General features: G+C 39.6%; 4 protein-coding genes and 1 long non-coding RNA gene across 24 annotated transcripts; 3 read left to right on the top strand and 2 right to left on the bottom strand.

Moving 5' to 3' along the window:
• The first annotated feature begins 10026 nt into the window (after nt 1–10026).
• On the top strand, nt 10027–13431 carry LOC306900112 (inactive all-trans-retinol 13,14-reductase-like). Of its 2 annotated transcripts, none has more exons than XM_079466826.1 (11): nt 10027–10396; nt 10471–10653; nt 11045–11286; nt 11366–11561; nt 11639–11833; nt 11910–12029; nt 12101–12239; nt 12314–12423; nt 12722–12885; nt 12966–13122; nt 13194–13431. In XM_079466826.1, the coding sequence occupies exons 1-11, from the start codon at nt 10237–10239 to the stop codon at nt 13337–13339; spliced, it is 1812 nt and encodes a 603-aa protein (XP_079322952.1). In that variant the 5' UTR covers nt 10027–10236; the 3' UTR covers nt 13340–13431. The 2 variants fall into 2 exon arrangements, with proteins under 2 accessions (XP_079322952.1, XP_079322953.1); XM_079466827.1 differs by having other exon boundaries at nt 10161–10381; nt 13194–13430.
• A 598-nt stretch (nt 13432–14029) lies between these two features.
• On the bottom strand, nt 14030–22895 carry LOC306900127 (protocadherin-8-like). Of its 2 annotated transcripts, none has more exons than XM_079466845.1 (5): nt 22795–22866; nt 15088–17895; nt 14925–15004; nt 14681–14808; nt 14030–14541 (listed from the first exon to the last, which is right to left on the bottom strand). In XM_079466845.1, exons 2-5 carry the CDS (start codon nt 17452–17454, stop codon nt 14222–14224), a joined length of 2895 nt encoding a protein of 964 aa, XP_079322971.1. In that variant the 5' UTR covers nt 17455–17895; nt 22795–22866; the 3' UTR covers nt 14030–14221. The 2 variants fall into 2 exon arrangements, with proteins under 2 accessions (XP_079322971.1, XP_079322972.1); XM_079466846.1 differs by having other exon boundaries at nt 14034–14541; nt 14681–14805; nt 22795–22895.
• A 39-nt stretch (nt 22896–22934) lies between these two features.
• sorbs3 (sorbin and SH3 domain containing 3) lies at nt 22935–55432 on the top strand. 18 transcript variants are annotated; one of them, XM_079468417.1, is made up of 23 exons: nt 27259–27478; nt 27589–27698; nt 38606–38662; nt 39324–39518; nt 40675–40747; nt 40995–41131; nt 41423–41486; nt 42597–42620; nt 42742–42835; nt 42987–43080; nt 46409–46474; nt 47330–47440; nt 48430–48479; nt 50386–50450; nt 51103–51152; nt 51236–51282; nt 51553–51667; nt 51748–51873; nt 52077–52178; nt 52542–52583; nt 53024–53121; nt 53219–53325; nt 54471–55406. In XM_079468417.1, exons 3-23 carry the CDS (start codon nt 38651–38653, stop codon nt 54476–54478), a joined length of 1680 nt encoding a protein of 559 aa, XP_079324543.1. In that variant the 5' UTR covers nt 27259–27478; nt 27589–27698; nt 38606–38650; the 3' UTR covers nt 54479–55406. The 18 variants fall into 18 exon arrangements, with proteins under 18 accessions (XP_079324534.1, XP_079324537.1, XP_079324541.1 ...); XM_079468413.1 differs by having other exon boundaries at nt 27293–27478; nt 54016–55406; XM_079468411.1 differs by lacking the exons at nt 27259–27478; nt 27589–27698 and adding an exon at nt 22986–23184 and having other exon boundaries at nt 54016–55406.
• Nucleotides 49881–58505, bottom strand: LOC306900998. The gene is made up of 4 exons (XR_013787353.1): nt 58190–58505; nt 52056–52589; nt 51706–51863; nt 49881–51132 (listed from the first exon to the last, which is right to left on the bottom strand). It is a non-coding gene; the product is annotated as an uncharacterized lncRNA (long non-coding RNA).
• On the top strand, nt 57038–115912 carry pdlim2 (PDZ and LIM domain 2 (mystique)). The gene is made up of 10 exons (XM_079468427.1): nt 57038–57825; nt 68984–69115; nt 76695–76846; nt 78779–78848; nt 80124–80272; nt 82078–82150; nt 106943–107061; nt 110416–110555; nt 112912–113017; nt 113133–115912. Exons 2-10 carry the CDS (start codon nt 69020–69022, stop codon nt 113323–113325), a joined length of 1098 nt encoding a protein of 365 aa, XP_079324553.1. The 5' UTR covers nt 57038–57825; nt 68984–69019; the 3' UTR covers nt 113326–115912.
• The last annotated feature ends 28267 nt before the right edge of the window (nt 115913–144179 follow it).

Below are 144179 nucleotides of genomic sequence, written 5' to 3' on the forward strand. Positions count from 1 at the left end.
AAAAAACATTATTTTCGCGGTTTAGCAAATAGCTTCTTGGCCACAGGCTAGAATTACATTTTCATAATCTGAAATATGTTACAATGTAAGCAAAACAGGTCCTGAATTCAGTTTTATGTCGACCTTTATTCCATTTCGACTAAAACAAAGTTACCATTTCCTATTAACTTGCAGCTCTACAGTCAGTGGTGATCTAAAAAAAACATTTGTGACTTCCTACACTAGGGGATTGTGGAGCTTGATCCAAAACACACCTGGTGTTCTATACAACAAGGGTCATTGTCCCACAAGTTTTTCTGGTCCCTTGGTGAACATTCAACGCTGTCGGTGAGTTTTAAACTTCTGTAGCAAACCATCGACCGTTGACTGTACCCTGAGGGTCGCCAAAAACGCCGCAAATGAAGCGAATCCCGAGGCGCTTCTAGAAAGCTCCGTATGGGTAATATTAGCCCACTAATGACTGCGATAAACATTCATTGCTGTCGGTGGGTTTAAAATGGACACAACTCACTGATCAATGAATGCAAACTGCGGTGCAAGAACCTCAGTTGAGCGCCTGAAGGATCTGTCAGTCTAAGGACAGGAAAGGACTTCTGGGAAGTGCCCTGACAACTTCGCATGGACCAGGAACGGTTATTGTGAGTAATTTATTAAGATATGGTGAGTGCACTTTGTGTCAAAAATATTTCGCCGCATAACAGGAGATAATTCTAGAATGATCCAGTACCTTTACAACCCCATAATTGTTTCAAAAAGAATAGATCGCCTAAAAATAAATGATGTGATCTGTTTTCATTTCAAACCTGTAAGACTTTCATTCCTCTGCAGAACACAAAAGAAGATATATAGAAGAACATCGGTAACCAAATACTGGACTACATTGACTTCCATTGTTTGGACAGGAAACTACTGAGACACTTCTTAAAATATCTTTGCGTTTCAAATATACATGTTTTAAACAACATAAGGGTGAAAACATGTTTTTTGGGTGAACTATCCATTTTACTAAATCATTAGTTTTGTTGAACATATCCCATGAGGTATGCTATTATTTTTGTAGGTTATCTGACTTTTACATGGCAGAAGATAAAAAAAGGGTGAAAGTTGAGTTTCATTGAAGGATCTAGGGACCAAAGTATCTTAAAGATGGGATCTTTGCCAACCACACAGCAATCACGCAGAATCATATAAGTGAAGAGATCAATAACCATTGCAAGCCAAATTTAAACGTTCTTTGTATTAATAAACTCAGAGCATGTGCACTTAAACTGGCCTTTAATAAAATAGCTAATTTAAATGGATAGCTCACCCAAAACCTACAATTCTGTCATCATGTATTCACCCTCATGTCATTTCAAACCTGACTTTCTTACATAGAACAAATAAGAAGACATTTTGAAGACTGTTTATTACCGATGCGGTTACCAACATTCTTCAAAGTGTCTTCTTTTGGGTTCTGCGGAGGAAAGTCATAGAGGTTTGAAATGACAAAACGGTGAGTAAATGATGACAGAATTTTCATTTCGGGGCGAACGGTCCCTTTTAGAAAACCGATGTATGAAAGTTCATATAACAAAGCTTAGCACTAAAAAAAGTGTTTCAGGGTTGTGCTTTGGATGACCTCTGGACCAAACCTCTAACCTTAATCATGCTAAAATAGATTCACCTCATACAGATCACAACTCGCCGAAACCCACAGATACATAAACATACGACAGAGACACCACCTTGAAGAAAAGCGACACCTTCTCAACACTCTTTTCTCTATCCTGACCTTCCCGCCCAAGCAAAAGGAGAAACAATCTTCACACTCCTTTCTAGAAAAAAACACGTTTCCCCTTTTTTCAGCAGGAAGGCCGATAGAATCATCTGGAAACAATCCCAGCGTAATTGCCCCGTTTAGTTTGCTTTACGTGCTGGGAAATTTCTAACACATTGGCATTTTCCAGTCGGCCTAAACCAAGCTGTCGCTTTATTTTTTACTTTCTTCTCCCCGGTCTCGCTTGTTCTTTTCTGTATTTGTCTTTTACAGTGGAAAGTGTCTGAGGTAAACGGGGGACACGACTGGGTTCGTGTCTCTCTGCCGCCCATATAGAGATTTTACTATGGTGACCAGACCAGACTGGCACTCTGTCGTGAGTCTGAGAGGAGACCTGACTCACTGGCCCATAATAGCATTAAAAGCCACAGCATGCAAACAGACAAAGTCTGAAGAGAGCGTACTGACCACAGTTCTTGCCTCTCATTTCTTGGCCTTTTGGTGCAGAAAAGCTCACCGAGAACAAAAAAGCTCACAGAGCGACCGAGTACAATGCGCATTTGCTGGGAATGTTTTCGATCCAGAACACTAAATATGAATGCAAAATAACAGCGAATATGTCCGATTCATTTCCGTACAGGCCAATTTATGTGAAGCACCGTGAGGCATAACAATCTTCTTTGCTTTGAGGGACAGTTCATCCAAAAACACAATTCTTTCGTCATTTAAATCATTCCAAACCTGTATGACTTTATTCCGCAGAACACAAAAGAAGATATTTTGAAGACAACCAAACAAAACTGGCCTCCATCGACTTCCATTGTATTGACACAAATCCACTGAAAAATTTCTCTAAAATATCTGCTTTTGTATTTCCAGGATAAAAAGCCATGTACAGGTTTTGAACAATGTGAGGGCGAATGAGTCATTTTTATTTTGGGGTGAACAATGCTTTTACTGCTAACATGTGTCTCTATATCGCCATCTGTGTTTAAAATAGGAATCGCAGGTTACCTACACCTGGGCTGATGAAGTTGGTCAAATTGGCATTTCCTCTGAACTCAGGAACTACAAAAGCTCAAATTATAAATCAGTATTATATCAATTATGTATATTTTTTTTAATTTTCAACCAAAACAATTCTGATGGACATATTGAATGATATATAGGGCTTCTGCCTTCAATAACAGTAGCATATGGACAAATAAGAGAATCACACACTAGGCTACATAGTGCAAAGAGGAAATGTGACTGACTCATGCCAGTTACGTTCTCCACTAGCGCTCACCAAACAGACTGATGCTACAGGAAGTGACAAGAGGAACAGCTCGACCTGGCTGCCTGACTCCCAGTGAGACACAGCAAACATCAAGCAAAATGTGCTTGAAGCACAGTTTCCATTAAATCGCTAAGAAACTAGGGATACTTCAAATCTGAAACAGCTTCCGTTTTGCATTTAAAACAAGTTTTCATTATGAATGACAAAAGTGTAGATAGATGAAAAATTCAGAACATTGGTGAACAAAGTTGTGCACAACAGTAATCCGTGTAAGGCACTTATATTCATATTTTTTCATTAAACTACCAAAGAATACGGGCTGTTCAACGATTGGATGAGTTTGTGTTTACATAATATAATTCTGTGCACTATGCATGTTAATTTTGTATTTATAAACAAATACACATGGGCCTATATGTATGTATTTAGGAAATATGTGCGTGTACATTTATAAAAATGTATTACCTTAAAAAAAGTCTTTATATACTGTAAAGACATGAATGTGAATGTATTTATAAATAAAAAATTAAAGGGATACTCTACTCTAAAAAATGCTAATTCTGTCATCATTTACACACCTTCCCCCTCGAGTTCTGTATACATTTCTTTGTTCTGATGAACACAGAGAAAAACTATCTGGAAGAATACTCGTAACCAGACAGTTCTTGCCCCCCATTGACTATCATTTAAAATATCTATAATTTTTTTGTTCTGTTAAACGCATTTTGAAGAATGTAGTACAGCAAACCGTTCTGGATTATAAGATCAAAATCTTTCTGGTTACGAGCATTCTTCCAAATGTCCTTCTCTGTGTTCATCAGAACAAAGAAATGTATACACATGTGCAGCAACTCGAAGGTGAGTGAATGATGACGGAATTTTCATTTTTGGGTGAAGTATATCTTTAATATGCACAGCATACGGACATATATTATGCAAACAAAACCTAAAAATGTATATAAAAGAAGGTTAAACGGGAAAAGAAACATGACAGAAAGTGTGTGTGAGAGAGAGAGAGAGAGAGAGAGAGAGGGAGGTATGTGTTTGGCCCTGTTATGTGAGGACAGCAGAGAAGCATGTGTTGGAATGAAGCCAATTGTCTGCATCTGGGTGCGGAGTTCACTGAGGGCACATGACAAGCAAAAGCCTTTTCTTTTCATCCCTCTGCTCTCTACCACCCCCTCTGTGCATTTGAACGATCTGTCCTCATACCACACTTCAATTTGATAGTTTATACTTTGAATTATAAATAAAAAAAATTCACGTCTATTGTTAGCTTTTTCTTCTGTGTGTGTGCGCATTAGAGAAAAATGAAGAAAGTGTGTGTACGCAGCCAGAAATAAATATAAAGATAAATTAATCCGTTTCATTGTATGCACAGGTCACAAAACCTGAGACTGTTACGACCTAACGCACCAATCCGAACACAAATGTTTGATGCCTCCCCGGCTTTAACCCAACACCCAGCGTGCTGACTAGCCCCCTTTCCCCCTAATCCCATTGGTCACGCCAGCCACACACACAGCGACGATTGGTCGGGGAGCTGCAGTATCCATGGAAATCAGAGGGATGGATCAGGAAGCTGACAGGTTGCTCAGATTAAGGGCAGAACTTTTCTTTTGTTTGGGGTTTAGGCCCTAAACAACTCTTTTAGCAGTGAAACTAACGCTGAACTTAACCCACAAAGCACACACAAACCAGACTATTTAGTCTGCAGATGGATCTGGATTAGAATGAAAACATTTTTAACAGCTGGATGAAAATTCTTATTTAAGTGCAAAAATGTTTACGTGTATGTGTGTATTTGTATTTTTAAGCATACACATGATGTGTTTGTTTCACATTTCTGCAATAAATCTTTGGAAGTAATGAAATAAATATATGCACATTTGAAAATGTCTGATTTAATGTGAAGACCATACATTCAGGAAGGTTAAAGCAATATTACTCAACCTCAGATTGCGGCAAAACTTTATACATTTATTATTTATTTTGCCTACTATGGCAGTAAATGGGGAATGAGATCTATTCTTTCAAATATCTTCCTTTGTGTTCAGCAGAACGAAGAAAAGTATACAGGTCTGGAACATCTTGAGGATGAGTAAATGATGACAGAATATTCATTTTTGGGTGAACTAAACAAAGCAGATATCAGTGGTCAGGGACGAGCTTTATAAAATAACACCAGCTGTTTTTGTGGAGATTTAATAGCGGTGTTTCATAAATTAAAATTCTGTCATCATTTTCTCACCCTAAGATCGTTTTAAACCTGTATAAATGTATGAATAGATGTTTGGAAGAATGTCAGTAACCAAACAGATCTCATCTCCCATTTACAGCCACAGTAGGGAAAATAAATATGATCTAAACTAAATACTATAGGTGTCAATTTGGTATGAGATATCTCTGGTTTTCTTATTTTCCACTGTAAAGCTGCTTTCGAACAATGCACATTGTGAAAAGCACTATATAAATAAAATAAAATTGAATTGGTTACTGAAATTCTTCAGAATATCTTACTTTGTGTTTAACAGAACAAAGACATTTATACAGGTTTGGAACAATATGAGGGTGAGTAAATGATTGTAGACTATACATTTTTGAGTGAACTAAGGAATGAGTCACAAAGTTAAGGACAGATGACAGCAAATGACCTGTGGAAAAAAGACAGCACACTGGCGACATCTGCTGGCCAGAGTCACAATGATCTTTAAAAATCCTTCATGTAAAAACTACTTTAAAGTTCTGATTTGTATTCTTTAAATATAATTGTAAGATACAATTGGATTGCATTTTTCTAGTTTGATATTTGTTATGAAATATGTCCCAACCAATACAATATTTATGTGCACAAGAACCTCATATTAATGTCTGGCTGATAGCAACATGTTAAATGCTCACTAATTTTTATAGTCTATAGTCGCTTTAAAAAAGGCGTCTGCTAAATAAATAAATGTAAATATGATGTAAAACAGCCCACCATAGTTTTCACATATTGTTTATGGGTTTATAATTCTGAAAGTGTGTCCATGAGCAAACATCTCCAATAAATTTTGTACCACGATCTAAGCTTCAACTTTGGACAGATTCAGTCATTTTCTTTAGTGCGGAAGCCTGAGAACTTTGTTTCCTGTTTAACTGATAAAACCACTTCCAAAAATAACGAAGCCAGCCAATAAATCTACAGGTAGCTTTTTTTGGACAAAACCTTGCCATTTTAAAGTGTAATATGTGCATTAGAGAGTAGGTGTGAGACTACATTTGCAGTAATTGAGAGAAGTATGAGATGTATCTAGACATGGAGCATCAAGGACTCAAATACATTTTCCAAACCCCCATTTACAGCCCCATCACGCTTTACCTCATAAATCAATCTCCGGTCTCAGCAACAATACAGGCCTTTCTCTGGAGCCCTGGTTTAACAGTCCCCCATGCCACTTCTCCCTGATCACAGCTTCACAGAGGTTTATATGTGGCAGTCACGCTGAGGTCAGCAATGACCGACCTAAAAATGACCCTTGGCTTCTACAGCTGCCCCACCTGGCACTGCAGTTTACAGGCGGTAAAACACAGAAGGACGCACCCAGAGAAAAAGAAAGCGAGTCCAACAGAGTCTTTAGAATGACAAAAATGTAACGGGAAAGAAATGAACTTGAGCTGAACCTGATCCTGAACATCCTGAATTGTAAAAATGATGAAGAGACACCAGATCCACACTTTCAGGCCACAGGATTAGGTCTAAATCTATATTAAATCAAGGTTTATTGCATAATTCTGAGGCTCCATTATTTTAAACTCGGATTTATCTCTCAGTTAGGGATTCACTTTAAACTTGCTACTGAGTAGGTTTAAATAATACAAAAACGCATATCTATACTACAAAGTGCGGAAAACTGATCGGAAACAGTGTGTGCTTCTGTGATGTGAAATAAATAAAACACTTTAACACAGAGTGGAGGGCATTGCGATTTGATAAACTGGGTGGTCGGCTGTGAAGCATCAAGTTCAAGATGCAAGATGACGTTTTAAAAACAGGTTAAAGTTTTAGTCCACGGTATGTTAATCTTTGCTTAAATGTAAGTGGTGCAACACAACTCGAATTAAAACCCTAGATAAACTCTAAACTCTGTTTACTTTAATCCTTGTTGGTGCAAACCACCCTTAGAGTTACAAAATGATAACAATAAAAAGTAAGAAAATTATATCTATTAGTATTTTAAGCCAATGACCATGAGCACACATTCAAAGGTCATAGTCCATTCCCACGTTAGTGCCTATATGATAGAGAAAGAAGCTATTTTTCATCTGCCTGTGGTCTCAAGTCTTTCAGATAGCCCTTCGAGATCAAACAGCTGAATTTACGGCTGTGATCTGCCCTATCTAGGTCTATTATGGCAAGGTGTCAACAGCTCAAACTCGCACTCTGCAGTTGCTGCATTGATACGCTGATTTCAATTAGATAAACATCTTGTAAGGTCACTTAAAATCAAAACAAACATTTACAGTCGCAATGAGATTTTACAAACATATGGCCACCCGTAATGTCATCGCTTGGCCATCAAACTGAACATCTTGGCTCTGTCACATTTTGAGAATTTACACAAGAACAAATAAAAACAACGATGTTTAATAACGTTTCTAAAACCCCCGACATGCAAAGATTTGTATTGATTGGTTGGTTAAAAAGACATCCAAAGATTTAAAAGACATTTAAATGACTACACTGCTTTTAATATCGGACAATGTAACTTAACAATTTATTCCAAGTGTGCGAAGTGCTACATTTATATGTTGACCACCTCACAGTCTTAATATGATTTATGACATGCAAATGGTAAAAATGCAAATGTGTTATTTTAAATGTATGATGGCTTATTGCTCCCTGAACTCTTTGTAAGTCACTTTGGATAAAAGCGTCTGCTAAATGGCGAAATGTAAACAGGCAGTAAGGATTGATGGAAACTCATGTGTCAGATCATAACTCAATGCAATGAAATTACATTAAGGCCACATGGCATCTACGGCGTTCTATAGGAAAGCAGCTCAAATTCAATCTTTTTTTAAATAAAATATTCGTTTTTGTGTTGTGGTGTGCAACAATCAAGGTTATAATGACTGGCAGGACCAAGGCTGTGACCACAAATTCCTGATGTCCTAAAATATGCCGGATGGGGGTGGTGTTACCGTTTTCCCAAGTTCAAAAGTTCACCTTATACGAGCTCCTTAGGGCCAGTGACCCGTGTACAAATAAAAACGTTCCTGTTGTTGACCATTTTCCTCATAAAACCCTTGAAATTTTCTCCCACGAATATCGCGGGGAAATGGATAGCCTACTAAAGCCCACTATACTGTAAGGAAGTGGCTCCACTTCAGAGGATTTCCTTCAGTATAATTAATGGTTTAATCTAAATGAAAATTAGTCAAGTTACTAAACCGAATGACACAACAACCCCTATAAACAAGTTTCACGTCCTGTTTTACGTGATTTGCGTGATTCAATGATATGACACATGAATGAGAGACATCTCACCGTTGCCAGCCGTCCCAAATTGTTTCTTGGAAAAGTCTATTCCGTGCATCTTTCCACCTTGTCTCTTGTTTTCCTTCATTCGGCTTGAAGTCTTTCCTTTATCCCGTTCATGCCACATACACATAAACAGGTTCGGTGTTTACAGGCGCAAACTTCAATCATTTCTGCTGTTGAGATCACACGTTCAATCTGGCAACAGCGTGCAGCGCATCGTCAGTGTGTGTGGGCGTGGCCATCAGCGCTCCCGACATCCCGCAGCCAATCACAGCCTCCTAAAACTGACGTAACACTCCATGTGTGCTTGGTTTTGGATTGGACTTCTTCTGAAGTGAATCAAGCATAGTCACGTTTATATCATTCATTTTATTCTTTTAATGGCAAAATTTTATGTTCACAAATGTACATTTTCCTGTCAAAAACCCTGTTATACTTCATTCAGGAAAGAAACCGAGCTTTATATTGATTCACTCAATTAAAACATTGAATCATGTAACATCTCATGTAAATTAACAATAGCCCTCTAATATGCAAATCTTTGTTATATATATATATATATATAAAATTTCATTATATACACGAATGTTTGTAAAGAATATTTTTTTGTCGATAATAAAAATAGAAAAATAGGCTAAACGTCTTCTGAAGTGATTAGTACTTTATCATATTCCTAATAAAGCTGGAGAAGTTTATCTTAAACTCAACATAAATTATGTTCCACTAATATATATTTCTTTTGGCTGTATTTATTCAGCACTGATCATTGTAATTGTACTAAAGAACAATCTGATTTCAGCATTTGGCCAATATTTTCCCTCTTCATGATTTGAAATCTGGCAATAAATCCGCCTTTACAACATTTTATTTCATTTTAATCTTTGATGGAATAATTATTGTCATTAAAAGGTATGTTATACGGCAAAATATTATTTTCCAAATAAAAATTTCGGAGGTCTTAGCATTAGTATTCAAAAATTAGTGGGCTAATGTCGCCTTTTATAAAGTAGCCTTTAAAGTAGGATTTTTGTTTAAATAATGATCAATGCCTCGTTTTCTCAGTATTCATTTTAGATGCTTTTATCATTGTTGTCGTCTAGGATCGCTTTGTGTTTCTTGTAATTTCTAAACTGATCTGTGGAGTAAAAACAATAATCAAGTCGTTTTATACTTTAATTCAAAAACCCTCACGTGTTATTATAATAAACACTTCAAATGGGTTGATCCTTTTTGTAGCTTACATTTGACATTTATTCGTTAAGAGACCGCGTTGCCCTCTCGTCCGAAATGTTTATTGCTGATCGTGTAGTTACATTTACATGTAGTCATTTAGCAGACGCTTTTATCCAAAGTGACTTACAAAGTGTTCAGGGAGCACTAAGCGATATTAAGTTGCATTTGATTAAGTTTCCCTACACTTTCTACCATATCCCATTGATTGTTCAATGTGTCATTTTTATTAATGTCGTAATTTCGTATATTAAAACCCAATGATCGCTCTAGGTGAACCCAATGAAGATGCTTGAATGACATTAAATGTGTACAGGAAGTAACCAATCAAGCTGTGAATAAAACCACCTGGAGGACGTTCTGAAGTTAAACGTGTCCCTGCTTTGGTGCTAGTTGCGGCTGCTTTGAGGGTTACGCGCTTGTGTTGTCGTGAGGGTTTCCGCAATGAGGTGGCTTCTACTCTTCCTTGAATGGTTCGTGGATTGGGCCCGTGGGACCTACTGGTATCTAGTGGGTAAAAGAAGTTCCCTATGCACGCATGTTCAAAGCTCTCCTGGGTTTCAAGAAATCAGCCGAACAGCAAAGGATGGTGTGTTGAAACAAGGTAAAAAAGAATCGTACTGTTTTGTGTTTGGAAAAGGTCGTGATGTTGTGTGACCGTGTGCGTTTGTGTTACAGAATTTAGCCTGGATGACGTACCAGCGAACCTTGACGTCATTGTCGTTGGTAGTGGACTAGGTGGATTGACCGCTGCGGCTCTTTTGGCCAAGCTGGGAAAACGGGTTTTGGTTTTGGAACAGACGGATAAGGCTGGAGGGCTTTGCCAGTCTTTTAATGAAAAGGGATTTGATTTTGATATGGGTACGTGTGCTTTGCCTTTAAAGTCCCCGTGAACTGAATGCGATCGTTTTGACTTCAGGAAAATAGTGGGAGTGGCTTGTTACACCGCGATTTGATTGGATGTATATGAACAGCTATTGAACTTTAAAAGGGTACTGGTTACAGTTGAAGGGGCGGAGTTAACGGATGCTCCACCCAAGCCGTACCAATTGAGATGGATGGTCACCAGAGGGCGGAAGTGCACTTTCAGATTTTAACTGGCTGTTCTGAAGGCACAATTTAAAAAACCGAATGACCCACAGAGCTATTCACAGTAAACACTGCAAAGTTTCATAACAAGGATCTGCAATTTCACAGGGACTTTAAATCCAGTTGCTTCTCTTAAAGCGTAACAGTCACTTGTTTCTCCCAGGTTTTCACAACCTTGGACAGGTTCATGAGAACAGCCTTCTAAAAGTCACACTGGACCAAATCACAGATGGCCGGCTGAAGTTTGTTGAACTTGAACCTCATGTGGACACGGTTGTCATTGGAAGAGGGCAAGAGTCCAAGAAGTACACTGTTTATTCCGGCAAAAGAAATATGGAGTCTCATCTAAAAAAGCAGTTTCCTAATGATGCAAAGGCAGTTGAGAATCTCTTCCAAATTATGAAGGTTAGTAGTTTGCTGGTATTGCTTCTGTATGCCGGTAATTGTGGATAAAAAGTCATTGCGTCTGTTGCTTTCCACAAAGATTTGCACGAAGAAGATCCATATGTTGTGCATGCTGAAGCTAATCCCGCTATGGTTTTCGCGGTTAATTCTGTGTACTGGAATCGTTGACTGGATCTCTCCCATCTTCAAGTACTCTCGATCGAGCACTGCAGATGTGTTCAGTTCCCTAACCAATAACAAAGATCTCCAAACTGTATTCTGCCACTTTTTCTCCGGTGAGTGAACATGCCCACACCTTCATGTCTTTCTATTGCTCTAATGATGATGTTCTCTTTACTACTTGTCTATCTAGGTACTTCACCTAAGAACACCAGCTGTATGCTCAATGCGGTTCTCTTTCATCACTTCAAGCGTGGTGCGTTTTATCCTCGAGGAGGTGTTAGTGAAATCCCTTACCACATCATTGGGCTCATTCAGAGGCATGGTGGTAAAGTGATGGTTCGCGCACCCGTCTCGCAAATACTTGTAAAGAATGGCGCTGCTTGTGGTGAGTAATGCGTGTAGTGCAGTTTTAGTAAGTGACCTTTACTGGTAAAAATGTGTTTCTTGATTCTGTGTGTTAGGTGTGACCGTTAACAGCGGCGGTTTGGAGGTTGCTGTTCATGCTCCGGTCATAATCTCAAACGCTGGTATTTTTAATACGTTCCAAAAGCTGCTTGCTCCAGAAGTCCAGGCCCAGCCAGGTTACTTCCTTTATCTGTATGATGGTTTGTTTACGGTGTTCAGAGGGATAATTGTCCTTTGTCCTTTACAGCAATAATGGAGCGTCTCCAGATCCTAAAGCTGGGCAAAGCCTTTTTTCAGGTGTTTGTAGGCTTCAATGGTACACAGGAAGAGCTTGGGATTACCTCCACCAACCATCGGTTCTTCAAGAACAATGACATTGATGCCATGTAAGAGTTTGCTTGTTGCTTCGGCCGTCTTACACAGTGGCATATGTTGTACAAATATACATATCCTCTTTTAGGGCTGATGAGTACTTGGCCTCATCCCAAGAGAGTGCGCCTGAGGGGATCCAAATGATGTACGTCTCCTTCCCTTCTGCTAAAGACCCCAATTATAAGGAGCGTTTTCCAGGTAAGGAGCTGCGGGGGTTTACCGTAATGTTTTTTGACTTCGTGAAAGCTTATTTTTGTAGGACTTAGTCCCACGTTGTTCAAATGGTTAAGATATAGCCCTAAAAAATTAAGGGCAAAAAAAACTGCATGCATGAAATATGTATACACACATGGGTCTTTAATGTTGTGGTCTAAAAAAAATTGGAAGTCTTTAATAAAATTAGAAAGCGCTGCATTAAAATGCTTTCCTTCGTCCACACTACTTTCACGTACAAATATAAAAACATCTAAATGGTTTGCGGGGGGTTTGTTTTAAGGAAAGACATGCATGGTCATTGACTCCATTGTGAAATATGAGTGGTTCACGCAGTGGAAGGACCTTCCTGCATCCGACCTCAAGGCATATGAAGACTACAATATGAGATTTGCCAACAATCTCTTCGACTGGGCCTGTGAACACTTCCCCAAGCTGAAGGACAAGGTATTGATGTCAACTTTAATCGGTCTGTTGATCGTCTTGCTTTAAATGACATTGCAAATGTGTGCAATAATTCTCTTCAGGTGGCAGTGATGCATGCTGTCAGTCCTATAAACATGCATGGACTTGGAGCCCCGCGTGGAGCCATGCTGTCAGCGGAGCATGATTTGGAGCGAGATGAACCTATGAACATTGCTAAGAACAGGAGCTCTACACCTGTCAAAAATCTCTACCTGACAGGTAGGCGTGCTTTGGCAATGTGCAACTTCAAATGCAATCTGCTTTGTTAATGTTGTCGCTTTCTCTCACAGGACAAGATGTGTTCTCTTGCGGTTACGCTGGCGCTGTTCATGGAGGAATTATCTGCGCTTCTACTGTTCTTGATCATGCTCTTTACATCGACCTTATGCTACACAAAAGAAAGCTGAAAGAGAAGGCTTCCAAAAAGCTGGATTGAATATTTGTTGCCCTCTATTGAGCGAAATTGTGTGGTTTCTGTTGCAAGCAAATAAAACAATTAAAAAAAGATCTGTCTTTCTGCTTTACTTTACCCCACTCAATTGTCACAAATTAATATAAAATGTTATATGTATTGCCAATGTTTTTGTCCAAAATGTGGTATAACTAGTTATTCTTGTGACAGCTCAGTGGTTTGCTGTAACTAGCCAAAGGAACAGTTTACCAAAAAATACTAATTGTCATTTTAAACCTGCGACTTCCTTCGACATAAGGATGATGAAGTGTTGGTAACCGAAACTGTTGGTCACATTGACTTTTATTGCCAGCCAATGTGTAATAACAGTTCGTAGTAGTCAAACAGGCAATAAATGACTAGCATGTCTAAATGATGAAACTCTATTTTGGAATTATCCTATTGTTTACTGAAATGCATATTTTATGGTGAAATGAAATCTCACGTGATTGTTAACTTTTAATTAACAGTCCTTAAGGCTAGGCTATTTTCATATGTAATGAACTAGGACTTTGAGTGTCCTGTTAAATGGCAAATCTGTATTGACCGCACTGATGCTGGCGGAGGAATAGTTTTGCTGAAAATGTTACTTTGTGTACAAAAATGTTTAAAACCACCTAAGCCTTGGTCCTTACACTAAGACAACCTAAGATGTTCAAATATGCGAGTATTGCAACCTGTGATAAAAAGTATTTTTATTTACAAACGTGAAATCCACAAACATAAATATATTAACCATTTTAACAGTTCCTTTTGGTACATCGGCACAAGACCACTGGTGGATGTGAAAAAAATCCTTCAAAAATAACTGGGTAACGCTTCTCTTAGGCTTTATGTACAGTTGCTCCTTTGGGAATGTGATAGTCTTTAAAAAGTGGTCACAGGTGATTTGACCTCTGAAGTAATTTGTGGTGCTCTTCCCATATATGAAAAGGGGTTGTGATGGTAAAGGGTCCCAATTCTGTGACACGCAGGGTCTTGAAATTGTTCGGATGCTCTGGGTAGGGCTGCGGGGATGTAGTCATAGTTTCTCCAGGTTGATACATGTTGATTGGCTGAATGGTAGTTGCACATTGATGTCCGGTACGCTATTTTGTAGCTGCTGTTGGCAACATTGGAGCTGTGTGTTGTTGAAATCTCCTTTGCTGCCTGGCACATTCCACCCATTGCTGCTGAATAAACTGAATCTGAAATTAAGCATTTGGAAAATGAATCTATGGCAGCGTTGTAGATACACATAGATGAACTTAAGATAAAATGCATAAACCAATTTATTCATGTTTTACTGTCTAGAATTTAGCCAGCGTTCTCATAATAAACACTTACTCATAGCTCTCCGATGTTCGCTGCTAGAAATTCTCTGGTCCGCATCACCGCTGGAGACACTTTCTTGTGTGTCACTATCACCTTTCCCACTGTCCTTCATGCTTGTTTGATCGATGGGAGTAATCCTGCTTTGAAAAGAATGTTAAAATCAGACTGTCGTAGTCATGACCAGATGTCGTTGCATTTAAACAGGCTTTTGTGAGTTTATTTCAACAAACAATATAAATATTTGCATACAACAAACCTTATGTGATGGCTTTGTCTGTCATCTTGCCACATGGCAACAGAATCTAAATTGGTCCTCTTTAGGAGGGGCCGGAACAGCTGTATGGGCAAAAATTGTTAGAAATAAGATCACACATGAACGATATCACCAAGAGTAAGTATAACATCAACAAGAAACCTACCTTGCTGTCTGAATCTTGACTTTGCTCCTCATAAGATGAATCATCTCTTGTAGAAGTCAACTGCTCGCTGACCGTAGCACCAGATTCATGGCAACTGCCGGAATCAGATGAGTCTGTGCTGTTTGCTGAGACCGGAGATCTCACAAAGGCGCTCTGTAATCCATCATTCTTCCTAAAGTAAGTCTCTCTGTGGCCGCGTCTGCGTGAGAATGCGACCGCGATAATAGCAACTAACAAAAAGGCGCAACCGGCCCCGAGAAGAATGATAATAATGAAGGAAGCTTCGAGGTTTGTCTTCTGTTCCTCGCTTTTTTCAACATCCGTCATTTCAAAAGACACGACCAAATGTTCATCGAACAGCTCTTCGTCTGTGACCACAAAGCGTAAAGTGGCGGTGCACGAAAAAGGTGTCCTCCCTCCATCGGTGACCATCACCTTAATCTCCAAAGAGTCCCCTTGTTTGTGGCTTAGACTGTGTTTCAATGCAATCACACCTGTAGTTTTGTTTATGAAAAACATCCTTTCGTTGTCTTCTAGCAGGCTGAAAGAAAGCTTGCTGTTCACACCGTCGTCCAGGTCGTGGGCTTTGACCGTGACCGCGACGTAACCGGCAGGAGCATTGTGGGACAGAGGCACATCCGCAGAGTCATTGATCAAAACAGGGTGAGTAATAAAAGGAGCATTGTCATTTTCATCCACTACTTTGACTTTTACTATCGCGGTGCTGGACCGCGGAGTCGAGCCTCCATCACTAGCCTCAATACCCACTTGGATTTGCTTCAGATATTCGTAATCCAAAGACTGTAGTGTGTACAAAGATCCAGAAATGGGGTGTACTGAAACGTAAGAGCTTAGGGGAGCACCGTCGACATCGTTATCAATAAGTTTGTATGTTACTTGTCCATTTGCACCGTCATCTAAATCACGTGCGACTAAAGTTGCAATATAAGAACCTGGTTCTTTATTTTCCATGAAGGAAATTTCATAAACTGGTTTACTGAACAGCGGTGCGTTGTCGTTTTCGTCGCTTACCCTGATGGTGTATTGCCTCGATGTGATAAAAGGGGGATCCCCTAAATCTTCGGCAACTACAGTCATATTGTACTCAGGAATCTTTTCTCTGTCCAAAGCAGATGTCGTGACGATCATAAATGTGTCGCCGTAAGCCTGCTTGAGTTTAAAATGCTCGTGTCCGCTCAGACTCACGCGCATGTCTCCGTTGGCTCCGGAGTCTCTGTCCGTGGTGCTGATGAGAGCCACGAAACTTTCCACCGCTGCGGCTTCCGTGATGTGCGCCACGCCCTCGCTCGCGGATGCCATCGGTTTAATGTGGATTTCGGGAGCATTGTCATTGACATCCACAATTTCAACGGTGACTTTAGAGGTGGACGGAACGGAGTTGACACCTAAATCGTATGCTTGCACATTCAGCTCGTAGGATTTTCTGGTTTCGTAGTCTAGCGGTGATTTAAGAGTCACCGCACCCGTGAACGAGTCAATAGCAAAGGTGTCCTTGATTTCATCGGCGACTCCTTCCATAAAACCATAACGCACTTCACCGTTCGCGCCATGGTCGGGATCTGACGCGTAGAGTTTGAGGAGAAGATAGCCGACCGGTGCGTCCTCGTGAAGCTCAACTTTAGGGGACTTGAGGTCGAACTGAGGGCTGTTGTCGTTCGAATCTAAAACGTTTACACGGACCATCACCGAGCCAAGCTTCGGAGGACGTCCGCCGTCACTCGCCATCACTTTAAGAGTGTACGTGTCTTCAGCATCACTGTCGAGATCTTCAACCAAGACGAGTTTAGGGTATGCGATGCCGTCCTCTCTCTCTGTCTCGATAATAAAATGGGTGTTTTGAAATAAATGGTACTCTTGGACACAGTTGTTTCCCACATCCAGGTCTTTTGCCGCTTCCAACGGGAACTTTGTGCCCACGGGTACGTTTTCGGCAATCTCGAGCTGTATCTCGTTACGGGGGAAGCGAGGGGAGTGGTCGTTGATGTCTCCCACCTGAACCTCAACGTGAATAAGATTAAACTTTTCTTTCGACACGACCACAACGTCAAAGTTGATGAGGCACAGCGGAGACCGATGGCAGAGACTTTCTCGATCCACGCGAGCTCCCACCGTCAAACACCCGTCCTCTTCACCCATGTGGAACAAAGACGACTTCTCCTCCTGCATGAAACGGAAGACGGTGATCTGCTGTTCGGATGCGTTCATTTTCAGGTCCAGCGATAAGTTGCCAATAAATGTTCCAAGTGGGGCTTCCTCGTCTGTGTAATATTTCATGGTTGTGCCACTCGCTGCGCAGAGCGCAACGACGACTAAACTAAAACTGGCGAACAACTTCCTTGCCTCCATGTCTGTATTCTGAGGTTGTTCTAGTAATACGCCATCCGGTGTAAGTTTCCTCTCAGCAAAGTCTTCGTCAAGTAACTTCCTACGTGCTTGTCACTACTGAATTTAAGTCTCTGGTTTATGCAAATGAGAGCTCACATCCACCGGTGGTCTTGCGCCGATGTGCCAAAAGGTGCTCGCCCACTTTTGTCACCCCACGGGTGTGAACTTTGCTTTGTACAAACGGGTTCCTTATGGAGAATTTGCCCTTCTTTTTATACCTATTAACCCGTGTGTGGTGAGGTCTGTCTTTTTCAACGTTACATTTACATTTTGTCATTTAGCAGAGGCTTTTATCCAAAGCGACTGACAGAGAGTTCGGGGAGCAATAAGCGATATGTCATACAAAGTGCAATAGTGCAATAGGTGCTTATACAAAGTTACCAGTTTCAACCAGACTACTACCTGTTGAGAGAAGAGAGAGAGAGAGAGAGAGAGAGAGAGAGAGAGAGAGAGAGAGAGAGGGGGTTAAATGTAAAAAAATGAACCATATTTATTCAAGATAAACGTGTTTTTTAAAACAATCGTATCTTTTCCAAAATAAAATACAAATATTTACATTTTTACAAGTAATTTCTATAGCAGACAATAAGTATAAAAGTCTAAACAAGTATTAAAGTACGTATAAAAATAAGTATAAAAGTCTAAACAAGTAAGAAGTGGATACAATAATGCAAATATACAAATGGGGAAAGAAAAGTATATACAGCCACTGATACATTCCGATTGTTCACTTATTCAGCATTTTTAGAGAAATTGTGGCCATTCCATCCAGGGTCTGTTGAATTTGGACAAAATGAAACCATCATCCAACAGCATTGTGAAAGACTGACAGCATGACAAGACACATATATATATTATATATATACGGATCAAATATATGAACAAATACATATTTTTTCTACTTTTCATTAATACATGTACAAATATTACTGCTGTAATTATGATCTTTTTACTTTGGAGTTTTATTGGCCATGTTTGGACACATACTCACCTTGACGGATATTTCTAGATATAGACCCGGAAATTCTGTGTGTGTGGGTCACCAATAAAGGTATGATATCCGTTTCTGTTTAATCTAGACCAAAGGGACTTGGACAATACTGATATGGGTAAATTGTGTAATTTTGCCTTTGAAAGGGGTTGGGACCAGACAGTGTCTTTGCTAGATTTAGGGTCTAAACAAAAGGAAAGGTGACAAATGCAGGTTTGTGAGTGTAGAGGGAGCTTTTGACACCATGTGGACCACAGAGCAGACTGTCAAGTATCAGTCTACCATCTGTCAGCGCTACCATCACACCCATTTGTGTTCAGCAACTTACATTATAACTCAGTACCCAAGGCATGTCAGCACTATATGAAGCCTACAATCTTTCGTAAACTGTTTGTGATTTGATCTGCGCAGCTTATGTGGTGTTCAAAGTATAATGTATTGTTACATCACAGCCCATTTAAATTCACCTTGGAGTTTTCTTAAAAGAAAAGGGATAAACAGCAAGGGTTTTATCTTTGCACGCTTGAATAATCAACACACTGACACTCTATCTGATATTTAAATACAGTACATCATAAAAACAAGTATTCATGTTTGAATTTTCTGCTTTTAGTTGTCTGCTAAATGAATACATATGAATCTATCAGTTATAGTACAAGAGAGCCATGAAAAACATTAAGAGACCATTCCAAAATGTCATCGAGTCAGCATTTCTAGATGTATTGTGACCATTCTAGTCCAGTGTCTGTTGAATTTCAATCAAATCAAACCTCAGGAGTGACAAAAAGTCCAACAGCAATGAATGACACATGAAAGTGTGATAGAAAGGTTATCACACACGAAAAATTATGATGTAAAATAAATAATGTTGTAACTTTTCTGTTATTACTGTTGCATTGCTTAAAGGCATTATCTTGTTTTCTTATCAATATTTGAGGTCTGACAAAATACAGAGCATCTTTTCCATTATTTCGATCTGTTTCGACAGTTTTCATTTAACTAGTGAACTATAGTTCACAGACTAAAGCAAAAATATGCTAAATGACTAAATGTAACTAATAATTATTTCCTTAACACAAACCTATGAATTGTAAATTCAGAAAGCTGAAAATGGTCTTTGAAATGGTCTCTTACTTTTTTCCGCAGCTGTTTATAAGCATGCTGCTATGTTCATCAAAAGATTTTGAAATAAAAACATGTATATAATATAATAAATATAATCTCAACAACATGGGAAAACCGTGGTCTAGTTGTCACACTTTTAAACAATTTCCAGTCATCATTTTTGGTGAAAAATCTGAAATAATAATGGACAAAATTTAACTCATAATTTTAACCAAAATTCTCTAAATATTTATAATATCAAAATGCATTTGCATCAACATGTTATACATTTTTGTAATGGCATTATGCTGGCAGGATGAGCGTTGTGTTTAGCTGTAAGTTTCACTTATCAGTGGTTTTAATTGAAAGGCAAAGGCAGAGTATCTTTTTCATCAGTTAGATATTTAAAATCGGTAGGGAACAAATGCTTTTAATAGCATTTCAACTGTATGACTCATCCCTATTAAATGTATGCATCCTGTTTGATGTTTACTTCAGATACATATATGCTTGTCAGTCTTACGCATTTCTGTAATTATTCCCAGTTATCGTTCTCCAGTAAGTCTTTACTATATAGATTTCTTCTTTTGCAGTTTCAGAGAGCAATGTATAGACACATCATTTTGACCGCTTAAACTGATCAAAAACGTTGAATCAGCAGGACAGTGACAAATGGAAAGGTGTGAGAGCAGATGGGAGGGTGACACGTCAGGACACTCAGTTACTTAACACCTCTGGTAACAAGCGTGTCAGTGGGACAGAAGCTGTGAAATAGTTTACCCCTTGAACACTAGTATTTCAGTTTGAGAATATAACAAGGGATTCCCAGACAGGGTTTAGGTGAAGCCAGGAGTTCCTTTGTTAAATTTAAGTTTAACATTTAAGCTTCTATACATTTTCCTTAGACACATTACTGGTGTGCGTCTTGATACAAAACAATGGCACTGTTTTGATGCGATTTGTGTTTAGTCTGGGGGTATAAGCTGTGTCTCCATGACCTCCTGCCTAATGCTAAAGGTCATTATCAAAATTTGGGCTTATAAAAATGAGACTGAGGACATCAATGTATAAACAAAGGCCGAACAGTTTGAAAGTTCCTGTACTACTCAATATGGCAAGACCATTGTTTTTCAATTTTTTAACCTATATGTTTAGTTTAGTTTGTACTTTATTATCCAGCCTTGGCTGAAAATTGATATTTGGTCTCGCTATACAATCAACAATACAATACACAGCATCCACCTCAATATAATAAAACATTCACATCCTAACCCTTATTTAAAAGACCTCCTGGTACAAATGTTTGTTTTTACATTGCTTTGGTTGCTTTCTGTGTTCTATAAAGATGATGAGACGGAAGAAATTGAAAAGCATGATTCAGAGGTGTGTTATATCTCTAGTTATTGCCAAAGCTTTCCTCTTAACAGCCATCCCGTATAACGGATCAACTGACTTTTGTTAAGAACCTATAATTTTACCTTCTGTCCTGATAATTCTATTTCATTTAGCTTTATTCACAGATGTTATTTTACCAAACCATACAGTTATATTATACCCTAAAACACTCTCAATTAAGCTACTTTAAACTAGCTGCAACACCACAAGACTTACAGAAAATGCTCTTAGTTTCCTTCGCAGAAATAACCTCTGATTTGTTTTCCCACAAATAGGATCCACATGATCAGAACATTTTAATTTGCAGTCGATTAATGTTCCCAACAAAGGTCTTCACAATTTCTACAGGTTGATCACAAAATGTTATTTCTGTTAAGGATGATTAAAATGCATTCTTTTCTCTTACCAACATTTATCAATAAGGAGATCACTTCACACCATTTTTCCAAAATTGAACCTGCTCTACATACTCTACACACAGTCTTTCCATAAAAGAGCAACAAGTGCCATGTCATCAGCACATTCTTATAATTTACAACTCGCACTCTGAATTTGTATGCCATTTGCATAGACAGAAAAAAGCAGGGGTGACAGGACACATCCTTGAGGTGCTCCAGTATTTTAAAACACTGTATTTGATTGAACCCCTCGAGCACAAACTCGTTTTGATCTATTGTCAAGAATTTTTTTATCCAATGACCATTTACACCTAAAACCACGGACATAATGTATGGCCTGATAGAATGCATGCTGCATATTACTTTAATTTAATTTCATCAGCACATTCAATTATGTGCTCCCTGTTTAAAATAGTGGTTCATTGGTCACATGTTTGATTCAACACATACTGTATATATCTGGGGCCCAAAGGGTGCATTATCTGCTAATGAATTATTGTACAATTTGCCGCAGATTCATTTTTTTACTGCCGCAGACGCATTTTTTTACTGCATATCTGAAATTCACAAAATCTCAGGAAATTTCAGACGTTCCAAGAATGTGAATTTATAAAATGTTGGTATTTGTGTTTTGAACTTGCGTCACCATATGTTGTACTGTGGGATGAAAGTGCACATTCACTGATCAACCACAACATTGAAGCCAGCTTTCTGCTGTTGTAGAGAGCCTACAGTATGACCTGTCGTCTAGCCATCAGTATCTATTGTAGCTCTTTTTAAGTCAACATTTTGAGCCCATAATCGACATGGAAGCCTCAAACTGCCAAGCATGTTGTGTTTAGAAATACAATTTCAGAAACGTAACATATGTTTTACAGTTAAGTAAAACAAGGTTTTACTTGCAGCTACAATATTTGTGTATCACTGCTGACAGTTTAATAATCCATCAGTTCGGATAACAGAGATGATATACTATCAAGTATTTAATCCATGTGAGAGAAGTTTTCCTAATGGATGATAGTTGACAATGGTTCCTCGGACACATAAATCAAAGTATATCACAACAAAAACTTATTGATTTATTTATGTCACCTTCCAGGGGTTTTAATGCTTGTCACACTGCAGTACAAAACATGCCCGTTAGGTGTCAGTATTCCATCTGATACTAGTACATAAACAGCTCATAAATGTGATAAAGACATAACATTAAAATGAAATGTAGTCTACATCTTATTTCTTTTACAGTATATCTCAAGAAAAGCAGTTGCTATTGTCTAGTCACATTTAAGGTTATTTGATGCACTTAAAGGCACAAATAGCGATTTCTACAGTGACCAAACTAAAGAGAATTCACGAGCAACAAAGGGCTTTAAGTGCAACACAAAACTGTAGTGTGGTAAATCATTACATCACCTGTTTTGTTCCAGGCTAGTCACTGTAGACGTGGTCAGCAGCATTAAATGACAGTAACACAGCAGATACTGTAAGTTATGAGCCGAGGGCAATTCTTAAGAAACACTTGGAGGAGGGAGGCGAGTTGGAGAGTGGGACGTGACCTTTGCCTGTTGATCACGTAATCTGACTGTTAAATATTTATTTTGGATGGCAGAACAGAGACTAAGGAGAAGGAGAGAGAGGCTGGATTTACTAAGCCATTGAAATAAAGCAGGGTAACAGAACAGATTTGAGAGTAAGCAGGAGAAAAGAGAGAGCAATCTAAAGATTATATTTACTGTAAGTGTAGCTTTGCTTGATAAAGGAATCGTCCTCTTATATCGCAGGCTTCTCAAACGCTTCTCTCTGGTAAGTGCTTTTGATTTGTATATGTAACAATAGTTCCTCTGTAGGTTGCAGTTATTCATCTTGGATCACTTTCATTTGATGCTGCCACTTTCTAAAAGTTTAACCACAGTTAAAATGTTATTAACATAAGACTTTCTGTGTACATAAAGGGGATATTTACTGTAAAGGTACTGCTTATTTACTAAATGGGGGTTATAGAATAGAATAGAAGCGACTTTTCTTTATATTATAAAACGTGAGTGTTTATTACAGCCTAGTGAATAAGGACTTACATTTCAGTCTGTTCCTCCTACAACGCTACCATGGCTTCAAAAGACATTTCAACTAGACTCATGGACAATTTTGACTATATTTACTGTGCATGTGTGGTGCTTTTGCTTCCCTTTCACCTTGATCGCTAAAGTTCTCACAAGGGTTCGGATTGAAATGATGTCAAGTTTCTGAACTTCCCTATTAAATCAAAGCCATGTCCTCTGCAAAACAATCAAATAGAGGGTTTTGTGTAATGCAGTATATGTGCTGCTGGGCTCTTAGCTATCTGGAAATCATCTACACACATTCATTGGACGTAAGTGGCCACTTAACCTCACAGCCAATGGAAATAGCGTCTGTGTGTGCGTGTCTTAAAAATATTTTCAATGACAGATTTGACATGTTTTGTTTTTAGAATGACATCATTGATGTAAGATCACTCACTGACTGTATAATCAAATAAGACCTGATGCCGCAGGCTGCAATTACACATTTAGAAATGAGAAAGCTGTGCATTGCTGTCAAAGAGAGAAAGAAAGAGAGAGATTTGTGCCCTCCAGTAAACAATGGACTAACATATTTCAGATCAAACTGGCCGTTCTGTGTGTCATTTTCAAACACAAGAGGGTGTTTCTCCTCTGCCTGCATGGACATTTCTATTATTTCCAGCTGTTCGTGTGTGTGCATGTATAAAAGTGTGTGTGTGTGTGTGTGTTTAGGATGGAAACTATTACAGAGCTTTGGACTTGTTAGGCATTGAAAGTTTCTTGTATGATTCTGCCCAGAACAGTGTATTACACACAAGAATAAGACACGCACACACACACACACACACACACACACACACACACACGCACACACACACACACGCACGCACGCACACAAATACATGCACGCACGCACGCACACAAACACACACATGAACACACACACGCACGCACACGCACACACACATGCAGGCTGAGTGAGAGTAAATTGCAAACGCCCCTCTAGCTGTTATTCTCTCTCTCTCTCTCTCTCTCTCTCTGTCTCTCTCTCTGTTTTTTCCATTCCTGGGAAACTTCTCACAGTAAGTACCAGTCTCAAACTTCTCTCTCTACTCTTCGTCTCGTTCTCGTTCTCTTTCTCTTGTTTGTTTTCAAAGTAAAGATATGTATGTGATTATTTGAGAAAATATCGATCAGCTTTCATTCGTGGTTTGTAGAGACAGCGAGAGACCTACTGTATAGAAAATATCCAGTGTTTCTACCGTTGTGAGGCTTTACTTTGCTGTCAGGATATTTCCTTGACTGCATTTCTTTACCACGAGTGGCTGTTGAGCCTGATCCGCTAGATTCCTCTGTGATTGTCATTCCGGACAGGAAGACCCATTCATTTATTGATTGGGACTGTGAGGAGGCTCCGCCCACTGTTGGCTCAACATAATCCCTTTTATGCAACACGACTACTTAACAAATAAAACAAATCATTGACATGGATTTGAGGAACAATTATTTAATGGTGATGTGAGAGACAGAACAAAGCAGATATGTCAGTTATAAAGCATTATGTAACTTCTGAATGCCACAATGAAAATCTGAATCAAGTTTTTGAAATGCTTTGTTTGATTTAGATATCTTTTAGATATTTGTTTTCCCCCCTTAAAGATGCACGGGTTGCTATGGTAACCAGGATGTGTTTGTCCCCACAGTAAACAACGCTCTCACTGTCATTGCTTGCGTTATTTCTTTAGATAAATAAAAGTCATTTTTGTCATCGTCTGGATTGTCATTTATACACATCTTTTGGAGGCGCAGTAGTTTGAAGACTTTCTAGAGTATTTAAATGTTCAAGTAAACTGCTTTACTCTTGAGTGTTTTAACAGACCTACTGTATGACCGCTGGTTCAGGGTAAATGTTTATCACTGTGGTGAACCATATTTCCTCTTATGCAATCCTGAGTCATGCTGTGTGTCATTTCTGCGGTAGTTAGCCGGGATTCAGATAAACCTGCGACTTTGACAACATCATGTTGATTTTCATTAACAAGAAGAATGTTGCTCTGTTCCTCTCCGCTCTTATTTGGTCATCTCACATTGTCACAGTGTGTCGTTCTGTTTTATATCATCTTCTGTTCTTGTGATAGTCTGGTTTGCCTAACACACAAACACGCGCTGTAAGATTAAACCGTTTAAGAATGGTTTGCACTGCCAAGCCAAACCACTGAATAATTAAGTACTAACTGCCTCCCCAACATCTACTGGTGCTGGACAGACTACTGGAAATTGCCACACATGCATGGGGAAGTTCCTTGGATAGTTAGGAATCTTCACTATTTATGCACATACAAATAAGAAAACAAGAAAGAGAAAATCTGGGCCGGTAACTGAAAGGTTGCAGGCTCATTGTACTATTTACAAATTGCTCTGTAAATCACGATATACTTTTACTAATACATTTTAGTAGATCAATTACTACTTGAAGAGTTTATTTGCCAAAGCAGATTATGGCGTTTAATTGTATTATTTATTCGTTTATTACTTAATGAAAACAATCCAACTGCAGTATGATCGATATGGAATGCACAATAAAAAAAACACGATTTACGGAAATGTTTATATGTTTTTGCAATTGAACTCTTCACTTGTCAAAGACTAGCTGGATGGATTATAAAACAAGATTGATATAAAGTTGAGAAAACTGCATTCACTCAAATCAAGAATGAAATGACACCCTTCTGCAATAGCTGAGCCATGTTTTGAGCCTTTGTGAAGAAATCAACACGCAGGATTTTATTATATTACAGTCCAGGACAAAACATTGCAATATTAGAAAAACGGATGAAACATTCATGTTTGATTTCCAAGAATCCTGGACAACTGCTTTCTAGCAACCTGGTATTTAAATGTGTGTTGAGGTTGTTTGGACAGTCCAAAACTGTCTGACACTCACAGGGGCGGGGAAGTCAGTCATAAAGTATGTTTCAAATAATGTTTTAATGATTTTTTATCATCATCATACTATTTCTGGTCGACTGTACCAAAGACCACAAAATTGAAATAATCTACCGCTGTGTCATGCAGAGTATGACATTATCACTTCTTATCACACTGTTTCTGAGAACTGAACACACGTCTGTACACTTATTTATACAATGAAAAAGTCGAAAGATTAAGCCATACTTGCACATTGACATCATTCATTCATTCACTTATGGGCAAATAAACAATCTCTGACATGCTTTAAACTATGAGACGTGCAGATTTGCAAGTAATAAAGTTAATACGGAAGTACCTTTTTTAGTAATGCAAACTAAGAAATGTTAAATATGAATTTGAATTCAGAATCTGTCGGTAGTTTGTGTTTAAATCTGGACAAAAGACAATCCGGCTCAGTTTATGGTCACAGCTACAGTGTTTATGTGTCCATTCCCTGATTCAATCCAAGAATTTATACAGTCAGGACTTTTTTCATATAAAGGAATTCTGTTCTCCTGGTTATTGGCCATGTATGGCCAGACGCACAGAACAAGCGATCTGAAGAAACCCAGCGGTGTTGAAATGCAGGACAGAACCGAACAGAGGACGACAAGAGCTCGAGCATTTTGAAGGTGGATGATTCACTAGACTCTAACCCCGTGCTGTGAAATATCACCTCAAAGTCACAAAAGGCTGACTGCCTATTCAAACTCTCTTTAGTGAAGGCAGCCAAAAGTGAGCCTGGCCTTTTAACACAGTCTACACGTTACCAGGGCAACCTGTGTCAGCCGGGAAGTCCTTTGGTGGAGCGAGGAGAGAGAGCGAGAGTGCATGTGTGTGTCAGTATGTGAGACTGCCGGACTTTACAGAGGTTAAATAGTCAGGGAGCCAAAGCGAGTGAGTGAGCGGTAGACATAAAGAGAGAACTTACTGTGACGGCACACACACACACAGAGAGAGAGAGAGCAGGTTGAACCTGAAAAGTTCATTTCTACACAGCAGACCAACCCATGCTTTGAGAAGTGTGTGGGTCGTCGTGAGAAATCTGTGCGTGGTAGCAGTTTTGCACACACAGAGACAAACCGGTGAGTTGATTTTTCTATCTGTTGGCATGAGTTCATTGCTGACACTGTGAAAAGGTGTAAAAAGGATCAAGTTATTTATTCCATTGGTTCGTTCGTTGTTTTTGTCTCAGACTTTGACGAGGTTGTTTTAAAGGAAACTTCTCAAACTGGTTCAGAGTTTACGTTGAGGGATTAGGAGCGTTTGGTGGGAAGTTTTCAAAGAAGCGAGAGACGAAAAGAAGTAAGTGTATATTCTGCAGGAATATTTGTTTGCTCATGTTATTTGTAAATTGGTGCTTGAGGGATTTAAGGTTGTCGCATGCTCATGTCTGGAGTTTACTGAGACAGTTATTGCAGTTCTGTGTGCTGCCAAATGATCTGCTGATAGATTTCTGTTGTTAACAGTTTGAATGTGACTATTAGTAAAACATGTTTTGTATAAAAACAGATGATACAATATATTCTGAATTCATAAAGACTTTAGAAATAATAATTCTGAAGTTATTTGAAGTAGCGTCGAATGATAGATTCAGTTGTCAAGTCCATGCAGATCCTGTTGACCTCAGCATGTTGTCTGTATGTTCCAAAGAGCATCTTGTGTGAAAGTCTGAACTTTCACACTGTTGGTTAATATTGGCACTTGCTTACATTAAAGTGACCAATACATGCTTTTGTTTTACACCATGATTTGCATCAATTCGGAGATTAGACTTTCAGATTTGTTTTGGTTTAAATGAGAACAAACAAAAATAAAAGTTTTCCTTCAAAAGTTGGTTGTTAAGAAGTATCGATTAGACACAGTGACAAATGGCAGTGGATTTTAAATTTAAGGGTCTTTTATTTGGTGGAAACAAAACTGATATTGGCTATATAATATCAAAACTAAGTGACAAACATAAAGGGGGATTAATAAAAAATATTTATGACAAAATATCACAAAATATGGAGAAGGTTTCAGAAGGAATCTGAATTACTGTATAAGATTTTAAAAGCCTGTAAACTGACAGTTTTTAGAGATCTTATAGAACAGCTTTTAAGAGTAGAATAATTGAATACAGAAGCTCTTATAGGCATAGTTCACCCAGAAATCAAATGTGTTATAATCTATTCACCCTCAAGTTTTTCCAAATCTGTACAAATGTCTTTGTTCTGATGAACACGGAGAATTTTTTTTGAAGATTGCTTGTAAGCAAACAGTTCTGGGGCACCATTCACTACCATAGGATAAAATGACAATGGTAGTCAAAAGTGCCCCAGAACTGTTTGCTTTCATACATTCTTCAAAATATCTTCTTTTGTGTTCGCCAGAACAAAGACATTTATAAAGCAATTTTCCTACCATGGGAGTCAATGGTGGCCAAGAACTGTTTGGTTATAAGCGTTCTTCCAAATATCTTTCTCTGTGTTCGACAGAACAAAGACATTTATACGGATATGAAACACCCGAGGGTGAGTTAACAAAGACAGAATTTTCTTTTTTGTTGAACTGTTCCTTTCAGGTGTCTCAAAGTTTTTTTACAGGGTTGTGCCGGTGTGCCATTTAAGAAACTTTAGCTATTTGAATGTTTACAGTGTACACAAAGCATCACATTACCAATAATCTCAGAATGGACAAACGAACTGTCAATCAAATTTGCATGAAATCCATCCAGCTATTAATATCTATCCATTCACCGGCAAATGAGAACAGACTTAAGTGTCCATTATCGTGTATTCCAGTGACAAAAGTAAAAATGAGAGTGATGACAGATCAAAGGGCCTCACTTGTGAACCTTTCAGGTCCATCAGAAAGAAGACAGCCGCACTCACAGATCTCTCTGAGGTTATTGTCATGTGATTTGTGCATATGAACAGCACGAGTGCTTTAGTGCATACTACACATACATACTCTCACTCATCAGAATCGCCTTCAGCAGGTCTTCCCAGATGTTCAGCAGCCTCCGCTGTTTCTAAGGTATTTTTTAGATTTTGAGATATAAAAACACATTGAGGAAGAGCTCACTTTGGCTCGTGGATGTAAGATTGTTTGTGGGGTCTATCCTCTCCTCCGAGCTGAGCGATGGAGGACCATACATGGTGTTGAGATGGGCCTGTGTGTGATTAATGTGTGTTTCATGCAATAACAGCAGATTGTAAACAGACACACGGCAGGGCCTTGTATGGTGCCTGTTCACATTCGGTAAGATGCTGTGAGGAAGAGCGAGCAAGACAGTTAAAAGGTTTATTAGTTTGCGTTGTTCTGTTGTTTTAAGTCATTCCTCTTTCCAGACCCATATTTTTAAGTATGCAAGTTAAAAAAGTAAATGTCCTGTAATATTGAAGAACTGTATTTTAAGGAATCCCGTTCTAAATCATTTTGGCTATGTGCATGACTGATATGACACACTTTTCAGAAAGACTATTGTGTAAACATTATGAGCATAAAGCTTGCCTTAAATAATAATGTTATTTTTATCATAATTTATGATCAATTATGATATTAAATGGGAGTTTTTATTCTTTTCTATTTTTACTTTATTTCTTAGTACAATCCATACATGGTGAAATGTCTCTGGTATTTGGTTCACTCTTATCTCATAAGTGTAGACGTAATGATTATATTTGATAGTGTCTCCTCACCATAAACCTAAGCCTCACAGAAACAGAAGCTCAAATAAGCAGGATTTAGTTTGTTTAAAAATCAAGTTCTGTCATGGATAAGTCACATGCACAATGTGTATATGCTTTGAAGGTCCAGTGTAGGAAATTAAGCGGCATCTAGGGATGCGGTTTCAATTTCCAACTCAACGTCTCACCCTTCCTTTCGAATTACTACAATGGTTGACACCTAACTAAGATGTTTTCGCGTTTCCGCTTATTTGCCAAAAGGAGATAATGCATTTACGAAACGCGCTCTGTAGAGCAATTTGTCCATTTAGGGCTCCTGTAGAAACAACATGGCGAATTCCATGCAAGAGTACCCACGGTGTATGTAGATAGAAATAGCAAATTTGAAGGTAATAAAAACGCTTCATTGTGCAAGGTCTTTATACACCTCTGAAGGATGTATATTACATTGCATTTCTGTCCTCTGATCCTCCAAAGAATTACACACTGGTCCTTTAACGGGACAGAAACAGATTGACCCTAATTTGAAAAACAAAGTGGCTGAAGATTTATGTCTCATTCAAATATGATCAGATCATAGCTGGTTTATGATGATAAGACAAATATAATTTGTACACTTGTTTGATTGTAGCTATAACGCAGGTGTAGTTTACCCTATACAATATGCTTAAAGATAGGTGGTTCTGCTGTATGTAAAACTGAACAAACACCAGTTTTTCCAAGGGAGTGATCGGTATCAAAAGTTCTCATTTAAAAGTGACTTCTAAACAAAGATGAAATCTCAGTGAAGTGTGATACAGATATTTTACCGATCCTGATTTTACTTTACTCTTCACAAACTGTTCCAGCTCATCAAAACTGAACAGTGAGGATGTGTACAACTGATGGCATACAGAGCAGATATATGCTAAGAGATCCATTGGCGGAACTGAACATGTAAAATAAGGCCCCCAGGATTGGAGTTACCTCTGATATAAAGGATGTACGGTAGTTCTGTTTATGTAAATGTGTACGATACTAAGTAAAGTAGATAAATACAAGACCTTAGTCCTCTTGAAAGGGTACTGTTTCGTATACTGTTTCGTCTGATATATATATATATTCGTAAACTACATGACTGAATGGTCCATCTGTTTCAGTGACACAAACAAACATGCCCACACGCAAGATGTTTTCCAAAAAGTGTTCTTAAAGTGAATGAGATGTATGAGATTCATCATTCATCAGTCACTTATTGGGAAATAGAATGTAAGCATTCCTATCAGTCGTCTGGGACTCACCAATATGGTCAAAAAATGTACTAAGCTCAGACCTTACGAATACATGCTTTCCACTGACTAATGGTTATCTTGTAGTTGGTTACTGTTATTTTGAATCATAACAAGACATTCACATACGCTCCATATAACCCCTCACACTAGTGTCCTCCCCATTAAAATGAAAAAAAAAATCTGTGGTAACCATTACCTCAGTTTTCCAGGGAAGATAAAACTTCACATCCTCCTCAGGAGGCTCAATGGCATATTGTAGGGAATAAAGTATTTCACTCGGAGACCACCACAAAATGGCGGACACCAGATATAGCGCACTATATAGGAGATAGGGAGCGGTTCCAGAGTTTGAATTTCAATGATACTCAAAAAGTACTTTATAGTCAAGGACGCTACTTTGTAACTTTGTATTATAACCATAAGATAATACCATTAACAGTTATTTCCTCAAATCTGATTGGACAAGAGGCACGTTCTTTACTTTTCTTACATACTTTCTGTTGTCTCTTGAGTTGTTCTTTTAAAGTAACATCGCATGCTCTTGTTTGCGTGATATTGCATTACCTCACTATGGATATGAAGGTCAACAAGCCCAATTTGACAAGTTTGGTTTCCCCGATGCAGTTTCTTTTAATGCAGGAACAATGCAATCCTGTCAGGGTATTTTTTTCTTTTTCTTTGGCATAGCTACTGTGGATACTGATAAACCCCGTGTAGTTTAACCCGTGTGAAAAGCTGAACCGTACAGCCTCAAACCGACCTGTGCCCCTTTTGACCTTTGGACCTTTGGACAATGATGTCATGATCCAAGCTATCGTCAACAAGACAAAGGAACTCTACCAAACAATTTCCGCCATTGATAATCCAACGGTGTGCACGTTGACCGATTTTTTAACCTTATCAAATGGACATGTGCTTGCTTCCATTTAAACTCTCAGATGACAGCTGTAAGTCACAAGCAAAATCTCATAATGTGTCAATAACAGATAAGCTAGTGTGCTTAAACACACTGTGTTTAACCAAAGAGCATCTGTTAAAACATATCACACCAGCCATAAAGCACGTGACTCAGGTTTATGTAAGTGTCAACAGGTGAAATTATTTCAGGAATATTCCATAGGTCACTCCCTCATACCGAAGACTACGTATCCCATGAGGACACGGAACGTTGCGCTTAATGTTTCTAATGTTTCCTGTGGAACAATGTGTTTCACTTCTATGTTCCTGTTGGAAAAAACTTCCCACAGAATTCCCACAGAGAGTGGGGTGTAGATGGTTATCAGAGCTATTTAAAGGGGATATTGCAGTGAGGAGATAAAATGCTGTAATTCGGTTCTTAAAATGTTATCTCTAAATAAAACCACCTGGAGGTGACAGGAAACATCAGCGAATGTGTTTGACAACGGGAAAGGGCCAAATAATGTGTACGTTAGCTATTGTGCTCTGTACTGCCATACACAGGAAAAACATAGTAACTGCAGCAGCACTGAAACTGAGAAAAAAAGCAGAAATATATTTTTTGTGTTGGAGTGTGGATTTTGTAATAACTGCAGTTTTTACCTTCTGTTTTGACTGAATCTAAACATAGTTAAAGGCCCATCGTATGAGATTTAGTGGCATCTAGCATTGAGGTTGCGAATTGCAACAATGACTTACTCCACCCCTCCCCTTCAAACCACTACAGTGGGTGACACAGGACTAAGATGTCAACACGTTTACGTTTCTTTGCCAAAGGAGACAAACACGTTCATACGTTCAGTATGAATCTTCAGCATGCCTTTAAATCATAGGAAATGCAGATCTACTACTTATTAAACACTTCAAAATGAAACCACAAACACAGTCAAGTTTGTGTCCTTTTTAAATAATTTGACTACAGAATGTCTTCGTATTATTTCACCTTGAGTTTGCACACATGCGTGTATACATTTACAGTATATATACAAAGGCGTCATGACATATGCAAATTATTAAACCACAGGAGTTAACTTACTGACCTCTACAGTCTACCAGATATTCAACAACCAAACGTTTGTGTCCTAATCAAACCTGTACTCCTCACATATGGTCTGCATGTTTCCTGCTCGGAGAAAAACATCTTAGCACTTAATAATGTCAGTGCCGGAACTCCTAGTGGCCCGTAAAGAGCAGAATCCTGATGATGAACTTCCTGCCAGTCAGCTCTTATAAAACAAGATAAAAATGCAGCTACGAAGTGAATTTCTGACGGACAAAGAGATTTTAAGCAGTGCGCTGTGGTTTCTCTAATCTGACAGCTAAACTTGAACTTGAGAACTAGTGACGTTGTGATGTATAGTTCATGTTTTACATGCGACCACAACCTTCTGTTCATGGACGGACAGATGCAGATTGCATCACGCAATGGCCAGCTTTCCAAACAACCGCAAGCTCTGATCTGGCTTCTGTAGATTGTCCTGGAGTCGCGTGATGGTTGTGTTTTCAAGAAAGAAGTTTAGTTTTAAGTAGGGATGCTCCGATCCACCTTTTTTGCTTCCGATACCGATTCCGATACCTGAGATTCAGTATCGGCCGATACCGAGTACCGATCCGATACTAAGGTAAAAATTTTAAAGTGCACAATTACTTAATAAACTATGTGCATTGCTGTGCAAGACATCAGGCTCGACTTAACATAAATTTCCTGACCCCGTAAAACAAAATAACAAACTAATGATTCACAAATTTAGTAAATAGTTTATTAAACCAGCACCGGTGCAAAACAAATGAAAAATAAAACAAAAGTGTTCACTATCTTTGGACAAAAGACATTCAAAATTAAAGTGCAAATTAAGCAGCTGAATATAACAACAGCTTCACTAGCTTGATAAACGGGTATAAATAAATGGAAACAAAATCTCTTACTAATTTTTAAGAAAGTGCAAAAATAATTAAAAAATCAATTCGCAAAAAAAAGCTGCTGAAATTGAGCAAAAAAGTAATAGCTTTACTGCTTTAGATATTCAAAGTAACATGAATCAGATCTTTTTAATGCTTTAGTCACTAAAGCAAAGTCCACTTAACTAAACTAAAGTTTAGTGAAAATAAAATTTAACATCCAACACAGAAACAGATGAATAAAACACTAGCTTCCCTAGCTGAGTAAAACTGCACATGTTTGTTGCATTTAACGTGGCATCAAAATTCTCATCCAACCAGTGTGTGGTTAAACTTAAAAGCGACACGTCGCAGCTCCAGATATCTGTTGTAAAACTCACCGCATTGACATCTTTAATTTTTTCGGATATGTGTTTGCTTTTTGACTTTTCGGTACAGTTCAAGGTAGAGTTAAATATTTACGCTTCGGCGTGTCGTACTGCGGCTCCAGGTGGTTTATAAGGAGTCTGAAGCCATTATTCGCAATGACGGACAGCGGTTGCCCATCCATAACAATGAAAGCGGTGGAACTTATTGGCGTAGCTGTTGTAAAATAACTCCAAATGACAGATATTTTGTCTCGCTCCATGCTGTTTGCTGCTATATGTTCACTTGTTCGCGTGCACTACGTACAGAGCACGTTGCTAGCGTATGATGTCGCACGTTGCTAGCGTATGATGTCGCACGTTGCTAGCGTACGATGTCGCACGTTGCGCAATGCGCAGCCGCCCACGAGAGAGTTTAAGCGCCGGTGTCTCCATGAACTTTTACATCGTCTAGCACAAATTTTATGTCAGATCGGGTATCGGTGACAAATTGCACCGATACCCGATCTAGAATTTTATTACGTATCGACGCCGATACCCGATACGAATATCGGATCGGAGCATCCCTAGTTTTAAGCATTAACGACAAGCAAATTGGAAATAAACATCATTTTAAGGTGAAATGTCCATTTAAATGTGAAAATAAATTTAAAGTGATTTCACAAAAAAAAAGAAAATTCTGTCATCATTTCACCTGTATAAATGACGTTGTTCTGATGATCACAGAGAAAGATATGTGGAAGAATGTTAGTAATATTCAGTTCTGGGACATCATTGACATCATTTCTTCAAAATAGTTTATTTTATGTTCAATAGGACAAAAAAAAGATTAAAATTTTGTTCTTACTTTGGTGGTGGTGGATGATTTCCCAGAACTGAAAATTGCTAACATTCTTCCAAATATCTTTCTCTGTGTTTAACAAAGAAATGTATACAGCTTTGAAACAACATGTGGGTGAATAAATGATTTTTGGGTGTGCTAGCCCTTTAAGATAAAACCGTCTGCCAACTCAAGTTGGAAAGTGCACCAGAACTCAAAGCATCAAAAGTCTGGCTATGAAAGACTCACCCGCACTCGAAAAATACAGTGTAGGCGACAAACATATGGAGCATTGAAGAGTTTCAAAGACACTTAGATACCAGGCTTGTGGTTCCTGTCTATGTGCCATTGAGTTCTTGGAAGTGTATCTAATGTCACAGCCAAGTTTACAAAGCTCATGAAAAGTGACATTCCCACTGCATTCCTACAATACCAGTACTTCAGAAAGCTTTTTTGGATAGGGTACCCTTTACAAGGACAAATCAAGTCAGCTGTCAGATGAATGTTGCCTTTATGCATTGCAGATGCTCAAGGTTTGTAATCGGCTAAAATCGCATGGAGCGTGCAAAACAAACAACAGTAATGCTCCATGTGTACTGAGGAGGTATTTGAACACATTTCACCAACGGATGTCTGAGGGAGACTTGACCGTATTTGGATGTGTTTCATGATCCCTGTTCTGGAGAGAATGTTGTGGAGTGATTCTCTCTCTCTCTCTCTCTCTCTCTCTCTCTTTTTGGGGGGGTTTGAGTCAGTCTTGCAGAGATTGGTTAAAGGGACAGTTCACCCAAAAATATATCATCATTTACTCACCCTCAATTTGTTCCTAACCTGTATAAATGTATTTGTTCTGCTGAAAACAAAGTAAGATATTTGGAAGAATGTTTGTAACCAAACAGTTCCGGGGCACCATTGACTACCATAGTGGGAAAAATGACAATGAAAGTCAAAAGTGCCCCAAAACGGTTTGGTTACAAACATTCTTTCAAATATTTCTCTGTAAAGGTCTGGAACAACTTGAGGGTGAGTAAATGAAATTTTGGGTGAACTGTCTCTTTGAGAGGGAGTGATATGTTCAGGACACAGTAATGACTGACATACATTAGCTGTGTTTGTCTCCTCCATACTGTACATCCGGACACGTACAGCGGCGGACATTAAACAAACACTCCCTCCATTCAGATTGGCAGCTCTTCGGAACTGGGTATTGAGGTTTTAATCCAGCTTTCAGTTGACTGAATAATTCTTGATATAATACTCGACAGAAAATGCCGGTCTCCAACAAAGTCTTTTCATATTTATAAATGCAAAGACAGGCTGAAGGTTGGGCGGACTTGTATAACATGAATGGCCATAGTGTTCAATTGAATGAACTCAAATTCTTAGGCTTTTCAACAACTGAATTGGATTGACTTATGATGAAATTAACATGAATGATTTGTTTGTAACATCTTGAAATGTCAAAGGCAGATGATGTGCCTGCATGTGTCACATGACCCTGTGATGACAATAATTGTGAGATATCTGCTAGATCTGGTACATTGGCCTTCAGGATTATTAGTGTCTGTCATAAAACCTTTTAGTCATGTTTTGTTGTTTCGGTGCTGTTTAAAGTATTTATGTGAAACAAAACTACATTTCTTTCCACTAGAGACAAAGTATCTTCTTTTGTGTTCCCCAGATTCACTGCTTTAGAAAACATGATTTTATTTCTGGGTGAACTATGCCTTAAACATTACAGATTGATAGATTCATGCAAAGAAGCACAGATATACAGCTGCTCATGCAAATAAACACGCACACACGTGTGTTGGTGTGCGGGGCCCTCACATACTGATAGGTCAATGTGTAGCACACACATATATACAGACGCTCAATTGTTGCTCTCGCTGTTATGTAATAGAGCTCATTCAATAGTGTTGACTCATCTGGGGCAGGGGAATGAGAGAACAAGAGAAAAATTGAAAATGAACCAGCCCATGAACTCCCCAGTGTTTAGGACGCTGAATTCAGGAAGCTGACGGCAAACATTTCGGTTCAGAGTTGTTCATCACATACGGAAAACACATCTCACTACTGTACGAGCGTTCGGCTCAGGGTAAAACTCTTAGGATGATGTCAGACGGAAATCTAAAGTCACATAAACGTTTCATGTGTGGGACAGTGCACCGGTTGCTTCATGGGAGAGTTTAAAAACATCTTCGTATGCAAAGTATTTTGCTTTATAGTTGTTTTCCTTGTTAATTCTTGAAGTTCTAGAGCAATACATTATGTAATATATTATACAGTTCTATGTCTTCAGAGGTGTAGAAAGATCCTGCATAATGAAGCATAACTAAGCATACCTTAAAATGAGCTTTTTCTATCTACATACAACGCGGGTCCTCTCACATGGAATTCACCATCTTGATTCTACAGGTGCCCTTAGCGGACAAATACAGTAAATAATGTATCTCCTTTGGTGAAGAAATTAAAATGTGATGGCATCTTAGTTCTGTCCCAGGGTAGAGTGAGCCTTTGGTTGCAAATCGTCACCTCACAATTAGATGTCCCTTAATTTAATACACTGGACCTTTAAAGTCTTTTAGATGGGCAAACTTTAAGAAAAATGTAGCAAAGAAAAAATAAGAGTTGCAAAAAAATGCACATAGTCTGGAAAGTACACAATTATTTTAACATCTGCCTTTTTTGTAAAAACACAAAACACTACACTTTGTTACTTTACATTTGAATTTAAAATCAAGCATTTGAGGATATTTTAGATTTGAGGATATTTTAGATTTGAGGATATTTTAGATTTGAGGATATTTTAGATTTGACGATATTTTAGATTTGAGGATATTTTAGATTTGAGGATATTTTAGATTTGAGGATATTTTAGATTTGAGGATATTTCAGATTTGAGGATACTTTAGATTTGAGGATATTTTAGATTTCAGGATATTTTAGATTTCAGGATATTTTAGATTTGAGGATATTTAAGAATTGAGGATATTTTAGATTTGAGGATATTTTAGATTTGAGGATATTTTAGATTTGAGGATATTTTAGATTTCAGGATATTTTAGATTTGAGGATATTTAAGAATTGAGGATATTTTAGATTTGAGGATATTTTAGATTTGAGGATATTTTAGATTTGAGGATATTGTGATTTTAGTCGCTGGAAAACCCCCAAACTAGCTCTGCATATTATTTTACTGGGAAATCTTCTATTGTTTCTCTTTTAGGAATTGAGATCTGAAAGATTACCGACTGGGACCCCTGCAGATGACATGCAGTCTCAGGTATAACAACACACTATTCTCTATTTTAGTAAGCCAGCATTCCAAACGTATTTACATACTTAATTTCAAATCCAAAAGTCTGAATCACTTCTTAAACTTCAAACCATTTCATTATATTCTAAGCATGCGTTCAGTATTTTTCGCCTGTGTTACTTCTGATCTTTGGCAATGGCAATGCTGTCCAGCATCACCTTTAAAGATGCCCTGGAAACACAGAAACAAAAGAAATGTTAAAAACATCCCCTAACACAATGACGGAATGAGAGAGCTATTTATGGACTGGACTTGGATTTCCATGAAAAAGACACCCTGGTCCTCGTTGTCCCCCGGCTCACAAAGCATCTCCATGATTTACCAAGATACAGTTTCACCATCTGTGAGAACACAGGGATCTTCCCATGACCCCTAGAGTTCACATGGAGGGAGGACACATTATTTAGGTCACAGAGAGAGAAGCGTGTGAAGGATGGTGGGGTTCAAATCCAGAGGGGGGGAGGAAAGTAGGGAATAGGTACAGAAAACACAGACTGAAACTCCAAAAATCCCTATAATGTAACTATATTGTAAGCATTATTATATTATACAAAATATTATTTTAGATGTATTATTGGCATAGGAAATACTGTCAGTTAATAAATCAAATCTGTTTGGGTTTTCTCAGAAGAGAGTGGAGGTGCACGATCATCTGAATGGCACACGGATCAATTTTTCAGACGAGGCTCTTCCCGGCAGCGGAGCGCGCCAGCACTTCATGACTCCAGATATGACCCAGGACATAGTTGTCATCTCTCCTGGTTTGCCCACACCTCCTTTAAGTCCATTCCACAATAGTTCCACTGTGTCGTCTCCACAAAAGGCAAGCCAAGAGCACTGTGCTAACATATCATCATTAACACAAAAGCATCATTATGGTAACGCATGGATTCCACCCATTTATTTTGTACCGTGGATTTGCAGCACATGTTTAAATGCCCCTTAACTACCCACATTATGAAAGTAAATAGCATTGATTCAGCAGCTTTGACATTGTTTTAGAATGGCTTCACGTGAATTGAATATACAAAATTTATGTAATGCTGCCCCCAGGTGGCGTTTGAATCAATTACAGGACTTGCCAAATGTATCAATTGTGTTTGCCAAAAATAATCTCTTATCATTTACTCAAGGATATTTGGAAGAGTGCTTGTAGCCAAACAGTTCTTGGCCACCATTGACTACCATAGCAGGAAGAATGACAATGGACGTCGGAAGTGCCTCAGAACTGTTTGCTGCCCTACATTCTTCAAAATATCTTCTTTTGTTTTCCACAGAAAAATTAAGGAATTCTTCCTACTATGGCAGTCAATGGTGGCCAAGAACTGTTTAGTTAAGCATATTTCCAAATATCTTTCTCTATGTTCATCAGAACAAATATATATACAGATTTGGAACAACTTGAGAAGGTGAATGATGACAGGATTTTCATTTTCAGGTGAACTGTTCCTTAAAAATCTGTAGGCGGTGATGCTTTCTTATTACTGTGCAAACAGACTTTTTAGTAAAACACTTGATAACCCACAATGTGTGAATGTATAATAGATGAAAATATATACAAAGTGGTATTTTTTTTAAACGTAGTGCAACATCTTGAAAACAAAAATATTTAACAAAAAAGTTAATCAAAAGATAATGTGACATATTGAGCATAAAATGATGACATGATTTTTGGGTAAAGTATCCCTTTAATTCTGAAAACGTTTTTTTTTTAAAGAAATCACTCGTTGGTTGATGCCATTTTGGTATTTGATAAAAAAATCGCATGTAAAGACATTTAAGAACTTTTTAAGTTGTCATTTTTAGATGAATTATTTGCAGAATTTAATCAATTTATTTGATTGCTTTCTTTTTATAGTTATAAACTGTTACAAAATAAACGCCCTTTGAGAATAAATATTTAATAAAGGTGTTCATTCTCCTCAATCTGCTGTTTATTTAAACATGGTTCTCATATATTTGTGACTGTGTGCTGACAGGTTGCGGAGGTCAATGGAGGCGGATTCCCACCACGCAGTTTCGGATCTTACTATGGTCTAACTCAGACAAACGGTAAATCAACAATAAAATCACAATCAATGAAAATCAGAATATCTATTTAGTAAGTTTTAATTTTTAACATCTTGGACAAACATGTAGCACTTCGGATTTGTGAGTTAAACCGTCCAGCCTTGATAGCTCTTATGTCCGTGTCATTGTTTAACACAATACAATATGTTTGAATCACTAAACTGTAATAAGTATTCAAGTATATAGTTGTATTCAGACCGTATCTGAGTGTTTGTGTTGTGTTTCCCAGGATTATCCAACGGTGGAGTGAGAAGTGAAGGCTCTGTCACGTTTCCTCAGACGTCTGCCTCACAAGAGGAGCGCCTGATCAAGTTTTCTGGAATTGGTCCTGTAGATGAGACGGGAATGCCAATCGCATCTCGATCTGTGAGTCTCCACACAACAAACAGTACAGTACACTCAGTGAACCACTGCAATCCCACAATTCATTCATGCGTGGCCATTCTTCCTCCCGGCCGACACACCTCAATGTTCACTATACCACAGCTCAACGAATGAATCAGGAAATACATTCTTAGATATCTTTTTCTCTTACCTCAAGATGGATTCTTATAATGTATAACTAGGCCGCACAAAATAAAGTTTATCATATTGCAGTTGTTTGGATTTTATTAGGCATTTCTTTCTTTTTTTATGACCTTCCAACTCTTTTACCAGAGTGTAAATAAGCCCAAGGACTGGTACAGAAGCATGTTCAGACAAATCCACAAGAAACCAGAGGGTATGTGCCTGCTCTCTCTCTCTCTCTCTCTCTCTCTCTCTCTCTCTCTCTCTCTCTCTCTCTTTCTGTGTCTTGTGTGGAAACAACCAGGACATTCCTTTCTGTTACTGGCTGTCCGATTTTGCACTGATCCAAAGAGAATAAAACTCTGGCTAAGATATTTCAGACCTCCATTCTTCAAAATTGTTGTACCTTTCACCACATGTGGATCTCAATGGGAGGGTGCACAGTCGACCCTTTGAAAGTGGAACCCGAGCATTATGGGATTTAGGAAACAGCGCCGTGAATCCATTCACCAGCAAACCTTTTCTATAGGTTTCTATAGATCGATTTTTAGTCATATCAAATTGTCAATTATTCTATAACTCTTCTTAGGGGCAAGCAAAAACAGTGGAGCTTTGTTGCACAACAAACTGAATTTTATCCTGCTGCACTTCTAACTTCTGTAATAAAAACACAAAAGCCCTCTGGGATATTTGGCCAGTATCCCTGAGTTTTAATACTGTATAGGTGATCCCAAGTTTTACAGCTGCAGTTTGTCAGCGAACAAACTTTATTAAGTGGAACAACACTGAATTAACTTATTATGCGCTGTGTAATGTGGAATTACTCAGCCTGCTTTATGTGTTTCCATGGACACCCTGGTTGGTAGAGAATTATTGAGCTTATACAGACAAAGTAGTTAATAGCAGGCTGTCATGTGAGGATCACACTTGGTGCATTACCTTACATCATCGTAACATTTTCTCTTTAAATAGTAACATAATTGAACATAATTCAAGTCATTTAGCCGCCCCTTATCCAATAGAACTTGCAGTGCGTTTTTTGGATGAATGCCCCCCAAAGCAACCTGGAGACATTGTATGGGCTTCGATCCCCAACACCTCTTCCCTTTTCCACACCCTCCCTTAGAATTGTTTCCACACACGTGCTGATCCAAAATATTTCTTGAAGGCACTTTGGATAGTAGTGTAAATAAGTTGGATAAAAATGTAAATAATTGTTGCTTATAAATGTAAAGATGCAGTCAAACAGCTTGAGTTTAACACAGATAAGTGGTATACTCGCATGTCTCTTCTCATTTCAATTTTGGTCTGTTTTACCCCACAGAGCCTGAAATTGACTGGAGAGAAAGTAAGTAGTAACATTTCACATTTTAATTCCATCCCCCAGCCAATGTGTTATTTTTCTTAACCCGGTTGTATTTTTGCATTTTTGAAGTTATAGTAAAACAATTATTTTTTACTGTCTGCAGGGAACCTGTCGTGTTCACCTCCGCCAGATTCTTCCCAGCAGGACGGGCGTTCAGTCCCCTTCACCTTCACCGAGCATGGATCCCTGCCCGACTGGTGAGAAAGAGAGAGAGAGAGAGAGAGAGAGAGAGAGAGAGGTTACAGAGATAAAGAACAACACCAGGCAGGTTAGGATCTGTTGCTACATGAACCAACAATGATTGCGTAGTAATGTCTCTCTGTTTGTGTGTATGCTGTTGCGTTAAAGGGCTGATCTGGATGACATAGCGAAGCACCCAGAACCGAAGAGTATTTTTGACTTTGAGCCTGGTAAAGGAGTACCGGTGGAGAACCATACTCAGGTAAGAGACAGTTGCTGGACAGCATTCAACCATCACTATTTTTCTACAACGTATGTGAGGAATCTTAATTGTTTTTATCTGGGCTCTTTACAGAATGTCTGTGTGATGATATTGGCTGTGTCAAATGATTTTTGAAAGCAGAGACATCAGTGTTTTTGACTGTATGTTCTTACAGTGCATTACTGTGTTTGTTGAAAGCCTGACTTTGTTACTTTCTTTGGCATTTAGTGAGTGGGCTACACTGGAGTCCACAAACACAGAACAGTGGGATAAGTGGGATAGTCGCACACAGAATAATACTGTAATACATGTATTAGATTTAGAGTATTCGCTTCATCGTGTAAGTCAGTCACACCTTAACTTGCTTCAAGTCCTTCACATGTGTGCTATACAAAGCATTTTAACTTACCATTTTACAACTACATTTGCGTGCGATGTCCTTTGATCAATTTATGTGTTTCTTGGGAATAAAGACCACGACAATGTCATTTGGCCATCATTCTATACTAGATCCGCTCTAATACAGATATTCTCACTCGGCAGACTATAAAATCCCCTTGTAGACCACAGTAGCACAGTAGTTCCTAAATGTTCTCGTTGCAAAGCCCCCGTTGTGTAGAGTACTTTGCCAAATCTTTTTTTATATTAAACAAAAAAAATCCACAATATTCGACAATGCCGAAACATCAATTATTTTGGTTAGTGGTCTTAGTTTTCTGATGTTTGATTGCAATATATTTTTATATTTCATATAATGCCACAAAATCTGTCCCCCCTGGATCTATCTTATAGGCCCCCAGTTTGAGAACCACTACTTTAGCATCATGGCAGCGTGTTTTGCAGTTACCATTACACTACTCTACAGACTTCCGATACCTCATTTGCACTTATATCAGGTATGTGTGCGACAGGTTTATCTATTTTGGGGATCAAACGACCCCTCAGGGATAGTAAACCCTGCACCCATATCAGTCCCTGTGGGCAAAATGTATCAATAAACATTAAATGATGCATTTCTGTTAGGTTTAGGGGTATGGTTAGCAGTAGGGAATAGAAAATATAAGGTTAGTACAAAAACAATAGAAGTCTATAGCAAGTCACGAAGATACCAATATAGCCACGACACTGTTTGTTTGTATTATTTTAGCACCTGATTTACCAAAGGAATTATGCAAATACGGTATCAGCACAAACATGCCCAGAAAACCTGGGCACAACTATTTCTGATCTTGCTGGTCTGTTGTGTGTGTCACAGTGATCTGGAATATTCTCAAGGCACCTTAAAATACTAACAATACACTGAACAGTACTGCCATGATTACTATAAAGTGTATGTTAACATCTTTATAAGCAAGGTTCTGTTAGTTTAGAGGAAGTAAGTTCATTATAAAATGGCTAGCTGTAGTAAAATGACTGTAAAAATGGCTTCTTTGGGCAAATAGAGCTTACTTTTTAAAAACTGTAATTCATTACGATCTCGTTCAGCTGGATGCAGCAGACGCTGTGTTCAGGTACTGTAGTCCCGCTTGTTGATTTGGGTTTAGATAAAATCATCTGTGCTGGACTGTATTACATTACGTAAACTACAGTGCATTACAAGGTGTACATCTAAAGTTAACATTCATCATTATGTGTGTACGTTATGTGTGAATCGAACCCACTACCTTTGTGTTGTTGGTGCAATGCTCTACCAATTGAGGTACAGGATATTGGTTTATGATGAAGTATGATATCAAACCTACATTAAAATAATCGGAAATAGTTGTGCAGTCGCATACGCATCATTGTTGTTTACATTATGTCTGAAGAGCATGAACCTCTGCATCTTAACACTTCAAACTCTAATTTGCATGGTTACTATAATGTAAAATCTCAGATAAAGATCCCAAACTTGTTCTAGTTACATCAATCTTCCGTTAAGATGATAAAAATAGAGAAAGTTTTGCTACAGTGTGGCTCAGTTTAGTTTTCACTACCTTGCTAGAATAAAAGTGTGGCGAGCCGGGTGGGACGAGAGCCGTGATGGAATGGCTCAAGGCCGGTGACGCGAGTGATAAACGCTGCGCGTCCACCGATCTCGCATCTCTCACGGAGGAGCTCTGGAAGCTTAAGAGAGGAGCGACAACAGGGAGCCTGGATTTTTTTTGTTGTGTTTTAGTGTGTTTGTATGGCATTTTACTTTCGGTTTATGTTATATTAAAGTTGTGTTACGTTCGCCGGTTCCCGCCTCCTTCCTTTTATTGAACCGAGTTACAAAAAGAAACTATTGTTCCGTCTGCAGTTCGAGGGCTGTGTCATTGTGACTTATTAGACGTATAAAGCTCTTGTGTGATTTTAGTGTGAGCGTGACTTTAAAGGAGTAGTTACCCAAAAATGACAATTCTGTCATCATTTAGTCACCCTCTTTTCATTTCAAACCCGTTTGACTTTCTTTCTTCAGAAAGAACACAAAAGAAGATCTTTTGAAGAAAGTTGGTAACCAAACACTGCCGGCCCCATTCACATCTTTTGTGTGGACACTAAACAAGTGCAGGTTAATGGGTGCCAGTTACCAACATTCTTCAGAATATCTTTTGTGTTCTGCAGGATGCCAAGTACAGGTTTGAGATGAAAAGAAGGTGACTAAATGATGACATCATTTTCATTTTTGAGGTGAACTATCACTTTAACAGCGTGGTTTATGTAAGTGTTGTAAAACCTTGCTCCTTCCTCTCATTTTGTTATTCTCCACTCCCTTTTATGTGACTCCTGTCCTGTGTAATAGACAGCAGATCCTTGTAAACATATCTGAAATGTGTTGTCACTCACCAAGTTTTATTAGGTTCTGCACTCGGCTTTAATACGAATTTTAGGTACTTGCCAATTGTTACAATACATTTCTTCTCTGGGTAACCATTAAAGGGATTGTTTTCGCCAAGAAATAAAAACTTGTGTCTATTTACACGGAGTACAAATATCCCGCCTTGTTGGTAGAAACTACGCTCATGGAGCCTTCTTAGTGGAAATAGCATCTGGTTATTGCTATTTACACTTAGATCAAATAGCTGCTGCCAAATAAAAATGTTGTATTTTTTTTGTTCACCCTCATGTCATTCAGAACATGTGAGTCTTTCTTCTGAGGAAAACAAAAGACGATATTTTGAGAAATGTCTCAGTGGTTTTGTGTCCATACAATGGAAGTCAATGGGGCCAATGTTGTTTGGTGAAATATCACACGAATGTGTAAATTGTGAAACAAACACTGCCGTTTTGGGGGCTTTGAATGTGACCTAGCAATCCAATAAAAAGTTGTAGTCTTACTCTCTTTTGATATTTCATTTTTTTACAGTCATTGAAGCCTGAGATACAGTCCTTATATCACCCACAACTGAAACCTCAATCACCATCCATAGAGGTGAGCATCTGCCTTTCGTTTCCATCTGTTTCTTAACCTGTCTAATGTCTTAAAATGATTTTAAAGTTGTAGCTACAATGTAGATTTATACAATATATGTATGTTTATAACTACCTAAAGATCTATATCTGAATGACCTGTTCACTTAAGAAACTGTCGAAAATCTGAATATTTAAAACTGCTTGTAGTTTAACATAAAACCTTAAGAAGCACTTTTGGACATGATATGACCATATTCAGTGCATTTAAATTGCATTCATTGGTTTAATTAACCCAATATAGTCGGATTGACAAATGAATGGAACAGTTGAAAATTCTGTCATCATTTAATACATTTACTACTTTGTTCTGAAGAACATAGAGAGAGATATTTGGAAGAATGCTTATACAGTTCTTGGCCACCATGGACTGCCATAGTAGGAAAATGTGCTTTATACATTTCTTTGTTCTGTTGTACACAAACAAAGATTTTGACTGCTTGTAAAACAGTTTTGACTTACATTTGTAATTGTTCCTACTATAGGAGTCATTGCGGGCCAAGAACTGTTTGGTTACATGCATTCTTCCAAATATCTTTGGAAGTATTCATCAGAACAAAGAAATGAATTCTCGAGGGTGCGTAAATGATGACAGAAGTTTGAGGTTTTAGTTTTTTGGTTGAACTGTACCTTTAAAACCAGTAAATGCAGTTTTTATAAAGTACAGTGTAAATATCAAAACATTTGTACTGTACACTGCTGGCACACACATTTCAGTCCCAATCCCAGCTTTTCCTTCCAACATCGCCACACCCTCCTTTTTTCATCACTAAACATAATGTGCCATGTGTCATTTGGTTGCCATGGCGTTGCCCAGGCGACGTTGGTTTCAGAGCTGAATCGTTTTGAGGCGGAGCTGGACTCGGATATCCTCGGTCTCGAGAGGAAGTTATCACAGAAGCAGCACCAGCGGCGAGGCAGGGGTGAGGTACTGACCCTTCCTCTGACCGACTCCAATCACAATCCTACGAAATCTAGATCCTCCTTCCTTCCCTGGAACCAGCATGGCTTCTCACTTTAATCCACCTGTAATCCTCTATTGCACACCTATGTCCAAAATCGCTGAAAACCACAATAAGCTTAACAGTGGTTTTTTGTGTTATAGAATGACAACGAAAAACAGATTAGACGAGCAGAAGAAATGTTTTGGCTTTGGTGACTGTGTGTCTGTTATCGTAACCTCCCTAAATGGTTTTTAAATCTTTTTGGACGTCCGTACAGACTTTAGTCATCCATTATACCGTCATCGATTTCCTAAAAAATCCAACACCCTTAAGACGAGGAATTAGTTTTAAGCTCCCGCTTGTTGTGCCAAAAAATAGACTTATTTGGCATTATAGTTGCCTTTCTAACAGCAGGCTTCAGGTGGTGATCGCTGACAGCTGCGCATGCAGATCCTCTCTCTCACTTCCTGTCATGTTGAATAGCCAAAGTCTGTGGCCGCCGCCATTCACATCTGTTCTTTATATCTGAAGCTCAACAAGCCAATGTCCCATTTACTTTCAGTGTATTCAAAATATTAATCAAGACATTCTCTCTTCTTCTCACACAAAAGAAAGAAAGCCACAGAGCTCAGAAGAACACCAATTCGTGAACTTTTCCTGTCACCTAAACCAGAATGCGCCACCTTTAACTATTCAAGGCGTTATGGCTTTCAAACCGAGCTTGTATTTGGAATCACAACCTATGGAAATCTTTGCTGATGACATCACTACTTCCATGTGATTGAACCTGAGGGGGAGTTTAGGACCCAGAGGAATCACTGGAAGTTTCTGTACAGGAATGGTCACCGCCTCTTCAGATTTTTTCTCACCGAGCTGCTCCCGAATGCTCCTGATTTAACCGTGTCTTTGAGAGGGTGTGTGAGTGTGCATGTGTGTTCGACGTCTATGGACTTACTGTGGTTTCAATTAACAGGAACCCAAACTCAACCCAACAGGAGTAGAAGAGAACAGACGTGAGAACAGGTGAGTCTGTGTTGTCATCTTTTATCTGTAATCTCAAGAGGGTCTGTTTTTTGTTTATATACAGTATTGTGGGGTTCAAACGTCTGAGACCAAATTACTTTATTGAATAATTCTTTCATTATTATATATATCATCAGCGAAACGAATTTAGTTAGCAAAAACTAAATTGCACAATTATGCTTTTTATGACAAAAGCATTTTAACAATTCAATGAATATGAATGCATCTCCGTGAGAATGTATATACTGTGCATGTGGATGGTTTGTCTTTCGTTCATTTGTCAAGTATAACACATGGTGGTGGTCTATGGACATAACGCATCAGTCGAAATAAGGACACAATGTATGCAGTGGACTTGTTTTTCGGTCTGTTATTAAGGTCATATGACATGTCTGGTCTCTATGTCTGATTGGTTAATTGTTGACTCTTTGGCCGGCGGCCCACATACCGACCCCATGCTGAGTTGTTTCTGTGTGTGTGTTTGTGAGTGGGTGTGTTTATGTCTAAGACTAAGCGTGTGTGGTCAAACCTTAGACGTCCTGGTCTCAACTCAAGTGCTCGAGCTTGTGTTCATTCATATGTTTTTGCTACTGTATCTTTAAGACAGCGATGTCTGTTGTGATTGGCTTAAAGTGGTGTGCCATTTCATTCCCTCTACAAAACGTTGTTCCACCTTCCCTTTATAGATCTCTTCTCCTCAAGCTGTTATTCACCTCTTAATATGTGTCTAGACACAGAAGAGCTATAAAAGGCAATGTTCGGTCCTTCTAGGCTTGTAGAGAGTTTCGTGCCCATTCTGACAACTTTAACTTCAATATTTGCTCGGCTAGGGGCCCGGTAACATATCTCACTGCGTCTCTGGCACATTCTTGAATTCTCTCGAATTCTTTTTTGTTAGTTTTCACGTCGATGAGCTCATGCTGCCCCCAGTGACTACCTCTATTCTTTCAGAATGCCAAAAAATGCCCCATTGCTTGACAAGTAACTGAGTTTAGTGTTCAAGGACCTGTTTTTCCATCTTAGCTCTTTATAAAAGACATATTTCTCTTTACCGTACCTTAACACCCAGCAGAAACCTCCACGGCTGTGTAATAACAAAATACTCCAATATATTGGAATTGGTTTGGTATTCTTACAGCTGAGACGGTCCATCTGTTGCTTTTATTGAATTCTTCCTCGCTTCAGGCCACGTACAATCCAGAGGACAGTTTTATTGCTGAAAGCTTGTTCTTTTAGAGACTTTCCAGTTATGTTTCATAAATCAACTTTTTTTCTCCTAACATTCCTTAGCGGAAATCAAAATAGAAACAAATGACTAGTTGACATACGGCAGGTATAGAGTTTGAGTTTATATTGGAATGTAGAGTTTTATCTCGAAGCAAACCTCTATACATTAGTTCATCCAAAAATGTTTATTTTCAACATTTATGATTTTTTTGTCATGTCATTCCAAACCCGTATGACTTTATTTTTTTTGCAGAACACTAAAAAAGAACGTTTCCAAGAACGTTAGTAACAAAACAACATTGACCCCCAATGACTTCCATTGTATGGACAGAAAACCACTCGAACATTTCTCGAAATATTGAATACCTATAAAAAGAGTTATGTACAGGTGCATATATTATGATATATTTTTTATATGTGGGTGAACTATCCCTTTAAGGTATTTTCCTAAGTAGAAAAGTCTTCCTAAAGAGATGCTGTAGTGTCTTCAATTGATTTATTCCCAATGCTGCCTGAAAAAGCTAATAAATCCTTCTTAGAAGAGCAGTGTTTTAAGGAATCATGTCTGTTTTAAATGTGTACAGTATTCTTTATATTCCCACATTATGTGTTTGTGCATTATTGTTTTTGCAGCTTCTTGTGACGTTAAATAATCTTTTCTTTTGCTTTCCTTTTCCAGCTCTCCAAAGTTTCCCTCATCTGCTGTAAAGCAGGGTTCAACGCCGAGCTTCACACACACTGATGGTAAGAAACAGACTTCCTATCCCCTCCCCTACTGTATTTCCTATTTCCTCCTTTCTACTCGCCACTCCTCACATCTGCTCAGTTTCCTCCACGCTTTTCCACAAAACAAAATTATGAGAACAGAAATGTAAAGTCAGTCGGTGGAGTTGGGCAGGACAGGAAACGCACATCAAGCAGCAGCATGAAAGTTTAGATTACATTTTGATTATAGATTAGGAACAATCTGTCACGATGAGCAAAAGAACACAGAACTGCAGGGGTCTTGAACCAGAAAGTTCTGTTCTTGCTAATATTACATTTGGCTAGAAGAGACAATTAAAATAACCGTGTAAACCAAAACCAGTCCATGGTAAAAAAGAACCATTCAATTATTGCTGAATGTAACAATTTTAACAAGCCAAACATATGTTACATTTTTTAACAGGCTTACATGTGATTAATACAATATAGGTTTAATGAACTATGCAATAGGCATTTTGAAGTTTGAACGTTTCCAGCACATCTTACAGTCGTCCAAAAATCATACGTCCATCTTAACCTTTGGCCGGCTGTCCGCTGGACTATAAGAACTATCATTCAGTCTCTTATCATGTCACTCCTTTCATTATATATGGGCAGATATCTCATATCTGGTCTTTGGCTCCTTCTACAGATCGAATGACGCCAGGGAAGGATTTCCCACCTAAGAAAGAGGATAAGAAGGTATTTGATCCTTTTTCTCCGAGGTTTAAATAGAAAGTACAATTTTGAGACAGACTAAATAAAATAAATGTTTATCTGCACAGATGAAAGCAGCACGAGCCAAATTTATTTTTCAAGCACAGTCACCAAAGTAAGTATGTGCACACTGACACAAACCTCAACCCAAAAATACAATTTTGAGAAATGTCTCAGTTCATACAATGGAAGTCAATTTCAGTGGTAAGAGCATTGTGTTAACAACGCAAGGTTGTTGGTTGGATCCGAGGGGATTGCAGATACCTGTGTAAAAATGTATAGGATAATGCTATGTAAGTCGCTTTGGATAAAAGCGTCTGCCAAATGCCTAAATGTAAATGTAAACAATGACTGAATATTATCACCCTTGACTTCTCATTACCAGAGAGCTGACCATACAGAAAGGTGATGTAGTGTATATACACCGGCAAGTGGACGCCAACTGGTATGAAGGAGAGCATCATGGGAGAGTGGGAATCTTCCCCACCAGCTACGTGGAGGTATGTCTGTGTGTATTTAGGAATTTTGAAATGTGCACCTTAATTTCCAAATCACATCAACCTCCTTCCTGTGTTTTTAGATTATTCCTCCGACAGAAAAGCCAACTCCAATAAAGTCGCCCACTGTCCAGGTGCTGGAATATGGAGAAGCAGTAGCCATGTTCAACTTTAATGCAGACCTTCCTGTGGAACTTTCCTTTAGAAAGGTGCCAGAAAGAAAAAAAAGAAAAACATTGCACACTATCCCACATGGCTATTTGCCAAACAAATAAATGTGAAAAATGCTATAATGTTTATGCAGTATCTACAAGCACAATGCAAATTTGTAAAACACAGCATACTGTACATTTAAAAGTAAAGGCCAGAATTAATCCTCAAATTTTTTTACTGGTCATTGTCTCGTGCTCAGGGGGAAGTGATCTCCATAGTCAGGCATGTAGATGATCACTGGTTGGAGGGTCGTATCACCGGCACCACCCGCAGTGGAATCTTTCCCGTCAACTACGTCCAGGTCAACAAAATGCCCCGCACTAAAACCAATGATGATTTTCCTTCCTCTCCCCTCTCACCTTCTGCTACCCCAGAGCCCCCCAGTCCCGGCCGGCCGCAGCACTCGCCCCTGTCTCCCTCCTCACACTCCCCCGAACCTCCTCTTTCACATCACAATCACTTCAGCCAGTCACGCTTCCCTCTGTCACCGGCACAGCCCACCTGCCCGAAACAGCCATTCACCCACTTTCTGTACTCGCCTGGCATCACTTCCTCCCTCTCACCCACGGGCACCGGGAGTGGAGCACTGCACCCTCACAGCCCACTAGACACATATCCCAGATCACCAGTGTCACCATCCAACCATGTGCTGACATCTCCCCAGGGCCCAGGACTGCCAATGAACACCAACTCACACGTCACACAGGTTTGTCTGCGGAAAACACAACATATTACATCCAGACCAACATTTAGACACGAATTAGACAAAATTGGAAAATGTCCAGCTCGGTTTTAAAACGTATCTGGGTTTATACAGGCCTTTATTCTGGATTTCCCAGTTATTATAGCTTTGTTTTCCGTTTTATTGTAGTTTTATTCATATTTTTAAATTAAACTCTAGTTTTTTTTCCACTGTATAAATCATTTCATTATTTGTTTAATTGTTTTGTTACAGTTTTAAATATTTACGTTGGTATTTCGTTTCATTTCAACAAACAGAAATGTTTGTTTAATGTTTGTTTAAGTAAACTATATAATATCCTTGCTCAGTTCTACAGATGGGTACTGGCCTTGAAAAAACATGTTTGAGTCAATTGCTATAAATATATTGAAAATTGTAATTGTCTTTTAAAATAAAATTTTCAGGATGGACCCAGAACACAGTCTCCACAGCCAAAACCCAAAGTTAAGAATCCTTCGACATCACAGTCTCACATTGGTTCTACAGTTATTCCGAGACAACCGTGAGTAATGTACAACAATGTTAAATCTAAAATAACAAAAATCATGCTTTCATTTACGTTTATTCATTATTTTTATATTTCTTTTTAATTCCTACAGATATAAGGCTGTTTACAACTATAAACCCAAGAATCGAGATGAGTTGGAATTAAAGGAAGGAGACATCGTACAAGTGATAGAGAAATGTGATGATGGCTGGTTTGTAGGTAATAGCACCTTTATGGTTTAAACTACTGGTAGCCTGCTGGTCACCTTGTCTGGTGAAATGCTGGACCTTGCCTCCCAGCCAATCAGATTGGTTTATAATTTTAGAGCCTCAACTTGTTGATAAGGCAACATTTAAATTTGATTTAGTATATTTGTCCCCCAAATCATATTATTTTGATTTCAATCAACAAAAATGTTATATAAAATAGGTTTAGTTCTAGATAACGATAACTTTATATATTTATATAATATATATTATAACCTTTAATAATTGTAAATCAAATCTTCAAGTTGCGAAGCACAAAACAAGACATACATGGTATCTTTTGAAGTTTTAGAACTTCCGCTCTCTTTCTGGTCCCATCAATTTAGCATTTATGTTACATACAAGAACATTATAAGGTTTGAATTCATCTTCCCAAACCCCACTCACTCCTGTAAAAATCATACAATAAATCACATCAACTTACAAAACATAGATGAGACATTCATCAAATGAAAGCTCATGGTAAAATGTCATGTATATGTCACCGATTTAGAGGGTTTTCTGTAAAATGAGACATTTTTATCCATATACTCCAATGTACTGTACTTGGTAAGGCACTCTTGAATTAAGATTAAAAAATGCAAAATATCCTCTTGAAATATATTGATGAAATAATACGTTTTATGTTTTGTCTTCCATTCAGGTACGTCTGAACGAACACAAACGTTTGGAACTTTTCCTGGCAACTATGTAGCACCGGTTTGAGAGTCAGCAAGTTCTTGATCTTTGCAGGCACAGTCATTGTCACCACAGACTTAACCGTTAATGGATGCAATATACAGTCTGCACTGTCTCTGTACACCACTTAGAAATATAGACACACGTTTCCGTCTTTCTTCACATCCTACACTTCATCCACAAAGCAGATGAGCATGTGCACTCCTCACCGCGTTACCGTGGTGCCTTCCACAGAATTTGAATATGACACCTCACATTTTGAGAATAAGTGTGTTTTCTCAACGCTCCTCACTGCATGGTGCTCTGAAGATCCTTTTGTTTGAAAAGCACCAGAGACAACTTTTACACAACTCTTGTGGGTTTGAGATGATTTTCCCAATTTTAAAGTCTTTGAAATGTTTATCCTCATTTTCCTTTCAGATTTGTAACAACGTTGCCTGTGAACTCTGCAAATTGTGAGGACACAGAGCTTATGTTTGGATCTCAGATATGGTCAAAACTGTCTATTCTTCACATTTGTACAATCCTATTTGTATGCCGTCTTTGTAATCATTATCAAGTGTCTGCAAGTGCTTCGCGCAATTGTCTTTAAGTGTTAAATCTGTCTGTATAATGTTTATTGTGTGACAAACTCAGAATACGACATTATCCTAAATGTGTAAAACGGTGAAACAGTGTTGTTTAACCTTTTTCTGCAAGTCTCCTGCTCACAATTTGGTCTTGGTGTGGGTTAAGTAGGTTATCTCTGGTCTTGGATTGAATAAAGATCCAAGATATATATATTTTCCTGCCTAATACTTACTAACGTGAGATACGTCTTGATGTGAGAGAAAATGATATGTAAAGCCACGAGACGATCATCAGATTTGTGTGTAATTTTTGCCTCTCGGTCCAACAAACACGTTTGGGTCCCTCCCCACGGTGCAAACAAAAAGAAACACTGCAGTTTCTAAGGGCCATCACCATGACAGACTTTACTGTGGATTAACATTTTAATGATCTCTAAGAATTGTCTGTTTTCATTCAATAAGCCACATTCTTCATCTGAATTTGAAAAATGAATGGTCAACCGTGTCACTCATAATCATCTGAGTTTATCATTATGATATTTATAGTATAATAAAGACTCCTAATCCACTTATAAAATGAAGTGAGCTTGTGATTATAATGTTAAATTCAGTTGCGCGGTTAAAAGAGAGGTCACTACAGACTTTTTTTACAGCAGGTATAGCCATGATAAAAGGTTGTTGAAGATGCCATATTCTGCACACTTATTGGATGTAAAGATAATATATTTTTATTGAACTCACAATGTATTGTTGTATGTAAAGGTACTCACAGATTTTGATGATGATCAAATAAATTAAAATAAATAAACCCTGCTTCTTTTTCATTTTTTATCATTAGAATCTTTGCAAAGTTCAATATGAAGAATAAATGACAACGCACTTATTCTATGCATGCTACTGTCTTGAGTCAACACACATTTATAAAGAAATGGAAAAGCCGACTTTCTTTTTGAGATAGGATTAGTTGATGTAATTTTGTATGAACAACTCAATTCTCACACTCCATGACACAATAACAGTAGTATTTCAATCATATGTCTGCTCGCACAAATCACCTCGCCACCTCCTGCATACTCGATAAAGGTGGCAGATCAAGAACACGCCCAAGGATTTTAACTACTTGGTTAAATTAATATGCAAGTACTTTTGCAGATACTGAAGATTAACACAAGTGCAGAATGCATATCGGGGGTCTGTCCAAATATCCACGGTCGCAGACTTCACCCCTTGATGGTGTTTTCACAGAAAGTGAAGACTGTCATTGGTATTTCAAATCAGTGTCCTTATCACACACTTAGTCATATAGGCCTACAACATCTCGAAAACTCATATAAGTATTTGGATTTAGAATTAGATCCGGAGAATTCTTGTGACTTTTGTTAAAAAATAATAATGGTAGGCACATATGATCAAAAACGTTTGGATTGACGTCTCTTCTTTTCTAGATTATTTACAACTTTAATTCAAATCTTTATTTCTGTACAAGATACCATTGATTCTAAAAGTACAATATATGTTCTGGTACAACTTTTTATTTTATTTGGTAAATATCATATAAAAGACAAAAAAAGGCCAAATTTTGAACAATTTGTAAGAGACATTATTACAATATGGACATACTTTTCAATTCATAAAGAATTTACGAAGCACTGTTATTTTCGTTTATGTACTTAATTCATTACCCCTGACATTAATTGTTATTCTTTTCACATTTATACACCAAGTTATAATTTAAGTATTTTTTTCTCTATTTTTATGTCTTGTGAATTGTATGTTTGTTCACATTTTGTACATTTCTGTACTATAATAAAAAAAGAAGGGTAACGGGTTAAACTGCTGTTTTGGGACAAAATAACAATAAAGTTTACATTTTGATGACCAATTCCTTTGAAAGAAAACCCGAGAAACGTCACGTTTCTACAATGTAGTAAACTACTAGTTGGTGAATGTGACAGTTAAAAACAGCAGTTAACAGCGCCCTCCTGTGGCTATTTACACGTATTACATAGATGCATTTAAAGAATTATAATTTATTAACTGTATCAAACGTACAAACAAAATAGGCACACAATGCAATATATACATACATTAGCATCTTAAGTCACAAATACAAATTGAAAAAAAATATCAACAGCACGTACGGTAAATAAAAATGACAAGGAAAGAAAGGAAAGAAAGGAAAGAGAGAGTTTTATTCAAATTAAATCATGTTCATTAAAAAGTTAAAGGCTTTAGTATTGTTAACCTATTTTAATGGATACATCTGTTTCATTCAATTGAACACGGGCTTTGATTGAAACCACCGACGTTTATGAATGAAAAACTTTGCCATACAAATCAAAAAGTTCATGTTTGTTCTCCAAACTCCAAACTTGAATAGTCGCAGTGTAAAGGGTGGGAGTTTAACCTCTCTGGATTGAAACCAGATCTCTCCAAATACATACTGTAGTCGCAAATGAAGTTTCCCCAAGTACAGTGCGGACAGTCAGTAACATTTCGGCATAAACATTTAATAATGAGCTTATTAACGCGTGCTGTTAAAAATGACTTTCAAATGACAACATGCAAGAGAATTCGGACTGTTCCCCTTCATTTGTAAAGCCCACTTCGCTTAGGCAGACGGGTGCGTGTGTGTGCCGTTTCAGCATGACATTAAAATGATTCTTAAAATAAAGTTGTATATTCAAAGATTGAGCGAGACAAGAGCAACTTTGCCCGAGATTCATTTATCATACACGTGGAATACATTTTTCACCATCAAAGCGCAAACTGCAAGAGTCAGATACAAAATCGAAATGTTGGGATAGTTGCACTTTGAGTCGGGTTCGCCTGTAGGTGACGCACTGTGCACTTAGGATCTGCTTTGGTGTAAAAATCATTTTTCTTCTGTCTCCCACCTACTGGACACGCCTCGCGTGCCACCCTTTATTTTGACAGCAACACGTGGCACGGGAGCCCGTGTGAGCAGGAGCGCGCGGATGATGCCCCATCATCTCCCACGGCCGATACAAACAGAACAGAAAAATTTGGGAATTTTGGCAATTTGGTTGCCTAACAACTGAAAGTGTCTCGAGCGGGTTCAAAAGAAGACCGAGAGTGACTTTCAGAAGAACTTGACGCTTCACGCTCGCGCAGAAAGCGTATTTGACGTCATCTTCACAGGTGTCAATCACAGCGACCGACGGCACGCAAACTCCTTTATCCAGGTGAGCGTTGAATTTCCTCCATATAATGTTATTTTGAGCTATATTTGTAGTTTGGGAAGGGTTGTAGATGAGGTGTTGTATTTGTTTATTAAAATAGTCCACGAATATATGCATTCGCGCTCTACAAGTGACAAATTGGAAATGAACGTCGAGTCCAGCATCCTTTTACCTCACTGTTATATCACTGTTATATCCGCGCCACATGCTCGCTTTTAACTTTACCTGTTGGAAACTGGGGCTTATTTGTTTGTTTAAATAAAAAACACGTTTATTTGTTTGTTTAACAAAACTATAACACCGCGCCTCCTCAGACGCGGCGAGTCTATGGCATCAATTAACACGCAATAGCCCTTTAACATCTTACCTTTATGTTTTTTAGTGCCGTGCTCTGTTAAACCCATCGAGCTGCCTTAAACGTTTGATGTCCACGATGGCCAAAAAGCTATTAAAACAAAAAGCAGCTTTAGTTGGAAACAAAGCGCGCTCGTGTCTTTGATGCCCGAATGCTCCCAGCGTACTACGTTTTGAGACGCCGTATACATCCCACCGTTTTGTTATCTTTATAAGTTGACTTTTTGCGCTCTTATGCTAAACTTATATTTCATTGAGTTATTCGGAAGAATGTGATGGGTTACACACGCCCAAGTCTCACGAGAAAACCTTATTATAGCCATTCGCTCGCGAGAACATCCAAATCACTAAATGCGTAACGTGCTGTTGAATGTGAATGATGACTGAGCAATACTTGTGAATGGATGGGAAAAAGCCAGACTTGTCTATGTGCTCACGTGTCCATATAAAGAGCAAACCCATTGAGAGCACAACAAAAAGCAGAGGGGTTATTGTATCTCTGTATTGTCTCCATCTCTTCGCTCTCTCATTCCCTCTATTCGCTGTATTTCACCTCTGCTACCTTTCTTCCAACAGCTCAAAAACATTCATTCTTCTTCTTCTTCTAGACTTTTTATGTTCAGTGCAACAGGCAAAGCATCGGCACGCTATAACTGCACTCAGTTATTGCAAGGTCCAGATGGCGTGTTTCTTTTATCATGGGTTAATGTTTTCCCTTTAAACCATTCACAAATTCGCCAGAATAGTGAATAAACAAACACTCATGAGGCAGGGCACGCAATTGGGCAACAAGAAATGCTGAATGTGTTTGAGTACGGCATGCTTTGATCATCTGTAAAATGTGTGTTGTTTCATTTAATGAGACTGGAAATGCCACGCTCTGATACGATCTGTCCTCAACTGCTGATCGTGAAAGAAGACATTATGTGTTTCACTTGATTCATCTTTCCAAGAGGCGTTTGTTTCAGGTCTCTTTCTAGTAGTCTAGTAGTCTGATATAATTGTTGGAAATGAGTGGTTGTCTGTTTCAGTTCCTGGACACTTTCTATCTCTCCCGTCTGAGCGTCTGGCTTGTTTGCGTGGTATCATGTTGACGGTTGTCTATATCCTGTGTGCTCTTGTCTCTCTGTTTTGCAGCCGTTGAAATGTTGCAGCCGGCTGAGGTTTTTAGCATTGAGCTTTGTGTGTTCTTATTCAAAGACCGTGATCAGGATAACATGGAGTTTATAATGATGGTGTGGTGTTTGGCCGCACCACAGTTTCTCTCTTCTTAACTTCTACCCCACGATTTTCTATGCCCTAATGGAGGCCTACGATTGAATGCGCTTTCGCATAAAGTACCGCTGGCACACTTTCGAAAAACTGGGTCCCTTTTTACCACTTCCTCAGCAGAAGCAGGCCTTAGATTTTAACCACAGGTCATTGTTGCCATCCAATCAGCTCAGACGCTTTGAATTTATGGGTGTTTTGTCATAAATAGATCTGACTATAACTGCTCAGAGGAGAAGCTTGAACCGTGTGTAAGTTTGACTACTCGGAGTATAAATACCTCTAAATTTGAACAATTAGATAGCAGGAAGCACACATACAGATAAAATAATCTGCTGGATTCCTAAATGTAAACAGTCACTGTTACTTTTCCTGACCGTTTGTTGATATGGACATGTTGTTTAGGAGAAATGGGAGGTTTGGTTTAGCGAGCAATGAAACAGGTGGAAAATTCCTATTAGGGGAGAGTCCGGGTCGTATCTAGGGGCCAGAATACTATAGGATTTGTTCAGACAGGCAAAATGAACCACCATTGAAGCCTATTAACTATTATATTTTGCTACACAAGCTTTGTCTGCTTCTTTTTGGCCCCTGGTGAACAAATCATACATTTCAAAAGAGCGAGCTTGCAAATTCCTTTGGTTCTTGAGTCACGACCATAATATTTTATTCGGTTTCCATGACAGCCAAACAAATCAAATATGACTGTAGTTTGCGTCATAAAGGTATAAATACCAAACAGTGAACACTCCTTTTTATTATTCACCTCTGGAATGCAATCTTAATGATTCATTGAACAAAATTTTCAGCATCAGGACACCACCCCGTAATGGCTGAGGTCACTCCATTCTTCATTGTTTATTTGCCAGATGCCACCCTTTTACGTGCATGTATGGTGCTTCATCACTGAAGGTAACAGGGTTGACCTGCTAACTTTAATAATATGATAAGAATGTTGGGAATCTTTTATTCTGAACTGTATAAATCAGAATGGGGAGAGGTTGTGTGTTGCTATGAGAAAACAGCAGTGGTGTGGGTGTGTTGGGTAGGTGTGACATTGTAAGCTCAATCATGGGAGTGGATGTGAGAAAAAGTAAAGTATGTTCAATAGGTGTAGGGTGTGCAGCATTGCTGTGCGCTAGGTGTCTGGATTTGTTGCTACATGGCACATGTGCGGTACGTGACAAGTCGCTCGTGTTGTAATGCTTGATACAAAGTCTTTGCCTTGGTTTTGCAAGCAAATTATACAATTGCTTGACTCCGAACCTCAATGCACGCCCTGGTCACACAATTTAAGGCTAAGGATTTACAGCAAATTTTGCAATTGTGTTGTGGTGCATTTATCATGCCCTGAGGGCACCTGAGAAGTTTAGCACCATTCCATACCAACTATAGAACAAAACCAGATGATGCAATATTTGCCACATTTACAATTTAGATTTTAATTGAAAGCATGTTTTTTTAGAACTCCCTGGCTGAATATCAGATTTGCATTAAACTTTTTAAATCATGGAGGCATTACACCAGGGTTATCAAAAGCATTGCAATAGCCCTAAGGGTTCAAGTAATCTTCATCAAATCCAGTGGCAAGTACACGCTTGTTAAAACTGAACATGTCATTGTCACTTTATAGTATCATCGTATCAAATAAATGTGTATTATATACACTAGGAATGCACAGTGTACCGGTACAACGGTAGCAATCGCAATGCTAAATCTTCAAAATACCCATGAGGCATCCCTCTTTTTTGAAGTTAGTACTGTAAGTAATGTTGCATATGCGCATTAACATTCATTCGAACACTATATGTACATCTGCTTTTTGAGATATGTACGGCATGCTTTGATCATCTGTAAAATGTGTTTTGTTTCATTTAATGAGACTGGAAATGCCACGCTCTGAGACAATGGTTCATTGAGTCCTTCATCAAGACACTTGCCTCGTACTTGAATAAATCAGTCGTATTAAACGAATTGGCCGCTATGATTAACTGCCGCCACCTACTGTCCATTATAGTTACACATTTAAAGTAAGCTTGACATTTCCCTTTATAAACATTGCTGTTCAAATGAAACTGTTATACTATAATATAACCAAATTACAAAAATTCCTGGACATTAGTAAATATTTGAGTAAAATATTAATGTATACTACAGTATTTGCTACAATTTATCCAATAACTGTAGAATATTGTAGTGTGCAGTATAAAACCGTTTACTATAGTAAATTAAAAATGTTTATTAAGATTTGTGTATTAAAGGTGCAGTTTGTAACAATTGTGCAGTAAAATATCCAAAAATCACTAGGCCAGAGTTATATATTTTGTTCAGATGAGTACTTATATTATCTCAAATGTTTCCAACTACTTGTAAATCATGAGAAAATTACCATTCTAAACAGTGACACAGGGCTGTGTTGTCGCCTGTCAATTACGCCATATCCGCATTGCCCTTTGTTACCGCCTTTACTGACGTAGAAACCGCATGACTACAGAAGTAGTGTCTAGTGTATAGCAAGCTACTAGCTTGTTTCGAGCAGTCACTTATTTATGGGCCACAATTATACGCAACATTTATAAAGCTTAAATACTTTACCTCGTCCGCGAGCATGATTTCTCCTTCCCGTTTGATGGCCATCAATCAAAGACAACAGGTCCCATCATTCCATGCTCCTTCACCGCCTCATCAATCTACGTCGTTGTTGTTGTTTTGATCGTGTGCCCTCTAGCAGCTGTTTTTAAAATGATTTAGCTTTAAGGAAATTCTGTTTTAGATTTCAACTATGAACATGGCAGTATCGTAAAAGAGGTTTTGGTAGGGTCGACCGATTATCGAATTAGCCGATTATCAATGTCGATATCAAGCATTTTTTCGATTATCTACATTGTTCATTTTAAAACCCGATTTGCTGATAATTTAATTTTGAAATGCGCTATTTGGCTCTGATGCAGCAAAGGATTTAGTGAGAGCCGTCGGGACATGGCACTCTAGTCTGTTGTCTTTTTGTTGGGAGTAACGAGTCCGGCCAATTAACACGGGAGGCTGAAGGCACTGGAAGTATTGGATTTACTCGCACTGAAAGCATTTGCTAGCTTGAGCTGCTTCAGTGATAGCGCATCAGTTGACGGAATAGGCATTTACACATTTTTTTAAGTCATACCAATTCACAAATACAAACCACATAACTAATAATTTCTTCAGTCAGAAATCTCAGGCAATGCACGCGCATAAGGGACACAGCCATCACTCAAACTGCTCTCAACAAGTGTCAGATTGGACAGTCGGTTTTCTTCAGTGAGTAAATGTGAACAGCATCTGTAATAAGTGTTACCCAGTAATGTCTTAATGCGCCGCCACATCGTTTTTTATTACTGCGGAGAAAGACTTAAATACTACAGTAATTTTAATCATACAAATAAGACTAATACATGAATCGAAACTGTGATTGGTCTTCTTTTATTTGTGTGTAGTCATTATCTACTAAATGTTCGCTTTTGTAAAATAATAAAAATATACAGGCTGTGTTTTCAGTCGTCTCTTTGAAACGCATCATTAAAACAGATCTAAAACTCTGTGAATACTTATCATAGAAACGTAAAGCATATGTCTAAAGAATGCTTGAAGTGTCTACTTTTAAATGATCCAATTAGTATTCATATTCTCGGATTATATACTTGATCTGTGGAAGCCCGACAATGACGCAACAAAACAGAAAGACTCTTCGTTATATATGTTGATTTTACTGCGCGTTTGCCTGATGTCATGCTGCACATGTGCGGATCTTCAGACAGTCCTAAACAAAGAGGATAAACTGTTTCGCTGCATCAAGTGGAGGGTCTTTCTGACAACTATTGCTTGTTTATTTCCTTACTGTTTTATAGTAAACGTCTAGTAACCATGGTTTTTGGGCAAAGTTTTTGTCAGAGCTCCTTAATTTTGACATCAGACATGTATATCGGTTGAAAATATCGTTTTTCGGTCTACTTGACCTGTAATAATCAATATCGACATCGGCCCGAAAAACACATATCGGTCGACCTCTAGTTTATGATACCGTGACAACACTAATATACACTCCATATAATGTGTAATTTCCTCTATAGTCTATAAAGGAGATATGGAACAATTCTAAATTAAAGAGCCTCAGCATGACTTCAAGTAGCTTTGGTGGATATTTGACAGAAAGTTGCACAGATATTCCATGCACATTGCCACATCTGTAGTTTTAATCATGTTAGCCTGTATTGTATCATACCACTGAAACCATGATAGCCATATGCTGGCACACACACAAACAGCCACAACAGCCATTCACTCCATTCAAAGCTGTTATATAACAACTTCCCGTATAATAACTTTCCCACAGAACTGGAGTAAAATTGGCATGAAATTTCAATTTAGTCTGAGAGTATAGCTTTGAAAACTGCCGAGTGACTCAAGGTGCTGACAAAAACAAGTTATTCAAACGTATTAACAATATCAGAGTCACCCCCAAGGTGTATGCCTGACAGAAAACATTTACCTTGGTTAAACTCAACCTCATTTCCCTCTTTGAAAAGCATGGGCACATTTTGGAATACTGTAGAATAAACAGGAAAATTTAGCATTATTTGAACCTTGGATGTTTTCCTGACAGTTGCAAGCCAAGGAGTCTCTGGACTTTAAGCAGTTGTAGCAGAAAACGGTATTAACTGTCGATTGTTTTCGATTGTTTACTCAGATTGTTTTCTTTTTACAGTACAGTTTGAGAGCTTCTTGGCTGACCTTACTGTCTGGTGTCTCAGTTTTAATTTGGAGAGAAAAGTAGAAAAGATTTTTTGTAAGCGGAGTAGTGTTTCAGACGACAAAAGCAGAAATATGTATCTGTAAGTCGTAACATTTCATAAAGGTCATGAAGAACTAGTCTGTTTCATGTTTAGCTTCAAGAATTTAGTAATTTGTGGAGTTATTTTCAAAATTAAGCTCACCTCACCTCAACCCACCCACTTTTCTGAAATTCTAAAGAAAAACACATTTACATTTGAATGAAGTGCAGTATTTATAGCATTTTAATGAATGTGAGGCAACGCCACACATAGAAAGTATGAATGAAGTATTGGAACCAAGGTGAAGGAGTTTGGGGAAAATTTGCACAACTTTGTTAAGAAAATAAGGTTACAATGCAAAATGTTTTACTGGTCTTGAAAAGAGATTTTTAGAATTTTTTTTCTACAAATTTGATTTGAAAAGGTTTTGTGAGCTTTTTATCTACTTTTAAACCCCCTTATCTGACTTTGTAACAGTGTTCAAGTTTTACATTTGCCACATCAGTTTTCACATACCACTTTAGCCCTTCCATAGAAATCCTCTGACCTTCTCAAGTTTAAAACCAGTGCCAGTGTACCTTGAAAAAAAAAGAACAGTTTTAGAGGTTCATGTCTCATTCGCAATTGCTTCCACCACATTGCTATGAAAGAGTTATGCATTGCTTGTAGTCATTTCAATGACTCATTTAAATTTGTGTTTTTGTTCTGGTGTGACCAGAATTTTTGGTTTCAGTTTTGGCCAAAATGTGTTTCTTCACTTCTTGGATTGGCATATGAATGATTCACGGCTTTAGAATCACGATATTTGCACCACCCATTCCCACGTCGTCTCAGTACAGCTAGTTCTTGTTAATAGTTTATAAACCACACTTAAGGACTTTTTGAGGAATGTAGGTTCATCCCTGTCATTATGCATGCTTTTGTCTCATTACTCTATAAATATATAGTGAGTAATGTCGTGGCTAGCCATTATAAAGCCACAAGAGCAGGGATGTTACCAGTGTCATTTGACCAAATTTGAACCAGTAAAACCAGTCTTTAAGGGCCTTAACCTGATACCTTTTGTTGCAGTGGAATGTGAGGTGTTGTCTGGTAGTTTACATGGAATTGTAGCAATCTGATGCTGACAAAATTAGCAAATATCTGCAGGTCCGACATGTTGAGTTACAGCAACTTGATATACAAAAAATGTTTCCTTGAACCCGATTAATAAGTTCAAGTTTGGGACACTTTTGGATATGTAAATGTTTCCTTTCAGTCAGTTCCATGAAAATAAACTAATGGCCTTTGGCAAATGGCAAAAAATTTCAACATGGAAACATGGACTCCCAAACCTGTCTTTTATTTTTATGTTTCAAATACTTTAACTTTCCTAGCTGAACAATGTCTATTTTTACCTTACTTGGCTTCCTCTCTCTGCCTTTCCTTCCTCCTTGGATTCAGATTCAAAATATCTAAGATTGAAAAATATCACTGAAATACTCCTAAGGAACCAACATCCTCATGTTTCTCTTAGATTTAGTACCTATTCATTAGCGCAAATTTACATTATATGCAAAAGCCATTTCCCGTGCACACTGCTTTTATAACTGTGAATTGATCTTACCGTAGCGGTTTCTGAGGGATATGTACAGTGAGATCTATTATTAGATGCATCTTAATAAAACACATTTAAAAGACCCAATACACCCATATATACTAACTCGGTCTCTTAGATCATCTGATTTGGGGATTCTTAGCATTCCCAAGTTTAGACTGTCCACTGCAGATAGAAGGTCATTTAGTGTTAATGCCACCCAGGTTATGGAATTCTTTACCCATATCGCTCCATAACTCTTCTTCTTTATCCATCTCCAAAACACAATTAAAAACATATTTGTTTGAAATGTATTATCAGTAATCTTGAATCTTGTCCTGTATATTTGTATGTTTGTTTGAAAATGTCTTCGTCTCCTTTGTCGTCTTGTCTTGTTCTTCTAAAACAATCAATAAACATTTCATAAAGAGTTTTAAAAAAATGGCCAATGTCATGGACTCTTGCATAGCTGAATGATAAATTACATTTGGAAATCTTGAGTAATTCTGCATTCTGTTATAAAACCGATTGCTTGAGCCACGTCTGAAACCAAGTCATACCTGTGACCGCGTTGCATCAAAATTACTGCGAAAGGTACTACTGTTATAAGATGAATAGGTTTTTATTCATACCATCATATTTATCTTACTAGATGTTTTAGGAATGTCAAATAATTAATCACGATTTATCACATCCATAAAAAAGTTTGTGTTTACATAATATATGTCTGTGTACTGCATATATAAAATTTGTATTAATAAACGCAAACACATACACAGGAAATATTTTGATGTATTTTCTTAATGTTTACCAATAATTTATATTATATATAAACATTTATAAAAAAAATCATTTTATAAACATAATGAATATGCAAAGTACACAGACATAGGCTATATTATGTAAATCGGGGTCATTGGTGACCTAATGGTTGGAGCGTTGGACTTGTGATCAGAAGGTTGCCGGTTCGAATCTCAGTGCCGGCAGGTCATGACTGAAGTGCCCTTGAGCAAGGCACCTTACCCCTGATTGCTCTGCAGTAATGTGCCACTGTAAAAAAGTAAATTGAAATACAATTAATTTGGATGAGATTAATCGTGATAAATCATTTGATCGTGATAAATCATCGTGTTTGATGACAGCCATTGAAGCCATGGTTTACAGTGACTTCGGAACAGATAAGTGGGTTTTAGCCATTAACATTACTTTACTACGGTGAAGATGAAGTGCATTCACTCTATGCTCTCCTAGTAGTTGCTCCTCTGTTGTTAATGGTAGTGAGAGCCTCTCTCACATGCGAGACTAATTTAGGTTTTGAAGGGAGGAGAAATGTGTCTTCCTCCTTCACGGTGATCACATTAAACTCAACAACAACAACAACAACAACACCGAGCAGCCAGAGTCCTCGAAGGCTGCAGTCATTAGGAAAGGTGCTCCCGAGCAGAGGGGTTTTTAAGGCTGCTAATTGCCTGGAAAGCTAATGATGGGGTGGATTTTCGTTTCCCCGGAGCAAGCGCTCCAAGAACGCTCCCAAATCCAGAGACTTATGCGTTCATGAAGAGTAGGGTACACTGTGTGTACTCTGTGGGTTCACAGACTGTCTTATGTTGATATTAAATGCAGGAGGACATTGTGACAGACCGTGACCAGACACTACAGTGTTTACACGGCCAAATGCCTTAAATTCCAGCTTTATTTACATCATTATATCAAGGGTGTAAGTAAGCTCTGGAGCTTTTTTCCTCCTGTTAACAACAACGTGATGGGTAGTACAGATCACATGACAATAGATAGATCGATGGATATGATAACTACGTACGTCTCATACAGTATGTCACATGAATGTGACTCCAAACTTTAAATCAGGGAGTTCAGGCACGTTTTGGCTGTCAGGTAAATAGTTCATCCACACCAGTCTAGATGAAATGTGCAAAATTTTACTCTTGTGCACGGCTGCTTCAGGCCCCTTTCTTAATATGGTAAAACATGCATCGGTTTGAAGATCAATAGCATGAAATGAAAGCAACCTAATTCCTTCCATATTTTTCTGTAATTGTTGTTGTGCTAAAAGAACATTTGTGTCACAGATTTCACTGATGTGATGCAGATCTCAGCGCTCAATTGAAATCGTGTCCTTTTTCTTTGAAGGAAATTGTTGTCGGTTGACTGGGTATGTTTGGAGGTTTTTGGAGTAAATATTTTGAATAGACTGGAAAATACACAGTTGAAATGGATGACGTTGATTCCGTTGCTACAACTGATGCTTTGCTTCACAAACTATTTTAAATAGGGCTGTAGTTATCTTCGTAATCGAGTATTCTACCGATTATTCGATTAATTAAACGAGTGTTCGGATAAGAAGTACTTTTTCTTTATGATAGCGCAATACTAAATTTACCAGAGACAATACGTGTGGTCTCAAATGAACAACTCATTTGTTTCCTTTTTAGGAAATGAACATTGATTAACATCACACAGAAACAAGCACAAAGACAAATGCACTTCACATAAACGAGCGGCTCTGTTTAATCCACCTGCCAAACTGCATCGCATGCGTGCTACACTGGTAGATACATATGTCGCACTGTAAGTAGGGGCACAAGCGTCTGGACTCGAGGAATCGTTTCAGCCCTAATTTTAAATGAGTTGTACACAAAGTGCTATGGTAAACGTTAATAGGGGTTAAGGGAATCAGTCGAGACTGATTCATTTCAGTTCTTTAAAAATGACTGAATAAGTCAATTCACAAAAGCAATTATTCTTCACCATCGTGCTAGATCAACAACAGTGAATCTAATTTCAGTAAATTTTCCACATCCAAAAACAGAATAGAAAGTCTCTTGGGTGGAAGTGATTCATTCAGGACATTTTGTGGTTAACCCTTGTGAGGAATGTCAGTCATGTTCCACCTTTCTGTGATGTCTGCTTGTTGCTGTGTGTGTGTGTGTGTGTCTGTCTGGATTTAAGCCACAGTCATGTGGAATAGGATAAAAGATGTTCTGAAGAACAGATGAAGGCAGTTTACCTTTCAACAGCAGCCAGTTGTTCAGAGAAGTGGACACATATAAAGTAGATCTGTGGCATCATTAAACCTGATCAAATCTCTCACCTTCTGTCATCCATCTGTTTTACACCTGTGCCGTTTCTTCATCCACAGCACTCTCAAGAGCACTGGGCAGCAGGCCGGGGTCACATGATGCCGTTTAAAGTGAACTTGATTGGCCCGTCTCCCTGGGGATTCAGAATATCTGGAGGACGAGACTTTAAGAAGGCTATTACTGTTTCCAAGGTAATTCCTCATCCCTATGAACCAAAGCAACTCTCCTGAACATGTTTTTTTCATTTGTAAAACAAAATCAACAAAGACACATGCCCAGACATCTCACTTTTTGTTTGCTACTTAAGAAAATAGAGGGTATGGATGTGTTGTGACTTTACCACGTGAACACCACTTGAGCAGGCCGGACTGCGCCCCCGTGGCTGGCTGAACACTCAGCAAAATGACTGCTTACAATATCAGGAAACACAATTCTGTGCAACATTTCAGTGTTCAGCAACACAGACGTGCTGTGTCCTCTCCTTAAGCTCCACTCTGCAGCTTTTTTGCATTTTTCAAAACTGTGGTGAGAACTGACCAGTGCTAAAATAGGTTGCCCATGACGCCTTTATGTAGAGACATTATATAAAGACAGAGACAAGAAGTCAGAGATTAAAGAAAGCAACATTTATTTGAATCTACTCAATCATTGTCTTGTTACATTATTTTACATGACTCTGCAAAAAAGCCACAGAAGAACCTTTTGGTTCCATAAAGAACCTTTTACATCTGAAGAACCTTCTGTTTCACAGAAACACCGAAAGGTTCTTCAGATTATAAAAAAGAAAGAATGAGATGTTTTTTCAAGGAACCTTTGGCTGAATGGTTCTTTGTGGTACCAAAAATGGTTCTTCCATGGCATCGCTGTGAAGAACCTTTTGAGCACCTTTATTTTTAAGAGTGTGGAGCTCTCAGGTGGACCAGTGAACTTTTAGTGCAAGTACAAGATTTCAACAACGTTTTCATAAAACTATTGTTAAAAACCTTTTTTCAGTACTTCTGCCACCTAGTCTGGGACCAATTTATAGTTTTTCCTGTGCTTTGGGTTTAGTTTCTTAACTTAATCAGTCTGTCTCATACAAAAACAAAGTTCTTCCCATTAAAAAATTATTCCATGTCAATATTAGATTAGATTAGATTGAACTTTATTGTCATTACACATATACATGTACAGTGTAACGAAATGTAGTTTAGGTCTAACCAGAAGTGCGATTAGCAAGTGCAGGATATACATTTAGAATATATACAGAATACAATATTGAGAAATATTATACAGTTATGAAAATATGTTCTATGAAAATATGACAGTAGGTATGTACTATGAAAATGACAGATGACTATATACTTTTAACAATATATACAGATGACTATATACTATGAACATTACAGTTTTTCTCAAATGCTAAAACTCAAAAGCCAATCCTCTAAACCAAATGTCCAGTTGTCTAAACACATTTACTAAATATAGCCATCATTTTCCAATATCATAAACACATTTCACATGAAGGCACAATTCACAAAACACAATCCTCCGTTCTCATAAATCTTAACACATTTTTCCTTGTTAAAACACAAGTTGCAAAATAACTCTGCTCATATTCTCAGATGAAAGCTCATGTGATGCAAAATGCTTGCCACAGTCAGCAATATTTGAACACAATGAACACACCTGGCACCATTCATTACACACAACAACTCAAAATTTAAGACACTTGTTGCCAATGCTGTGACCTCATGTATAAAAGTTCAGAGGGCACAGTTTGCTGAAGATTTGAGTCAGAGGAGGGAGAAGAGCTGGCTATGGAAGAAGAGGAGCAGGCCAACAAGGGAGAGGAGAAGGTCCAGGAGGGAGAAAAAGACAACCTCGCACCATCATTACAGACAAGATGCGAGCAACAGTCATTGACCATGTCATTGTCCATGGCATGACAATGGCTAAAGCAGGACTAAGTGTCCGTCCAAACCTGAGTAGGTTCACCGTGGCCACCATTATCAGGGCATTCAGACAACACAACAGGTATTGTACTCTATTGCTTTCTTTGTCACAATACAATTTACAAGCCTATGAAAGTAGTCTATTTGTTTCAAATAAGTTGTTACTGTATTTGTAAAACATTTCAATTGACAACACATGTTTCTTTCTTTAGAGTTGAAAGAATGCCACATCGAGGTGGGAGGGTTGCCATATTTACAGCGGCACAAGAAACCCTCATTTTTGATATGGTTCGTGAGAACAACCTCATCAGACTCCGGGAGATCAGAGACAAAGTCACTGCCGATAATGTCAACTTTGAGAGCATTGATGTCAGCTTGGCCACAATAGGGGGTAATATCACTCTTTGTGCGGCCATGGGTTTGGAGGGGCTTGTCCACCGGCATTCTGTCCTTTGGGTCTTACAACATCCAACGTCTCCTCACCTTCCTAGAGGAGCTAAAAGACATCCTCCTGGACCGCCCATCACATTTATGTGATCATTTGGGACAATGTAAGCTTCCACAGAACAAACCAAACCAGAGAGTGGTTTGTACAGTAACCACCTTTTAAACGTCTGTCTGCCACCATACTCCGCTTTCCTGAATCCTATAGAGGAGCTCTTCTCATCGTGGAGATGGAAGGTTTATGACAGACAACCATACACTAGATAGAACCTCCTAAGGGCAATGGAGCTGGCCTGTGTTGACATCCCAGTGGAGGCCCTCCATGGATGGATTCGCCATTCCAGGGCGTTTTTCCCGCAGTGCCTGGCAAGAGACAATATAGCCTGCGATGTGGATGAGGGAATGTGGCCCGATGCAGCTCAGCGACATGATGCCGCACAGTGATTGTGGTGTGTGTGTGGAGTAAATAAAAAAACTTCACAACCCTGATCATGTTTTCAAGAGTACTGTTGTGTGCAATAGATTCAGTTTTTGGATTGATTTGTGTTACAGTAGTGTACATGCAGAATTTACTATAGATTTATACTCTTCATATGAAACTCACAAATCTAAATGCCTAATGCTCTGCAGAGATCTAAGAAGATCCATTACTGTAAAGTTTCTAAAAATATGCATTGGCAGTTATGAAACAAAGAACCTTCTCACAAATTGAGCATTGTGTTTTCATTTTTTTTGCTGTTGTGTGTAATGATGTGTATAGTGTTTACATTTTTGAAAGCTTCGAGCTGCTCTTTTGGTGTGAAAGTTTGAGTTTTGAAGTGAGAAGGTGTGGTTGTGTTTATGTAGCTTTAGAAAAGGGTGTTGTGTTTAGACATTGGGGAACATGGAGGAAACGTTTGTGAAATGTGTTTTAGCATTTGAGAAAAACTGTAACACTATGAAGATTAATGTACAGGTGGATATGAGCAGATAATAATTTAGACTAAACAGTAGTGCAAGTGATTTAAGTGTGCATAGATTATTGACATTAGCTGTTAAAGTTGCAATGCAATAGGTGAGTAAATGCAGTTGTTGAAGTAACAGTGCAGTGGATGAGTTAATGCGGTTATTAAGGTTACGGTGCAGTATAAGAGGTAATAATAGGTTACAGTGCAGTAGATGAGTAGATGCAGTTAATAGAGTTACAGTGCAGTAGATGAGTAGATGCAGTTAGTAGAGTTACAGTGCAGTAGATTAGTTAATGCAGTTATTGAGGTTACAGTGCAGTAGATGAGTAGATGCAGTTAATAGAGTTACAGTGCAGCAGATGAGTAGATGCAGTTAATAGAGTTACAGTGCAGCAGATGAGTAGATGCAGTTAATAGAGTTACAGTGCAGCAGATGAGTAGATGCAGTTAATAGAGTTACAGTGCAGTAGATGAGTAGATGCAGTTAATAGAGTTACAGTGCAGTAGATGAGTAGATGTAGTTAATAGAGTTACAGTGCAGTAGATGAGTAGATGCAGTTAGTAGAGTTACAGTGCAGTAGATTAGTTAATGCAGTTATTGAGGTTACAGTGCAGTAGATGAGTAGATGCAGTTAATAGAGTTACAGTGCAGCAGATGAGTAGATGCAGTTAATAGAGTTACAGTGCAGCAGATGAGTAGAACCAGTTAATAGAGTTACAGTGCAGTAGATGAGTAGATGCAGTTAATAGAGTTACAGTGCAGTAGATGAGTAGATGCAGTTAATAGAGTTACAGTGCAGCAGATGAGTAGATGCAGTTAATAGAGTTACAGTGCAGCAGATGAGTAGAACCAGTTAATAGAGTTACAGTGCAGTAGATGAGTAGAACCAGTTAATAGAGTTACAGTGCAGTAGATGAGTAGATGCAGTTAATAGAGTTACAGTGCAGTAGATGAGTAGATGCAGTTAATAGAGTTACAGTGCAGTAGATGAGTAGATGCAGTTAATAGAGTTACAGTGCAGTAGATGAGTAGATGCAGTTAATAGAGTTACAGTGCAGTAGATGAGTAGATGCAGTTAATAGAGTTACAGTGCAGTAGATGAGTAGATGCAGTTAATAGAGTTACAGTGCAGTAGATGAGTAGATGCAGTTAATAGAGTTACAGTGCAGTAGATGAGTAGATGCAGTTAATAGTTACAGTGCAGTAGATGAGTAGATGCAGTTAATAGTTACAGTGCAGTAGATGAGTAGATGCAGTTAATAGTTACAGTGCAGTAGATGAGTAGATGCAGTTAATAGTTACAGTGCAGTAGATGAGTAGATGCAGTTAATAGTTACAGTGCAGTAGATGAGTAGATGCAGTTAATAGTTACAGTGCAGTAGATGAGTAGATGCAGTTAATAGTTACAGTGCAGTAGATGAGTAGATGCAGTTAATAGTTACAGTGCAGTAGATGAGTAGATGCAGTTAATAGAGTAACAGTGCAGTAGATGCAGTTAATAGTTACAGTGCAGTAGATGAGTAGATGCAGTTAATAGTTACAGTGCAGTAGATGAGTAGATGCAGTTAATAGTTACAGTGCAGTAGATGAGTAGATGCAGTTAATAGTTACAGTGCAGTAGATGAGTAGATGCAGTTAATAGTTACAGTGCAGTAGATGAGTAGATGCAGTTAATAGAGTAACAGTGCAGTAGATGCAGTTAATAGTTACAGTGCAGTAGATGAGTAGATGCAGTTAATAGAGTTACAGTGCAGTAGATGAGTAGATGCAGTTAATAGTTACAGTGCAGTAGATGAGTAGATGCAGTTAATAGAGTAACAGTGGAGTAGATGCAGTTAATAGTTACAGTGCAGTAGATGAGTAGATGCAGTTAATAGAGTTACAGTGCAGTAGATGAGTAGATGCAGTTAATAGAGTAACCGTGCAGTAGATGCAGTTAATAGTTACAGTGCAGTAGATGAGTAGATGCAGTTAATAGAGTTACAGTGCAGTAGATGAGTAGATGCAGTTAATAGTTACAGTGCAGTAGATGAGTAGATGCAGTTAATAGTTACAGTGCAGTAGATGAGTAGATGCAGTTAATAGAGTAACAGTGCAGTAGATGCAGTTAATAGTTACAGTGCAGTAGATGAGTAGATGCAGTTAATAGAGTTACAGTGCAGTAGATGAGTAGATGCAGTTAATAGTTACAGTGCAGTAGATGAGTAGATGCAGTTAATAGAGTTACAGACAGTAGATAAGTTAGTGCAGTTATGAAAGTGGTCCATTAGTGCAAATGAGCATATTTCAGATGTGCAAGTGAGCAGTATAGAGTGCAAATGATGCTGTGCGTGTGTAAACAGTACGATAGAGCAGATAACATGAAGTACTGGTGTGTACAGTTCAGTCATGCATGCAGCCCTGTAGCGCAGTGTAAACAATGTTGTAGCAGCTTTGAGTTCAAGGGAAGAGAGGAAGTGGAATCGGTGGGGGGGCAGAGTTCAATAATGAAACAGCTCTGGGAAAAAAGCTGTTTCTTAGTCTGCTGGTTCTTGTCCGAAGGCACCTGAAGAGCCTACCTGAAGGCAGGAGAGTAAACAGTCTATGAGCGGGGTGAGAGGAGTCCTTTAGAATGCTGCGAGCTCGACGCAGACAGCGTTTCTTCTGGATGTCCTCAATGGCAGAAAGTGTAGTCCCTGTGATGCGCTGGGCTGTTTTCACCACCCGCTGCAGTGCCTTGCGCTCAGCAACAGAACAGATCCCGTACCAGACTGTGACACAGTTGGTCAGGATGCTCTCTATCGTGCAGCGATAGAAGTTCACCAGGATAGTTGAAGACAGTTGGTTCTTCTTCAGTGTCCTCAGAAAGAAGAGACGCTGGTGAGCCTTCTTGACCAGGCTTGAGGTGTTGGTGGTCCAGGACAGGTCCTCCGAAATGTGAGTCCCCAGGAACTTAAAACTGGAAACACGTTCAACAGCCATCCCATTAATGTGGATGGGGTTGTGTGTGCCTCCTTTCGCCTTCCTGAAGTCCACGATGATCTCCTTTGTCTTGGAGGTGTTAAGGAGCAAGTTGTTGCCTGAGGTGTTTCAATATCCAGAAACACCTCCCTCAGTTTGTTTTTGATTAAAACAACTAATGGAATCTTTCCTTCCTGATCACATATAATCCAGATTCATGTGTTCAGTATAATCTTTGTTAATAGTTAAAGGAACAGTTCACCCTAGAATGACATTTTGCCATAATTTACACAAGAACCAATGAGATTCCAGCGGTGAGAACTTCACTATTTCACAGTGCTACAAATCTGAAGTTTTGAATCTCATTGAATTGGCATGTATCCGCAAGAACCGATGAGGTAGAAAGCTTGGCAATGCACACCCTGTTCTTTAATCTTCGTTCTATTGGCATTTTTGCACTTCCTGGTCACCAATGTATGGCAAGAGCTGCAAGAGCTGCGTGATGTCTCTTAAAATGTCGTCTTTTATCTGTCATAAAAGAGCAATAATACGATAGGTGCTAATAGAAAGTTACTGGTTTCAACAAAAGCTAGACCACTACCTGCCTGTTGAGAGAAGAGAGAGGGTTAGTTTTTTTATTTATGTATTCTTATTTGTATTTTTTTCATTTGTCTGTCGAGTATTCACAGAAGAGATGGGTTTTAAGTAGTTTTTTGAAGGTTGTGAAAGAGAGTTCATCTGTGCTGCCATCTACACAGGGGAGACGGAGTTCATGGTGCATGTCAAGCGAGGCGTACAGTGATTGGCCGAGACACGCTCCATTGTGCGTCTCTCTAGCAACATTTAATTGGCACTCAAGCAGGTCCACTGACATGGCACCTCTGCCCCTCTTCTTTCAGCTAACAACGACAACAAAACCCGCCTGGCAGTCTTCAGTGCCCTGCCATGTCATAGGGGTGTTTTAAGTTGGTGTGTGGTGTGGGTTGAGCCCTTATTTGTCTGTAAGGCCTATAAGAGCAGCTCTCATCTAATTAGTTCTCACATGTTCTTTTTTGTACTGGCCAGCAGTCTCACCTCAAGTTTGTAGTGTTTTACGGGCGATTGTGAAGGAAAATAAGATGCTTTGTAAACCACATAGAGACACAGTTTAGGCTTGTTTGACATTATGCGATGCCGCAAGATCCGACAGGCGGAGGACATCAAAGTACCGCGAGAGCAAATAAAATGTTTTCAAATGCTCTCACGGTACTTTGGTGTCATCTGCCTTTCGTACTACGAAGTATAGTTACACCCCTACTCACTAACTAAATTTAAATAAGTTAAACTCCATCACACCTCCCCTTTACCATGGCTGTAATAGTCTAATCAACGTTTGTGTGTGGTCAGAAACAGAATGTCTGTATCGTCGTCATCAGTCACACTGGGCCTTCATACTTGACTTTAAACTGCTAATAAGCTTTCAGAGTTTAATAACGGCTTGATTTTTTTTTTTGGTGTGTTTAAGGTGAACACTGGCAGTAAGGCAGAGATGGCCTGTCTTCAGCCTGCTGACATCATCATGGAGATTAATGGGCAGGACACCAGCGATATGCTGAATGTAGAAGCACAAAACAAAATTAAGAGCTGCACGACACAGCTGAACCTGCTTGTGGAAAGGTAACACGCACACACTGAAAGCACGCGCACACACATTGGTTTCGGGGTCTTGTGTCCTTTAGTACATTTTTCCTCTCTGACCTCATGTCTCTGACCAGGCCAGAAACAACACTGGGCCAACAATGGCACTCTCTATTTGTGTGTGTATCTCCTGTCGCCCACAGCATTGGAGGAAGAGGGCGTGTGTCTGTCCACTTTTAGCTAAAACAGAGGTTATGCGAATGTCAATTCCCTTAAGCTGATACTGAAATTTCACGAGTGTTTCCTTTAACATGCAGACCAGTGGCAGTCTGCCAGTGTGTTCATGCTAGTGACCAAAGTTACTTCAAACCCTGTTCAGTGTTACCTCCCATGAGTGATGTGTTACAACCATTTATTGGTCCATGTTAATTATGTTATACTTCGTATTAGGAATAATGTAATGTTGTGATTGGTCAGGGGGTCTTAAAAGCACCTCAGTTGTCTCAAATGAGTTTTAACTGTGGGCTTTAAATTATGAATGACCCCTGACAGATTTCTCCAGCTGGTGAAGAGCCTTTGATGTTAGTCTCATGTGGTTTTAATTTTTTCGCTCTTTTGCTTTCCCTCTCTGTCTTTTTCCGTTCATGTCCTCATACAGACCGCATGTGTAATGATTTTATCTCGAAAAGATGAAACTATGGTCAGAATGCTGCAGCACATGTGCCGCATGTCACGTTCCGATGAAATACCTTTCAAAGAATGCATATCAGATCTCCCACACGACCAAAAGTTGCTGAAGAAAAAGAAACTTTGAAAAAGTAAAATAAGACAATAAGTAACCAAACATCTTAGACCCCATTTACTTGGGGGACGAGCTATCCTAACTTACAATTAATGCAAAATATCTTTAACGTCATAGCAGAACATATGCATGCAGGCTGTCACTTGCAAGATACATCTCACTGTTGAAATATTAACTAATTGAACAACATGAGGTGTTAGCATAGTTGAAGTTTATTAACTTCGGAACAACTTCTGCATTCAGGAGGATGGAAAACTTAACTAGTTCCCTTTAAAACTGTATCATTTACTGTAGTTCTTCCTTGAGCCTGTTCTGGGTTTGAGTGAAGTTTCTTCCCCATGAAGCGCGTTCTGTCTTGAAGACAGGCCAGTGATTCATTTTAAGATAAATAAACTTATTCAGACGTTTGGTGCTTCGTGGTCAGGAGTTCTGCTGTTGTATTACACAAGTCTGTGTTGTCTTTTCACTGTCAATTTCTTCTTTTTAAGCTTTCTACTTTTGGTGAAATGGAACCAGTGTCCGTACCACGTTTGAGACACTGTGGTTAACACAAAATGTTGCTGTTCTTAATTCCTAAAGAGAGTAAATGTTGATTATATTGTAGCATGGCTTTTGCTATATGTCATGTCAATAGTACTTGACCACTTGATGCGTTTTGACTACTGTGTTCCAGGGAATGCCACTGATTTAGTAGCCAAAGTCATTATGGGATAACTCTGTATTAACCTGGGGTTTTTGGTTTATTGAAGGAGGATTAGTGTTATCAGAATGTTATCAAAGCAACATATGCATCATCTCAGAATTTCATTGGTCAGGCAGCACTTCAAAAGTGTTGATATTTGCTGTCTATTCACAGTGGTCCAGACAGGCAGTCTAGAAAAATAAACTACATTTCTTGCTGTATTGTATTGAGATGGCAGTGATTTGATTTTAAGTTGTTTATATAGCGTATAAAACAATTTCATACTGTTGCATTGAATGTCAAAACAGCTTTGTTTTTCTACCAGTAAAGCCATGCATATATTCTGCACAACAGTACTCTTCCTGAATTGTGTCCAGGTAACCCAGTAAGCCATGTTCAAAACCAGGAACCATTCAGAACCATTCAGTTCAACCACAGGAAAGTGAAGAAAAGGAATAAGTGCTCATGTTTACTGTTCTCCACACAGGCCTGCTTCACCTCCTCCCGGTCAGACTAATGGAATTACCTCCACCGAGCAACTGGTGGGCCGCTTCCAGGTCAGTGTTCCTTTAAACCTGCAACAATAAACTGTTCAGATGTTTGTTAAACCCAAAGGAAACTATGCAGTTTAGCATGTCAAAATCAACGATCCAATTTATACTGCGTCGCTGCCGTCTAAATATACTCTTGGGACCAGATTTAATAAAAGGGCAAAGAAGCACGAGAACGCAGTTTCATAAAAACGTCAATGGGAATGAAAATTTCTGTTGGTGATTTACCAACGAGGCTCATTCCCATAATCACTAATGCTATCTACAAAGAGCAGCGCAAATTAGCGCCGTTTAATGAAGCTGCAAATACCAGGACAATGATGAGCACAAACCTTAGTAAATTGCATTGCGTCATTCATTAAATACTCCCCTTCATAAAGTTATTTTTAAAAAATAAAGCACAAGCAGACTTTTCACAAAACTGTTTTTACAATTGTAAAACAATAGATGAAGTTTTTTAATTTAAAATTAATATTTGCCTATGAAGGTATCAATTAGAACTTTTCTTGGTAATCACTGTTTGATTAATCCCACATTTACAAGCAGATCTCCATTTACAAAGTGATGCAACGAAAGCATCCAAAAAGGAGATGATAATGCATCATGGCTGCAGCTACTGTACTCACCCAAACCTCTGACCCGAGAGTTCATGTTCTCAAATTTAGCCGTGCATGTCTGGTTTCTATTATGAGAAGATCAACCCCTGTCTTATCTTACCATTTGTCTGAGATTTACTCTTTGTCGGATTGGGCTGAAACAAGACATTGAAGTCTACATTATTATCTTTCTCATTTCTGGCTGTAACCGTGACATGTGAAAGGAACTCCGGATTGTTATAAATCACACAAAGTTCCTGCATTTTATGTGCATAAGGGGTTGCTGACGGATCGTGGTTGTAATGGATATCCTGATCCTGAAGAATTGTGAACCCCAAAGGTCTTAAAGTCCTTCTGTTCGACCATGTGAGAACTTAACAAAAAAAAGAAACCCTTTCGCTGTCTTTCACTGCAGTGCACTTGATGTTGTTTAATATTTATGTCACAAAAGAAAAGACTGAAGCTGCACTGCCAAGTTTGATCAAGAGTGTTCCCGTCACTTCATTTGGTAGAGCAGCGTTAAGGGTGCAAAGGTCTTGTTTTTGATTCTCCGGTAACGCACATTAAATGCACTGTGAATCATTTTGATTTAAAGCACCTGCCAACTGGATTAAAGTAAATAAATGTAATGTTGCCTGGATTTTAGATTTATAAATACCTGCGTTTTTTCATACTGGTTATGCAGGAGGCCGTGCAAGTGAGTCGAGATGAGAACCAGAACTACAGAGAATACACCATCTCCAGCCCAGCATCTGTGTCCCCCGGCCCGTATTCTCCAGAGTCACCATCCAGCCCAGACCGCAAGGGCGGTAGGATCACACCCACCAACAAGAGGTACATAATAACTCTGATTTGAGATCAAATTCAATATTTCTACAGAATACTATAGAATCATATTCCTTGTATAAAGTTTTCACACAGAGCACTCCACAAAGAGTTAATCCAGATGCAACAGGTCATACTTCAGAATTTCATTGTAGATTAAACGTGTACTTGTCTGTGCCCTGAAGGCCTCGCACACACACAAACACATGCACATGTTCTCCTCAGCTTCAGCGCTGCAAGGCTCTGAAATCTTCGAGTTTGCAGCACATTTCACGAGTCAGTGCTGATGAAGCTGATGGGATTGGATTTATTGAGGGATAATGACTAGATTCATGTGTTACTAATGCAGATATTAGCTGCCGGCATTGTAGCACAGTTGAATGTTATTGTTCATGTTGTGCTATATGGTCCATGCTTGAAATAAAGATTAACACCACTTTTAACCCTTGTTAACACTCGCATGGTAATTGATTTTGTGGACATCATTTAAGGGCTGTTGGGCTTGTATCGCTGGTTGTAAGGGCTGGTTCACACCAAGTTCACATATTCACAACAATTGTTAGTTGCCAATAAAATTTTGCGAGAAAGGGATTCCACTTATTCTCCAGCAGCATCAAAGTCATCCATTTTCCCCTTCAAGACTGGTCATAACTAAGTCAGGTCTAAAACGTAAGATTTATTCGACCTACTAATCGCTAGTCAGTGAGATTAGTTGTTATGACACAGCCTTAATTTAGCGGCTATGTTTATGCAACTGGCCCCTGGTTACATGACGATTCCAGTTCCTGTGGCCTTAATCCATACACTGCTTTTCATACTGTCACCAAATCACCAATAGTTTATTTTAACATGGAAACCATATCATGCTAAATGGGAAGGATTAAGATCAGCATACGGACTATTACATTTCAGTTTATAAATAAGTATTTTGGTACGGCTGAGTGGCACCTGAAAGGTAATTCTGTTCTGCAGTGGTAAATGAAGCATTTATGGTTTGCTTTGTGCATCGAATCCCATTTGTATGCACATGAGGAAAGGCTACAAATATTCCTGCAAATGCAGTGGTTAAGTTTTAAAATCATTTTATTAAAGTTCATAATTTTAATATAAATCTACTTTTAGCAGCTGCAAGAAATAGCCTATTAAAGCCCACTGTGGATTGTGACTTATTTTCATGAAACTGTTCAAAAACATCATACATTACTCACAAAGATAATTGTAACAAGATCCATAAAAGGAAGGAAGGAGAGGGGAACCGGCGAACATAAAATAACTTTAAATGAATAAAATCAAAAGTAAATAAACACACACAAACCACAACATAAAATCCAGGCCTGGTCCTCTCTCACTGACGGTCCGGTCGCTCGTCCTCTTATATGCTCCACAATCTCCTCCGTGATCCTACCGGCCTCGCATCCCGGCTCTTGTCTCGCCTACCTCGCTACAATAATATTATACAAAGAGTATAATTGTATATGAAGAGGTAATTTGCAAAAACGGATCAATACTCATCATGTTATTTTTATTGGACATTCGGTTGCCCAATAAAAAAAACATATTTCATGAAAATTCATAAAAACTGAGTTGTCTGTTTATTCAAAGGAACTAATTGTGCATTAATGTGTGTTTTTTTCTATTTCATACATCTGTATTGTCTTATTGTCCACTCAAAGAGTTTCTTAATCCACATCAACTTGGCATATGCTATTAAAAATTAATATATTTTATTAATTGTAGTTTGCTCTTAAATTAGTGGAATTAGTGGCATCTAAAATCGCACCAGTTTGCTTGAGTTACAATTTCTTCTGTTTCAGCCTGCAGTTTAATTCCTGGTCATCGGAGGAGAGAAGTGTTGAGCGTCACAGACTGTCCCGACCCCTCTCTCAGGTAGGACCCCTCTTCGAAGAACTATTCTGAACCAGAGTACAAAACAAATCATGGAGCCGAAGATTTTAACAAGCTCAGTTAAAATACAAAGTTTTGGAGCTTTGAAGTTAAAATGTCCTATTGCTTAAACTTTTTTACACTAGTGTTTAGATGGCATCAACAGTAAAAAAAACTGTCTTAATAGCCAACCAGATGTAATGTTACTGTAGAATTGGTATTGGACAATCTGTTAAAAACAAGCTGAAATCTGGTATGTCTGATGAGATTTGCAGTGGAACATTGATGTTAGTTCAGCCTCTAAGAAGGTTTCATGTGTGTTCATGTTCATGGATCATGGTACGTTGTGTCTTCTCACGGCAGGCCATTGCTCTCCCCTACTCCTGAAATGGGCCTATAAATCCCTTTAGTCTCTGCATGTATATGACTTCATGGGAAAGGAGGTTTTCAGTGGCACCATTTAACAGCGTTGTCTTTTCACAATGAACCCCAACTCCAAGGATTGTGCTTGAAGGAAATGAGAGATTATTGTTTCCATCCACAAATAGCATCCCGAAATGCTGCAATAAAGGGGTTTCGTAGCGGGCAGCAAGTATATATACTTTAGAAAAGGTCACCTTATCATTCTGACATTCATTGGAACACAACCTGGAAATGTTTAATCTGGAACATTGTTGTGATGCTGGAAAGAAACTATGTGTTTGACCTTCATTTTAGCTTGTTTTAGTTTCTGGTTCATTCTAAACGCTCGCTTGGATTAATGCTGCCCAAGTGGCATTTTAAAAGGGTAGGAGAACGGGTGATCTGAGAGAGGGAGAGACTTCCAGAGCCAGTCCCGAAATCTTAAATACAGCACATAAAGTTGTGGGAAAGTTATTGTCAGATATGTAAGCTATTTAGTAACAACCTCAGTCCCACAGATATTTCTAAGGCAGATGTCAGAGCAGGAAAAAACAAACAGGTCCTTTGATGGCTGAAGACATTCCAGTCATTTTATCAGTGCTTTGGATGTTAAATAAACATATATTCATGACACGGCTTGTCATATACAAAAACAATCCCAATTCCCCCGTCAGACACGGTCGGTCCTTTTACAGACAGCAATAAGTTTAGCACTTCCAAGCCAAGTTCATGGGAGGCTTGCGAGCGGTTGTCATGATGATAAACACAGTGATTTTTGTCAGCACAATATTTTATTCAAAGCATTTTGTGTTGTGTAAGTTTTTGTACAAAAATAGGGAACTGAAAAAGGATGGGAGTTATAGCAACAGATCACTCAAAAGAATATAGTCAATTTCTCAGTCATGCCATTGTTAAAAAAATCTGTAAATGCTGTCTATAATTGTATCTGAGAACTTTTTTATTTTATTTATTCACTGAAAACTCATATATAGGTCATTCTCATGAAACCATTGAAACATCATGTCAATAATGACAAAAAACAAATAAATAGGCCTAAGTATAATTTGATATCAATTAATCATAATAAAGATAACTTTGTTTTCCACCTCGCACAAAGAATAATTTTAACATAGGATTGAATTATCTTTATCTTTTTTTACGTCTTCTGCTAACAATCTCTTTTCCGTTATGCTTCCAGCTATGTGTGACTGCATTATATTTTGTAACGAAACATGAACTAAATATTCTACTAGGAAAAAATATAAATACATTGGCAGGAAATGGCCAAAAAAAAAAAGAAGTGTCCTTGACTGATATTCTCATCCTACATAAAGGGCACATACGGATCTTTAAATTAAGCTTTATTTTTTTTCTGCTAGTACCTTCTAAATGGTTAGCATGTTAACAGATTTCTTAATATTTCTGTCGTTAAAATGTCAATGCTTGTCATGTTATCGTCTTTAAAATGCTGTTCATGGTAAGACTACTTTCTTTCGCATCTCATTTACGTTACAGCAAACGTATTCGGAAGCTTGAGCCACGTGCTGGGTGTGTGTGTGTCAGAGAGCGTGAGATCACGCACACACCTGTGTTAAAGTGGCAGAAAAGACAGTGATAATAAATGATTTATTCCTGTTATTGTTTCTAGCTTCAACAGTAAACAAAATCACACAATCTTTTGAAAGAGAAGGTCTATCAATATACATTTGTTATCATTTATAAGAACCATGAAGAGGAAAACGAGCCAGTTGGCTATCAGTGTTTAGTAATGCATTTAGTTTTTCTATTTAGTCATTTTATTTATTCAGAATATATTAATTTTTGTTTTTGAAATGCTTTGTTTATTGACACGAAACTGCACACGTTTCCATTAGCAGTAAAGTTTGACATGCTAAACGTCAGATCAAGAGCTTTGCTGTGCGCTGTGACGTCCTGTAGCCTACACTATATTTAACCGTTCTGTTTAAACTTGGCGAAGTGATATGGAACTGTAATGCGGTCAGCAGACCTGGAACACCTTTATAGGTGTGCATTTACTGAAAGTTAATGCATACCCGTAGAACGTTTGTCAACCAATCAGATCGAAGCATTCAATAGCCTCGTGGTATAATGCATGATGAATACATTAAAACTACTTTTATAAAACAATATACATATATGCTTTAAGTAAAGTGTTACCAAAAAAATTTACACTCACCATTTTCTGTGAAAAACATACTTTTTATTGAATAAAAAGGTGTCTTTTGCTCTTTTTTTTAGCATGTTATGGTATTGACATATTTGGGCTGTTACGGTAATGAGATTTTTAAAGTCTTTCTTTGGAATTTCTTTTGGGGAAAAACACGTTCAAGTTTTCAAATGAACGCTCTTAAACATGTCAGACCTTGTTTTTAATGCCTAAAAAGGCTGTTTATATATAGTCTTTCCCACATCTACATTTCACTTCGTGATGATGTGCGTGTCTTCACTGTGTGTGTCCCGTGACTAACTGTTGTAGGCAGAACCTAACAACTATCTTCAAGACACCCTGAGGATACTTTCCACTTTAAAGCATGACACTGTTATTACAACCCTATGACACAAACTTTTCATTTTAAACCTCCCAGTAATCTAAGCCAGCCATCCAATAAATCGTTTTTTTGGAGCTCATGGTTAATTTACTGCCGACATCAACCCTCCAAATGAGGGTCATCACCTTCTGTTCATAGCAGATCTCAATCTCTGAACCATCAAAACATTTCTCTCATTCTTCACTCCTCTTGGATGTTTTGAGTCTCATGTTCTGACAGAAAAATAACAGGAAAGTTGTGGTCAAGAGCTGCACAGTTAAACCAAATGGAATCAGAATTGGCAGTCTTTGCCTTCTGCAGTGATTCAAACCACAAAACTCTGCAATTGAATACAGTAAAAAAATATGATCACATAATTCTGTCTGTTTCAAGTGTTTATTGTATCTCAGTTTGAATCATAATCACAATATCTGTTTCATAACTACAGCATGATTTTTCAAATAGTGCAGCTTTAGTTACAGGGTAGAGTGGCATCTGCTTTTTAGATTTGTTGTGCTAGCGAGTTTGTATGTTTTTAGTGGAGTGGAAAGCTGCCAAACAATGGATTACATATAAAAGGGAATGTTCTAGAATAATGCACTGACTGGATCAAATGATGCTGAAAAGCAGGAACAAGGAAGCAAGCATTGATGTGTAGCAATAGGGCTGATTTACTGTACTGTCTCTGGTCAGGGGTCTGTTTGGTCTTTACAATCAGCAGACTATCAGGAATCTTGAGTCTTTTATGTTTGCCTGTCATGCAACTCTGTCTATTGCAATAGTGCTGTTTGTTCGAGCCGAATAGAAGCTGGTGCCAGAGAGGGTGAATATAATTTCCTCACATACTTGAGCAAGAATTTTAAGATTCGTTCATCCTCTCTCCTCGTTTATCATCCTCAAATTGGAATCCCTTCATCCGACTGCTTCCTCTGAGTCTTCTTTAGGGAATATTTGCGTTCTTTTATGCTTAAAGGGATAGTTTTTCCAAAACATGTAATTCATCTATACACCCTCACGTCATTTCAAAGCTGTCTGATGTTTAGCAGAAGACAAAAGAAGATATTTTGAAGCATGTTGTAGGTAAGCAAACAACATTGTCCCCATTGACATCCATTGTATGAACACAAAACCAGTCAGACATTTCTCAAAATATCTTCCTTTGTGTTTCACAGAAGAAAGAGTCATAAACAGGTTTTCAACAACATGAGTGTTTATAGTGATGATAGATTTTTGGTGTGTAAACTACCCCATTAACTTTGTTAGGCGTATGTTTTGTCAAAGATGTGTCTGTGTGCTATTATTTTGGAACTGTGTGGCATGATTTGCTGGAGAGTTCCTTTTTGTGGTTTGGCTGGAAAGTTTAATGGAAAGTAAAGTGTGTTTCCAGAAATGAGTTCTCTCTCCCTGCCATTCTTGTACACTCAAACAAGTACTTAAGAGTTCCCAGAACTCATCAGGTGTTGTATGGTGGGACCAAAACCTCAACTGGTCCAAAGTGGGCCCCCCAAAGGAGTTGTCAGGCACCATTTTGGACCAGCTGAGGTTTAGATGGCCAAGCTAAATAAAACAAAGCTAAACTACAGTTAAATGCCCATCTGGAAAATATAGTTAGCTACAAACCAACATCACACTTAAACTTTTTTTGGAAAGAATTAATATTCTTCCATAAACGGCTCATCCTTGGGTCCTCCCACAACCGTTCCAGACCTCCATTTATCTTTCAGAAATAATTAAGAGAGTTCTGTCAGGATCACTATTGTCCAAATATAATTGACAATTATAGTTTAGATTGGTGTTATGGTTCTGTCCCATTCATGCAGCCATGATGGAAGACCAATTTCCCCCCACCCCCTTAAAGTAAACCGAACACATATATCTATATATATATATATATATATATATATATATATATATATATATATATATATATATATATATATATATATATATCTATATCTATATATCTATATATATATATATATATATATATATATATATATATATATCATTAGTTCTTAATTACAATTCAAGTGTAATCAAGACTTATGAAGAGGAATATCAGAAAGTCTAATCCTGATTGTAAACAACTGGTGGAGTTGGGAATGGAGGAGGTTAATTTGCTTGAGAGGAAGGCGATAAGCTGGTGATTCAGTAGCTGAATACAGTTAAAACCGAAGCTGTGATGTCAAATTTCTATAGGTACAGTAGATGTTGATCAGCTTATGCACATTAGATTCTTGAAGTCTAAGAGCTTTCTAACCCCGCTTAGACAGCAAAATAAAGTACACTCCATGCACAGAAAGTTGTTAAAAATTGTTTTTTAATTAGTGCATGTGACCCCAGTGGTTCAACCTTCATTTTATGAAGCGACAAGAATACTTTTTGTTCAAAGTCGAACAAAAACAACGACTTTACGTAACAGTTTCCTTCCTTCAACAACAGTCTAGAGAACACACGACACATCCGCATTGGAGCTGCAAAGGAGCCTATTAAGTAAAAATCTTAAAAATGGGCAGGGATAATATTAAGTGAAGACAGACAATTTCCCAACTGGATAGACTGTATATAACGTAGTGTTTTCTTTTTAAAAACTGTTTAAAAAACCTAGCAAATAGAAACGGTTCTTTTAAATGCCAGGCTACTTTTATTGCTCTGAATAAATGCACTTAGTATGCTAGTCGTCTTACGATTCGTAGCTAGTTACACTGTCTGTCACCCTCATATTGATGTATACATACATTGTGCCTGTTAGCAAGGGTCTCTTTTTTATGGTCCTCTGTGATCTTTGTAAAGTGCATGTTAGAGAGAGCAGGTAGTCTCCTGAGAGTTAGAGAGTGGACTAGGAGAGAGAAAGATAGCGGAAATATCCATTAGTCCGGCATGGAGAGGTGTAGAGTATCCTGAGAAAAGTGGCACATACAATAGGGGCTCTGATGCAAAGCGTTCGAAGTGTGTGGTGTTGGTTTTCTCGCCCTTCTGAGGCACAGGTCCGTCCTTGTGCACCCGAGCCGGGTGGAGATGGGCAGAGGAAGGGTTATTTATAACTCACTTTCTCTCTCTCTCTCTGACTTTCTGTCCGTACTGCTTTGGTTGAGCTCCCTTCCTCACGGCCCGACCGGCATACTGGCACAGAGGCCTCTATTGTACCATTCTCCCCCTCTGTCTCGCTCTCTGTCCGTCTTCTCTATGGTTCTGTGAGAGGGTGATGGAGAAGTCCTGAGTGAAGTATAGAAGATGACGACAAACGCGAACAGAAGGGTTGAAGAGATCACGTTTCTTGAAAGACTCAAAACAGGATTGATTTCTGCTTCCTACCAGCTGAAAAAAATGTTGTAGTGTTTCCAGGAGTTTAGTACAGCACATTAATGGGCACATTGGCAAAAAATAAGCAAGGAAATCCTTAGCTGGAAAAGATGTACTAGGTTAGGTTTCTCTCGCGTAGCCAATCTTATGAGGCCACACTATTTAAAAACGTGATTTAAAAGTAATGATAATGTGTAAAAGTCATTGGTAAGATGCTAACTTTAGCCCGCTATCACTGAAATCGTGATCCCACCCTCCATGCGATTCGTCTTCCAAAGCCACGCCTCCTACAAAATACATGAACACGCACAAACCTCGGGTCTTGGATCAATTACATTTACGCATTTGGCAGATTGTCCAAAGCGATTTACATGGCGTTATCCTATACATTTGCTTCTAAGTATGTGCATTCCGCTGGGATCGAACCCACGACCTTGGCGTTGTTCACGCCATGCTCTTACCACTGAGCTACAGGACATTATTTAATTACAATTAAATAATGCCTCAAACACCAGTAAGAACATGTATCAGTAAGGGTGTGACGAGATCTAGTAGCAGGAGATGTCTCGAGATCCGTTTTGTCTTGCGAGATCCAACTGGTTGGCTCTGCCAACAAAGCACCCCGCATTTGCTGCTTACCGCATGTTTCCCTTTGAAATTGAACTATACAAACGCGACTGCCGTGTACCGTGTGAATCCACCATTAAGCACTAGTATTTATGGCAGTTTGGGAGCGTTATTACTTTATTTTAATGATACGTTTTTTCCAAAAAAAATTTGGTCAATATTTTGTTTTATTTCAATGAACAGGAACGTTTTCAAAGTTTTACTTTGAGTAAACTAAAATTACCTTGGTTCCAGCTGTTGACCTGCCATTCTCCCGCTATGTCCGCATAGCGTATGTGACCGCTTTGATGAAGTATGGCAGGGGCCTTCAACTACTTTTCTTTGATTCCAAAAGTATAAATGGGATGCAGGCCTGTTTTTTACCATATCCTCATTTGTGTTTCTGTAATTTATTGCATTTTGTTGCTGTTACATAGAAGACATATATTTAAACATGCACACAAATATTGCATCCAGTTTTTGTGCCTTTTCATGATATTTAATTCAAAAGGATATTGTCTTTTTATGTTGTATTTTATATTCACTAATGTTCATTGTTCACACTAGTGTTAGTTAACCCAAAATGAAATGGCCGTTCATTTACTCACCTTCCAGTCCCCCAGTACATCCAAGATGTGTGTGGCATTGTTTTTTCAAGAAGATATTTTTTTTGTTGAAATTAATGAAAGTCAAATCAACAAAAGTAAAAAACACCAATACATTCAGCTCAAGAGTAATCCCTGTCCCTTGTGACGGTAAACCGCCATCTAATAAAGCGCATCAATTGGTCTGTGAAAGAAACTGAACGCTATTATCGCATCTTTGGGTGAATTCCAAACTCACTCCGAAGGGCAGATCCTTTGTAGTACGGGTTCTGTAGAGAGATTAACAGCTGTTTTTCGTAAATATAGCTGTTTAAATCATACATGATAAATGCAGTAATAAAAACAACACAGTTTTTCCATATCTCTGAGATGTCTTATAAGCCCCCTGCAGTAGAGGTCTTCACGGGTCCACTTGGATCCGAAAACCCGAGGTCCGGCCCGAGACCCGAGCGGGTTCGGGTCTAAAAGATTCACGGGAGCTTCGGACACGGGTCGGGTATATTATTAGTGTCTTCGGGTCTCGGGTAATATAAAGAAAAAATTGTTTTGCTTAATTGACCCGAGGAAGACCCGAACTATCCTGTACAATAACAGCGCGTCGCTTGTGTGTGTGCGTGTAGTTACCAACTCTCCTCCAACCCTCAGCCGATCGGTTGAAAGCCACGCAAATCTTCCGAAAGCCCCGGTGAAAAAAAAAATCTGAAATCACCTTAGAATTGAAATCCCGAAGTTTCCAACGCTGCAGGGGTTTGCACTCGATGTAGTTACCATCGTTTTCAGGAAAAACATACTTCCACCTGGCAAACAGAAGTAGATATTAAAAGACGCGCACATTTCAGTACTACGCGGTTTGGGACACATTGTTGAGACGGAATGTTCGCGCGAGTGGTTGCCATGTCGTCACTTATTTAGATTTGATTCAGCTAAAACTGGCACAACCCATTTAGCCTCAGTTTGCGCAATTTGCCAGAGCAAAACAAGAGGATCAACGTGTTCATTGCCATATCAATTTCATTAATACACGTCGGTTTACATTCAGGTCTAGTCGGGTTTAAAAAATATATACGATGGGTCGGACTCGGGTCTAACGTTATCGGGTCTGTCTCGGGTCGGGGCTTTAAAATAAAAACTTTATCGGGTCTGTCTCGGGTTCGGGTAAAAAGTGATTCGGGTCATTTCGGGTTGGGTAAAGATCTTTGGACCCGAGAAGACCTCTACCCTGCAGTTACGTTTAAGGACACAAGATGCATTTTAGAACGCAATCTATCACATTCGCTTACCGACTGCCTGTATGTGGCTGTGGATTGCCGATTTTAACGTTGTAAATAGCATTATCTTGGACTGACCGATCAAATCGCTTGATAAGACGTCAATATATCGCTATGAGCCGCGGATATTTACTTTTGTTTTGAATGTAGCAGTGTTTTAATGTGCCGTCTCAGGGCGTGATTGCCACACTTCCACTTTTGAGCTCAGATTATAAAAAGGCAATAATGTGTTATCCTAATTGATGTCTTAAACAATTTATGTGTTTGTTATTAAATAGCTCCTGTAATTAAAAAAGAAATCGGACCATTTCACACTGAGATATGGGTGTCCATGTGTTCACACTGTCTGGTGCCCATTTTGAAAGCTGTCTGAAAGTTTTAACCAAAAGAAACTCTTTAAATGTGCATTTTATAAATGTTTACACCTTTTTTTCCGCAGCTGTATGATTTCCCTTGCATGTATTTTTTCCTTTAAGGTGGAAATAAATAAAACACTGTGTACCCAGACTCTTGGAAATAGTATTAAAGCTATTCATCAGCTTGCAACTTGCTATTTGTCTCAGTAGCCATGTACTTTCATTCTCTCCTTAGCCTTCCTCCATTTCGCATCATCTCTTGGGGAGTGGTGTCTTTGTCAGTTGGGACTAATTATGTGTACTGCATACATCTTCAGAAATGAGAATAAGTGAGAGGGAGGAGAGAATATCTATTCAGTCCATTAAGATCTGCAGCCAAACCTACGGTGGCTTTGGCAACGGATCACTCCCCGTACCATACTTATTAGCGCCCCATTGACCAGCCTGGTTGCCTGAGACGACTGGTCGCTGTGGGTTTCCATAGTGGCAAACCTTGTTCTGTGAAAAGCTTAAGGGTTGAGATGTAAACCAGCACACTCCATAGCTTATTTATATGCACCTGTGCACAAACGCACACGCATCCAACAATATTGCATTAGAGGTCCAGAATGTCATTTTTTTGGAGGATCTATTGACAGAAGTGCAATATAATATACATAACTATGTCTTAAGAGGTGTATAAAGACCTTACATAATGAAGCTTTATGTTTTTATGACCTAAGAATGAGCTATATCTATCTACATACACCGCAGGTGCCCTTACATGGAATTCACCATGTTGTTTCTACGGACAAACTGCTCTACAGGGCGTGTTTTGTAAATGTTATCTCCTTAAGCAAAGAATCAGAAATATGACAACATCTTCGTTCGATGTTAGCCACGGCAGTGCTTCGAAAGTGCAGGGTTAGGTGTGGAGTGTGCCATTGGTTGAAATTTGCAACCTTACCACTAAATGCTGCTATATTTCATACACTGGACCTTCAAAGCGCTCATATCATCACTGTCGGATAGAAACCTTGTATTTTCAAAACTGCTGGTTTTCAGGAAATGGAAATAGCGCTGTATTTTTAAAAAATGTACATGCTAAAATGCCACACTAATAATAAGTGGATGCTCAATATTTCTAAACGTAACTGTGGCAAGCAGGGTGGGACGAGAGCCGTGAGGGAAAGGCGTGATGCGTCGGCTGTGCGTGCAACGGTCTTGCATCTCTTGCGGAGGAGCCCCGGAAGCATAAGAGAGGAGCGGAAACATGGAAGTGCCAGAGAGGACCAGGCCTGGACTTTGTTGTGGTTTATTATGTTTGTGTGGCCGGCAGTTGACCGTGATGGAGCTTCCGGCATTTTAAGTTCGTTTTATTGTTTGAATATTTAATTAAATGTTGTTTTGCGTTCACCGGTTACCGCCTCCTTTGTTCCTTTTATGGATATTTGTTACATTGATGCCGAAACCCGGAAGGAAGGAGGCAGGAACCGGTGAATGTAAAACATTTCATTAAATAAAAATGCAATAAAACGAACTCAAAATGCACGTTAAAAATCCCGCCCTGCTTGCCACATTAACATCATTATTTATTGCTCTGTGTCTCAGAGCATGGTGTTGTCTGTGAGCGAGGCGGAGTAACGTAGCCCTCAATCACGCTGCAGTTTGTGAGAGCTGTCGCCTTCTCCACCTCATGCACAGTTCAATCCTATAAAGTAAAAATTGGGGCTAATATAGTTATTTATAGTTTTTGACTACAGTCCTTAACGTTAACTGCAAGTAAGCGAATCTTCAACCAGCTGTAGCATTATACCAGTTCGCGACTGTCACGGTCTTGGTTCGGCAGAAGAGCACACTCAGAGTACCAGTGGAAAAAGGGGTTTAAATGAACGGTTAAAAAAAGGCAAAAACTCCACAAAACGTAAATCCACAAAAAGAGTAATCCAAAACGGGAATCGGGTATTGTTAGCAGAATTATAACCAAATAAGCAAGAACAGGTTACAACAAACAACACTCGACGAAGAACTAAAGCAAATACATAGGGATATACATATTCCGGTAATGAGATGCGGGTGTGTGTTTGATCAATAATCAGGGGAATAGTCCGTGAGTCAGTGATGATGCAGGGGTCGTGGTTGATGATGGGGAATCCGGCGTTGTTACACCGACATTTACAGTAAGAACATCTCCATTCCTTTTCGTTTTTTCTTTCACTAAGTGAAGCAACACTTCATAGCTTACTAGTAATAAATACTAAATATATGGCCATAGGCGTTTGAAATATCAGAATTTAAGCCCTACCTTTATCTCCCAGGACTGTTGTTGAATCTTGGTTTGGTGTCCATCACATGCAGCAGCACCATGTTCCACCGTGCCAATATCACAGGGTTTACCTGTGGACTAGCCTGACTTTAAATCGGCGCTACTAAACAAGGATATCGGCTGATGCGGATATATTGAAAATGACAAATATCAGCCTGATATATCGGTCGACCTCTACTTCAAACAATAAAAAAAGACCTCAATGACTTTTGTGGGAACAGAAACACTGGTTACATTTCTATGTAATGACTGTGAATGGTGACAGAAGCTTCCAAGCGTCAGAAAGTTTTTTTATGCTTCTTTCTAAATTCATTGTAATTGGATGAAAACAGTGACTGGCACAGGATTCAGAAATTGTTCTGTGGTTCTGTGGACAGAAAAAACTAAGCAAGTCATATGGGTTTGGAACATCATGGACATGGAACATTTTTGAGCCAATAAATTGTTTCTATTCACTATGGTTTTGTGACACTCGGTTTGTTTCCATTTTCTTTATATCTGTCTCTCTTAATTTATACATTTGGGTGGAGTGGCCCTGATCATCTTCTGTTATATGCATGTTGATTGCAGACCGTGGATCATGCGTTTAAGTACATGCTGGATAACACTTACTCAGGGGGTGTGGCTCATTGGAGCGCTTGCTCAGAACACAAAAAAACAGGCGTAGTTGCTGTTTCCAGCTCAAAACTATTCCATTTCCCATTTGTGTCTTTTCGTCCTCGGAGTGCTCCAACAGGAAGATTTAAGAAGCTGAGCGCTCACTAAAATCATTTTTGGCTTGGTCTGTGTTCCACCTCCCACATTTTCCTTTTTCTTGTTTCCTGAGATGCTCTATTGGGAAACAGTGCTATTTCAAGTTGGATTTCAAACATGGAACTCAGTTTAACTTGGCTTTGAAAGTGTGTCATGCCCATTTATTAAATCTTGAGGTCTCTCACTTTATTGTAGGGCATTATACCGGTTCTTTTATACCCCCTACCATGGCAACTGATATGATGGATACAAACCTGCTAGGGGTTATGGGGCAGCTTTTCGCAGAGATAATGAGTTTGTTTTTGTTGCAGTGTTCACAGAAAAGATCTGAATGAAGTGACAACATTCCACAAGTTGCCTGAAATCTTTTTCCTGCTCTGTCAGGTCAGGCTCCATATACTGTATGTTTTGTAGCCTCACTAAAAATGACATTTAAGATTTAAAGAGAGCATGAAGTACCACGGAAAATCATTTCATTCCCTTGTGAAAAACGATCTGGTGTACTAGATATATTGTAGTTTAATGTTCACAATCCAATTCATGGAAACAATTTATGGAATCGTGAAATTCATGTACATACTGTACATAATTCCTATTCTACAGATTTCATACACCCTGTCAGCAACACTGACTTTTTTATCCAGGTCTCCAGACTTTACTAGGAGCACTGTAGCCCCTGGCTGAACATTTTAGGAGGCACACCTTAAATCAGCCTGCGACGCTATTATTCACATTTCTCCACAAAATAACTATTACTGATACTGACAAAGTTACTTGATGACAGGGAGATCTGCTTCTGCTTATTTAAGAAAAGCCAGAGTCTACAGAGATGCTTTGTTATTGATTGGGGCTAAATGGAGAGACTTTAATCTAAATTCATTTGAACCAACAGAAATTGTGCTTGTCAAAGTATATATGTAATTGTTTACAGTCTTACACAATAAAGCCAAACGAAAGGCCCGTGTTATGTTCTTATAATGATTTTATAATGTATTAAGGACACTTTCCCTCTTGTTCACATCACATGTAAATATAATGTCAAATAAAACTTAACAGGAGCATTCGCCTGTCAATCGTTCTTGCTGTGAACTGATTTGAAATGATCCAGCGCTGTGTCAAGTAATCGCAGATAAATGACGTTTACTGAATTCATCCACGGTTGGTTTCGTTTTGAACGTCTACAATATTAAATTTGTTTGTCCTCGGGCTCAAGAAATCCGTAACGACAAACAGCAACTGAGTGAATAAGTGAGTTATGCGCTCACGTTGTGTATTTACATTTGACGATTCCTGGGAAACATTGACACGTTAGTGACCCACGCTCTGGCACGCTGTTGACTATCATACACAGCCTGCACTGGTGGTTGGCTTGCGTTCTACTAGTCCTTCCACATGAAATAACAACTGGAAGAAATTCCAAATCCGCCGGTCGCACATGCGCGATTACTTGTAAAAAAAATGCTTGTGCTGTCTCAAAATGCGACCATTTAGTCGCAATCTGGGAGCCCTGTCATCGCAGTTTATTATTTCATAGCTAAACTTAAGAGTGACTGTCATTCAACAGCAGTATTTCTAGATGTATTGTGGGCCATTTCAGTCCAGTGTCTGTTGATTTTCAAGAAAAACTAAACTTAAGAGTGACTGTCATTCAACAGCAATGTTAAAGACTGACAGCATCACAAGATGCATGAAAACTGTGATTGTTCAATTCTTCCTAAATATATGTACACATATTACTGTTGTATTGCTTTAAAGTGTATTTGAACTAGTTTTCTTTACAGTATTCGAGGTCTAAAAAATAACAGAAAAGATGCTTTGAATTTTTGACCCTTTTTTGTTTTCTCCAAGAAAATGCAAATAAAAACAATATTATTTAAAATTTTGTAGAAATATTCTAAGTAGTTCACAGAGTAAAAACTTTTACCTAGACATACCTATAAATGGTTAATTCAGAAAAAAAGGTGAACGTTTGAAAAAAAATCTACTGCTGTATAGTGACATTACCGTATAATGGCTAGAGACATCTTCAGAATCGGAAAGGAAGGTAAACAAGGAAAGGTTCAGGGATTTTAAAATCATCTGGTACCTGAACCCCCCAGAGGTCACAGCACAACATCTTTGGTAACAGTTACTATCAGAGTGATTTAGGAAATAGGATGTGGAGATATACAAAAGTTCAGTGCACTGGTTTGAGTGTCTGTCATCTACTGATCCAAATGCTTTAGTTACAATTCTTTCCCGTTCATCCTCACTGTATCATACTGTGATACAGTGTATCGCATTCCGCATGCCTCTGTTTGTATGTCATGGGCGCTTTTTATCAAGATTAAGAATGAATAACCAGCCCAGCTCTTTGAAGAGCACATCAAAATCCCACAGGGCTCTACATGTAAAAACAAAAGGCTTCCTTTGTGATATAAAGCAGGAGACATGTCACAAAACGACAGTGTATTATAGCAACCTTTAAGATTATTTCAAGTTACATGCTTTGACACAGGATACCGGTCACAACAGTGAACTGATACTTGCATATTGTTAAACATCTGTGACACGCTGAAGAGTTTTAAACATCAAAGGTTCTTATAACATGCTTATTCGGACCTGACTGGAATAAAGATGAGCCCTCAGCAATTTAAGGACGGTTAGAGATGATGAGCAGTGGTGACTGTGGTATCACCCTCTTAGTTTTTCTGTCTCCTCTCTCATTTGAGGTTTCTTGGGCAGGCGAACATCATAAATGGATGATGAAGTCCACAGTTTTAACAAGGTCCTAATGAATACCAGATGCCTAATGAGTTAGATTTTCGGCTACAGTTATACCACTTTAACACATTTTAATAGAAAGTAAGAGCTGTTAACTCTGTGTCCAGTTTGCCATACATGCTGAGGTTACTTTAATGGGATTGCATTGATTACGACCATAGTGTGAAACCGAGCATTCTGAATTCCTTGTGGTAGACTTGAAGGTGTTGGAAAATATGCCCTTTGCATCTTGCTTTACATACAGATTTATTTGCTGCAAGGTCCTTTTTGCTAATTCTACTGTCCAGCTTATGCAAGTGAGATGGCATGTCATTCTGTAGTCAACATTAGTTTCTGAATACATGGACTATGACATGATATATATGTGATGAGTTTGTATAAAGCAGCCGGGTACATGGCATGAATCATGCCCAACGTCATGTTTGGGTGATTGTTGAAAACAGAAGAGCAGTGTGGCATGCAGCTTTTTAATGTTCACCCTGTAGATCAAGGCTAGGCAGCTGGCGGCCCGCAGGCCAAATGCGGCCCGCCGATCATCTCAACCTGGCCCGCCTTCACATTTCAAATAAGTGGAGAGAATTTTAAGAGCGGTGCGCTTTAAGAAATGTACGCCCTGAGACGCCAAATCTATGAACTCCAAAACGCTGTCACATTCAATACAAAAGTAATATTCATAACAATACTGACGTCTTATAAAGCGATTTGATCGGTCTGTCCAGAAAAATGTATCTTTTTGAAACGTTATAATCTGCAATGCACAGCCACGGGCAGTCGGCACGCAATAGGTGTGCAAACCGATAGTTACTGCAGGAACGGTACACCACTTGAACGGTTGTCTCGGATAATGGAAAACGGTGTTGTTTTTATTGCAGCATTCATTAACTATGTATGATTTAAACGGCAAAATTAACAAAAAAATTTTTTGTTCATCTCCCTCCAGAACTCGCACTACATAGGATCTGCCCTTTATGTGCATGGGGCACATGAGTGCGATTGGAATTCACCTGAAGATGTGATAATAGCGTTCGGTTTTAGCGTTCAGATCAACTGATTGTTTTTATAAAAGGGCAATTTAGCGTCACAAGGGGCAGGGATTTCTTTTATGCTGAAAATATTATCATTTTTGAATTTCATTGATTTGAATTTTATTGCTTCAACCTATTATATTCATAAATATCTATTTGAAAAAAAATGCCAACCATATCTTGGATGGACTGGTGGTGAGTAAATTGACAGCAATTTTATGTTCGGGTAAACAAATGCATCAAGGAATATAAAATACTATTAAAAAGACGACATCCCTTTTAATTAAATATCATAAAAAGACACATGCAATATCTGACTGCATGTTTTAAACTATGATCTAAAAGGGGCAGCGACAAAAACAGTATAAAATAACAGAAATACAAAATTACAGACGAAATGAGGATATAGAAAAAAAAATCCCCTGCATCCCATTTATAATTTTAGAAAAGTAGTTGAAGACACCTGCTGTAGATACTGTACAATTGGTTACATTTCTAGATCAGATGTTATGATGTTGAAAAATGCATGTTTCTGCAAAGTCATCCTCGGCCACTAGTCCAGTTTGCACAATATCCAATCACGAAATATAATATAGAGACTCCTGATGTTATTTAAGGAATTTTGATTTATTTGTAAAGGTTTCACTTTTATTGCCAAATAAAAGCCAATAAACCTTTGGACATGGGCCATGGCTCATATCGTCTAATGTACCAATAGCTTCTGAATGTAATTTCCAAACTTAACTCATACTTTATGAACCTCAGGGCAAACAAAGCCATATGTAATAAAATTGCACCCCCAGAGCTGAAAGAAATTATTTGAAAATCCTCACAACTCGCATCTGCCTGGACCCCAGCGATTTGCCATATGTGGTATTTGCTAAATAAATGTCCTCTTAATGTTGCTAATAATTTTGGGTTATAACTGTTTAAAGACCCTGACGAAAAATGATAAATAAGCAATGAGAGTATATTTGTCCTTTGCCTGGCATGCAGGAGTTAAATGAGCATTGCTTGCAGCCATCAGTATTGATATGAAACACTCACACTTTCAATTTTCTTCATTTGCACATGTAATCCCAGGGGTGTGGTCTAGTGGTCAAAGATTTGGATTGGTAGCTCAAAGGGTGTAGATTTGAACCCCACACAGGCTGATATGTATGCTGATCCTTATGGAGCATCAACATTCAAGTACTACAGATTTGAGATTTGCGTTGGCGCACAAACCAGCAGAAGTGTTGTATTTTATTGGTATAAGCCTTAAAAGCACTGGGGAAGTGCCCACAATGCATTGCTTCTATCAAAGCATTTAAGAGCGTAGTAAGACAAATGCTGACTCCAACACTTGTCAATCACAAATGCAACTACAAATTCTCACCTCTCAGTAGGAAGTTTCTACACCTCCAAAACTGCTGCACATTTGACAGCTAAAGGCTCTCTGGATCCACTGCCCAAACTCAAAGAACCCTTTTTCCTGTGCTTGGGCTACACTATGTCCTCTGATACATAGTCATACTATATGCTGCTCACCATATTAATGATGTGCCCTGGAGCCTCAAACAGAAATGTTATGGTTTACATGTGGGGTGAGTCACTGCGTACAATCCCTGGCACCATGTGTGTGGTTTCTACATTATTATCCTAAACAAACCTGTGGCACGTCATTATAATAAGCGCTCATACAGTGAATGGCTTTGGGGAAATGATAACATCAGAAAAGTGGGCTGAATCTAGTCATGGGCTATTCTGTGTGCGTTCCTTAATGAAAGAGTCATGCAACATTTGAGAGACAGCGATCTGAGTAACACTCATGTCATGCAGCTTCTGTCTGTGAGAACTTTGTAGTGCTTGGTAGTGCCTATGGATGGTAATATAGAAACCAATAAATAAAGAGAAGCAAATTCATTTATTTTACACTCTTAAAGGAGCTGTATGTAATAATTTGATGTTTGTAGACATTTTGTACATATTGGTATATCCAAAAGACAATGCTATAGCCAGTTCTTCTACTCTAAAATGTGTATTCTGTGCAGGAATGTCTGTTTTTGTTTTGGTCCATGTGACCCCACACACTGACAATTTACCCACTATAATGTAATACCAGTTGGTGAAAATCACAGCATATTGCAGCCAATAAACGGGATGGCAGATTCCACCCTCTAAAGTGTTGCAAACTTAGAAACAATTACTATATTATTTTACAATATAGAGTAATATCAAATTTTATCACGATTATTTAAACAAGACTGCAATATGACCTGTAAATGCGACCTCCGGCGGACGCAACCTCTGAAACCAGCTGCTGATTGAGTGATATGTGCAAACAACAAAACACCTGCAAACGTTTTATTATCAGATAAACTTCGTGTAAGAGTTCATGCTTTCCATTACACTCCTGTAAGTCTCTGGCAACTCCTATGTGCGTCGATTCTGGGGCGGGGAAAAACCCTCTCCAATATTTTGAATTTGGACTGCGATACCAAGCTCAACCGCTAGTTGTCAATGTTACATATGGCTCCTTTAAATCTATTTAGTGTGCCTTCTGAAGATGTCACGATATAGCTTATATGCACCTCAGTTTTATTCATTGTGACATTCCCATTTGTTGTTATCATTCTCTCCATTATCAGGACTCAGGAAAACAAAACTTAAAAGTTATTAATAAAATATGAATTTAAAGGGATACGGTCATCCTTTACTCATGTCAGATCTCACCCCCATTGTCTCCCATAGCAATTATTTACTATGGCAGTAATTGGGGGATGAGATCTGACATTCTTCCAAATATCTTTGTGTGTTCAGCAGAACAAATAAATGTATACCGGTTTGAAACAATCTGAGGGTGAACAAATGATGACAGATTTGTCATTTTTTGGTGAACCGTCTCCTTTTAAAATAGTTTTTGCCTTTATTCTTTAGTCTTACAGAATTTAGTCGTTGTGCAAAAACATAACACATTTAAAAAACTGTATTTGACCAGGATAGGCGTTGGGTCTCGTGTCGAGTACCGAAGAGAACACGTCCTATCTTGGCTTTATACTTAATTCATAATTTTGTATATAGTCCTCTTTCTCCTGGTCGTTTTTTTCTATTTAGTTACAATATAGCCTTACTTAGCTCAGGTTGGTTGGTGCTTTGAAGAAAAACATTGACCATCCTTTGCCTCATGGGCAGACCAACATGGATTCTGCAGATTCTGCGTTTTTCCTGTGGGGTCAATGAAATTTTAGCATAACATGGATTTGAACATGAATTATACTGTCTTATCAATAACACTTTTGTAGCTGCTTACACTAGAGGATTGTTTTTAAATAATGAACTGTAAAATGTGTTGTTTTAATTTATGCCTTGCATAAATGTTTTATTGTAACCATAGTTTCCATCAGTGCCACAGTTACTGTTGCTACTTTTAACTATATTAAAATGTTGGGTGCTGTGGTAACTTGGCTAGCACAGATTGGATAAATTAAACATTGACAACTTCTTTTTATTTTGAGTATAGTTAAAGGAACAGAAACTAAAGAGAAACTTTCAATTACAAAAAATAGCCGTAGGCCGCAAGTTTTATTTAATATAGTAAACTCTGTTTTTAATCCAAAAATGTATGTGCTCTCTCACTCTCCCCTTATCACTTGTGAGTCTATTTGATCCTTCAGTTGTCCCAAAATGGTCTTTGAGGTCAGCCGACCAGCTGGTTTTAAAGACTCCTCAAGAAGAGGAGTCAAAAAGACTCCAATCATCGTGCCTCACGAACTCTTGCGTCCATTGGCCAAATAACTTTTTTAATTCTATAAATATGTAAAACGAAGGTGTGTCTGTAGCCAAGTAATGTAATAAGTGGATAGCTATTGTGGTTTTCCATGATTCTGCTGTAGGTGTTTTGTGCTTAAGCCGCATACACGTGCATGACCTTGAACTCGATCATCCTTAAGTTATTTCGAGTAAACCGTTATCGACAATGTATCGATGATTAATTCGATGATTCACATCCCTAATTTGTTCTGATGAACACAGAGAAACATATTTTGAAGAATGTAGAAATGCAAAAAGTTCTGGGAAATTGTAATATTTCCTACTATAGCAGTCAATGGCGAGCAAGAACTGCTTGGTTTCAAGCATTCTTCAATTTATGTTTCTCTCTGTTCATCAGAACAAAGTTACTCAAGCACGAGTAAATGATGACAGAATTTAAACTTTTGGGTGAAATTTCCTTTTAAGAGTTGTGTTTGGGTAAGTCTGAAGCAATCTTAACAAGCCTTTGTATCAAAACAATACAGTAGTGTTGTATGGTATTTCCTCATGCAGATGGTTGGATAGCTACAGTATGCAAGCGTGTGTGTGTGAATATTTCTGTCCCGTCCTGGAGATGTTTTGAAGCACTGATTGCGGTGTATGAAAGCTAGTCAGAGGCGTTGAACTGTGCTAGCCGGAGGAAAGACTTGAGGAAAAGCTTGTGATTGCAAATTGACTTCCTTTCCTTCTCATAACCTCAGTCCAACACAAACACAGCTTACATCCTCACACACACATACACAGGGCAAGAAGGGAATGCACCCTTTGCAAAGTACAACACTTACTCTATAAATGGTCAAGCACAGATGCAAATGAGCTGGTTGGATTGCACAGCATCGCCAGAAAGACAAGGTCAATATAGAGCGGATCAATGAAGTAGTGACATTGCATGTTTTCCATTTGCCTTCTCCTGCTTCCCCATTATGCATGCGTGTTTGTTTCTCCCGGTTTGCCTTTGTTTGGGTGTGACTACATTCCTGGCAAGCTTCTCTAGATCTTAACTGCGTGCTTTTGATGGGCACTATGTCTGGAAGCAGTCTACAAACTTTACCAGTACAGTAAGTTTTCGTGGAAGTGTGTACAGGTTGTGAACAGGTTTTTATCCATCTATGGTGGGGGCATGGAAGACCCCGGGCCCCAGCTGACTTCCAAGGGGGCCTCAAGATGATAAATATTTTGAAATGAGCATAGAAATACAAGTAGTTTTTTGGTCAATTTTATAATGAATAAATTTTTATCCAGTATAGTCAAAAAGAACCCCTGCATTAAGGTCTTATAATATATATTTTAAGACCTTAGTGTATATAGAAAAAAACATTACATTTCTTGCGCCTCAGTGCGCACAAATGAAATGCAATAAATGTGTTAATCTCATCTTGCTTTAAGAAGCAGATGTCTGTTATTTGGAAATGCAGACAGTGAGATTATATCGAACCATATTGATGGCAAAGATCGCTGGACGAGCCGCCTTCCTCACCACAATCGCATCTTACGAAATAAAACATTTACTTATAAAAAAAACATTTTCGATCAATTGTCTTTGTAGACATTTTATTAGCATCTTTTTTATGCAATATCTCAAAACATGCATTAGGTGTAAAATAGGTGGATTGAAACATGACTGTTGAAGAAAGAATCTGAACCAATAGGTCACCACAATAACATGTCAAGATTTTAGATTTTTTACCTTACTAAACTGCATAGCAACAGCCTAGCAACCACTCAGAACACTGTAACGCTTGTTTAAGAACTTCCTGTTTCACTACACAAATGTTTGAACAAAATTCAACCATCAGAAGATTTATTACCAGATTAACCGGAAGTGCTGCTGGACTAGTGTCTGTTTTGCGACCTGGTCTGTAGACCGTATACAGTAGCAAGCACTTCAAGCACTTTACTGTTGCAGCTGCTATTTTCAACCCTTGTTCAGTTTCTCACTGTGTCCTCTGTTAACTGATTCTCCATGACCTCATGGCTGTTTCTGCATCAGAACCCTCCACCAGGTTATGCTCCGTCTACTTCAATTTGTGATGGAGAAGCGCTTGGCACTGTCCACAGCCAGATATTTGCCTTTGTGTCAGAGAAACTCCCTTCGTGTGCGCCAGCCATGTGTCAAGAAACCGCAAAATATTAGATTGAATTGTGGGGCTTTAAAAGGGTCAGTCCTCATTTCTCAGTTAGCAGCTTTCAAATAACATAACAATCTTCGGAAATCTTGTGCTGGCTAAAGTGATGTGTGAAAAGTATAGAAGCGTCCTTTTCTTGTTGTGTTTTGAGATAATATGCAATGTTCTATGCATACGATTGGATTCGGTAAAGAAAGCAAAAGATTGTTTAAAAAGTGAGCGGTGAGTAGTGTTGGTTACCTTTGCACACACCGCTTATGAATTTAAGCGTTCATGATCGTAGCAGTAATGAGAGTTGTGGAGGAAAGGAGGAACAGTATTAGTCTGTATATGAGTATGTTTGCTTTTGCACATTTTGAGTTCCCAATAGTTCCCTGTGTGTGTGTTGGGTTAAAAGTATGTATACCTGGTCTGTGTCCACTGATCATTCAAAGTTTAAGTCCTTTAAACACTGAAATGCATTCACACAAACATACACATTTAATTTGGGAAGTAAATTAAATAAGTAAATAAAGAGCAATACAATATAATAGTATTCGGTATAAGTCAAACAAAACAAAAATGTCAATTTCCATCATGGTCCTGTTTTCAACACCTGGACACAATCGCTGCCATCCAGCAAAAGTTTAGACTATACTGTGATATGTTTGTATGAAGAATGAGCACTTTCCTCCTCAAGTGATTCAAATAAACACATTCGTGTTTTGGCTCAGAGGAAGTTTGACAGTCATGAGTGAATCGCTCATAAAAACCATCAAGATAATTTACAGGATGTCCTGTTTAACTTGTGTAGGACTCCCCCTAGTGGTGTATACGCTGAATTTTATTTTTTGTGCTTGCTTTAAAGTCTTTACATGAAAACATTTTTAATGCTATCATAAAAAGTGTATTCTTTACTAATCATACTACGCTTTATTTAAATAAATCCATTTATAAGTGAAAACATTTTTATATGTGTATGTATGCAGCAAAACAATGTAGACAGGTAACAAAATGTTTATGAACATTCCCATTAAATTATTGGAAGTTATCACTACATGTAGAAAGCATTTCACTAGCAATGCTAAACACATGTATTATATCAATATTTATACAATAACATTCAACATATATAATACGTTTATATAATGTAGCCCTGTTAGCAGAGCAAGATGCACATGACGATGAAACTAATGGTAAAGATCAAGGAGACCGAATTGAAGGTTTGAATCTTGGTAGAAGAAAAAGATCCAAGACCAGCAGTTATGTAAACTTTAAACTTGCACCAGCATAAGCAGCAGGTAGAGGTGACACTAGGTAACACTATATATTTAGATGGATATGTTTCTCTGTGTTTATGGAAAGACTTGAGGGATTTACATGCATTTAGCACATATTCAGCACACATGTAGGTTAAAGGAAATGTTCGCTGAGAATTGAACCTGTGACCTTGGGTTGATTCTTCCAGTTAATCTACATAGCTTAATGTCATTTAGAAATGACATTACAGCGAGTTATAATGCAGGTGTTGCCCACAGAACGTAGCGTGTGTACTCTCCTGGTATTCAAAACATCCGTGCAGTCGATCAGATCGTCACAGCGGTTGATAATTGCTTCAGAGCAGGCGGAAATGCTCTTGGCTGCACTTTCGTCAAGTTTGGAGGACAGAGCCAAACAGCCCCAGGTGGAATTTGTCAGTCAAGAGGCTTGAGAACAGCCTCCTCTGTATAAAAGCCTGAATAGGGAATTTCGTACAGCTGGTGTCAGAAGAGCTGCCCAGGATAACATCCATCAGCATTAGGGCCAAACATCTGCGAGCGTGCTTTCCTCCAGCCCTCTCATTTGTCTTTGCCAGCACACACTTCCACCAGACACTGTAGAAAAGGCCATCAGCAGCTCCACGAGGCTCGCACGGAAGGCTTTCTGCAAGTTCACTTAGACTCCATGTGAAATTGATTGTGCTAGAATCTCCACAGCCAAGAAATCACTCGATCACAGTCGAAGACACCAGAACCAGCTGAGACGATGACAGATGCGCATACTTCCAGCTTTAGTCAGAATTAGAAACGCTTTTTCATCTCGGGGTGATGATTTTTTTGGTTTGTCTTGATGTGTGAGAAAAACCTGACGTGTTGGGCCATGTGTGGGAATGCGTCTCGTATGCTAAGCATCTGATATTGACCACCACCTGTTGCCTTGGTCAAAGTCAGTGCTCCAGTCTGCTTGTTAAAGGGATACACAAAAATTGTCAGCATTTACTCACCATTAAGTTGTTTCAAACCTGTTTGAATTACTTTCTTTGACTGAACTCAAAAGAAGACATTTAGAAGGATGTTAGCAATTTTCAGTTCTGGGACATCATTGACTACGATTGTAGAAAAAATGATTGTATATATTTCCGAGTCGGGTGATTGCGGCGTCATAAAGTGAGGTGCGTCTTTATACGATGCGGGATGCACAGGCGCGTGTCTTTATATAACGCGTCTTACAGTTATAAAGGCAGGACTGTCTGTACAGCGTGAATTTATATGCCCTGTAGCCTTGTTCGTATTTGTTAAAGAAGTTATTTGCAGCACAGAGCAGCGAGATTCACGTGATGAAAGTGAAACATTTGTTGGAATCACAATGCCGGCTCACCATGCAGGTTGCAATGGTCAACTGAAGAACTTGACATTTTATGGAGATGCAACCGTGCTCTCCAGAATGACCTCATTTATGGATTTTATCATTTACAAAACAAGGGTGGCAATTTATTTTTGCCCTTTGGATTGTAATGCACACACAAGGTTGCTCAACCCTAGTCATCTCTTAGCAACTGCAGGTGCCTCGGCATGGGGTCCAAGACATTGGGAAGATAACATAGACATCTGCTGAGCAAACATACCAACACACACTTGCGAAGTATTCCTGTCATGGGGTTGTATTTGATTTCTGACAGCATGTTTGTTTTCCAATGCGTGTAGGAGATCTCACCTGTGGATTACCGCAGTAATTCCCTATCCAGTCGGACGCCAACTCCACCTGGACGATACTCTCCACACAGCCCCATCGATCGAGAGCTATCCGTTTCCCCACGCCGCAGGTACACAAACCCCATTTCACAAACGCTGCTTTTTTATGGTAGTTTAGGGTTTACAATATTATCCGTGTTGTTTTTTGCCTGCTGTAGACATGGGGAATGTTGTTTACTGTTCTGCTGTGATTATTTGTTTTCGTTCAATTTTGCACACACATTGTCGTCTCTGGATTTATTTTGGCTTCATTCAGTCGGCTGTTCTGAATGAGTCACAACCTGGAAGATGTCCTGAAAATCTCTGTCTGTCTTTTGTTTGTCTATTTTTCTTTATAGAAAAGGATTATATCATGTCTGCCTCTTATTGCCCCCCACTCATCCACGCATCCCACCCCCCTTTTGCTTAACCAATACAATTCTATCCATTTTGTTGACCACACCCCCTTTAGCTGTCAACCAATACGTGGTAGCCCAAACTCATACCTTTCAGACCAAAACTCTCAGCGTTCGCATGGCTCAAAGATCGACAGAGAGGTGTGAGTGTTCGTGTACTTTGCTGTCTCGTGTGCATGTGTGTGTTTGCTGGATGTGTGGACTGTTGTCACTGTAGGCTCCACAACAAGAGTTGCAAAGGAATTCTGGTTTGCTTGTACGAGGTAAGTCCTAAAATGTTCAGCCTTTTTCTTCAAACCCAAGGCATGAAAAGGTCCTCGGGGGGGGATATTGTAATCTGAGACTAAAGTTCTTCTTAGTGCTTTAAGATCTGTTTTGACTGCTCTGTTGTAAACATGTTTATTGAGCTTTAAGATGCTGATCTAAGTTCAGGCAAATATGTATGCATGCTTAATAATTAATCTTAATAACTGTTAGAAGTACTGTAAAAGTACTCGGATAAACAAAAACAAGCTTTCGTTTGACTGCAACAGTTGTTTATACCATGAATCAGGAACATTGTCTGGTGCCCTGTGACAGTGGACCCCAAAAAGATCTCGCAATAGTATAACCTACTCCTCAGGGAAGGGGGCCCACCCATTAAACATCATCCCCACCCCGTGAATTCAAGCCTCAGCCCTGTGGGGAACAGGGAAAATGTAAACCTGCTGTCTGGTTTTAATTTGAAGCATGTTCTGCGTATAGATGGCGAATCAAAAAATTGCATTTACATTTGAGATTGAGATTTACAGTGTGCTCCGTTTCTCTGTCCATTTCTTTCCTTTATTAATTTGAATGTTCCAAATGCATCACTCTTTTATTTCATTTATTCTGTGATGTCTTTAAAAAAATGTCATCTTGACATTTCACATGAATCATGAATTCTAACACACACACGAACAAGTCACGCCGGTTTCTTATGACAACCACACCCAGATACTCGATGAACCCACATGACACTTTTTGGACATTAAAACACCCACATGCTCATTGCAAATCGGTTTGGTTATGGTTGTCTATTGTTCTACCTCTTCTAGGGACAAAATATGCAGCATTTGCTTCTTATAAGGTCATTCGTTCTTTTTTTGTAGTAGTGGCTGTTGGTTAATCATTTCTCAACACACATCATGTCTTTGCTATATAAAGCAAGCTTGACAACCTTGTTTTCATAGAGCAAACGGCACACGGTTTGTCAAGGCAATTGTTGCTGAGAGGATCTGTTACCGCGTCCGTTGTGAAACTGCATGCACTGTGCACCTGACATTCTTTGTTTTGCCATGTCAACATGCACTTTTGATATGCTGACATCATGCAAAATAACCATAGGTAATAGAACAAAACGCATGGGTTTCCATTAGTGATGTTTATAGTAATGCCATATTGAAGTTAAATATACATTAGCTGAGAAGCTTCCGGATTAAATCCAGATTAAGTGTTTAAACGGGTCTTTTCGCACAGGTGCATTGTAGCATCTCACTGCACATTTTGAGTTCTTAACACTTGAGTGTGTTTGAAGAGTAAAGCTCTTGTAAGCAGATGTTTTTTGTGTTGTGTGTTATGTGTGTGCGTGTGTGGATACAGTGTTAAGTATTCTCATATGTAAGCATTTTTCCTCCAGGGTGAATGTCTTGGCCGTGTGGCAGTGAACCAATGGGTGTAATGCAGGAATGAGATGCCCATGTGCGAGAGGAATGTTGTGTGAAATAAAAACAGCATTTTAAACAGCGTTTACGACAGCCTCATGCATAATATAACCAGGTGGCCATAAACCTTCTGTTGGCTGGCTACTGTAAATAGACTAAACAGCTCATTAATATCATCTTACTAAAACATCCTAAACAAACACAGACACACAATTTTTAATGGACATTCAGGGATGGACGTTTACTTTTTTTGTACATAGCACCAGCTAAAGAGGTTTCAAGTTTTGTAGCACAGGCCAAATAGCAGCTCTGTGGATGAAGTTCATGTGTTCATGTCGTCGTATAGTGAGATAGTCGAATCCGTAACGCTTGTAACATGTTATAGTGTGTAAATCATTCACTCGTGCACACAGAACAAGCAGATGACAAATTTAAATAGTAGAAATCCGACAATGTGTTTCCTTCCATAATTTCCCACATTGCACAGATCAAAGGGCTTTAGCTCAATGGACACAATACAGCCGGAAAACAAGTCTTGATTGCAAAAACTACATCAAATTAAAATAAATAGTGGTTAATCTCACACACGAATAAACACAACGACAAACGCACTTCACACAAACGAGCGGCTCTGTCTAATGCACGTTTAAAACCGTATCGCACGTGTGATAGACTATTACATTTATTCTTAGCACAGACCGATTTTATTTAGTAGCACATATATGTTGCACTGTACATCCCTGAAATAAAACTTTTTGGAATAATAACTGAAATGACAAATGTAACTTCAGGAACTGTTGTGAGGAAAATGAATCCAAAATCAATTGGAAGTTGTTATAATTTAGCAGCTTTAGTATACGCTCACTTTTTCCAACCTTACAGATAATTTTATTTATATTTTCACACTGATAAAAATACACCATTGTTGCAGTGATTTAGTTTTAATTGCAGGTCTTCATTCAAGATTAAAGCAACATTCCACAGCTTGACAGTCAGTCCATCTTGTACATCACATTGTTGTCGGTGTAAAGGAGATATAGTTATAGTTTAAAGAGCAGCATTACATTTGTGAAAAGATGTGTTAGTAGTGAGGAAACTTTTATTACATCATGTCCTAAACAGGCCCATTTCCAGTCATCTTTCTTTCCCCACTGAGAGTGTAATGCTGCACAAATTCAAAATCACAGATTTGATATTTAGAATAGAGAGATACTATACTGTATGTGGTGCAGGATTTTGTAACCGTTGGATTTCACTGTCAAGAAATGATGCTATATAAACAGAATCTAAAAGACGGTTGTGGAGGAGTGAAAGTTAAATCTCATTATGTCAATCTTCTCTCTCTTAGTTCGGACTTTACCATGCAGCGATTCGACAGAGACTCAGAGGTGTATAAGATGATTCAGGAGAATAAGGAGTCCCGTGCGGCTCCTCGGCAGTCCAGCACCTTCAAGATGTTGCAAGAGGTGCTAGAGGCTGATGAGAGAGGTGATACACAGCACACTTATTTCCTGTCCATTTAAAAATCAATTCACAATTTTACAAACAAAATAGGAAAACAAAGCAGAGTGATCATTTACAAGTAATTTAACTCATGAACAAAGACCAAACCGGTAATTTGAGCTTTGACTAAAGGCTTGCAAACTGATCTAAAACAAACACCGTATATCAGACTAAAGACAATATCAGTGTTTTCTCAGTGCTACTTCTGGAATCTGATTTATTTGGTGTTTGATATCAGTTTGCATAATGTATCCAGACATGAGCCATAAAACGTTTTTGTTGGTTGATGAGTCATGTTTTACATGACCGTCTATATGGTTGAACTAGGCAAATGTTCGTTATAGCTGTGAAGTCTTGGAATTGAGACTAATGTAACATTTTCTTATCAAAATTTCAATTCAACAATTTATTTATTTTCAAAATATTAGCAATTGGATTTTAACGCCATTGGCTCACATATCTTTGAAGCTGCACTGTCTTTGCTTGAGACTGTAATGAATGAGAAATTTCTAATCTTTCAAAAAGAAATATTACATAAACTATATTACATTTCTTCAATCATGCAAATCACATACTTGTTTTAGCATGTAATTCAATCTTTTAATATACAGCAAGACTGTAATCGGAACAGCGCTGGTTTCTTTTGACTTTATGTTGATGTTCGTGCTTGCCTTTGTAATGAGTTTTAGTGTGACTTGCGAGCAGTCACACTTCAAGTTTGCTGTGTGTAATAAAGTTCGTAAGAAGGGAAGGAAGGAGGCGGGAACCGGCGAACATTCAAACTTTAAAACTTTAATTAAATAAACAATAAACACTAAACACGGAAGTAGCCGACAGCCACCTCACGGTAGACTGCCGGCCATAAAACATACACAACTAAACATATGTCCGGGCCCGGTCCTCTCTCGTCAACAGTCCTGCCGAACATCCATTTAAGCTCCCAATCTCCTCCGTGATAAGATGCGGGACCGGTGCGCGCACAGCTGCTTCCACTTATCACTCACGCCACCGGCCCCGCGTCACGGCTCTCGTCCCGCCTTTCTCACCACATACCCCCATCACCCCTTACAGGCCGGGGGGCACCCCCGAGACTGTACCTACTCCCCCCCCGGGGAGCCAGTCTCGGAGTCGGCAGCGCCTGGGGGCATGCACCGGCGAGACGAAAGAACGGAGACGGGAGCCCCCGGAGTGACAGGGACGAGAGAGGGGAGAGAGGAAAAGAAAAAAAAATTGTCCGGTTCCCTGACATGCTGTCGCTCGGTCCTCAGCCAGCCGAGAAACTCTTCCTCGCGGTGCCATGCGATGGTACTGGACGCTCGGTGGACGGCTCGATCCTCCTCCGCCCCCTGGCGGCCGGCGATGGCCCTCCAGCTGAGGGCAGCTGGTCTTCCGTTCCCTGCTCCTCCCCATCATGGCGGCTGGCAGCATGCTCGGCCCACGGCGAACGGGCCTTGGCTCCCTCCTGGACGGCAGCCACCCCACCTCGTCCCATCCGACTTCTTGATCCAGCACCACCGCCTCGGGCAGCTACTCGCGGACTTCCCCCGTCCGCGCTGCCCGAACTCCTCAGCACCGCGATCACCCTCGGCAGCGAGGGCTCTCTGACAGCATGTCCCTCCTTCCTCCCGGCTTTCGGCACCAATGTAATAAAGATCCGTAGAAGGGAAGGAAGGAGGCGGGAACCGGCGAACATTCAACAATAAAACTTTAATTAAATAAACAATAAACACTGACGTAACAAACCGGCAGCCACCTCACGGTAGACTGCCGGCCATAAAACATACACACACTTAACATATGTCTGGGCCCGGTACTCTCTCGTCAACAGTCCTGCCGAACATCCATTTAAGCTCCCAATCTCCTCCGTGATAAGATGCGGGACCGGTGCGCGCACAGCTGCTTCCACTTATCACTCACGCCACCGGCCCCGCGTCACGGCTCTCGTCCCGCCTTTCTCACCACACTGTGTTTTACCAGCGATTGTAAAATAGACAGGAAGTAAATTTTGTGCGTCCGATAAAACCGTCTGTACACCATTATGTCTCCACACATCCAAGTGTTGCCTTTGGGTTAATGGTCTTATCTAATTGACCTTCGGCTGGATTAGACAGTGAAAGTGTCCCGTGTGTGTGTAAACACGTGATGTGTTCATATTGGCTGTCAAGAAGAATGTTCGTATAAACACTGTAACAAGGCACCAGCCTTTTAAAAGAACAGCTAACCATTAAAAAAATGTATGTGTGCACAGGACAAATAGAGTTGGTGGTGGAAGATGCATGGTGGTACTTCAGTCACTGAAGGTTTTATATCTTTGGTTTATTTTGTTTTTGTTTATTCACAGAGGCTGCCATTCGTTTTCCTGGAAAACTGTCACCGAGCCCCTCGAGCCCCACGGTTTCTGGGGGGAAAAAACACCACACCTGTGAAAAATGTGGGAACAGTATTGTGTAAGATACAACACCATTCATGTAGTTTTTTCAAATTATGTTTAGTTTTTAGGGAAAAGCTGTACTCATCTATTTTCATTTATTAAAGTAGAGTTTTTTTTCTCTTCACTTTCAGCACCCAGGCTGTTAGGATCACAGACGATCACTTTCGTCACCCACAATGTTACACCTGTACAGAGTGCGGCCTCAACCTAAAGATGCGCGGCCACTTCTGGGTGGAAGAGGAAATGTTCTGCGAGAAACACGCTAGAGATAGATACAAAGGCCCGGGCACCAGCCCTCACTCCGTTGTGTCCCCCCACCACTGAGACGCCCAACCAGCCACCCTCCTAACACGCCTCTGCCGGTTGGCTGGGAGAATGACGTCATTGTTGCATTGTACAATGGGGGCCATATAAGACGTTTGGTGTCATGTCACTTGAAGCTTTGGGACCCTGTTCAGTAAAGTCCACTCCTCTGATACTTCGGAGACTATAAGTTTTGATCTTTAGTATTTGAAGTGGAGTTTATATAGGAGTGTGTGCTGTCAGCGTATTATAATCACATTCCTACATGACCTTCCTCTTCCACGTGTTGTATTATGTTTTGAAAACTGCTTATGTTTCACATAGACATTTAACTTTGGTTTATAAAAATAGTCGTTTGCAGAGCCTTTCAGGATATAGAGTCCATACGGTAAGATGCATTAAGTGAGAATGCACACAGGACTGGTTTCCTAAGTGTGTTTGTGCATGTGTGAAATAATTCAGAAATGATTTAATTCATGTGTTTCTGGCTTTTCTCAGCGGCTTCGAACATATGCACTTTTGTTGAAGGGTTTTATGATTACTTGGAAGTGATTCTTAGTTTGATGTTTATGCTTCCCTTCATTAAAAAAATCCACAACAGAGCTCTCATTCAGAAGCACAGATATATAGAACGCAGTTTATTTTCCTGTAGCTTTGTATTAAACAAAAGATATTGAAAGATTTGTGATATTTGTTGTATATATGTTTCACCTTAAACTATGTGTAGATGGAGAGGGTTTTGTGTGCACATTTGTGTGTTCAGGGTTGCATGTTTCACTAGACTGTATTGTATATTTTTGGGCAAGCGAGGTTTGTTCATGCTCTGGTGCAGGACAATGGAGTGTCGAGGTGGAATATTTGACGTATTTAAAAAAAAAGAAATGCGTTAAATCCTCATTCTGTGTAGGGTTAGACTCTCTTTACCTTTTCTGTTGCAAATAAACATCTTTATGATTATCAGTAAATATTTAGTGTCTCAAATAAATGAGCATGTTTTACGCTTGTTAATCGTATTTAGTTATATAACTGACAATTCCAGGACATATGCATTGTGGGATTTCATGCTAGGTGTACAGTATATACTGTAGATGAATGCATCCCGATTATTGCACAAGTAGTGTGTCCTCCTGATTCTTTATTCCTGAACATCAGTATAGTGATATTATTCTAGATGCTGTACAAGTAAGCTTGTCAATTATAAGCAGGTGTGCAACGTGATCTTGACCCGTCTCGAGCTATTCCAAACGCTACGATTTTTTCAAACATGTTAGATATTATTGCCAAGTAATCTCGTTATGTGTGAAGCTGTGGAACCAATACAGCCAATAATAGCGCAGAAGGTTTATGTCAAGTTATTGCCTGGACTGCTGACATGTATTCATTAACATTACAGAGCGCGGTTAAATGGCTAGTTTAACAGACATGTTGCTAGTTTAAACTAGCAACAAGTCTGTATAAAGGAATATAGAAAACTCTTAAATAACTCTTCAATGTTTCATGCTCGATTCCAGTGGATGGCGTAAACGCACAAACAACTCATTTGCCATCCACCATCAAACTAGAAGTGTTCACGATGTGGGGGTTGTTTTCGCTGTTGGTCCTTGACCAAAGTCTTGTTGTTTGCACACTTTGTCTGCGTTGTGTAGTGTGCGCGCTGCTACAACATGATAAAGGGTGACAAACAAACAGCGTTGTGTAGTGTAAGCCGGCACCATAGCAATTCAAGTAGTCTCACATTCCCTGTAGTGTCAGCTCGGATTTAACTAAACTGGTCGGCTAGTTTCAGAAAAGCACCTGGTTCAAGCTGGCGTTCCAGCCTCCGTAAAACCCGGTTGAGACGAGCCTTACCAGCCATTGATCCGTGACTGGTTTTAATTGTTTTTTAAAAGGTTTGGTTGATACAGTTTTATAAGGGACCAAACTTTTTGGTAAATAATGGAGCAAGGTTCATTTTGAAGTTTGCAATATAGGCTTAGCAAAAACACAAGCCATTTCACCATAGACATGAGGGTAATAATTCCAGTTACGGATGAGATCTTCAGAACTTGAAATAAGCCATCTGTTTATATTTTGTTTTACGATTTAAAAGTCGTACTAACTCGTATACAATAAAGACATCTGACACATCATTATGGTGAAAACATTTGGTTAAAACTAGATTTTTTTCAAATTAAGGTCGACTTTTACATAGTCCCGCACAGCCAGACCTTCATAATTCTTGGCTGGCACTAACATTTGAATGGAATTGCCCATGCTTGGGAGGAAATAGTTTTTCTCTGTGTGACCACCAGAGGGAGGTAATTATTCATTTTGGTAAAGAGGCCACTACGGTTGACGACATGTTCTACTTTTTTGTTTTCCACTGCACTACTCGAACATTGTTGAAAAAGCAATTAACCTTGTAGGAAATAAAGCCTAAATTGACTACAACGTTCACCTGTTAATACATATACTTACGAGCTTTGATTAGGTAAGCTTTGTACATTTGGTTTGTTATTTTTTGCATAGCCTCCCATTTGGAGTTCTCCCACTCTTAATTACAACTATGCAACATGAATTTGTCGTTTTCAATCTTTCTGATGATTTGAATAAAACACCACAAACATTCAGTGTTGGAGATCACTTTTCAGCATGACTGAAGGCCAGGGACATGCACAGACATTTTGAGGGGCAGGGGCTCAATTTCATATTTGTTTTAATGTTTTATAAACCAAATGCTAAATGCAAACTATATTAAAGCAAATATATTTTTTTCATTACTCACACCCAATTGTTTCATGTTCCGTTTTTCAACAGACGTCTACAAAATAATCAGTTCACATTAGAATTCACAAATTTTATCACAAAACGGGCAACAACAAAATAAACTAAGCCACAATATGCATGTTTTCTATGCTAAAGTTTCAAGTTTATATTTAGAATAAAATACTGCACAAAGGACACATTTAAACTAATAATTCGTTTTTTTGCAACAGCCTATTAACTGTTGGTGTCCCAATAAAAACAAAATAATTAAAACAATGACCTTCACACTTAGGTGTGACAAAATGCAGCAGACTCTACATTTCTTAGAGGCCTCAGGAAACACAGCAGTTCAACAGCAAGCTACTTTTTATTGATGAAAACAGGAGAAAACAACAGTATTGCTTATCGGACGGAGAATTGCCACACGTAACATCAGAATACCACTTAACTAGATGGATGCTCAATAAAACCCTCATCTTCAGTTAGGAATCTGGGCGTTTTATTCTATAGTAATCTTTCATTTGATTAAACCTCTCCACTTGGCCGTCGGTCTGGGGATGGTACACCAAGGTTTGGGGGTGTTTTACCTGGAGGAGGTGGCAGAGGTCGGCCATTAGCTGGGATAGGAACGGGGTGCCCTGGTCCGTCAGGATTTCGGACGGAATTCCCACACTACTGAAGAGCAGGAACATCTCCTTGGTGATCGCTTTGGTCGTGGCTTTTCGGAGGGGCAGGGCTTCTGGATACTGGGTGGCGTAGTCCACGATCACCAAGATTTGCTCGTGGCCTCGGGCAGACCTCGGCAGCGGCCCTACCAAATCCAGGCCAATGCGGGAGAAGAGTACCTCTATGATGGGGAAGGGAATAAGCGGGCTGGGGGGAGGATGCTGAGAAGTCTTCTGGCATATGGGGAAGTTTTGACAAAATCTCTTGACGTCCGCCTCCATTCCGGGCCAGTGGAACCAGTCCCTGATCCGCTTGGCCGGTGTTGGTGGCGCCAAGGTGTCCAGCCATCGGATGCATGTGTGCCGATTCCAGGATGGTCCCCAACGCAGCACAACCTTTTTGACTATGAAGTATGGGAGGGGGTGAGGCTCCGGGTGTTGAACCCTGTCATCGTTGACCCAAACCTGGCTCCAGCATCTTCCCGTTGGTCCTGTCCTAAGCACCCTCCTTCTGTGATCCTCTGGAAGAGATCGCACAGAGGGTTGGGGGAGACAAACGCGACTCATCCTCCGGTTCACTCTCGGTGGCCATCAGGGCTGGCCAGGGTCTGGCGGCGTCGCGGGCAGGGATCATTTCGGGGGCTGTATGGAGGTAGGCATCAATGTCATCGAGCTGGGTCGGCTTGGTTATGTGCTGGTGGGCGGTTACGCTGTTAAACGCGATGTCCATGAGGCGGCTGAGGACTTTTCTTCCATCTCGGCTGGCCGTCAGGGGACACAAAAGTGAGTAAGAGAGAGAGAGCGAGTTCCTGCGAACGAGATGGCAAAACAGGGATTAACAACGGTGTCTGGGTTGTGCCCGCATTCTCCACCAACGGTGACAGGCAGAAAGCAAAACAGACACTGCTGGTTACGGTTTTATCTCCGGAGGGTGATTTATTGAAGTGAGAGCTGTGGGGGAATTAGCTCAGTGCCCGGCGCGCTTCCTGTCATGTAAGGTCCTGGAGTGAATGTGAGTGTGTTTGTGGTGTCTGCCGATCGTTTGCTGTTTTTCCCTGTTCACAGAGACCAGCAGCCGTGTGTTAATTAGTTATAGAAGAGGAGTACAATCTCACCTCTCCTCTTCCTCTGCCACTTATAAGGGATGAGCTTGATGAGACTAAGGTACCAACGATCAGCAGGTGCGGCGCCTTTCCCTTGGCATATCGTATCGCTTATTGGCCTACTTACCACACCCTATTGTATGCTGTGTGAGACTACTCGCCTGTATACAGTCACTTTCAGTTTCATTTTCGTTTCCTTGTGGTGAATCTGTTCATGTAAATACATTAAAGCACTGTTGTAATGTAAATTGCTCTAATACAAGTCGTTGTTCTTGTGATGTGTATGCCATGATTATATATATATATATTTATAATGTAATTTCATATACTGATAATTTTCTTATTTCTGTTATTGTACAACCACATCTATATACCCATAGCAAAATAACTCAATAAACCCCTTTTGAACCTGACCCTTGACAACATCATGTGTCCTGATCGATACACCAAAGAAAGGCTAGAGACCGTAGAACCTCCTTAGAACTACAACCCTTACTAAACTACTATTTAGTAAAGATTGATTCGGGTGATTCGCCGGACATACCTGTTGTTAAGGACAACTTAAAACAAATGGTTACATTTTATGTACAATACTTTTCCAGAAAAGTACAGTCCGAATATTCAAGTGTGTGCAATGCATTTCACGGATGATTGCTTCACGAACCTGGGAGAGATCAAGACCGGCTATGCACGGAAGCTTTTGTTAAAAAGTGGGGCAATTCCAACTGTTAAAACTCTGCAAGGACTGTCTGGTGCCTGTAAGTATATTTTCATTGTAAAAGACTTTGTTACAGACTAACGCGAGTTGAGTTTGATGTTGTTGTTTCTTTGTGTGATCTGCAAATGCAAACACGTGCGCAACGTGGAAAAAAAGACAACATAAGTCCTAATGCAGGAGGAAAGAGCGCCTTTTCTCTGCACCATCTCATTCCTTATGATGCAGATTAAATGACAATTCAATACTTAATAACCTCACCTCTCTGTGTATTGCGTTTATCAAAGTTGACTCAACCTAGATTAAGGAATAAGAAAATTCCACAACAAGGCTTTTCCCTTTACATCGCTGTTATAGTTTCAGTGTAGAAAACACGTCGTGTGGCGATGGAAGGCGAAAGGAAGGGAGACAAATTGGTCAATTATCTCAATTCTCTCGCATTTCAAGGCAAGGCAAGTTTATTTGTATAGCACATTTCATACACAATGGCAATTCAAAGTGCTTTACATAAAAGAAATTAAAAATATCCATTTGATAAAACAGTGAAGAAATAAGAAAAATAAAATTAACCAGTTAAGAATAAAATAAAATATAGTTAGAATAGATAATAAATAAAGTACAGCACAAACAGTCGGACGGTCAGAGGCACAGTGCACATTAATTAAATGCAAAGTTAAACAGATGTGTTTTGAGTCTGGATTTGAATGTGACTACTGTAGGAGCACATCTGATCTCTTCTGGAAGCTGGTTCCAGCTGTGGCTCGCATAATAGCTAAATGCAGACTCTCCTTGCTTGGAGAGAACCCTTGGTATTTCTAGCTGATGCGATCCTAATGACCTGAGTGTTCTTTTGGGTCTGTATTCAATGAGCATGTCTGCAATGTATTGAGGTCCTAGGCCATTGAACGATTTATATACCAGTAATACAACTTTACACTGGCTACCAGATACATATAGGATAGATTTTAAAGACCTGAGGACTGGTGTGATATGATCATATTTTCTGGTTCTGCTCAGAATCCTTGCCGCAGCGTTCTGTATGAGCTGCATCTGTCTTATGGTCTTTTGGGGAGGCCAGTAAGGAGGCCATTACAATAATCCACCCTGCTGGTGATGAAAGCCACCAGTTTCTCTAAGTCTTGCCTGGAAACAAAGCATCTAATTCTTGCTGATATGCTGATTTAGTTATTGCTTTGACATGACTACTGAAGCTAAGGTCTGACTCTAGAGACACACCGAGATTCCTGACTTGATTTTTTGTTGTTTGACCTTTAGAGTGAAGGTAGGCGTTCACCTTGAGAACTTCATCTTTATTTCCAAACGCAATGACTTCAGTTTTGTCTTTGTTTAACTGAAGAAAGTTTTGGCACATCCAACTATTTATTTCATCAATGCATTTGAGCAGGGAGTCAATGGGGCTGTAATCGTTAGGCGAGTATATCTGTGTGTCTGTCTATAAGTATGTTGTGATCGACCGTGTCAAATGCAGCACTGAGGTCGAGTAGGACCAGCACGGATAATTTGCCTGTATCAGTACTTAAGCGAATGTCGTTTACTATCTTAATGAGTGCTGTCTCTGTGCTGTGATGCGGGCGGAACCCAGATTGAAAATTGTCAAAGTATCTGTTTGAGCTTAAGAATTTGTTCAGCTGGTTGAAGACAACTTTTTCAATGATCTTACAGATGAAGGGTAGATTTGAGATCAGTCTATAGTTGTTTAATATGGTCTTATCCAGATTGCCCTTTTTCAGGATGGGTTTGACAACAGCAGTTTTCAGGGAGTTTGGGAAACTTCCAGAGAGAAGCGAGGCATTTACCACATCTAGGAGACCTGCTTCTAAACAGTTTAACACACTTTTGAAAAAAGATGTGGGAAGTGCGTCAAGGGCGAAAGTTGATGTTTTAAGGTGTTGAACGGTTTCTTCCAAATTTTCGCCATAAATTTCTTCAAAATCAGACATTAAAACTACTTTCTTAGGTTGTGGTGTGATCTGTCTGACCCCAGCGCTACTCAAGGATGTGCTGATCACCTTTCTAATGTTATTGATTTTATCAGAGAAGAAAGAAGCAATCTCACTGCACTTGCTGACTAAAAGCATTTCACTGGGAATCTGGCTTGGGGGGTTTGTCAGTCTGTCTACAGTAGCGAAAAGAGTCTGGGTGTTGTTTAAGTTGCTATTTATAAATTTGAGAAGAAAGTCTGCCTAGCTTTGCATAGTTCCATATTGAAAGCATGGATGGTGTCTTTGTAGATGTTATAACGGACTACAAGTTTTGTCTTCCGCCACGAGCGCTCTGCTTTTCTGCATTGTCTTTTCATATTTTGTACTGCTGTTGAGTTTCTCCAAGGTGCTTTTTGTCTACCACTCTTCCTGACTTTCACAGGAGCAATATCATCAATTACACTTTTAACCTTCGAGTTAAAAGAATCAAGGAGAGAATCAACAGAGTCAGCAGATATGCTTGGTGTTAAAGATATGGCCTTCATAAATAGTATACTAGTGTTCTCATTTAAGCATCTCTTCCTGACAGACACAGATCTAACTTCAATGGCAGGGGAGATCATTATATAAAAAAAATACAGAAATGATCAGATAGTGCTACATTCTTAATAACAATAGATGGAATGTTTAGACCCTTACTGATAAGTAAATCTAGAGTGTGTTCACGATTGTGTGTGGGTCCATGTACATGCTGAGTCAGGTCAAAAGTTTTGCCATATTGTTTGCTGCATTATCTATGTGAATGTTAAGATCTCCGGCAATAGAAAAACAGTCTATCTCTGAGGAAATTGTTGATAACAGTTCTATAAAGTCCTCAGCAAAGGATGAAGATTATTTTGGAGGCCTGTAAATAGCGATAAGTAAAATGCGAGGAGCACCTTTTAGCACAATACCAAGATATTCAAAAGACGTGTAATTTCCAAATGATATTTGCTTACATTGATAGACATCTTTAAAAAGAGCAGCTACTCCCCCACCCCTCCTAACTGATCTGCAGACACTCATAAAAGTAAAGTTAGGGGGGGATGCTTCATTGAGGACTGTTGCACTGCAGCTGTCTTCTAGCCAGGTTTCATTTAGAAACATAAAATCCAGGTTGTATGTGGTTATTAAGTCGTTGACTAGAAGTGATTTGTTTTTAAGTGAGCGGATGTTTAAAAGTGCTAACTTAACAGTCTTGCTTTTTGCCCCCATAGCAATCTTGGTTTGACGTGCAATGGGCACCAGATTAGTCTGGTTTGATGTATGACTATTGAAGGCCGTAGACTTTCTGTCATGTGATAGCACAGCAAAAGAAAAAGATACAGGCACACTGGATTCCCGCTTGTTCTGTAAACATTTGAGAAAGTTACTGTTATCATAGCGGGGACCCGACACATATCACTTAGAGCTGGTATCAGTTGTTTTTGGTTGACCTCGAGCAGATGGAGGAGGGTGTGGGCCCTGGCGTAGTGGCAGAGGCCGAAGAGCTCTCACAGGAGGAGGGTGAAGGCGAGCTGGGTCCGCAGGCTTTGGTGGCCGTGGGGCTTGTCGTTTTTTGGTCGATATCTGGGGGCTTCCAGCAAGTTTGGTTCCAGCATACACCAGTTTTTCCATTTTCTCTGAGAAGCACAGAAGTGGAGATGCTGGGGAGAGAGATAACATGTCTGGTGAGAGGGGCTCTATCTCGGGTGTTATCAGAGGCTGTAATACACTGTCCTGGTTTCCCTGGCTGTTTTCCAGGAAGTCGTCCTTGGGTGCTGAATCTTGGAGCAGTTCTAATATGTCACAGTCTGTCTGTGTTGAGCTCGGTGGGCAGGGCTCAGCTGATATGGTGTCCATGAACTGAGTGGTGTTATCATTGTGTGACGTGTCAGCCGCATGTCCAACCAGGTGCTGAGGTGAAGACATGTGGTCATTCACACTGTGTTCAGGTGTGTGTGTGTGCCATTCTGGTTGAGTGGATTGGCAGAAGGATGACTGAGGGAGAAGTAGATATTGTCCTTAAGCACTCTTGAACCCAGTTTGTTTGGCTGGTGGCCATTTTGTTGAAACAGTTGCCTCTGACTCCAGAAAATATTGAAGTTGTCAATGAAGTTCACTCCTTTTATATTGCAGGTTTTTTGCAGCCATGTATTAAGCCCAAGCAAACGTGAAAACCTGTTTGTTCCTATTGCTGGGAGTGGTTGAACATTCAGTCTTTTTAGTGTTTCAAAGAGTTCATCGAAGTCCTTCTTAAGAAGTTCTGACTGTTCTTTATGAATATAATTTTTCCCCACATTAATGATGAGTCGATTTGCAGGCTTATGTTTCATCAGAATGTTCTGAAGTTCCCTGTTTACATCAGAAGTTGTTGCTTGTGGAAGGCAGCACGTAGTTGTATCCCTGCTACTAATGTTTCTGATTATGGAGTCACCCACTATCAGAGACCTGGGCTCAGCTGCGCTTTGAGCTGAGTGCCGCTGTCTGTTCGACCTTGAGCGCCTGTTAAAATCAGAGTTAGCTGCTGGCTGATTTAGTCTGTGTTCGGACACATTCATCAAGTTTGGGGATTCCTCATTGAATAATACCTCAAGATGTATAGGCGGTGTTCGGAGCCCAGTGTTTGTAATCCTTGTAGCCGTATTTGGGGTAGAGGATGCTGCTGCGGCAATATGTGATACTTGTGACAGTCTGATGTCTCGAGTGCCTTTAGGTCTCGCTCCCTGTTTATGCCATCGATATGTAAGTCGATCGGCTTGTTTCTCTACACTCAGAAAGGCCGGTCGAGGAGTACTAGATTTATGGGACTCACCGGCTGTGTGGTAAGGGCGTCCATGACTGAGCTCTGATTTGTTTTCCGTCTGGTTTGGTGGTCCCACAAGTAACTTTGTTTCAAGACCTGCAATCCTTTGTAAAAGTTTTTGGCAGTTTATGCAGCAAGTAGATTCCAGATAAGGCATTTTCTCTTATCCTTATGAGTGTAGACAGTTGTGTTTTCTCTTCCCCGGAATGTAAGCTTTCAGTGGGAGGTTTGTCAAATAAGATAATTCAGATTTTTATAGTAATACAAGCGTTTGAGCACTGTGCTGATTTGCTGAAGTTAAAATTAGGTGATAAAAGGAGATAAAATATAAAAGTATAAAAGCGACAGAGTAAAGTGCGGAGAAGAAAGCAGGAGCGTCCGACTGCGACTTGACTCCTCCTCAGTCTTGTGAAAATGGAGCATAACTTTAAGCTAAACAATATTAGAGGTATTTCGCAAAGCACGGAAGAAAAATATCTTAGCGTACAGGAAAGTCCCAAAAAAGATCTCCTGAGGTCTTCCTCTCCACTGGAGTTTTCGGTTCCTCGCCAGTTGCCACCGTTTGCACACTGGCTGCACTCGTTTTGCTCACCAGGATACTCTGAATGACCTACCCGAGAGGTAAGACTTGAACCATTGCAACGCCATTCCAAAGACACCCATTGCACTGTTAGAAGACAGGAGGATGTGATGATTGACAGTGTCAAAGCAGCAGACAGATCCAGTAGGATGAGTACGGATGACTTGGATGATATTTTTGCCAGTCTCAGGGCTTCGATGACTGAGAGCAGTCTCGTTGGAATGACCCCTCTTGAAACCAGACCGATTACTGTCCAGGAGGTTGTTTTCCGCATGAGAAAGGAGGAGAGCTGGTTGAACACAACTCGCTCTTGGCAATGAGATCCCTGTTCAGGGATGAGATCCATGTAGAGAGTGACTAAAAAGATTACAAGATGTTCTTTATTGTATGGCCCAATAATGGAAATATACGTAAGCAGACCATTCTCAGAGATAGCAGCACCCATCGTTATGTTCCCGCCCCTCCTGTTTAGTTGTGAAAAGGGGCCGTCTGCAACACAGTGAAGTTGTCTTGCAGTCCTATGTGGAAAGAATATAGTAATGCAAAACACTAAATTGAGCAAAATAAAATGCCACTGTTTACTTGAAGTATACTTACTGTATATTGTAAAACTAGTGCTTTAATGTCGTGGGGGATTATACTATTCAACAGAGACCCATTATAATGCATTTTGATCAACATGACAAGCAATTGATAATGTAGGAATCTGCACAGAATTGTGTCATAATCATTTGCATGGATGTACCAAAGCATTTGCAACTTGTTCAAAGAAATGAGAAAATGCTTGTTTGATGTGCACAAGTGACACAAGGATGTAAGGATTGAACAAGAAGTTTTGAGAATTTCAAATCGGATCTGAGAAATGTACTAAATTGACTTAGAAAAAACTGTATTTAAAGTGGGTGGGGGTATTTTTGGGGCAGTTTTGTTTCACCCAAGTGTCCCATTTCCACCCCTCTCAAACTGATGCATGGATGCATATAGCCAGAAACAATTTGTTTGATGCATGCAAAGAAGCAACACTGTGTGTCTCAAGAAGCATTTATTCATGATCACGTAGACATGCTAAAATTTCAAGGCCACACACTACACATTACACATGACATTACACATTTCATAAAATTTACATTTAGTCATTTAGCAGACGTTTTTATCCAAAGCGACTTACAGACGAGGAAACATTGGAAGCAATTATAAAAATATATAGGCAACAAAATGCATAAGTTAATTAAATCCAGTCCATTAAAGCCTAGCACAGTATACAAAGCTAAGAATAGTGAGGTAAGTAAAAAAACATTTTTTTTAAGAAGACAGAAAAGAATTAGAGGTTAAAATCAGTCATCTACATTTTGACGGAAGATATGCATTTTCACACACTACACCGGCCTGTAGTGTTCTAGCAGTGTAAGGTTGAAAATGGGTTTCTTCAGTAGCGGTGTGATGCAGGCCTCTTTGAACGCAGTGGGAAATGTCCCAGTGGTGAGCAAAGAGTTGATGATGTGGGTCAGACCAGGCACAAATGCTGGATAGATGGCGTGGAGGAGATGGGATCCAGTGGGCAGGTGGTAGGGTGGTTGGAACCAATGACCTTGGAAACATAATCTTCAGACAGAGGAGAAAAGGCGGGTGATGGTGGTGTAGAAAATTGGCTGTTGATGGCGGTAGTTTTCTTTACGAAGAACGATGCAAAATCATCAGCCGTTAACTCCGATGAAGGTGTGGGAGCAGGCGGACAGAGGAGAGCAGAGAAGGTTTTTAAGAGTGTGCGAGAGTCAGGAGAGTTGCTGATCTTCGAGTGGTTATAATCAGTTTTTGCTGAGGTGACGTCAACAGAGAAAGTAGAGAGAAGAGACTGGTAGAGAGAGAGGTCAGTATGGTCTTTTGACTTGTGCCATTTTCTCTCAGCTGACCGGAGGCTGGTGCGATTCTCACGTGGTACATCCGATAACCAGGGGGCAGACAGGGATGCACGGGCTGGTCCAGATGTAAGAGGGCATAGGTTGTCCAAGCAGGATGTAAGCGTGGAACACAGAGTGTCTTTGGCACTGTTGGTATTCAAAAGAGAGAGCTCCTCAGAAGGGGGGAGTGCAGACAAGACAGCAGAGGAAAAGCAGGAGGGAGGGACCGTAGGTAGCGCCGGAAAGTGACCAGCGGTAAGACATCTGCGTTGTCTGGAGCGGTGAGGTCGGGGGTGACAAAGAAGTGATCAGACGTGTGCAGCGGAGTGACCTGAGAGTGATGAGTGGAGCATTTCTCGAATCATCCTTGACATTTGCAAAAAAGTAAGTGCATTTCTGGTTTTGATTGTTTGATTGCAAGAGACGGCACATGATTCACGTTAACGCTTTTACTGTTTGTACAATAATTTATTGACAGACAGTGTCATTGCGATGCAGACAGGAAAAGACAGCACTGCATAGCACAAGCAAATGTAGAAATCTGATCATAAGACAATCTCCTTAGGGAAAACTGTACATGAAGTGCAGTGGAATTACAGTGCAGTCTTCCTACACCTCCTGACATTCCTGTTTTTTGGGCAACGGATTCTCATCCACATCACAACAAATATCTTCTCTTGCGATACAGCGTGAAAAATCATCTTTCAGAGTGTCTAATCCAGCCTCTGCAGGCATCAGCTGTGATGTCATCACACGTTACATCAATGGCAGCCAGAAGGGTCATCTGTGTATGCGGCTGGCGATCATATACTTTTAATCTTCATGCTGAGAAAAAATTCCTCAACGTGGTTGAGTAGGGTGAAAGGAACTCCACCAGCATCCTGTTGTGGGCCTCAAACCATTGCCTGATGATGTTGGAGAGATGGAAACTGACATTGTCCCAAACTAACACGTACTTTGGCAGGTCATCTCCAATCTGCCCCTCTCTTGTTCAGGGATGAGATCCCTGTAGAGAGTGTCAAAAGACTGTTTAGGTGTGAAAAGGGGTCGTCTGCAACACAGTGAACTTGTCTTGCAGTCCTATGTGGAAAGAATATAGTAATGCAAATCACTAAATTGAGTAAAATAAAATGCCACTGTTTACTTGAAGTATACTTATTGTATATTGTAAAACTAGTGCTTAAATGTCGTGGGGGATTATACTATTCAACAGAGACCCATTATAATGCATTTTGATCAACATGACATAAGCAATTGATAATGTAGGAATCTGCACAGAATTGTGTCATAATCATTTGCATGGATATACCAAAGCATTTGCAACTTGTTCAAAGAAATGAGAAAATGCTTGTTTGATGTGCACAAGTGACACAAGGATGTAAGGATTGAACAGGAAGTTTTGAGAATTTCAAATCGGATCTGAGAAATGTACCAAATTGACTTAGAAAAAACTGTATTTAAAGTGGGTGGGCGTACTTTTGGGGCAGTTTTGTTTCACCCAAGTGTCCCATTTCCACCCCTCTCAAACTGATGCATGGATGCATATAGCCAGAAACAATTCGTTTGATGCATGCAAAGAAGCAACACTGTGTGTCTCAAGAAGCATTTATTCATGATTACGTAGACATGCTAAAATTTCAAGGCCAAACACTACACATTACACATGACATTACACATTTCATAAAATTTACATTAAGTCATTTAGCAGACGTTTTTATCCAAAGCGACTAACAGACGAGGAAACATTGGAATCAATTATAACAATATAGGCAACAAAATGCATAAGTTAATTAAATCCAGTCCATTAAAGCCTAGCACAGTATACAAAGCTAAGAATAGTGAGGTAAGTAAAAAAATTTTTTTAAGAAGACAGAAAAGAATTAGAGGTTAAAATCAGTCATCTACATTTTAACGGAAGATATGCATTTTCACACACTACACCGGCCTGTAGTGTTCTAGCAGTGTAAGGTTGAGAGTGGGTTTCTTCAGTAGCCGTGTGATGCAGGCCTCTTTGAACGCAGTGGGAAATGTCCCAGTGGTGAGCAAAGAGTTGATGATGTGGGTCAGACCAGGCACAACTGCTAGAGAGATGGCATGGAGGAGATGAGTGGGGATGGGATCCAGTGGGCAGGTGGTAGGGTGGTTGGAACCAATGACCTTGGAAACATCAGCTTCAGACAGAGGAGAAAAGGCGGGTGATGGTGGTGTAGAAAATTGGCTGTTGATGGCGGTAGTTGTCTTTACGAAGAACGATGCAAAATCATCAGCCGTTAACTCTGATGAAGGTGTGGGAGCAGGCGGACAGAGGAGAGCAGAGAAGGTTTTTAAGAGTGTGCGAGAGTCAGGAGAGTTGCTGATCTTCGAGTGGTTATAATCAGTTTTTGCAGAGGTGACGTCAACGGAGAAAGTAGAGAGAAGAGACTGGTAGAGAGAGAGGTCAGTATGGTCTTTTGACTTGTGCCATTTTCTCTCAGCTGACCGGAGGCTGGTGCGATGCTCACGTGGTACATCCAATAACCAGGGGGCAGACAGGGATGCACGGGCTGATCCAGATGGACCAGGTTTTCCAAGCAGGATGTAAGCGTGGTCACAGAGTGTCTTTGGCACTGTTGGTATTCAAAAGAGAGAGCTCGTCAGAGGGGGGAGTGCAGACAAGACAGCAGAGGAAAAGCAGAAGGGAGGGACCGTAGGTAGCGCCGGAAAGTGACCAGCGGTAAGACATCTGCGTTGTCTGGAGCGGTGAGGTCGGGGGTGACAAAGAAGTGATCAGACGTGTGCAGCGGAGTGACCTGAGAGTGATGAGTGGAGCATTTCTCGAATCATCCTTGACATTTTAGCCCGGCACCCTACACGGCCGGGCGGAAGTGCTCGGCGGCGGCGTCAAGATCGTAAACCAAGGCGAAGGAAGCGCTAAGGTCTAGGAGCTAGGCTAAAGCTAACACCACACCGGCTCTCTATACTCAGCATTTTCCTTGCTAATGTTCGATCATTAGTGAACAAAATGGATGAGATTCGACTCCGCATCATCAACAGCAAAAGACTTTTGAATTGCAATGTCATAATCTTCACGGAAACATGGCTACACAGCGGTATACCGGACAACGCTATTGAGTTAGCTGGCTACAACACACACCGGCCGGATAAAACGGCAGAGGAATCCGGTAAGACAAGAGGAGGTAGATTGTGCATTTACATCAACAAAGCGTGGTGCACGAACTCTGTTATTGTCGGGAGACACTGCTCGGCTAACCTTGAGTTTCTCATGGTTAAATGTAGACCGTTTTATCTGTCACGGGAATTCACTTCCACCATTATAACGGCAGCTTATATTCCACCGGATGCTGATGCCAAGCTTGCTATGAAAGAACTTCATGCAGCCATCAGTAAACAACAGACTGCTCACCCGGAGGCTGCATTTATTGTTGCGGAAGATTTTAATTACTCAAACTTAAAGACAGTGCTCCCTAAATTTCATCAGCATGTTTCCTGCCACACAAGAGGAAACAAAACTTTGGATCATGTCTACACAAACATGGCTGAAGCTTACGCCGCGACCCCCCTCCCCCACCTGGGTCAATCTGATCACCTTTCTTTGTTTCTCACCCCAAAGTACATTAATCTCATTAATCGTGTGAAGCCATCAGTGAAGACCATCAAGGTGTGGCCTGCGGGGGCAGACTTTTCACTCCAGGAAAGGTTTCTACACACAGACTGGAGTATGTTTGCTTCTCAGGCCACCAGTGGCTCTCACACAGACATCGACAGTTACACCTCCTCTGTATTGGACTACATAAATTCCACCATTGATAGTGTCACAACCCAGAAGCAGATCACCACGTACCCTAATCAGAAGCCATGGATGAACAAGGAAGTGCACCTCCTGTTGAAAGCACGTAACACTGCCTTCCGATCGGATGATGCACAGGCCTACAGTACTTCTAGGGCAAATCTGAAGAGGGGCATCAAAAAGGCCAAGCACTGCTATAAGCTGAAGCTAGAGGAGCATTTTTCTAATTCTGACCCTCGACGCATGTGGCAGGGCATCCAGGCCATCAGTGACTACAAACCCAAACACTCCACCCCCATAGCCACAGATGCCATCTTCCTGAACGAGCCTAATGACTTTTATGCTCGCTTTGAGAGAGACAATAAGGAAACAGCTACCAAGCTCACACCCTCTGCTGACCACCCAATCATCACACTTAACTCCACTGATGTTCACACTGCACTAAGCCGGATCAACGCGCGCAAGGCTGCTGGCCCAGACGGCATCCCTGGTCGTGTACTCAAGGCATGTACGGAGCAGCTCGCTGGGGTCTTCACGGACATCTTCAACCTGTCCCTCGCCCAAGCAGTGGTTCCAGCATGTCTTAAATCCACCTCCATTGTGCCCATCCCAAAACATTCGAACCCGACATGCCTTAACGACTACCGCCCTGTAGCACTCACACCCATTGTTATGAGGTGCTTTGAGCGGCTGGTCCTGGCACACCTAAAGGTCTCCCTACCACCCACACTGGACCCATACCAATTTGCCTATCACAACAATAGGAGCACGGCTGATGCAGTGTCCATGGCGCTGCACTTTGTGCTCACACATCTGGACAATAAGGACACTTACGCACGCATGTTGTTTGTAGACTTCAGCTCGGCTTTCAATACCGTCATCCCTTCCAAGCTAATCGACATCAACAACCCCACCTGCAACTGGATTATGGACTTCCTGACGAACAGGCCTCAGCTTGTTAGGTTAGGCCACATCTGCTCCACCACCACCACCCTCAACACTGGTGTACCATAGGGCTGCGTACTGAGCCCCTTTCTCTACTCCCTTTTCACCCTCGACTGCAGGCCTGTGAACGGATCTAACTCCATCATCAAGTTTGCAGAAGATACAACGGTGATTGGCCTCATCAGCAACAACGATGAGACTGCATACAGGGTGGAGGTCCGGCACCTAGCCACATGGTGCTCAGACAACAACCTGCTCCTTAACACCTCCAAGACAAAGGAGATCATCGTGGACTTCAGGAAGGCGAAAGGAGGCACACACGACCCCATCAAAATTAATGGGATGGCTGTTGAACGTGTTTCCAGTTTTAAGTTCCTGGGGACTCACATTTCGGAGGACCTGTCCTGGACCACCAACACCTCAAGCCTGGTCAAGAAGGCTCACCAGCGTCTCTTCTTTCTGAGGACACTGAAGAAGAACCAACTGTCTTCAACTATCCTGGTGAACTTCTATCGCTGCACGATAGAGAGCATCCTGACCAACTGTGTCACAGTCTGGTACGGGATCTGTTCTGTTGCTGAGCGCAAGGCACTGCAGCGGGGGTGAAAACAGCCCAGCGCATCACAGGGACTACACTTTCTCCCATTGAGGACATCCAGAAGAAACGCTGTCTGCGTCGAGCTCGCAGCATTCTCAAGGACTCCTCTCGCCTCGCTCATAGACTGTTTACTCTCCTGCCTTCCGGTAGGCGCTTCCGGTGCCTCCGGACAAGAACCAGCAGACTAAGAAACAGCTTTTTTTCCAGAGCTGTTTCATTATTGAACTCGGCCCCCCCACTGATTCCACTTCCTCTCTTACCTTGAACTCCAAGCTACTATAACATTGTTTACACTGCACTACAGGGCTGCATGCATGACTGAACTGTACACACCAGTACTTCATGTTATCTGCTCTACTGGACTGTTTACACACGCACAGCATCATTTGCACTCTATACTGCTCACTTGCACATCTGAAATATGCTCATTTGCACTAATGGACCACTTTCATAACTGCACTAACTTATCTACTGTCTGTAACTCTATTAACTGCATCTACTCATCTATTGCACTGTAACCTCAATTACTGCATTAACTAATCTACTGCACTGTAACCTAATTAACTGCATCAGCTCATCTTCTGGACTGCAACCTATTATTACCTCTTATACTGCACCGTAACTTTAATAGCTGCATAACTCATCCACTGCACTGTTACTTCAACAACTGCATTAACTCACCTATTGCATTTCAACTGTAACAGCTAATGTCAATAATCTATGCACACTTAATCACTTGCACTATTGTTTAGTCTAAATTATTATCTGCTCATATTCACCTGTAAATTAATGTTCATAGTGTTAATGTTCATAGTATATAGTCATATCTATATATTGTTCATAGTACATACCTACTGTAAAATATTTTCATAACTGTATAATATTTTTTCAATATTGTATTTTGTATTTATTCTAACTGTATATCCTGCACTTGCTAATTGCACTTCTGGTTAGACCTAAACTACATTTCGTTACACTGTACTTGTATATGTGTAATGACAATAAAGTTGAATCTAATCTAATCTAATCTAAACATTTGCAAAACAGTAAGTGCATTTCTGGTTTTGATTGTTTGATTGCAAGAGACGGCACATGAGTCACGTTAACGCTTTTACTGTTTTTACAATAATTTATTGACAGACAGTGTCATTGTGATGCAGACAGGAAAAGACAGCACTGCATAGCACAAACAAATGTAGAAATCTGAACATAAGACAATCTCCTTAGGGAAAACTGTACATGCAGTGCAGTGGAATTACAATGCAGTCTTCCTACACCTCCTGACGTTCCTGTCTTTTGGGCAACGGATTCTCATCCACATCACAACAAATATCTTCTCTTGCGATACAGCGTGAAAATCATCTTTCAGAGTGTCTAATCCAGCCTCTGCAGGCATCAACTGTGATGTCATCACACGTTACATCCATGGCAGCCAGAAGGGTCATCTGTGTATGCGGCTGGCCATCATATACTTTTAATCTTCATGCTGAGAAAAATTCCTCAACGGGGTTGAGTAGGGTGAGAGGAACTCCACCAGCATCCTGTTGTGGGCCGCAAACCATTGCCTGATGATGTTGGAGTGATGGAAACTGACATTGTCCCAAACTAACACGTACTTTGGCAGGTCATCTCCAATCTGCCCCCTCTCTTGTTCAGGGATGAGATCCCTGTAGAGAGTGTCAAAAGACTGTTTAGGTGTGAAAAGGGGCCGTCTGCAACACAGTGAAGTTGTCTTGCAGTCCTATGTGGAAAGAATATAGCAATGCAAAACACTAAATTGAATAAAATAAAATGCCACCGTTTACTTAAAGTATACTTACTGTATATTGTAAAACTAGTGCTTAAATGTCGTGGGGATTATACTATTCTACAGAGACCCATTATAATGCATTTTGATCAACATGACATAAGCAATTGATAATGTAGGAATCTGCACAGAATTTTGTCATAATCATTTGCATGGATGTACCAAAGCATTTGCAACTTGTTCAAAGAAATGAGAAAATGCTTGTTTGATGTGCACACGTGACACAAGGATGTAAGGATTGAACAAGAAGTTTTGAGAATTTCAAATCGGATCAGAGAAATGTACCAAATTGACTTAGCAAAAACTGTATTTAAAGTGGGGGGGTACTTTTGGGGCAGTTTTGTTTCACCCAAGTGTCCCATTTCCACCCCTCTCAAACTAATGCATGGATGCATATAGCCAGAAACAATTCATTTGATGCATGCAAAGAAGCAACACTGTGTGTCTCAAGAAGCATTTATTCATGATTACGTAGACATGCTAAAATTTCAAGGCCACACACTACACATTACACATTACACATGACATTACACATTTCATAAAATTTACATTTAGTCATTTAGCAGACGTTTTTATCCAAAGCGACTTACAGACGAGGAAACATTGGAAGCAATTATAACAATATAGGCAACAAAATGCATAAGTTAATTAAATCCAGTCCATTAAAGCCTAGCACAGTATACAAAGCTAAGAATAGTGAGGTAAGTAAAAAAATAATTTTTTAAGAAGACAGACAATAATAAGAGGTTAAAATCAGTCATCTACATTTTGACGGAAGATATGCATTTTCACACACTACACCGGCCTGTAGTGTTCTAGCAGTGTAAGGTTGAGAGTGAGTTTCTTCAGTAGCGGTGTGATGCAGGCCTCTTTGAAAGCAGTGGGAAATGTCCCGGTGGTGAGCAAAGAGTTGATGATGCGGGTCAGACCAGGCACAACTGCTGGAGAGATGGCATGGAGGAGATGGGTGGGGATGGGATCCAGTGGGCAAGTGGTAGGGTGGTTGGAACCAATGACCTTGGAAACATCATCTTCAGACATAGGAGAAAAGGCGGGTGATGGTGGCGTAGAAAATTGGTTGTTGATGGCGGTAGTTTTCTTTACGAAGAACGATGCAAAATCATCAGCCGTTAACTCCGATGAAGGTGTGGGAGCAGGCGGACAGAGGAGAGCAGAGAAGGTTTTTACGAGTGTGTGAGAGTCAGGAGAGTTGCTGATCTTCGAGTGGTTATAATCAGTTTTTGCAGAGGTGACGTCAACGGAGAAAGTAGAGAGAGAGAGGTCAGTATGGTCTTTTGACTTGTGCCATTTTCTCTCAGCTGACCGGAGGCTGGTGCGATGCTCACGTGGTACATCCGATAACCAGGGGGCAGACAGGGATGCACGGGCTGGTCCAGATACAAGAGGTTATATGTTGTCCAAGCAGGATGTAAGCGTGGAACACAGAGTGTCTGTGGCACTGTTGGTATTCAAAAGTGAGAGCTCCTCAGAGGGGGGGAGTGCAGACAAGACAGCAGAGGAAAAGCAGGAGGGAGGGACCGTAGGTAGCGCCGGAAAGTGACCAGCGGTAAGACATCTGCGTTGTCTGGAGCGGTGAGGTCGGGGGTGACAAAGAAGTGATCAGACATGTGCAGCGGAGTGACCTGAGAGTGATGAGTGGAGCATTTCTCGAATCATCCTTGTCATTTGCAAAACAGTAAGTGCATTTCTGGTTTTGATTGTTTGATTGCAAGAGACGGCACATGATTCACGTTAACGCTTTTACTGTTTGTGCAATAATTTATTGACAGACAGTGTCATTGTGATGCAGACAGGAAAAGACAGCACTGCATAGCACAAACAAATGTAGAAATCTGAACATAAGACAATCTCCTTAGGGAAAACTGTACATGCAGTGCAGTGGAATTACAGTGCAGTCTTCCTACACCTCCTGACGTTCCTGTCTTTTGGGCAACGGATTCTCATCCACATCACAACAAATATCTTCTCTTGCGATACAGCGTGAAAATCATCTTTCAGAGTGTCTAATCCAGCCTCTGCAGGCATCAGCTGAGATGTCATCACACGTTACATCCATGGCAGCCAGAAGGGTCATCTGTGTATGCGGCTGGCGATCATATACTTTTAATCTTCATGCTGAGAAAAATTCCTCAACGTGGTTGAGTAGGGTGAGAGGAACTCCACCAGCATCCTGTTGTGGGCCGCAAACCATTGCCTGATGATATTGGAGCGATGGAAACTGACATTGTCCCAAACTAACACGTACTTTGGCAGGTCATCTCCAATCTGCCCCCTCTCTTGTTCAGGGATGAGATCCCTGTAGAGAGTGTCAAAAGACTGTTTAGGTGTGAAAAGGGGCCGTTTGCAACACAGTGAAGTTGTCTTGCAGTCCTATGTGGAAAGAATATAGCAATGCAAAACACTAAATTGAGTAAAATAAAATGCCACCGTTTACTTAAAGTATACTTACTGTATATTGTAAAACTAGTGCTTAAATGTCGTGGGGATTATACTATTCTACAGAGTCTGTTGAACATTCGATCAATGTTCTGCGCGTTCAAAATTGGAGAGAGGCCAGTCAAAGTAAAATCTTGAAGTTTATTGATCAGAAGATTAAAACAAAATACATCAGCTGTGTACACCAGCCGATGGGTGGGTGGGCTGCCTTAGACTCAGTCTTACAAAAAGAACTGATATCTTTACAACGGCCCGACCGACCCAGAAAAACTATTTCACAGCATATTTATAATATTTTGGTGTGCCTCTTTTTCAGCTGGGGTCCAATCCGCTTTCTGTCCTTTGTCCTGTCTCAGCCAACCAGCTCACTGCCTTGTTTTTCAAATCTGGTTCCATCTGTAAGACATTACATGATACCCTCACACATTCCAACACGCTCTGTGCGTAACCTGACCTTAACACACACAAATACCCATTTCCTATGGAAAAAGCCCTCAGTATGAGTCCTAAATTCTTGGTTCACATACTGGTCATATTTTCAACATATTATGCATAGTTTGTAATCAATAATGGAATCATAAGCATATTAAATGTAAAGGCACGTTTAAACCATCATAAAAATCCTTCAGTCCCCCTCTTGACCATTAAAAATGGTCATAAATCATCACAATCATCATTATCATCCTTTTCTAGGAATTGGTCTGCCAGACAATGGAGTCATGGTATATTTTTCTAGGTGTGAGATCTTTCGGGGTCCCACCACCAGTATATTCTATTACCTCATCCCATGATGGACACCATTCACCCCTATGGGTTCAGGATCAATGTCAGATTGAGTCTGCTGAGAGAAATGTTTAATAAAAAAAATCAAAAAGTCAGTTTGTCAAAATATACACAATCTGAAAATGGTACACAGGTGTCCGGATTCACCGACTGCACATTTTCCATACATATGGGACTCATTTTTCCCAAATCGTTCTTTCCCTTTTTATTCCCTTTTATCATTCAGCAAGGCTTTAATACTTGCCGTTGTTTTAAAAGCGCCCTTTCTCATTCAGCAAGGCTTTGATACTTGCCGTTGTTTAAAGGGATTTTAACAACTTATTCACTTTTATCACACAGCAAAGGCTTTGATACTTGCCGTTATTTTAAAAGCGCCCTTTCTCACGCCGCAAGGCTTCGATACTTGCCGTCGTTTAAAGGGATTTAACAACTTATTCACTTTTATCACACAGCAAGGCTTTGATACTTGCCGGCAAGGCTTTGATACTTGCCGTTGTTTTAAAAGCGCCCTTTCTCAAACAGCAAGGCTTCGATACTTGCCGTTGTTTTAAAGGGATTTAAACAACAAAATAAAAATAAAAATATCCTTTTATTCTGATCAACAAATATCAATGATTTTAAATTTTTAATCAATGGTACGGATATACTTCAAACTCAACACATAAATTTGGAATATCCAATCTGCAGAAGTTTATTTAAGAAGGTCTCTGCTCACCTTGGTTATTCTGTCGACAGCTGTGTTGTGGTTCGAATTGTCCGTCCCAATTTTCGGTCACTCTCCGAGTTTTACAATTCTTTTTAAATGCCTTTTTCTCCAATCACGTCGGGGTCACCATCTGTTGAACATTCGATCAATGTTCTGCGCGTTCAAAATTGGAGAGAAGCCAGTCAAAGTAAAATCTTGAAGTTTATTGATCAGAAGATTAAAACAAAATACATCAGCTGTGTACACCAGCCGATGGGTGGGTGGGCTGCCTTAGACTCAGTCTTACAAAAAGAACTGATATCTTTACAACGGCCCGACCGACCCAGAAAAACTATTTCACAGCATATTTATAATATTTTGGTGTGCCTCTTCTTCAGCTGGGGTCCAATCCGCTTTCTGTTCTTTGTCCTGTCTCAGCCAACCAGCTCACTGCCTTGTTTTTCAAATCTGGTTCCATCTGTAAGACATTACATGATACCCTCACACATTCCAACACGCTCTGTGCGTAACCTGACCTTAACACACACAAATACCCATTTCCTATGGAAAAAGCCCTCAGTATGAGTCCTAAATTCTTGGTTCACATACTGGTCATATTTTCAACATATTATGCATAGTTTGTAATAAATAATGGAATCATAAGCATATTAAATGTAAAGGCACGTTTAAACCATCATAAAAATCCTTCAAGACCCATTATAATGCATTTTGATCAACATGACATAAGCAATTGATAATGTAGGAATCTGCACAGAATTTTGTCATAATCATTTGCATGGATGTACCAAAGCATTTGCAACTTGTTCAAAGAAATGAGAAAATGCTTGTTTGATGTGCACACGTGACACAAGGATGTAAGGATTGAACAAGAAGTTTTGAGAATTTCAAATCGGATCAGAGAAATGTACCAAATTGACTTAGAAATAACTGTATTTAAAGTGGGGGGGGTACTTTTGGGGCAGTCTTGTTTCATCCAAGTGTCCCATTTCCACCCCTATCAAACTAATGCATGGATGCATATAGCCAGAAACAATTCATTTGATGCATGCAAAGAAGCAACACTGTGTGTCTCAAGAAGCATTTATTCATGATTACGTAGACATGCTAAAATTTCAAGGCCACACACTACACATTACACATGACATTACACATTTCATAAAATTTACATTTAGTCATTTAGCAGACGTTTTTATCCAAAGCGACTTACAGACGAGGAAACATTGGAAGCAATTATAACAATATAGGCAACAAAATGCATAAGTTAATTAAATCCAGCCCATTAAAGCCTAGCACAGTATACAAAGCTAAGAATAGTGAGGTAAGTAAAAAAAAATATTTTTAAGAAGACAGAAAATAATAAGAGGTTAAAATCAGTCATCTACATTTTGACGGAAGATATGCATTTTCACACACTACACCGGCCTGTAGTGTTCTAGCAGTGTAAGGTTGAGAGTGAGTTTCTTCAGTAGCGGTGTGATGCAGGCCTCTTTGAAAGCAGTGGGAAATGTCCCAGTGGTGAGCAAAGAGTTGATGATGCGGGTCAGACCAGGCACAACTGCTGGAGAGATGGCATGGAGGAGATGGGTGGGGATGGGATCCAGTGGGCAGGTGGTAGGGTGGTTGGAACCAATGAACTTGGAAACATCATCTTCAGACAAAGAAGAAAAGGCGGATGATGGTGGCGTAGAAAATTGGCTGTTGATGGCGGTAGTTTTCTTTACGAAGAACGATGCAAAATCATCAGCCGTTAACTCCGATGAAGATGTGGGAGCAGGCGGACAGAGGAGAGCAGAGAAGGTTTTTAAGAGTGTGCGAGAGTCAGGAGAGTTGCTGATCTTCGAGTGGTTATAATCAGTTTTTGCAGAGGTGACGTCAACAGAGAAAGTAGAGAGAGAGAGGTCAGTATGGTCTTTTGACTTGTGCCATTTTCTCTCAGCTGACCGGAGGCTGGTGCGATGCTCACGTGGTACATCCGATAAGACAGGGATGCACGGGCTGGTCCAGATGTAAGAGGGCATATGTTGTCCAAGCAGGATGTAAGCGTGGAACACAGAGTGTCTGTGGCACTGTTGGTATTCAAAAGAGAGAGCTCCTCAGAGGGGGGGAGTGCAGACAAGACAGCAGAGGAAAAGCAGGAGGGAGGGACCGTAGGTAGCGCCGGAAAGTGACCAGCGGTAAGACATCTGCGTTGTCTGGAGCGGTGAGGTCGGGGGTGACAAAGAAGTGATCAGACGTGTGCAGCGGAGTGACCTGAGAGTGATGAGTGGAGCATTTCTCGAATCATCCTTGTCATTTGCAAAACAGTAAGTGCATTTCTGGTTTTGATTGTTTGATTGCAAGAGACGGCACATGATTCACGTTAACGCTTTTACTGTTTGTACAATAATTTATTGACAGACAGTGTCATTGTGATGCAGACAGAAAAGGCAGCACTGCATAGCACAAACAAATGTAGAAATCTAAACATAAGACAATCTCCTTAGGGAAAACTGTACATGCAGTGCAGTGGAATTACAGTGCAGTCTTCCTACACCTCCTGACGTTCCTGTCTTTTGGGCAACGGATTCTCATCCACATCACAACAAATATCTTCTCTTGCGATACAGCGTGAAAATCATCTTTCAGAGTCTCTAATCCAGCCTCTGCAGGCATCAGCTGTGATGTCATCACACGTTACATCCATGGCAGCCAGAAGGGTCATCTGTGTATGCGGCTGGCGATCATATACTTTTAATCTTCATGCTGAGAAAAATTCCTCAACGTGGTTGAGTAGGGTGAGAGGAACTCCACCAGCATCCTGTTGTGGGCCGCAAACCATTGCCTGATGATGTTGGAGCGATGGAAACTGACATTGTCCCAAACTAACACGTACTTTGGCAGGTCATCTCCAATCTGCCCCCTCTCTTGTTCAGGGATGAGATCCCTGTAGAGAGTGTCAAAAGACTGTTTAGGTGTGAAAAGGGGCCGTCTGCAACACAGTGAAGTTGTCTTGCAGTCCTATGTGGAAAGAATATAGCAATGCAAAACACTAAATTGAGTAAAATAAAATGCCACCGTTTACTTAAAGTATACTTACTGTATATTGTAAAACTAGTGCTTAAATGTCGTGGGGATTATACTATTCTACAGAGACCCATTATAATGCATTTTGATCAACATGACATAAGCAATTGATAATGTAGGAATCTGCACAGAATTTTGTCATAATCATTTTCATGGATGTACCAAAGCATTTGCAACTTGTTCAAAGAAATGAGAAAATGCTTGTTTGGTGTGCACACGTGACACAAGGATCTAAGGATTGAACAAGAAGTTTTGAGAATTTCAAATCGGATCTGAGAAATGTACCAAATTGACTTAGAAAAAACTGTATTTAAAGTGGGGGGGGTACTTTTGGGGCAGTTTTGTTTCACCCAAGTGTCCCATTTCCACCCCTCTCTAACTAATGCATGGATGCATATAGCCCGAAACAATTCATTTGATGCATGCAATGAAGCAACACTGTGTGTCTCAAGAAGCATTTATTCATGATTACATAGACATGCTAAAATTTCAAGGCCACACACTACACATTACACATTACACATGACATTACACATTTCATAAAATTTACATTTAGTCATTTAGCAGACGTTTTTATCCAAAGCGACTTACAGACGAGGAAACATTGGAAGCAATTATAACAATATAGGCAACAAAATGCATAAGTTAATTAAATCCAGCCCATTAAAGCCTAGCACAGTATACAAAGCTAAGAATAGTGAGGTAAGTAAAAAAATAATTTTTTAAGAAGACAGAAAATAATAAGAGGTTAAAATCAGTCATCTACATTTTGACGGAAGATATGCATTTTCACACACTACACCGGCCTGTAGTGTTCTAGCAGTGTAAGGTTGAGAGTGACTTTCTTCAGTAGCGGTGTGATGCAGGCCTCTTTGAAAGCAGTGGGAAATGTCCCAGTGGTGAGCAAAGAGTTGATGATGCGGGTCAGACCAAGCACAACTGCTGGAGAGATGGCATGGAGGAGATGGGTGGGGATGGGATCCAGTGGGCAGGTGGTAGGGTGGTTGGAACCAATGACCTTGGAAACATCATCTTCAGACATAGGAGAAAAGGCGGGTGATGGTGGCGTAGAAAATTGGCTGTTGATGGCGGTAGTTTTCTTTACGAAGAACGATGCAAAATCATCAGCCGTTAACTGCGATGAAGGTGTGGGAGCAGGCGGACAGAGGAGAGCAGAGAAGGTTTTTAAGAGTGTGCGAGAGTCAGGAGAGTTGCTGATCTTCGAGTGGTTATAATCGGTTTTTGCAGAGGTGACGTCAACGGAGAAAGTAGAGAGAAGAGACTGGTAGAGAGAGAGAGGTCAGTATGGTCTTTTGACTTGTGCCATTTTCTCTCAGCTGACCGGAGGCTGGTGCGATGCTCACGTGGTACATCCGATAACCAGGGGGCAGACAGGGATGCACGGGCTGGTCCAGATGTAAGAGGGCATATGTTGTCCAAGCAGGATGTAAGCGTGGAACACAGAGTGTCTGTGGCACTGTTGGTATTCAAAAGAGAGAGTTCCTCAGAGGGGGGAGTGCAGACAAGACAGCAGAGGAAAAGCAGGAGGGAGGGACCGTAGGTAGCGCCGGAAAGTGACCAGCGGTAAGACATCTGCGTTGTCTGGAGCGGTGAGGTCGGGGGTGACAAAGAAGTGATCAGACGTGTGCAGCGGAGTGACCTGAGAGTGATGAGTGGAGCATTTCTCGAATCATCCTTGTCATTTACAAAACAGTAAGTGCATTTCTGGTTTTGATTGTTTGTTTGCAAGAGACGGCACATGATTCACGTTAACGCTTTTACTGTTTGTACAATAATTTATTCACAGACAGTGTCATTGTGATGCAGACAGGAAAAGACAGCACTGCATAGCACAAACAAATGTAGAAATCTGAACATAAGACAATCTCCTTAGGGAAAACTGTACATGCAGTGCAGTGGAATTACAGTGCAGTCTTCCTACACCTCCTGACGTTCCTGTCTTTTGGGCAACGGATTCTCATCCACATCACAACAAATATCTTCTCTAGCGAAACAGCGTGAAAATCATCTTTCAGAGTGTCTAATCCAGCCTCTGCAGGCATTAGCTGTGATGTCATCACACGTTACATCCATGGCAGCCAGAAGGGTCATCTGTGTATGCGGCTGGCCATCATATACTTTTAATCTTCATGCTGAGAAAAATTCCTCAACGGGGTTGAGTAGGGTGAGAGGAACTCCACCAGCATCCTGTTGTGGGCCGCAAACCATTGCCTGATGATGTTGGAGCGATGGAAACTGACATTCTCCCAAACTAACACGTACTTTGGCAGGTCATCTCCAATCTGCCCCCTCTCTTGTTCAGAAATGAGATCCCTGTAGAGAGTGTCAAAAGACTGTTTAGGTGTGAAAAGGGGCCGTCTGCAACACAGTGAAGTTGTCTTGCAGTCCTATGTGGAAAGAATATAGCAATGCAAAACACTAAATTGAGTAAAATAAAATGCCACCGTTTACTTAAAGTATACTTACTGTATATTGTAAAACTAGTGCTTAAATGTCGTGGGGATTATACTATTCTACAGAGACCCATTATAATGCATTTTGATCAACATGACATAAGCAATTGATAATGTAGGAATCTGCACAGAATTTTGTCATAATCATTTGCATGGATGTACCAAAGCATTTGCAACTTGTTCAAAGAAATGAGAAAATGCTTGTTTGATGTGCACACGTGACACAAGGATGTAAGGATTGAACAAGAAGTTTTGAGAATTTCAAATCGGATCAGAGAAATGTACCAAATTGACATAGAAAAAACTGTATTTAAAGTGGAGGGGGTACTTTTGGGGCAGTTTTGTTTCACCCAAGTGTCCCATTTCCACCCCTCTCAAACTAATGCATGGATGCATATAGCCAGAAACAATTCATTTGATGCATGCAAAGAAGCAACACTGTGTGTCTCAAGAAGCATTTATTCATGATTACGTAGACATGCTAAAATTTCAAGGCCACACACTACACATTACACATTACACATGACATTACACATTTCATAAAATTTACATTTAGTCATTTAGCAGACGTTTTTATCCAAAGCGACTTACAGACGAGGAAACATTGGAAGCAATTATAACAATATAGGCAACAAAATGCATAAGTTAATTAAATCCAGTCCATTAAAGCCTAGCACAGTATACAAAGCTAAGAATAGTGAGGTAAGTAAAAAAATAATTTTTTAAGAAGACAGAAAATAATAAGAGGTTAAAATCAGTCATCTACATTTTGACGGAAGATATGCATTTTCACACACTACACCGGCCTGTAGTGTTCTAGCAGTGTAAGGTTGAGAGTGAGTTTCTTCAGTAGCGGTTTGATGCAGGCCTCTTTGAAAGCAGTAGGAAATGTCCCAGTGGTGAGCAAAAAGTTGATGATGCGGGTCAGACCATGCACAACTGCTGGAGAGATGGCATGGAGGAGATGGGTGGGGATGGGATCCAGTGGGCAGGTGGTAGGGTGGTTGGAACCAATGACCTTGGAAACATCATCTTCAGACATAGGAGAAAAGGCGGGTGATGGTGGCGTAGAAAATTGGCTGTTGACGGCGGTAGTTTTCTTTACGAAGAACGATGCAAAATCATCAGCCGTTAACTCCGATGAAGGTGTGGGAGCAGGCGGACAGAGGAGAGCAGAGAAGTTTTTTAAGAGTGTGCGAGAGTCAGGAGAGTTGCTGATCTTCGAGTGGTTATAATCAGTTTTTGCAGAGGTGACGTCAACGGAGAAAGTAGAGAGAGAGAGGTCAGTATGGTCTTTTGACTTGTGCCATTTTCTCTCAGCTGACCGGAGGCTGGTGCGATGCTCACGTGGTACATCCGATAACCAGGGGGCAGACAGGGATGCACGGGCTGGTCCAGATGTAAGAGGGCATATGTTGTCCAAGCAGGATGTAAGCGTGGAACACAGAGTGTCTGTGGCACTGTTGGTATTCAAAAGAGAGAGCTCCTCAGAGGGGGGGAGTGCAGACAAGACAGCAGAGGAAAAGCAGGAGGGAGGGACCGTAGGTAGCGCCGGAAAGTGACCAGCGGTGAGACATCTGCGTTGTCTGGAGCGGTGAGGTCGGGGGTGACAAAGAAGTGATCAGACGTGTGCAGCGGAGTGATGAGTGGAGCATTTCTCTAATCATCCTTGTCATTTGCAAAACAGTAAGTGCATTTCTGGTTTTGATTGTTTGATTGCAAGAGACGGCACATGATTCACATTAACGCTTTTACTGTTTGTACAATAATTTATTGACAGAC

This window comes from Barbatula barbatula (genome assembly GCF_947034865.1).
Source record: "Barbatula barbatula genome assembly, chromosome: 11".
NCBI lineage: Eukaryota > Metazoa > Chordata > Actinopteri > Cypriniformes > Nemacheilidae > Barbatula > Barbatula barbatula.

Excerpts from the sequence above, each read along its gene's own strand:
- LOC306900112 (XM_079466826.1), top strand. The coding sequence starts at position 10,237 with ATGAGGTGGCTTCTACTCTTCCTTGAATGGTTCGTGGATTGGGCCCGT. Across the intron at positions 10,397-10,470 it reads GGATGGTGTGTTGAAACAAG|AATTTAGCCTGGATGACGTA; the intron begins GTAAAAAAGAAT and ends TTTGTGTTACAG. Across the intron at positions 13,123-13,193 it reads CAAAAATCTCTACCTGACAG|GACAAGATGTGTTCTCTTGC; the intron begins GTAGGCGTGCTT and ends TTTCTCTCACAG.
- LOC306900127 (XM_079466845.1), bottom strand. The coding sequence starts at position 17,454 with ATGGAGGCAAGGAAGTTGTTCGCCAGTTTTAGTTTAGTCGTCGTTGCG. Across the intron at positions 15,005-15,087 it reads GTCAAGATTCAGACAGCAAG|CTGTTCCGGCCCCTCCTAAA; the intron begins GTAGGTTTCTTG and ends TTGCCCATACAG. Across the intron at positions 14,542-14,680 it reads CGAACATCGGAGAGCTATGA|ATTCAGTTTATTCAGCAGCA; the intron begins GTAAGTGTTTAT and ends GCTTAATTTCAG.
- sorbs3 (XM_079468408.1), top strand. Across the intron at positions 42,621-42,741 it reads TGAAATTGACTGGAGAGAAA|GGAACCTGTCGTGTTCACCT; the intron begins GTAAGTAGTAAC and ends TACTGTCTGCAG. Across the intron at positions 43,081-46,408 it reads CGGTGGAGAACCATACTCAG|TCATTGAAGCCTGAGATACA; the intron begins GTAAGAGACAGT and ends ATTTTTTTACAG.
- pdlim2 (XM_079468427.1), top strand. The coding sequence starts at position 69,020 with ATGATGCCGTTTAAAGTGAACTTGATTGGCCCGTCTCCCTGGGGATTC. Across the intron at positions 107,062-110,415 it reads TCCGTTTCCCCACGCCGCAG|TTCGGACTTTACCATGCAGC; the intron begins GTACACAAACCC and ends TCTCTCTCTTAG. Across the intron at positions 113,018-113,132 it reads AAATGTGGGAACAGTATTGT|CACCCAGGCTGTTAGGATCA; the intron begins GTAAGATACAAC and ends CTTCACTTTCAG.